Source organism: Pleurodeles waltl, chromosome 6 (genome assembly GCF_031143425.1).
Source record: "Pleurodeles waltl isolate 20211129_DDA chromosome 6, aPleWal1.hap1.20221129, whole genome shotgun sequence".
NCBI classification, from domain to species: Eukaryota; Metazoa; Chordata; class Amphibia; order Caudata; family Salamandridae; genus Pleurodeles; species Pleurodeles waltl.
This window is the reverse complement of record NC_090445.1, coordinates 1695188047-1695332225: the sequence shown is the minus strand read 5'-3', so window position 1 is coordinate 1695332225 and position 144179 is coordinate 1695188047. Positions and strand designations below refer to the sequence as shown.

Below are 144179 nucleotides of genomic sequence, written 5' to 3'. Positions count from 1 at the left end.
TCAACCTTTATATTTCTTCTCCTGCAGATTATGTTAACACTTTGAGGCTACTTGCGATCTTTATGCAGATGATACGCAGTTATTGTTGATCCGTGTATGGACCCACATTATGAGTTGACTGGAGTACTTCCTATCATGGACTCTATAGTGAATTGAATGGGACATAATTACTTTAAGGTTAATCCTTCCAATTCAGAAATCCTCCGCTTTTTCTATAAAATGAATCTATGTGACGATTTTATGCCCCACAACTTGAGAGATTGTCTGATGCCTGTAACAAAGGCATGAAACTACGGCATCACCCCTGATTCCCAACGAGATCTTGATAACCAGATATCAAATGTTGCTAAATCCTGTTTCCATCAAATAAGGCTTCCTAGGAGAATTATGCCCTTTCTGTCCTCCACCCACATAGTTCTGGCTGCCTATTGATTTGTTCATACTAGGCTCAATTCCGTACACCAATGCCGTACACCTTAGTGTCCCAAAAACCTACTTTTGCACGACTTCAAAAATCCAAAAAGCATTAGCCAGATCAATTTTCCAACTCAGAAAGTTTGACTCCACCTCAGATTATCTCCGGAAAAAAATCACTGGCTATCAGTTCATAAAGGAATTCAGTTCAAGTCTGCCTGTATCGTGTACAAAATATTTGTGGTACAGGTCCCCTTCTATATTCAGCACAAATCTCAAAAATAACAACCAGGTCATTTGTTAAGATCCAGTCCCAAAGCTGTGTTAGCTGTCTCCCCCATTCAGACTGCCAAGCTAGGGTGGCTGATGCTTTGGCATCCAAGGCGCAAACTATGGAATTCTATCCTGCTTGAGATCCACACTATCTCTCAGCTCATAATGTTTAGGGAAGTGATCAAAATCTGGATATTTAAACAGGAACATATTTATAATGGTTACTAATTTGGCACTTTGAGAGACACCAACGCCAAGGGACCCTTCTTGAGTGGTAGTTGTGATTAATACGAAGTCCTAAAATAAAATAAAAACTATGGGGGTCATTTTGACCTCGGCGGTCTTTTTTAAAGACCACCGAGGGACCGCCCTGCGGAAGACCGCCATTGGTGGCGGTTTGCCGCTCGGCCTATTATGACCGTTGGCAGCTCTCTGTCCTTTTACAGACGGAGAGCCGCCAACAGCCATACTTGTGTGAGGCGGGGAAGTGGAGGTTGCTCCACCTCCACCGCCACGCCAACAAAACACCGCCCAGCGAATCACGTGCTGTGATTCGCCGTGGCGGTGTTCTGTTGGCGGTGTGGTGTCGGCGGAGCTGCCCCCATGGCTCCTGTCCCCTCCCGGAGGATCGTCGGACCAGGTAAGTCGATCGTCCGTGAGGGGAGGGGGGTGGGGGGTGTTGTGTGGGTGCATGGGGGTGTGCGTGTGTGTATGTAGAGGGGGGGTGTGAGTGCGTGTATGCCTGCAGGGGTGTTGTGTGTATGGGAATGAGTGCATGTATGTCTGTGGGTATGTCTGTATGGATGTGTGCGTGTATGTTTGAATGTGGGTGTGCGTGTATGACTGTGTGTGTGGATGTAGGCATGTATGTCGGCGTGTGTGCGTGTATGTATGTAGGTGGTGCGGGTATGGATGAAGTGATGTTGGGGGTCGGGGTGGGGAGGGGGGCCCTGCCACCTTTGGGGGGTGGCAGGGGTGGTGGGGGGTAGGGGAGGGAGTCAGGTGGGGGTGGGGGAGACCCCTATCAGTGCCAGGGAAGGAGTTCCCTGGCACTGACAGTGCTTATCCGCCATGGATTTCATGGCGGTTCAAACCGCTGGAAATCCACGGCGGTAAGCCGGGTCCGAATACCGCCGGCGGTATAGTGACGGCCGCCGGGCTGGAGACCCAGGTCTCCAGCCCGGCGGTCGTCTCCACCCTGGCGGGCGGAACGGAGAACCGGCGGATGACCATGGCGGTAACCGCCATGGTCATGATTCCACCAAGTAAGACCGCCCCTTCCGCCAGGGTTGTAATGACCCCCTATGTCTGTTTTTTTGTCCTGGTTTCCTTTGCAGCTCAGGGTCCAGGGAAGTTAAGTTGATAGGTCTGAACACATGCAGTAGAATTCATGTCTAAAACAGCCCATCACACAAAAGTGAACTGGACCACAACCTACTAAATGAAAAAGAGTGATAAAAGTTACCATTCTCTATGTCTGGGAGATCTGTTTGTACCAGGGCTCAAGGAGCGACTTCTCGTAACTGAGGGTTAACAAAGGCAGTTTAGTAAGTCTCAACATGGTTTAGTCAATGTTCATGATTTTAAGAGAAGCAGTGGTAACTTGTTCCTCGCTGATTGGCATCGAAATAGGACAAATATTAAAGTAATAATAAAGTACAGTTGAACTTTGTAATCGTGACATTTCAGGAGTTTTTACAGTTTTGAGCACAGGGGAACAAACCGCAGTCCGCAGAATGCACATAAGGGGTCATAAAGATTTTTTGGGTCAGGAATGGGTGTCACATGTTCTCAAAGTCAAAGGCATTTGAGCAACCTTCTTTAGGGCAGGTTCCTGTCTATCGCTGTGTTATGGGTTCAGGTGCTTGCTACTTGCGCGTAGGGCTTATGTCCAGCGAATGAGTCCAATGGACTGTGCAGGCTTGCTCGCAAGAGCAGTCCTTCTGTGTCTCAGCACAGCTTTAACCATCTCGTGATGCTGATGTTAATCGGCATATTAGTGTTGGCCGAGGTCAGCTTTGCCACAAATACTGATGGCTTATGGGGGGAGTGGCAGAGTCTGTCCCCAGAACAAACCAGTGCATTGTTGCAGGCAAGTTTATTGGGTTTTAGGTGGGCTGCTTCCTAGAAATGTGACAGAGGTAAAACTCTGAGGCATCTCCGAGCAACACGAGTAGAGGTCATTCCCCGAATGTGGGTCCTGGAAAAGCCTCAAGCCTAATACAGGGATACTGTATCTTGTGGAACATGCATCCACTTATGGGGCACTGAATGGGTTTTCCACAGGGGGTCTGCAGACCCTTTCCTTGGGGTAAAGGTAAAATCCCAGTGCAATCAAAGCAGATGCTATCAAGCTTCATTTTCCCTAAATCTGGTTGCTGAAGCAACAGCCTTTCTTGAGTATGAATTTGGCATATTTTGGTAATCCCTGAGTGGAGCAGAACCTTGTGCTGTGAAGCAGCAGAACCACATGGAGCATCTCCAGTGGGCTTGACATGTTGAGTTCTTTAAGTGAAAAACACAGGATCCTCTAAGAAAGATGAACATGGCCAACATAGTAGTTTTCTGCATCATTTAACAGCTTTCATCCCTAAGGCTGCCCCTATCCATACCCCACATACACACCCTCCACATGCAAGACTTTAATAGACATTATGGGGGTCATTCTGACCTCAGCGGTAAAAGGCCCTTACCGCCGGTCAGAAGTCCGCCATTCTACCGCCACGGCCGCGGTAAACCGCCACGGTCATTCTGACCACCAACTGTGAAACCGCCAAAAATCCGATATCCAAGGAAGTCCGTCTCATCAGCGGGCCGCGGAAAACTGGAGATGACCAAACCTCAACCGTCACGCCAACACAAACACGCCCATGCCATTCTGACCCACGAATCCACGCGGCGGTCTTTCAACCGCGGTATTCCATTGGCGGTACACACCGCCGTGCTCAAAATACACACACAGCTCCAAAACACAGCCACATTGGACATTTTGAAATACGCACACCTGAGACACATACAAACAACACACCCACACATCCAATCAACTATAAAACACACACCCACATCACCCACAAACCCCCACTAGTTGGAAATCGGAGCGAAGGCGAGAGCGAGAGAGATAGAGATAGAGAGAGCGAGCACAGCAATAGAAAACCCCAACACACACAGGAACCCAACTTCATCACCCACACCACATCTACGCACACATCACCACATATCACCACGCACATCACCACAAACACCACCCCACTCCTCATCCACACCACCCCATGGCACCCCAAAGACACCCAAGGTTTTCGGACCAAGAACTCCGGGTCATGGTGGAGGAAATCATGAGGGTTGAGCCCCAGCTCTTCGGCACACAGGTGCAGCACACCACCATAGCAAGGAAGGCTGAGCTATGGCAAAGGATCGTAGACAGGGTCAACGCTGTGGGACAGCATCCCAGAAATCGGGAAGATATCAGAAAGCGATGGAACGACCTACGGGGGAAGGTGCGCTCGATGATCTCCAGGCACAACATCGCTGTGCAGAAGACTGGCGGCGGACCCCCACCCACTCCACCCCAATTCACAGCATGGGAGCAAGAGGTGGTAAACATCCTGCATCCTGATGGCCTTGCTGGAGTACACGGAGGAATGGACTCTGGTAAGTCGAATCTCAACTACTTCACCCCCCCCAACCACCAGCATGCCAACCCCCCCCCCCTCACCCCCAATCTCAACCCCCCAGCACACAACCTCCCTGCCAATGTTTCACCAGCACAACCCACCCTAAACAACACCAACCCCTGAATGCCAACACAAACCATAGACAGCCACCACCAAAGCATGACCATTGCACATACCCATACACCCCCCCCCCCCAACCCTCACAACACCTCCCACAAGGGAATGCCAGCACTAGGGGACAAGGGCACTCAAAATGCACGCCATGGCACACACAGAAACAATAACCATACTCCTTTACCCCTGCCGGGCCCGAACGCCAACACACCGCCACGGAGGGTCCAGATTTGTCCATCCCACCCCCAGAACAGGCCCCCAGCGAGGACAGCAGCTCTGTCGACCTAGAACCTGACGACCAGCCCGGACCATCGGGGACCTCTGGACAGTCGGTTCCCCACACACAAACACAGGCCACAGCAGACCCAAACCCCTCTGGGAACACCAGCACAGCTCCCACCCAGCGGGCCCATGCCTCTGTCTCGCGGACGCGTCAATCAGCGGTGTGTCCGCCACTACAGGGCACCCAGGCTGACCCAACACCCCAACAACAACAGGGACCTGGGGGCAGTGGTAGTGGGCACACCGTCCAGGGGACAGAGGCCCGGGGAAACAGGGCAACTGGGAGGGCTGCTGTGCGACAGGGGGGGGAGGACAGGCCCAGGGAACCGACTCTCCAAGAGGCTCTCACCACCATCATGGGAGCATATCATCACTCCCAGGAGACGATGGCGACGGTACTGGCCAGGTTCACCGAGATCCAGGCACAGCAGGAGGAACGGTACATGGGGTTCAGCAATGAACTCCGGAACATCGCTACCGCTATGGGGACCATAGTCCAGGCCCTCAACCGGATAGAAACCACATTGCGGGACCATGTGGCACCGCAAAGTGCCCCTGTCACTAGCTAGGAACAGCCTACCACCTCCGCCGGCGCTAGTGGTCAGGAGGCCCCCACAGAACGACGGGCCACCAGAACCCCACCTCCTGCTGAAGAACAACCACCCCGCAAGAGGAACCTGAGATCTCAAAGGAAGACAGAGTAGGATGCCAAGCCCCCCGCCAGCCTAATATCCCCCCGGATGTCATTCCACTGTTCCACAGTGTCACCCTGTCCAACCTTGAACTGCCCCTGCTCCATCCTTCCACAGGCATATGGACAATGCACCTGTGCGACCGAGAACTGGACTCTGCCATGGACATAACTCCACCCTCACCCATCACCGTTTTAATATCATGTACCAATATATAGCACTAAAAATAAATCACTCATCGCACAGAAATCATTCTGGAGTCAGCCTGTATTATTTACAAATGTATAACACATTACTTATCAATAATGTTCTGTTATCTATGTGTGGACAACATACCGATGTCAATAAGCATTAGTCCATGGGCTAACCAAGCAGAAGTCACGCAGTGGGTCATACAGCACTGAAAAGGGAAGGGAAAATCAAACTTCAGTTTAAAAGAACTGGGGGGAAATACACAAAGTAAAGATGCAGGGGGCTTTCAGTAAATGTTAAATGGCGTGGGTGATTCCTACCTGTGTGCTACTGAAAATACTGTTGGATAACTCTGTCCCTGTTGTCTGGGTCGTCCTCTTCGTCTTCCTCCTCTTCACTCTCCGCAGGCTCCACAGCTGCTTCAACACCACCATCTGGACCATCCTCCTGCAGGAAGGGCACCTGACGTCGCAATGCCAGATTGTGAAGCATACAGCAGGCCACTATGATCTGGCACACCTTCTTTGGTGAGTACATCAGGGATCCCCCTGTCATATGCAGGCACCTAAACCTGGCCTTCAGGAGGCCAAAGGTTCTTTCAATGATCCTCCTAGTTCGCCCATGGGCCTCATTGTACCGTTCCTCTGCCCTGGTCCGGGGATTCCTCACTGGGGTCAATAGCCAAGGCAGGTTGGGGTAACCAGAGTCACCAATTAGCCACACACGTTGTCTCTGTAGCTGTTCCATCACATAAGGGATGCTGCTATTTCGCATCACATACGCGTCATGCACTGACCCAGGGAACATGGCATTCACATGGGAGATGTACTGGTCAGCCAAACAGACCACCTGGACGTTCATCGAATGGTAACTTTTCCTGTTTCTGTACACCTGCTCATCGTCTTTTGGGGGTACTAAAGCCACATGGGTCCCATCAATGGCACCAATTATGTTGGGGATATGTCCAAGGGCATAAAAATCACCCTTCACAGTGGCCAAATCAACCTCCTCAGGGAATACAATGTAGCGCCGCATGTGTTTCGTCAGGGCAGACAACACTCTAGACAAGATTTTTGAAAACATAGGCTGAGACATTCCAGATGACATGGCCACTGTTGTCTGGAATGAGCCACTTGCCAAAAAATGGAGGACTGACAGAACCTGCACTAGAGGGGGAATTCCTGTGGGTTGGCGGATGGGGGACATCAGGGCTGGCTCCAGCTGGGCACACAGTTCCTGTATAGTGGCTCGGTCAAGTCGGTATCGTAGTATGATGTGGCGTTCTTCCATTTTCGACAGGTCCACCAGCGGTCGGTACACGCAAGGATTCATCCTTCTCCTCGCAAGTCCCAGCGGACGGTGCCTAGGAAGGACAACATGGCGCACAGAGTCAAGCAAATCACAGGTACGTTCACCACTGCATGCATAGCACACGATTATCTATGTATTGAAAGGCGTGTATGTGTGGCAATGCAAGGCCTAGGCCTGTGTGACGCAGTACAAATTATGCCATGTGGGCCCTTGAAATGGCGGCTGCCTGACCTGTGAAGTGGGACAATGGGATGTGAGGTCAATGCGCTGGCGTGGCACACCGTGGCGGTAGGCGGTCGAAGACCGCTATACGAAGCCGCATTGGCTAACATTGAGGCCTATGGGTTTCAGGAGCCAATGACGAGGTGCGCCGGCGGTCGCGGTACGCACCGCCGCGGGCGTGACCGCCATTTTCTATCTGCTTAATCACTCGAGACCTGATCATCCACAGGAGAGGACCTATACTGCAAGTGCTGCTGTGACCTCGGTCTGGAAGTGACAATGGCTGCTGCGACTGGGGAAAGGGCCCCTGCCTTCACGTCTGAGGAGTTGGAGAAACTTGTGGATGGGGTCCTCCCCCAGTATGCGTTACTCTACGGTCCTCCAGACCAACAGGTAAGTACACTGGGTGCAAATTGAATGGGCTATGCCTGTGTGGAGTGGGGTGGATGCTAAGTTGGTGGGGTGGGGGGAGAATGAGGAGTGCAAGGCACGACAGATGAGAGCATGTGCCATATGGCAAGGTTGGGGAGGGGGGGCCAATCGCATCTAACATGCAGAAAAATGATGATTTTTCCTTCCCACCCTGTACATGTCAAATAGGTCAGCGCCCATCAGAAAGTGGACATTTGGCGTGCCATCGCCAAGGAAGTCCGGGCCCTGGGGGTCCACGTCAGACGGGGCACCCACTGCCGCAAGAGGTGGGAGGACATCCGCCGCGGGACCAGGAAGACCGCCGAGTCACTGCTGGGGATGGCCTCCCAACCTAGGAGGGGTGCCAGTCGTACCCTGACCCCCCTGATGTCCCGGATCCAGGCGGTGGCCTACCCTGATTTGGATGGGCGCTTGAGGACATCACAGCAGATACAAGGGGGTGAGTATCAGCACATTCTGCTATCTCTCTGCGCAGTGGAGGCGTCTGGGTGGGGGAGGAGGGTTGGGGGTTTATATTAGGCCAGGGCGCTTTCTGTAGTGTAGTCCTCTCCTTTAGGCATGGCCCTGTGCTCCCGGCCCCCACCTCTGTAGGGTGACAAGTACAGCTATCGATGGTCCAGCATCACACATGTGCGCCTTTGTCGTCTCTAGACCTGTTGTCCTAGTCCGAAGTACTGAGTAGTGTACCCCGAATGCGCGGCTTAGTGCATGAGGCTCCTGTGTCTGTCCTCTCCGCCAACGGTGTTGACATTGCATGCACTCAACCTGGTCTTCGTTTTTCTCCCCCCACCCTTATTCTTCGTCTTCTTGTGCATCTGTGCATTAGCATCATCAGGCGGAGGAAAATTGGCATCGGAGCACGAGGGAGCTGCAAGTCACAAGGCCCCGGTGGGACCAGGAACAGACACCGAGGGCACCAGTGATCCGGAGGGCGAGGGGAGCACCACAACGGGGACAGGTGGTGACACCAGCGACAGCGACACGTCCTCGGATGGGAGCTCCCTAGCGGTGGCGGCAACATCCGGGCCCCCCGCCTCTACAGGTACAGCCGCCACCCAGCGCACCAGCCCCGCCCTCCCAGCAGCCCCTCAGCCTACGCTCCATGCCCGCTCGCCCAGGAAGGCGGGCGTCTCCTTCGCCCCAGGCACCTCAGCCCCTGCCCCTGTTACCCCTGCTGCCCTCAGTGAGGAGGTCATTGACCTTCTCAGGACCATCATTGTTGGGCAGACTACCCTTTTGAATGCCATCCAGGGGGTAGAAAGGGAGGTGCATCGGAGCAATGCCTACCTGGAGGGCATTCATTCGGGTCAGGCTGCCCATCAACGATCGTTCAATGCTCTGGCCTCAGCACTGACGGCAGCCATTGTCCCTGTTTCCAGCCTCCCTCTTCTGACTGCCTCCAGCCTGTCTCTGTCTCCTGTTCCTCAGCCTATCCCATCCACACCATCAGACCAGCCTGCACACACCTCAACACCCAAGGGCAGCTCATCCAGGCACAAGCACCACAGAACCCACAAGCATTCACGCAAGCAACACCCAGATGCAGACATTCCAACAGTCACTACCACCTCTGTGTCCCCCTCCTCCTCGTCTCCCTCCTCCCTCCCTGTGACGTCTACACTCACACCTGCATGCACACCACCATCAGCCAGTGCTTCCATCACCAGCACACCCTCCAGTCCAGTCCTCACACGTGCAGTCACCACCCCCACTACCATTTACACGTCCCCTGTGTCCTCTCCCACTGTGTCTGTCACCCCCTCTTCCAAGACACACAAACACAGGCAGACACCCACCCAACAGCCATCCACCTCACGACAGCCTCCAGCACAAGCACCTGCACCCAAAGACAGCACACCTGACTCTCCTACAACCACATCCTCTTCCTCCACTTCCATCACCACTTCTCCTACCTTTTACCTTGGTCCTAAGAAAGTTTTCCTTGCTAATCTTGACCTCTTTCCCTCCACTGACCCACCCCCTCCATCTGCAAAGAGTCCCAAGAGCACCTCAGCCACCACCAGCCCAGCTTCGAGTGTCACTGTGGTGCATGGGTTCTGGAGCCCACCCTTTGCCAGCAGTGACACTTCAATCAGCAGCAAGGGGACAGCCAGCCCCCCACCAGGCAAGAAGACCAGGAAGCTAAAGGGCCGCCGTGAGAGGACTGACACGGCTGCCCCCAAGGAGAAAAGTTCGCCCACTTCACCAGCCACAACATCTAGGGGAGGCAAGGGCCCGAGAGCCCCATCTAAGGAGCGAAAGGGCAGCAGGGCGGAAAAGTCAGCCAGCAGGAGCGCGGAGCAGGAGGGGCCCACAAGCCCCATCCCGGGTGTTAGGAAGAACACCAAAGGGCCCAGGACTCCGTCACCGAAGGGTCCAGCAACAGCACGGTCGGAGGGCGACTGAGCAGGGAGTCCAGGCCAGGTCTGGCTCCCTTGACCTACTGGACGAGCACCGCTGAACAGGGCCCCGCCGTGGAGGAGAGCACCGCTGAACAGGGCCCCGCCGTGGAGAAGAGCACCGCTGAACAGGGCCCCGCCGTGCAGAAGAGCACCGCTGAACAGGGCCCCGCCGTGGAGGAGAGCACCGCTGAACAGGGCCCCGCCGTGCAGAAGAGCACCGCTGAACAGGGCCCCGCCGTGCAGAAGAGCACCGCTGAACAGGGCCCCGCCGTGCAGAAGAGCACCGCTGAACAGGGCCCCGCCGTGGAGGAGAGCACCGCTGAACAGGGCCCCGCCGTGCAGAAGAGCACCGCTGAACAGGGCCCCGCCGTGGAGGAGAGCACCGCTGAACAGGGCCCCGCCGTGGAGGAGAGCACCGCTGAACAGGGCCCCGCCGTGCAGAAGAGCACCGCTGAACAGGGCCCCGCCGTGCAGAAGAGCACCGCTGAACAGGGCCCCGCCGTGGAGGAGAGCACCGCTGAACAGGGCCCCGCCGTGCAGAAGAGCACCGCTGAACAGGGCCCCGGCGTGGAGGAGAGCACCGCTGAACAGGGCCCCGCCGTGCAGAAGAGCAACGCTGAACAGGGCCCCGCCGTCTCAAGCACCGCTCCGCTGGGCCCCGCCATCTCAAGCACCGCTCCGCTGGGCCCTTCCTGTCAAGCACCGCTCCGCTGGGCCCCGCCGTCTCAAGCACCGCTCCGCTGGGCCCCGCCGTCTCAAGCACCGCTCCGCTGGGTCCTTCATCTCAAGCACCGCTCCGCTGGGCCCTGCCGTCTCAAGCACCGCTCCGCTGGGCCCCGCCGTCTCAAGCACCGCTCCGCTGGGCCCTTCCTGTCAAGCACCGCTCCGCTGGGCCCTTCATCTCAAGCACCGCTCCGCTGGGCCCCGCCGTCTCAAGCACCGCTCCGCTGGGCCCCGCCGTCTCAAGCACCGCTCCGCTGGGCCCTTCCTGTCAAGCACCGCTCCGCTGGGCCCTTCATCTCAAGCACCGCTCCGCTGGGCCCCGCCGTCTCAAGCACCGCTCCGCTGGGCCCCGCCGTCTCAATCACCGCTCCGCTGGGCCCCGCCGTCTCAAGCACCGCTCCGCTGGGCCCTTCCTGTCAAGCACCGCTCCGCTGGGCCCTTCCTGTCAAGCACCGCTCCGCTGGGCCCTTCATCTCAAGCACCGCTCCGCTGGGCTCCGCTGGGCCCCGCCGTCTCAAGCACCGCTCCGCTGGGCCCCGCCGTCTCAAGCACCGCTCCGCTGGGCCCTTCATCTCAAGCACCGCTCCGCTGGGCCCTTCCTGTCAAGCACCGCTCCGCTGGGCCCCGCCGTGTCAAGCACCGCTCCGCTGGGCCCTTCATCTCAAGCACCGCTCCGCTGGGCCCCGCCGTCTCAAGCACCGCTCCGCTGGGCCCTGCCGTCTCAAGCACCGCTCCGCTGGGCCCTTCATCTCAAGCACCGCTCCGCTGGGCCCCGCCGTCTCAAGCACCGCTCCGCTGGGCCCCGCCGTCTCAAGCACCGCTCTGCTGGGCCCTTCATCTCAAGCACCGCTCCGCTGGGCCCCGCCGTCTCAAGCACCGCTCTGCTGGGCCCCGCCGTCTCAAGCACCGCTCCGCTGGGCCCTTCATCTCAAGCACCGCTCCGCTGGGCCCTTCCTGTCAAGCACCGCTCCGCTGGGCCCTTCATCTCAAGCACCGCTCCGCTGGGCCCCGCCGTCTCAAGCACCGCTCCGCTGGGCCCCGCCGTCTCAAGCACCGCTCCGCTGGGCCCTTCCTGTCAAACACCGCTGAACAGGGCCCCGCCGTCTCAAGCACCGCTCCGCTGGGCCCTTCATCTCAAGCACCGCTTCGCTGTGCCCCGCCGTCTCAAGCACCGCTCCGCTGGGCCCTTCCTGTCAAGCACCGCTCCGCTGGGCCCCGCCGTCTCAAGCACCGCTCCGCTGGGCCCTTCCTGTCAAGCACCGCTCCGCTGGGCCCCGCCGTCTCAAGCACCGCTCCGCTGGGCCCTTCCTGTCAAGCACCGCTCCGCTGGGCCCCGCCGTCTCAAGCACCACTGGCACAATGACAGTGCCGGATCTGTCTCGAGCTACTGTTCACGGTTCACTGTGCCCACCATGCCTCCTCCTTGACCGGTGGAGACTGTTATCCACCTGATGGACTGTGGCTTTGCACTCCCCAGGATGGCCGAGTGGGCAAGCCACCCACTGTAGAGACTTGAGAGACTGTGGCTTTGCACTCCCCAGGATGGCCGAGTGGGCAAGCCACCCACTGTAGAGACTTGAGAGACTGTGGCTTTGCACTCCCCAGGATGGCACAGTGGGCATGGTGGCCCCTTCGTGGATCTGGCGTCGTGGACTCATGTGGCTGTGGTGCCCCCCCCTTCCCTTCCGCCTGAGGTGCCTGTAGTTTTTTCAGCAGATGCCCCTGCAGTGTTCTCTCCAAAGGACTCAGGTCTCCTGTGTGGGCTTTGCCCTTGTGTTGATACACTTTGGCCCACGGACACTTGGAATATCGTTAGATGTGCAGGACTTATTGCCTCGGTTTATCGTATGCACTGGATATTGAATTGGTATTTTTGAATTGTTGTTGCTATTTGACCGTGACTTATCAGTGGTTTTTATTTCCCATAAATTTCGAGTCACAATTTAATTATGTCCTTGCTTTTTTTACGGGGGTTTGGGTGGTTTCACTGTGACTTGTTGCTCTGCATTGGTGTGTACATGGTTTGGGGGGGTGGGTGTATCGCGTATGTGTGTGCACGTAACCTTTCCTCCTCCCCCCTCCCCTGTGTCGTAGGTGCAGTACTCACCGTTGTCGTCTGCGCCGGCATTCGTACTCGTGGTAGATGAGCAGGTAGATGAGCAGGTAGACGAGAGCAGGTAGGATGTTTAATTCGGGTTCCATGCTGTCCTCCTTCCTCGTGGAGTGCGTAGAGGTGCGCGTTTTCCCGTTCGTAGTCTGTTTCCGCCGTGTTTTTATCGGCGGTGCTCCCGCCCCGGAAAAGGTGGCGGATTGGCCGGTCATAATAGTGGGGGTGGTACATTGTCTGCCGCCTGTCTGTTGGCGGTGACCGCCGCGCTGTTTGTAGGTCCCGCCGTGGCGGTCGGAGTGTTAATGTGGCGGCCTGTGTTGGCGGTTCCCGCCAGGGTCAGAATTTCATTTTTTGGACCGCCGGCCTGTTGGCGGGTTGGCCGCCACTTTATCACCGACCGCCAGGGTTAGAATCACCCCCTATGTCTGGACTAATGCTTGAAATGGAAATATGAAAGTGTAGGCACTCACTATCCCAAGGTACCTGTTCGCTACTGAGAAATGCAGGTACTCTCCTACTAAAGGTATTGCAGCCATGCCAAGACGTTCAGGTGCTAACCGAGGGTAGATTGTGGCTGTGATACTGTTAGGTGTTCCAGGCCTTGTCAACCAGGCTGGGCATATGGACCATGCCCTTAAGCGCTATACTAACTCTTCTCAGAGTCTCACTGCAGATACCCTATCCCTCCTATTTGCGATAGTACCCTGTGGACACCAATAGAAGGCATTGGTATAGGGTGACCTATCCAAGCTTAGTGACTGTGGCGCTGGTTTAGGACTCAGGGGGTAGTTAGTTAATTGGTCACTCACCTCATCATTGTTATTAATTGTGTTTTGCTGTTGATTACAGTTCTAAAGAGAAGGTTACTATTGACACTGTGTTAGGATATGATGATTTCAGTTGATATTGAAGTCTTACCTATTTAGAGTTTGACCAAGGATTCTAAAACACCCGGAGGCCGAGGACTAGACGGGCAGACCCCGTGAGCTCAGATTAGGAGATGGAGCCGAATATTCAGAGTTAGCCCAAATCAGGTCTCCTTATTTCTATTTTTTATATATATGCGACAAGCCTTGGCCAAGGACTACCATTAAGGGTATCTTTCTTCATACCACATGGTGGGGGTGCAGAATATTGTATTCAGCACATTGTTCCGCTTAAGCATCACCTTGTACAATTTGAATAAAGAATTGTTACAAAAAACAGAAGTGCAGGTTCTTCTCCTTTTCAAATTAAAGAAGTGAAGGGCCTCAGTGCCTGTGAGTAGCTGCCCATTTGGATCACCGAACTGGAGAGTATGTCACCATCATGTGCATTAGAACGTGGAAGAGCGAACGAGGTCCTGGGCTTCTGCCTTCTGGGGGAACAAGATGCGATCCAGAGGGCAGGAGACATTCTCAGTTGGGTTCTGGCAGAGAGAGAGGGGGGTGGGTGGGCGGCAACATCGTGTGACGTTTTTAGCCAGTCCTGGCATTTTAAAGGTGTAGAAAACAGCATTTAAACAAAATGCATCCTGGAACTAGGAGTTTCGATTTTACCCTAATAAATATAGGCTTAGAAATCCCAGCTTGCACAGTGCATTTGTTAGAATTAGGGTGTTAGGGTGAGGGTGTCATGGTTCTCTTGGCAGCTACGTCACCCTGAGCAGTGACCAGTCCACAGATCTACACAAAGACTTATTGTGAGACAGCCTGGAGGCAATATATAGAGTGCATGAATAAAATAAAAAAAAACAGAAGTATTTGGGTTATGTGCGATTTTAGGCTCAAACCACAAAAGAAGGTGTGCTCAGTTAGTGGGGAAAACATTTATCCACAGAAAAAAGGCTGTGAGAAACACAAGAACACCGGGTTTAAATAAAACACTGACCAGTCCAAAGAGGATAGGCAATCCCGGCAGCAGCAGCGGCCGCCATGACACGCCATCTGCTGTCTCTTTGTCTGTCCTGGCAAGCTGCAGGGACCCCCCACCCCCACCGAGGCGCCAGGATTGCCGGGCACTGTCTGGCACCAGCCCGCAGCAGGGAATCCAATCCTACCCTTATATGGCCAAAGGAATGGCATTCCCCCCTCCGAGTCCTGGCGATGAACACACAAAGCCACCCCAATCTGTTAACCAGATGATAATGTTTGTTCCAGCTCCAGGGGCTTGCGCGTGCGTCGCCTGGCTACGCAGAGCCTGGCTATATTTTCACAGCTTTACCACTCTGGTGTTTCCACTCAGTGCTGATTTTAAGGCGTGTTTATTTCCTGTGCAAGCTTTACGCAGTTTTTTCATACATATAATTGCAACCAAATTGAGACCATTACATATTTGCTACATCACACATGCTTTTTAAAGAGGGATACATATTTTCCCACAGAATTGTTCACTAGAGTATTCAGAGATCCTTGTATTAATAACGCGGATGTAATTCGTCTTTGTTTGTGGTTGGTTAATGAGCGTCAGTGCTGATGTTTATACAAACAGACACTAATGTATTTTATTATAGCATTTCTATAGTGCCTACTACACCCATGTGAAGCCAAGCGCCTATCCTCACAGATACCATAACACGTCACACAGTTGTAGGTGTGTGGTTGGAAGTGTGTTGTCTTTGCTTCGAGCCTATGTGGGAGGTATTTCCCTATCATGGACGTGTGATGGCCACTGGGAGTGGTTATCATGTCTATTGGTTTTTATTTTATTTAGTTTATTGAGGGTTCTTATATAGCACAGATTTGACTCCGCCAGGGGTGTCAGAGCACTTTACAGAGAACAGAGTTTACACAACAGTTTTTGGACAGGATAGAGCAGCATCTATTGTATTGCGGGATCTATATAGTGCTTACTACCTATGTTGGGCACTGAAGTGTTTACCTGCATATGTAGTATGCTATACTGTGGTGTAGCCATTTTTAATATAGCTTCATGCACGTTAGTTTAACATACTAGGCCGCTGTGAACTTTGCCCTAGATATATTTTATTCAGCTTCGCACTGTTATTTTACAATAACCAGTTTTACAGTCTTGTTTTAATTTCTTCTATCACACTGTTTAGTTTAGCTCAAATAATACATTCTTGATCGCCCTGTGCTTCAGTCAAGGCTACAGTGTGATACATTTCCGGTAATCGGGGTAGAAGTTTAGTCTCCAGTATTCATAGAAAATACACATCCTTACGTAGGGACATTTTCTTAGAACATCTGCATGTTAGTTATATAAACACTTCCTAGTCCTAGTACGCGTCAAGAGGGAGATTCCAGCCAGGGACCCACAACTGTATGCTGAATGCCCCGTTGCAGATGCTGATGCAGATTACAGGCCATTACTCAGGTATGAGGGTTGATGTCCTCCCGGGGGTACCTGAAAGGCAGGCTTAGAGCTTCATGTGCTGTGCTCGAAATATAACTTAGAGAGAAAATAATCTGGCGGCACTATGATAGCCTTATTCTTGTGCTTCACTCTCATCGTTACTATTTTTATTTTACTGTGTTGTATAGTTCTGGTTATTGCAGCTCACGCTTTGCTATAAAAAATGCAGTCGTTTTATTAAACCAATCTTTCAAACTTAAACTGCCTTTGTCATTTATATATGAGACCGTACTGTGTATGAGAGAACCAGTTGTGACCTGAGTGACCATGACTTCCCTGAGAAGTACTAAAATGTCATGCGCTCGGCTGCTCAATTGTCTCTACCATTCGGGAGAGAGGAGGCACTGCTAGTTAGCCGGACCAAAACCCGGATTTAGAGTGACAAGTGTCATCCACCGTGGGTCAGACTTAGTCCCCCACACTGCGAACGATCCTGCCGCTCAAAATCCAGTAGTCTCATTAGGATAATGAGAGCCTACGCGACAATAACATTTACAGTGTGTGGTTGGAAGAGTGTTATCTTTATTTTGGGATCCTACGAAGAAGTGTTTTGATGTGCATCAAGACCACAAAGGTGCTCTTATTGTGTTGTGGGACACAGCACATAGCAGTGTAGTTGATGATGAACTGTGAGACAGAAGCACAGTTGTATGTTTTCAGTGTGCTGGTAACTTTGAACAGCTCTGCAGGTCCCTTTACAGTATTTATGAAATAGTCCGCTTAGATGGTTGCTGAACTGGTTTGCCCAATGTGAGATTTTGTATATAGTTGTGGTCCTGAGCTTGCCTGGTATGAGGGTGGGAGAAGTGAAACGATCTGGTGGGATGGGCATTTTTACTTTCATGTCATTTTGTAACATAGCAGAGTGTAGAGATATTTGGGACATGCAGTGGTGGACTAGATTAAAGTTATCCGAATTGCCCAGCAGAGTGTGACAGACCTCTTCAGTTATCCCACACCTGTTGTTTGGTAATATCTGGTATTTCTGCTGTACAGTGCTGGTTGTGGAGCAATTCTCACAGCAGATATGTCTCATGTGAATGTAACAGCTACAATTGGTTGCTGACTGCTGAGTATTATGTTTTTAGTATTATTGTGGGTCATAAATGTTATATATAAAATTACATACCTATATAATGCCCCAGTGAACCACAGGTAAGCACCTAAGCCTACCTGCATATCGAAAGCCGTTTGATGATGGGGGTGTTTCCAATCTGTGAGCTGTAAACTGAAGATTGCCCTTGAGGGTGTGGCTATCTGGCCTCGGCTGCCGGGATTCGTGGTGATGTATTTATCTTGGAAATAGCCATAATTTAAATTTTTTGCTGAGGTGTATATGCTCATGAATGCTTCTAATGATACCTAGTTGTGAGTTCCAGAGCCTGGCAGCTTATTCTGAGAAAGCAGTGCCTCCTCCTTCTTCTTATGGTAAGGCAGTATAATGATAAGTGGTGCTAGTCTGGAGCGCAGTTCTCTGTTTTGATTTTGTTGCTTGAATTTAACTTGTAGGTATGGCGGTCGTTTTCCTTGGGGGGCTCTGTGGACAATGCAGAGTTCCTTTAACAATGCTGTTCGAGCTACAGGTGGCCAGTGCAGCAATTGCAGAACTGGAGTCATGTGTTGTCTTGGGTGAAGGAGGATAAGAAGACTGGAAGAAACATTTTGAATATCTTCTATTCTGCGTAAGATGAATTATGCAGCAGTAGCTGAGAAAACTGTTGGATTTACTGTAGTTTGATAAATTAGAACAACCAAAGAAGGTGTAGATGATTGGCACATTAACTTATTTCTGTGTGTGTCAGACTGGTTTTCCATTTACAGCCATCCATCCTAAACCCTAATTCACTCTGGCCATGTATCAGTAATGATATACAATAGAAAAGTTGGGTTGAAGATCCATGAGTCCTTTGTAATAGGGAATTGAGAACAGGTGAGGAACAACTGAACTCTCTAGGGGACCGTTTCAAAGTGTGTGACTCACTGGAGAAACATATAAGTTCATGTCCAACTTTGAGGACAGTTCATGCATTATTCCCTATACCAGGAAAAGGTGTTGGAGAGACTGTGGTCCTATCCCAAACTCAGTTACTTTTGTAGGGAAACCTAGCCCAAATAAATAGGGGTTTAGGCTAGTCTGTTCCCGACAACTCAAGGACTTTAATAATGAGCATGAGAGATGTGTTTACTCTATTACATGGTACTTGAAGCCAAGCTGTTAACATCTCTCAGAGAGAAAAAGACTTTAGGGTGAGTTCTAAGACTTTGTAACATTTTGACAATGGAACTATTGACCAACATCTTCACTTACAATTACAATGGGGGATACTTGCCAACCTTTGTTCTCAGCACCTAGGGATGGTGCACCAGAAATGGCATTCCCTACATCCCTGAGGACTTTGAGACATTATTGGGAATAATAAATGATGCGTGGTATAATCGTTTTCTGATAGTTAAGCGTATGCTGCTTGATATCCTTTAGCTGTGCGGTGTAAACCTTTAACAGGTGCTTCACTGGCAGAGACAATGTGCCTCCTCAGAATCCTGAGGGAGGAGGAATTGTGTCAAGGGCTGACCTAATCAAATGTTTAGCTGTACTGTGTTTTGTGGAAATAAGGCAAGCTCTAACACCCCCTGGGGATGGTGGCTTCTGTTAATTTGTATTTGTCTCACCAAAATTTAAGAAAAAACCTTGTAGAATGGAGACAATGATTTGAGGACCGCACACACCCAGGACTGAAGCACTTTTAGTAAAAACGTATGTGGCTATAGTTGGACTTTAGAGGCCTGTAAGAGGACCTCTGAGGGGACCAAGGCAGACCACAATAGTTCTGAAAGTGCTTATTTCCTTTATAAAACAGTAAAAATTATAAGTAACCAATTCATTTTGTTCATGAAAAAATAAAAGGGGGTGCAAGTTAAAAGCGAAAAGGATCCAGGAACAGTGGAAAAGGAATGCTCAGAGTGCACTGTGGGCTCATGGAATGCGGAAATGGACACACTTTGAGAGACCCTTTTCTGACCATGTAACATGAGATGGGAACATTTTCATAGATGGGATAGAATATCAAAATGGGTGATCATTCGACTGAAAACAATTTCCATGTTAAATCTCCATTTCATCTGAATCGAGTAACATGTTGCATTATTGTGTCCAATATACAATCGGCATGACCAAAAGTGCTGATCAAAGTTGAGTTTGGTCTAGGAAGTCCCATACTAAATGTTTGGAGGCCAAGATGTTCTATATGGTACAGTGTAGGACGGTAGTAGGGCTGGTGTATAGTCTGTTCCAGGATATAGATCGGTGGTTTTAATATCTAAGTCATCCTGGCATATTCGTGGGACCTTGAGGTTATCCAGTCTCTGTCTGTATGGGGGCCATTTTCACTGCAAGGAGTACTCAGAACCTTGGCTCAGTAGGGCCACACCCTGGCCACCCAGGGCAAATTGGACATAGAAGGGGATTTGAAATCTATCTACATTGCCCAGTTGTTGAGTAATGCTTAATATAGTGGTGGTCCATTCCTTCTTAGTTTGGAATTATCATATGAGAAGGTAATTAGCAGCCGAGGAGTAATTGCTGGAAGAGTAGAATTTTCATCTCCGCTGGTTTTGAGAGACAGATTGTCTCTGATTGATAAGGGAATGTTGTTCTACAGCCTGGAAGGCACATGCCATGAAAGTTTGTCGAAGGGTTCTTTTTATTTGCTGTGCTATTTCAAATAGGAGGTTATTAGAGTTCTGAAGGAGGTGTTGACTTCATCAGATGGTCAGTTTCTCGACTAGGTAGATTGGGGGCTTTGTGTGAAGGACTTTGTAAATAATGCAGGTCCGTTTCATGATACTTCTCTCTTCAATCAGTAACCAACTTAGTGAAATGAGGATAGATGCAATGTGGTCATATTGTCTTGAGTCTAGCAGCAGAGCATGGTGTTGTGGTAAGGGGCAAAAGATGGAGTTTAGGAATTCCAGCTAGAAGTGCATTTCCATAGTCAAGTCTTCTTAGAACAAGAGATGAAACCACCCGTTTAAAGTTCTTGGGTGGAAGGAAATATTTCACTCCATGCACTTTTATTTGAAGTTGTGCTCCTTTGGCTGTGTTGTTTGTGTGTGTTTGGAGGTGATTCTGTTTTAACCAGCGTTAGAGTGAAGAACTAAATGTCCGTGGGTGAAGAGACTTTTAGGTATAGTTGAGTGTCATCTGCATAGAAGTGGTGTGATATGTTGAAGTTGTTAAGGAGGGCACCCAGAGGCTCTAATTAGGGGCTGAAAATGGGGGGAATGAGTATCTGGAGGACACCTGATAGGAGTGGCCTGTTTTAGAGGTGGAAGTAGACACTTTTATGCATTGAAAGTGATTGTCTCAGTAGGAGGCAAAACCATCTGAGCACAGTCCTTTCAGCCCCATTCTGATTTCTAAGATTTTCTGGGGTGTGAAGTGGTTGACTGTGTCAAACGCTGTAGAAAGATCAAGCATGGTGAGGACGCATGATTCTCCTTTGTCTAACATGAGGAGAGCATCATCAACAATGTGTAAAGTAGCTGATTCGGTATTGCAACCCTTACTGAATCCAGATTCAGTGTGGTTGAGTTGACCATTGTCTTAGATGTACTGTTTTAGTTGGGATTCCAGGGCGTTTTCAAGGGCTTTCATCAGATAGGGACGTTTGGAGACTGGGTGATAGTTTGTTTTTTCTGGGTCAAAATAGGTTTAGCTTGACTGATTTTTAGATTGTTTGGTACAGTGACCTGCGAGAGTGATGCATTGGTACGTTTTGTCCAGCATGTTTCTAAAGTTTTGCTTCTTTCATGATGAATCTGACTGGGGCTCTCTTCAACCCTCCATCTTAGGATTCACTCCAGTGCACAAACTCAAAATGGGATTAATATGTGGCAACAACCACATGTAAAACACACACTCCACACACACCACACTGTACCTGTGTTATAAAAACATACATACCTGTTTTTGTAGCTTTTTGGGGATTATTTAGGGCAGATGTTCCGACAACTGCTTTTTGTTTTACTGATTGGACGACCAGCAAGACCCTGATGATCTTAAACAGAAAACAAATTACCTCAACATCTTGAGAGAAAGCTCTCAGGTTTAAAGGGCCATTGTTTTCTTTTCAAAAGCAAATTCCCTCTTTGCTTGTTTCTTCTTGACAAATCTAAAAGATTGCTGAGCAGCTGCTGGAAACATGGTATCTGATCCACAAACGTACGGAGCTTTCAGAGGAGTCACTGTGGCTGTGCCTCTTCTGAAGGCACCAATATCTCTGCACAGTAGGTGGAGAACTCTAAATCTGGTGGTCTATAGTCCAGCTGGGCAGTGGAGTACTTGCTTCAGCTGCCCTTGTGGAACATAGAAAAGCCTTCCAAATCCTCCACAAGCCCTCTAGACGTTGAGCTTATGTATGGAAACTCATCTCAGTTGTGAAATAATGAAAGCTAAAGACAGAAAGGGCCTTCACATAGTGGAGGCTCCAGTAGGAGGTAAGACATTGATGCCCATTAAGGTTCAAGAAGAGATTTTTGAGGGATGATTTCTATTAGAAAGCTTTGTTTTTCCAAAAAGTAAAGAACTGGGAAGCACTTCACAGTAAAGAATACCGGAGTACAGAGGGCTGCTTTAGGCAGTCCGCTTCTTACCAATTTATATTAGGAGGGGTTTATCCTTGGTATTTGGAAATCCGGAGGGAAGGTACTCAGTGATTGCTGTCATCACACATTAATAGCCCTGTAGGGCACTCTTAGAAAATAGGTCAGAAAGGAATGTTATCAGGAACAACAACAAGGAAACAAACAGGTATAACCTCCCTTTTCTACACAAAACAAACCAAAATGACATTATTTTATTAATTTTTTCTTGTGGGCTCACTACAAACCTCTCACATCAAAATGCATTCCTATTCCAACATAGAAACATTCTCACTATATATTAGCAGAATGGGTGAAAGAGCAAGTTACTGCCGTTGAGGTTGCACTTACCAGCGTTAATGGGTCACGTGAGGCTGCTTTGGCAAAGTTTACAGCATTCATGAACTCCATCTTGAATTCATGTTCAACCCCTATTAAATCCAGAGTACATCTCATTAGTCTCCCAGGTTTGCCTTCCAGCTTAAGAAAATGAAACAATTTAAGCACAAGACGGAGGCAACATCAAACACCAAAAGCCTGCCCGAGGGTGGTAAGAAACTACAAATCAACTGTAGGAAAAGTACAAAAAATAAACTGGGCCACAGCTATTATGAAAGCTGATTGCCAACATAGACACCACTTGAAGTTGTCCACTCCCTGTCTATTGTTATGATGGTTTACAGCCATCACCTCAACTGTATAAGGATCTCAATTTTTTCTTTAAGCAACTTAGAAAAATAAAGCCAGAGCCGTGTTTAGAACCAAGAAAGAGACTAGGAATTTCTATGGTCATGCCATCATATTTATAGATGCTGACTCGGTATACTATATATGTTAGATTCTTCCGCAACCTTAACACAGTGGATATCCCATTATTACTATAATAAGTAACCACTATTGATCGTGTAGTTTGAATCCTTTATGTCAACTTACCCCTAAAGAGTACTGTTGGGGTGTTTTGCTTCCAAGCAGCCTATTCCCGATTGCGGAGTTTCTCAAGAATCACCATTTGTTACCTGTGCTTTTAATATCTACTTAGCTCTTCTGATTATCACACGTAGGGGTGCAATTATAGATTGATGATACACTAGGGTACTTTAAAAGGAACCAAGGCGATGCCATCATGCAAGGCAACTCAAGAAACAATAAACGTTAATATTAACAGGTGGATGAAGCATAGTTTCTTAGTTATATGTTGCCAAAAAGGCTTATCCCTTCCAGAGGAGAAAGATCATCCCAAGCTGACCCTCCTGCTATTCCAGAGTTCCTTGGTGAGTTCTTCCCAGTGATAGAGAAGTAAAAACAAACTTGACTTTTAGCTGCATGCTATTAAGGCAGAGACTGCCCAGATGGGCACACTTACTTGCCTTTAATCTTCCTTCATCAACTAAATTAGTTAAGGCCTATTATGCCCAGGACAGAGGGATGTGGTAGTGGTGGCTGCAGTAAAGTCAATAATTAAATACTGCAATAGCTTATATGTTGGGTTGCTGCTATACCAGATACAGAGGCCACAGAAAGCAAAGGTCTACAAGTAGCAGGTTTATGAAATAGAGAGTGTGAATCTCAGACAATGTCACTAGTGTCAAAGTGAATTAATTTAAACTATGTTGTATTATTTTTGGATGTGCTACAACATTAATAGTAATAGTATTTATTTTATATAGTGCTTACTACCCCTGACGAGGCGCTTTTCGGCAAGTAGCACGCTACTCCGGAACCCAAAAGGAATTAGTGGTAGATTAGTATTGGGAAATATGAGTACAGTTTTAGTATTATTATGAGTTAATGTGAGCCACAGATATGTGAGTTTGTTAGTTGTATTGATTGGAGTAATGGGGGGTAGAGGAGGGAAGAATCCAAAAGTGTTAATTGGGAGTTTATAGTAATAGGATTGAGGCTTGGGATGAGTAAAGGGGCGATGGAGGAGGGAAGAGTCTGTGGAAAGGGTATATCTTGGAAGTAAAATGATAAACTACCAGTTTGCAAGGAAGTTAAAGACTATGGATTGACTTCTCCTGGCTATGCCTTGCAGTAAGCTCAAGAGCAGAGAGGGAAGCACAATCGTACAAGGGCTCTTTTTTTGGCACTTACTAGCCTTTGCTTTAAGAGAGGGGATATGAGAGAGCCTTCAACAAAAGACTGTAATCACACTTATTTTAGATGATGCTAGATGAGTGGAGCTAAAATACCCAGTGGGTGCGTGAGACAAATTTATTCATTCGTTATAAACGGATCAAACTGATATGAAGCCAAGAATTGCCTGCAAGCGTCTCCATGTAGCAGACACCCAGAGACCCATTATAGAGTTAGCCCAGGCTAGACAAGAAGGACTAGGCTGCTGAATAGATCCTCCAGGCCGGGAGGAAGAGTGTTGAAAAATGAGAAGGGGCAACAGAAGTCAATCTTCTCTTTATCTATATTCCCCCAGCTTCACATGATCTACTACCCTGCTGTCCTTGGTAGGTTTGAGATGCTTGTTTCTTTCTTCCGTCTACACTTCCTGATTCGGCTTTCCACATTCTGATCTAGTCTCATCTTCTAAATTAATTCACCTTTGATTTGCTCTAAAACCAGTTTCTTCTCCACCCTGCCCTGTTGTTGCACTTATTGCACTTACATGTGATCTGCTTACCTTTGTGTAATCACAGTGGGCTCGGTTGCCTGGCGCCTCTTTTCTGGCATGGTCCTTCCACTCCTCCGGCACTCGTTTGCTGCAGATTCTGCGCTAGATAGTTCTGCACAAATGAAGTGGTGCGGTGCACACACAGCCCCTATGATGTGTGGGGGACCTACCAGCACTTTCCCACAGGCTGCTCTGCTCTGGTTGCTTTGGTGGCTGGAGGCCAAAACTGATGGCCTTTCTTCTTTCTTTGACCCACATTCTGAACACTGAATCTTTTTTGTCTCGTGGGCATATAAAACAAGCATGGACAGAGTTTATAAGCCTGCTTTGGCAGGCTGTTGGGATGGTTAACTTGTTTTATTTTATTTTCTAATGCAAGTGAATACCACAAAAATAAAAAAAGAATAAAAAAAAGTAAAAATTATTTTGCCTAAATGTTTTCAATAAATAGTTACATTAAAAGATAAATAAGTGAAATGTATTGTTTTAGTATAATTGGATTATTTTCTTAGATTTTTTTTTTTAGATTTAATACACATCGTATAAAAGTATGAATCTCATTGGTACAAAGTAAAAATGCTATTGGCTTTGAAGTACTGTAACCGAAAGTCATAGTATAAACACAATGATTTTGAAAATAAAATAAAAAAAAGGATAAAGTATGGAATGGAAAAAAGCATTGGTAAAATAAAATATTGGCCCACTAGCCTAGAACTTACATGCATTTCTTTTTAGAAGGATGTGCACACGTGCAAGAACAAAATGGTATCATTCAAAAGGCATGAGAGCCAAGAACTGAAATGTGCTGACCCATTGACCCATCCTGTATGCAGTGGTGGATGGAAGCAAAATGTGAATGCCAGTTGAATACACCAATCAATAACGCGAACTGACCCAAAGCCCCTTTATGCCTGTATTTATGTATGTTTTCTACATGTATTATTTTGAATACGTGAGTCTGACAAGACAGCTAAAGGTGTCTCTAGGCCTGACCTGAAACACTGAAGAAGGTGACAATATATTGTAACAGCTTCAGCCATAACTTTGATTTCTGAACATAGGCTTCTTTTCACCAAATGAGTTACAGCATGGAATTTAAGTCACTGACTTCCTTGGCTTCACAGTGAACATTTGCTTAAATTCCCAATTCCATTCTCTGAAGGAGATTACACTGATCAAGAGAGAAACAAAATCTTTGTTGCGAGCTCACCTACTTGCTTGCTTCTTATTCAGTGGCCTTCTATTTACAAGCTTGGCATCTCATGTTTTCTGTCCTCTGGAGCATGGCCTCCTTACCTTTGGTCTGATTGGCTGGCTTCTGTCCTTCCACTGCTCACTTTTAGGGGTCTATGTTTTCCTTTTGCTTAAGCACTCCACGAGAATGCATGTGTTTTCCAGTTGGCTCAGTCTTGTATTTCTCTCACCTCTACAAAACACCTGCCTTCATGATCCAGGTTTGCCCTTGCTCTCTTCTGTGTACTTCTCCTGCACGCTCTGTGTTGCTGCCTCCAAATTAATCTGCACCTACTCAGAACACTAGGGTGAATGCATGACAATGCAAGACCATAAAGCTAGCAATCGTAACACAAATAATTTTATTAGGAAAAGGAATCACAGATTACCAAACATTACATATTTACCCCTAACCCTGGGTACTGTAGTAGCGTGCTACTTATTGCAAAGTACTTTAATGACTTGGCAGGTGTAGCACGCACTATATAAACACAATTAACATTATATATTTTAGGAGGGAAAGGCAGCAAATTGCTGTCTACCCCCTCAGCCCTAAAACTTTTTTATGTTACTGAAATGTTTTTTCCATCATTTTGGGCCTGCATGACAATGGAAGTAAAGTGTCACGCTGTAAGTTACATCCATTCTATATCAAGACAATTATCCCATGGGGCTTATTCAGATCACTAAGGTGGTCATGATGAGTCTGCCGGTCTCTTGGCCAGAATCACTGTGGCCGCCAAATGCGGTGGTCCAAATAGCACATTATGACCTCAGCGGTCGTGCCGCGGTCAGACTGCCAGCACCACCAGGATTAGTCGTCCCATCTGGGGGTTGTGGCGGTCCTAATCCACCAGGGCAGCGCTGCAAGCAGGTCTGCCCTGGGAATTACGACTTTGTCCTCCACCAGCGATTTCATGATGGAAACACCAGCATGAAAAAGGCTGGCAGAAAACGGGTGCTGGCCCCCCCCCCCCCGGCAAGCACCCTCGCTAGTGCACCCTGTATCCTACAGCATAGCTGCAGGCTCGATTATGAGCCAGAGACAATGCTGTAGGGTGTTTCCCACTAGGTCGGCAGGTGGAAACTCAGGTTTCCACCTGTCAACCTAGTGGGAAATTCTTAATGGACCCGGCAGGGATGCAGCCACTATGGCGGCAACCTCCCCGTCGGAAGTTTGCTGGATGGGCAAAACTGTCCGCCGAACTCTTAATCAGGCCCTAAATGTATTGTAATTTTATAGTAATGAGAATTGGACAATAACAATTAGAATGATCAAAAAACAACCTCTTTTGTCTGTTTCAGATTTTGTAGTTCATCTGACCATAATAAGGTGGAATAAAGATAGTGAAATTGTAGTGCAGATGATGCAGTGCTTATAAAAAGTGAGCATTATGTATACAGAAATCAAATAAACACTGTACAGGTCTCAAGGTTGAGGGATAATTGAGCTTATCACTTTTGAAGACTGTATCCAATTGTATGCATATGCTCCAAGTCCTTTTAGTTACAAAACAACCAAGGGAGGGAGGGTTGACGTTCTGATCTAGAAATACTAGTCAGGTCTCATCAGGATCTAGTCGTCCCTGTAATGCACCACCATATTTGTCTGGTACCAGAAGCATGTGAAATGTCACCAGCCAAGCAATTTATTGCTTCTAGTCTCCAAACTTTACCACATTCGTATGAATCCAGTGGATGCAGAATTTAATTTGAAAACTGAAAGAGGAGGAAACCGCACATGACTGTTCTGCTCACCACTGTGTACGGCATTGAATGGAGACATGCAAGCCTATGAGATGGGGTAACATGCCCTTCTAAGAACACTGTGTTTCAAAGATTTTATGCATGCAGTACACAAAGCAGCTGCCTACCCACTTCACCTGTATGGCAGAAACTCACCAACAAGATAGACACACTCCACACTAACACATACAAGTCTATGCACACACAACATGCCAAAGCATATACACACATCTACACACTCAGTGTATAATGCCCAGATCCCACAATACACACAGCTTGCCTGCATAAATGAACACTATATGAGCCTTGGCACAGACACATACCCCATGGCAACAGGTACATGAGCACAAAACTACTCATAGAGCAGACACATACGCTCCACACCTATCCACCCACACAACAGTCAACAGCGTTACAAGCATGTAGGGAACTGGTGGACTGGACCATAAGCTCCAACACTAAGGCGAAGTTTTTATGGGAGAGGTTTGTGTTCAGGGAACATATCTAGTCAAACTATTGCTGCTGCTATTCCTCGAAATACCGATAGGTGCCAAGACTCTGGATCAACACCATGAGGTCAGCCACAGCCTTTCCTACCGCACTAATAATGAAAAGATTAATATTCACAAAATGTTAAGAGCCACATGTTAAAAATTCAGAATGCAGTTCATTATTGATAGCCTCACTTATTTATTATTACATGTTCTATTAATACCAGTCGTTCAAATCTTCTAAATATTATTCTTTTCATTCTAAGTGGCAGTAGGATAACTATCACTAGGGAAGCACCTGATTGGATAACTGATATTCAAGATCAGATCAGGCACAGCACTAGTTATGTATGTATGTATGTATATATATATATATATATATATATATATATATATATATATATATATATATATTTCTTTTTACAAATTACTTACCAGTAACCAAGTTTACATTTCCTATAAATAATATCTCAGTGAGACCCATATTAAACTATGAATTTAACAATAGGAGCAATACATGAATGAGAACATTTTTCTCACTATTACTTTTTTGATCAAGTTTTTCTCACACTCAGTATATTTGATATGATATAATTATGGTGGGAATTGTAATGATTATAGGTTCAACTCCATTGTTTGCATTTTAGACAATTTACTAAGTTGGTAGTGTTTGTCCCCTTTTCAGAAAGGTTTTCTTGAGATAGGAATAGTAAAGAGGAACAGTATTATATGCAAAGTATATGATGATTTTGTGCTTTTTGTTTTTACAGCCTTGAAAAAGCAATGGGTCTCATGAACACGTGTCGATTGTACTACTATATACATAATTTTTCATTTGTAAAGAAACTGCATTTAATTATGAATTCAATTATAAATCTTGTAGAAAGAAGTGTACAACAACTCACATGTATGTTGTTTCTCAAGGTTTGAATGACTATGTAATATCTGTTTTTATTACAACATGTAATAATAATATGCAAGACTATCAATAATGAATTACATTTTGGAATTTTTAAAATGTTGGTAAATATGAATCTTTTCACTATTAGTGGTATCAAGGTTGCTGTCACCAAAAGAGTACCAAGCACTAGACATAAAGCTCATTAATCTATTTGCTTGTAAGAGAATATATATTCACTAAAAGAAACAAAGGTTAACATGATGTTACAGTAAGGTGAATAGGTCAAGTGACAACATTTAAGTGTTGAACCCAAAAAACACAAACATTCACCAGTTACAGTTAGCAGAGCCATGCACTGCTTATGACCTCACATATTACATCACTCATGACATGTTCTATGACATCATTTGACATCACTGATGACATCTCAAATAAGATCGCTGATTACATCATCCAAGCTTCTTTTGTACACATTGCTCTACTAACAAGTATGGCATTAGAGCTGTGAAAGTAAGTGCAAACCAGTGCATAATAATATGAAACATCATTACTGCTCTCATACATACAACCTCCATGTGTGAAGCAAGCTTGTATTATGTGGAGCATCGATCCTATATCACACATCATGGGTAGCTGAGTTCATGTTGAATATCAACCACAAATAAAGGTCACCTATATGCAATGGTGTTCAGTCTGTATACAGCTGTTCAGGGAAAACCAAGTTCCTCCAAATACTCAAGTCTGTTAGATAGCTAATGCCCTACTATGTATAATCTTTACCTGTATGAAACCCCTAACATTCACTGAACATGCAATGAGGAATGAAGTGGATATGAGTAGAAAAGTGGGTTCTGTAAACAGTGTTAACTACAGTATATGGAGAGTTTACTCTGTAGCACACTGCAGACAGTGAACCTCTCCTGAGAAATACACCACTGAGTATTAAAACATCTACTAAGAACAGTGTACATTCTATGCAAAACATGTCCAAAAAGAGACAATTCACTTAAAATACCCAACATCTGCAGGTGCTAAAGACCATGCTACATACAGCCTTCATGCTGTGGAAAAACCTTTGCAGATAACCCATCTTCTGAAGCAAAATAAGCACATGCACATAGGTTAGTACCTGGTGTGCACACAGTATTCTGTGTGATGTAGAAAAGGTCATGCTGATACTCAAGGCTGCTTACAATACTTAGTATGTAAAATCGCTGCCCTGTTGGAAACGTTTTCTGCAGAGCCAAATAGTTGTGTGGAACATGCTGGACACAAGTTGTCAACTATCACCTGAACTTAGAGTTCCTCTTCAATACAAAGATTTAAAACATATTCAATACCTCTTCACACCTCTGATGCATTAGTAGCACATATGTTTTGAAAAGACTTGCACCAATTAGCAGGACACATATGTTTTGAAAAGACTTGCACCAATTAGCAGGACACAGGCTCTACAAAATTAGGTAGAAAAGTAACATGGTAGTTACCGCCACTGTGTAAACTAACACTCTCTTTGGGTGATGTCATAAATTACGCCATAGAACGTCATAAATGGTGTAATATGTGAGGTCATAAATAGTGTATGTCAGGGGTGCACGTTATTGATAGCGATGCTATCCATAACTAGTGATCTTTTGTGGTTTTTTTTAGTTCAAAATATTAATGTTGCTACTGACATGTTCACCTAACTATAATGCAGCTGTAATCTTTGTGTTTTTTGCAGTGATTTACTTTTTTTTTCATTTTCATTGTCCGAATCAATCAGATCACATACATAATACCGCAAGAAGAAAAAAAATTAAGACCAGGGGAGAGAGCCCCCTTAACCAATGAAAAATTACACAACATTTACATAAACAAATCCGGTATCCAGGGACCTCTGCCCTCCCAACATACTACAGCTTGTCCATGAGTAAGTATCTACAGCCCTTGCTCCAGCATTTCAGGAGGTTCTTACTACGGGAGTTTTTCCTCCATCATGGAAGGAAGAGACAGTGGTTCCCCTGAAAAAAAAAACAGATGGAGCAGCACACAGGCCTGCTGCCTTTCCAGGCTAAAATCTTGAAAAACTAATTAATGTAGAACTAGCCAAATTTCTTCAAGATTCTGGTGGCCTAGATCCCACTCAACATAGCTTCAGGAAAGCCCATAGTACGGAATCCGCCCTCATTACCACATCGGATACTACCCATAGATTAGTTGATGAGGGTTAAAGATCCATTTCAGTGTTATTAGACCTATCAGCTGCTTTTGACAACATCTCGTCACACATCATGGCACTCCTTCTCCATTAAGCGGGGGTCGGAGGTACAGCACTGAATATTTTCCTATATTCGGTCTATATTTTTTAGGGGAGCGATCTACCACGGTAAGTTGTGGGGATTTTAGAGCACCTGCACATCAATTACTATGTGGTGTCCCTCAAGGCTCTTCAATTAGCCCCACACTATTTAATCTGTATGTAGCACCATTGGCCAGACTTATTCGATCTTTTGGTTTCCTTGCCACTTCTTATGCGGACGATACTCAACTAATCATTCCCGTCCATAAGAACTGGGAGGAAGTTGCTGATCGATTCCACCACGGCAAGAGTGAGGTTAATAGATGGATGGGCTTGAATTGGCTTAAGATGAATGGCGACAAAACAGAGATTTTGCTCTTTGGCTCTAGTAAGGAACTGTGGAGCTCACGCTGGTGGTCATCAGTGTGCGGCAATCTTCCTGTCTTTTAAGTCTCAAGTTAAATCCATTACTAAATCCTGTTTTTGGATTCTCAAAATTCTGAATTTTTTTTCTCCATATTTACAAAAGGAGCTCAGAATCACGGTGTTCCTTGCGCTGGTGATTTCCAGATTAGACTATTGTAATGCTTTAATGCTCAATATTGACAAACCCTCACTTAGTAAACTTCAATTAATTCAGAACACAGCCGCCCGTTTAATATTAGATCTTCCCCGCTCAGACTCAGCCAGCAGAAGTCTGAAACAATTGCATCGGTTATCTGTCAGGAAGCGCATCATTTTTCACACTTTGTGTTTGACACATAAGTTCTTGCATATGCGCGGATCTGAATACCTTTCTTCAATGTTACGCTGGTACGTGCTGGGCCATCAGCTCATATCAACAGGATCCCATCTGGTCCATGTCCCTCGCACTCGTGAGGACAGATGGGGTGATAAAGCATTTATAGTGTCTGCTGCCAAACACTGGAATATGCTACCCATGACGATTAGGAAGGAACATAACGTTTTGGCCTTTAGGAAGCAGCTAAAAACTTGGCTCTTTGCTCAGTAGTCTTATTCCTCTTCTTCCTGTCTCTTCTTTTTGTCACTGTACCTAATGCTGCTTAGCACTTCGATGCTACGGCCAGAATGCGCTTTATAAATACAAAAAAAATAGAAAAACAGATGGAACAACAATTCGGTAGGTATGGAACAACAATTCGGTAGGTATGGAACAACAATAAACAGGCGTAGAAAGGCAGATACCAGAAAAGAACAAAAGTATTCGATGAACAGCACAAAATATACAGCAAGAAAAAGAGCAACCAAAAAGTGAAAACAAGGTAACAAAATTCATACAGCCTGCATCAGAAATCAGAGATATTGCAAAATAATCTAGAAATCCCAATTAAACCCTACCCATGTTTCTTCAAGTCTCTTGAGTGAACGAGCTCCCCTTGTTCTGGCCAGAGTCAGTTCCAGGTGGCATAGATGCTGAATGGTTGCCCACCTTTCAGTAGGTTGCGGGGGAACTACTGAGACCCAAGATCTGGCAATACAAAGTCTGGCGGGCACTATAAGAGTGGACAGCAACCGTCTTAACCCATTGTCATATTCCATTCTGTACCCTAACATTATCTCTATAGGGGTGAACTGGATTTCATAACAAAACTCCTTAAGGTCGGGGCATGTATATAACATATAGAGAATGTCAGCTGCTTGGCATCCGCACTTCAAACAACAAGTTTTATCTGAATTAGGATTTACACCCCACCTCATGAATTTCTCAGGTGTATAATATAACAAGCATATAGGCCTTTGTTAGAAATGGGGTCTCTAGTTGGCAGTCGGTTTGCACCCTGTCCAAGTAGGGACTCTCATTCTAGTCAGGATAAAGGAGATACCCGCTTAGATAACCCCTGCTCACCCCCTCGGTAGCTTGGCACGAGCAGTCAGGCTTATCTCAGAAGCAATGTGTAAAGCATTTGCACATAACACACAGTAATAAGTGAAAACACTGCAAAAGGACACCACACTCGTTTTAGAAAAATAGCCAATATTTATCTATAAAACAAGACCAAAGACGATAAAAATCCAACATACAGTAAGGAAAATATGAATTCGGCAAGATTTACTCAAAACTACAGTTCCTTGCAGTCAATAGCTCCACCTGGTGCTATCACAGCGTCGTGATCAACAAAACCAACAGTTCAGGCCGGCCGCAGCGTTGCAGGCCAGCTACGGTGTCGGGAAGACCCGCAAACAGTACCTTGGATTTGCAGGGCGTCGTGATCCTCGTGGTGAGCTCTGGAGAGCAGCGTCACTGACATTGTGGTGTCTGTTCCGGAGTCAGTGCAGGAGTCATTGGGCCCTTGAGGTCACACGCGTTGCAGATCGAACTCCAGGCTGATGAAGTCTGGTGCGCCGGCGTGGATGCCGTCGAGGCTGCGGTGCGAAGGGGGACGATGCGACGTGCGGTGTCCACAGGTCACGGTGCAGGCAGTGGCTTGGTGACTGCATCCAGCAGCGTTGGTGAGACCAGGGCTGCGGTGTGAAGCGGGGCAGTGCGAAGTGCGGTGTCCACAGGTCACGGTGCAGGCACCGGCGTCATCGTTGCTGAAACGCTGTCGTCGGTAGGTCCAAGCCAGTGGTGCGGGACGGGACGGTGTTTCGTGACCCTCACAAGCGGTGTCCACAGTCCACGGTGCAGGCAGGATGCCTAGTGACGACACAGGAGTCAATGGTGCTGGCGTCGGTGGACTGGGGCTGCGGTGCGGGACAGGACGGTGCTTCGTCTACCTCACGAGCGGTGTCCACAGGCTACGGTGCAGGCAGTGGCGCCAGTGTCAGCAGGAGCGGAGTCTTCAGGGATGCCCAGGCTGCGGTGTGAGCAGGTGACGCCGGAGTGCAGAGCCCACAGGTCGCGGTGCGAGCAGCGGCTTGGTGAAGTCGTCCCATGATGGCGTCAGTGAGACGAGGGTCGCGGTGCGAAGAGGGGCAATACGACCCCGTGTGGCGTCAGCAGGTCACGGTGCAGGCCAGCAGCATCGTTGGCGGCGTCGCAGTGGGTTCTCCTCTTGAACAGTACAAAACACATAGTTCCCAGTGCTGCAGGTCTAGGAAACTGAAGTCTTTGGTGTCCCTGAGAATTCCAACAAGAGGAAAGCTCTACTCCAAGCCCTTGGAGAATTTTCTCAAGCAGGACACACAGCAAAGTTCACACTTTGCACTCTTTTCCGGCAGAAGCAGCAACTGCAGGCCAGTCCAGCAAAGCAACACAGCAAAGGGACAGTACTCCTCCTTCAGCTCTTCTCCTGGGCAGAGGTTCCTCTTGATTCCAGAAAGATTCTAAAAGTCTGGGGTTTTGGGTCTTCTTCTTATACCCAGTTCTGCCTTTGAAGTTGGCAAACTTCAATGCAAAGTCTCAAGTGTTTGCAAAATCCTTCCTTTTCCAGGCAGGCCCCAGACACTCACCAGGGGGTCGGAGACGGCCTTGTGTGAGGGCAGTCACAGTCCCTTCAGGTGTGAGTGACCACTCCTCCCCTCCAGCACAGATGGATAATCAAGATATACAGGCTACACCCCAGCCCCCTTTGTGTCACTGTCAGAGGAGAGGTGTGAACAGCCCAACTGTCAAACTGACCCATGCGGGGAATCCACAAACAGGCAGAGTCACAGAATGGATTAAGCAAGAAAATGCCTACTTTCTAAAAGTGGCATTTTCAAACTAACAATCTAAAAACCAACTTCACTAAAAGATGTATCTTTAAATTGTGAGCTCAGAGACCCTAAACTCCATATTTTTATCTGCTCTCAAAGAGAATCTGTGCGTTAAGGATATTTAAAGGCAGCCCCCATGTTAACATATGAGAGAGATAGGCCTTGCACAGTGAAAATCTAATTTGGTAGTATTTCACTGTTAGGACATATAAAACACACTAGTATATGTACTACCTTCAACATACACTGCACCCTGCCCATGGGGCTACCTAGGGCCTAACTTAGGGGTGCCTTACATGTAGTAAAAGGGAAGGTTGAGGCCTGGTAAGTGGGTACACTTGCCAAGTCGAATTGACAGTTTACACCTGCACACACAGACACTGCAATGGCAGGTCTGAGGCATGTTTACAGGGCTACTAATGTGGGTGGCACAACCAGTGCTGCAGGCCCACTAGTAGCATTTGATTCACAGGCCCTGGGCACTTCTAGGGCACATTACTAGGGACTTATTAGTAAATCAAATATGCCAATTATGGATAAACCAATCCACAGTACAATTTATATGGGGAGCACTTGCACTTTAGCACTGATTAGCAGGGTTAAAGTGCGCAGAGACAATAAACCAGCAAAAACAGAGTCAAAACCAGGAAGTCAGAAGGCAAAAAGACAGGGGAGACACGCCAAAAAGCTGCCAGGTCTAACAGCCTTCATCACAACTTCGGCAGTCTTTTCCAAAGACCGCTAAAGACGTAGGTGCCAAAATACCGCCAGTCCTGGAGGTCTTAAGACCGCCGTGATATGAATGATCTCTGACTTCCGCCCGAAATTGGGTGGAATTCCGAGACCAGTCGTGCTGGCAGTCGGTGGTGCAGAGGCTGTACCGCCACGCCAAAAAGAGACCGCACACCCTATTACAACCTGTAATATGGTGTGGCAGTGTCCAGATGGCGAGTCTCTGCCTGCGGTGGAAGTGCCAGGCCCCGTCCCCTCCCGGACAACCTCCTCAACAAACGAGGTAAGTGGATCAATTGACCGGGGGGTGTCTGTGTGTGAATGTCGTGAATGTGGGGGGAGTGTTTGTGAGTGATTGTGTTTGGATGGGGGTGGGGGTGAGTGTGTGAGTGGATGCGGAGAGAGGGTGAGTGCATGTATGCGGTTCAGGGGTGTGTGTGTGAATGTATGTATGCGCTTGGGGGGGGTGTGTGAATGCGTGCATGTATGCAGTGTAGAGGGGGGGGTGTGTGTGTGAATGTATGTATGCGCATGGGGGTGGGTGTGTGAATGCGTGCATGTATGCAGTGCAGAGGGGTGTGTGTGTGTGTGAATGTATGTATGCGCATGGGGGTGAATGCATGCATGAGTGCGGTGTTTGTCAGTGTGAATGGGTGTGTATGTCGCAATTGCATGGGTGAGTGGGAATGTGTGTGTAGAAGTGTGAGAGTGCGGGTATGTGGATGTTTGTGCAAGTGTATCCTGGCGACAGAAATGCTTATTCCTGTTTCCAGGGTGCAAGACCGTCAGCTTTTTCTCCGCCTCATCATACCACTAGCGGTATCACCCATCCGCCGTGCTGGAGGTACTCGCCTCCAGCCCAGCGGAACACAGTAATGTGGTGGAATGGGTTGAAGCTTGGTGGTTTGGCTTCTGCCAAACTCCTAATTTGGTGGGATTCACCGCCGGCCCGTCGGCGGTGACACTGCCACAGTGGCCCTGGCGGTCTTCAGACCACCAGGGTCCTGATGCGGGCCATAGTCCTGAATTGCTGCCATTTCAGATTTACAAAATGCATTTGCAAATTCCACCGCCTCCAAAGCCCTTTGTATTTCTGACGGTAACACCTCACAGGAGAGCACTTTGCTCCATTTAGCGGCCAAATGAAGACTGTCATCACTTCTATGCTCGGAAAAAGCTTGATAGGTCTTACTGATCAGTGACTTCCGACTAGTTTTAAGGATATTTGACATAATATCAGAACCTTCCAGATTAATTAAATCCGTGCAACCAGAGTGGAAGTAATCCCTCAGCTGTAGATATTTAAAGAACGGGTGATGAGGTAGTTTAAATGCTGCCTTTAACTCAGCAACTGAGTGGATTTCAGTAAATTTCTAATATATCACCAGTCACCAGTAGGCAGTTATAGTTAGGACCTTGTTTTTATAGGAAAAGCATTTTTGACTTGCCTATATCTTTGGCAAATTTTGTCGAATCTTCACAAAATTTACCAAAACAAAAAGTGTGACGTGATTCTTGTTGCACTTGGAAAGTTTCAGGATGATCTTTCAAGCAGGGGCCGAAAAAAAGGGGGGGGGGAATAAATAAAGGGCATTTCCCAAGTTAATTCCCATAGGAGTTGTGAACACGACCACAGGGCAAACCGCTAGGCAGAATTACTCCAAACATGGCAGAAAGCTAGATTTTTTTTATGCAGATTGATTTTATTGTTATTTGGTGTAAATCTGTTCAGTAGTTTGAGATATTAAATGGAAAATAAATTTGTATATCTAGAGCCATGATTCCGTCACGACAAATTCACCACAATCCGGCAGTAGTCCCAAATGCGCTTACCACCCAGAATGCTGTGATTGGCTGAACACAAGCAAAGCAGAAAGCTGCATCTGCCATTGTAGGTTATTGGAAAAAATCCAGGGGCTGAAAAATGAAATAAAAAGTGATATAAAGGGTCAGGGTGGGTCAGGGTGAGGGACCCTTACCCCAGGGGTGTAATATAAGGGTGTTTGAAGGTCAAATTATCAGTTTAAAAAGTTTTTTTCACCACGCACAATATTCACGAAAATATCACATCAAATTTGCGGATAACACAGAAAAAAGAAAAAACATTCACAGACTCATTCATACATAAATTAATTCACTCATAGATGCACTCAGAGACCCATGTGCCCACTCACACACCCACTTTCAGACCCACTCAGTCACTCACCCAGTCAGACCCTCACGAACCCACTCACAGACCAACTAAGACCCTCACGCACCCACCCAGACCATTGCGCGCCCACTCACAGACCCACTCCGACACTCATCCATCCACGTACAGACCCACTTGCAACTGAATTTGCGAATAACACCGTAAAAAATTATTAAAATAAACATTTACAGACTCGTTCATACACTAATTAATTCACTCATAGATGCACTCAGAGATTCATGTGCCCACTCAACACCTACTCAGAAACTCATGCACATATTCACAAACCCACTCAGAGACCCACAGGCCCACTCAGACCCTCACGCACCCACTCACAGACCCAACCAGACCCTCACACACCCATTCACAGATCCACTCAAACAGTTATGCATCCACTCACAGACCCACTCAAAGAATCATGCATCCACTCACACATCCACTCAGAGACTAATGCACCCATTGACAGACCCACGGAGGTACTCATGCACACACTAACAGACCCATTTAGAGACTTTTATGCATGCAGTGTTGGGTGGTTATAGGGGGTTGGTTTCAGGGCCTGGCCACAGGCCGGGGCCTGCAGCCAACCCCACTGCACACGGCAAAAGGCCATGCATGGCATGCGGTTGGCCACAGGACAGGCTATGAGGTCAACACCCACCACCCAAAGCTGAAGGCCTGCGCAGTGGTGGTTGCATTAAAGTAGACTAATTAAAATTACTTTACATAAAAAGGTCAAAGGGATGTTATAGTTAGGAAATAGGTTTTTTTTTTTTAAACACAGAAATTCACTTAACAAACAAGGTTACAGGGACATTACAGTCAGGCTCTGAATGTACTCACACAAAGCTATAGAAATTCAGCAGTTATAGTTATAGTTAGCTCAAGTAACCATAACTTGTGCCTTAAGTTAACTATAATTCGTGTCCTCGCCATTCACTGCTAATTACTCTGGATATTACAGCACTCACAAAAACTGAAGAAAAAACTGCATGGTGGGGGTGTGAGTTATAGTTACCTTAGGGCACGAGTTATAGTTACTTGAGCTAACCATAACTATAACTGCTGAATTTCTTTGGTTTTGTGCAAGTAAATCCAGATCCTAACTATAACATCCCTGTAACCTCTGTTTTTTTAAGCAAATATATATATATATAGATATAGATGTGCAATAATACACACACATTTACTTTAATGTTAAAAATATAAATCATTTCAACAGTAATATTGCATTTCTAATGTATTTAGGTTTTACATTTAAAAATAAATGTAAATTTTAAGTATATGTTAAAAAAGTTTATATTTGTTCAATCTATACATAACTCATGTTATTTTTGTATACTTAGTAAATGAGTGCAAAAATGTTTACTGAAGGTGGATTTTTAAAAAGAATAATACGTTAAGAAAACATATTTAACATTAAATATATTAAAATTAATTATTGAATCTACAAGTAACAAAACTTTATACAATTTCATATAGTTTGTTTTAGGTTTAGAGACAACTTAGACATTTATTTTACATTTTATTTTCTAGGCGACCTTTAACCTGCTAAGGAGTTTTCTAGGTGAAGCACCAAGAGAGAACTGGACCTATGTTGATTAGGTATGGCAAACGAGAACATACAACAGTGTGCTGTTTGGTGCCTAATGTCCTTTAATGTCATCACGTACGCTGGGGGAGCCGTGGCTGAGGTTGCATGGCACCACCTGGAGATTCTGGAGAGCATTTGCTAGGGAAAAGCTTCCTAGAACTAGTCTGATGCCTAGAATAATATCCATAATGTGACAAACCTACCTAAAAATATATAAATCAGAAGCCACACTAAATCTGTCATTTAACTCCCTAGGTTTCTCTTGACCAGAGACAGCTAGTCCATAGTAGAGCTGAGGAAGTGAGGTAACTTGCTCGTCACCAAGACTAGCATCAGTTTACCCTAGCATAGAAAGCTATCCATGGAATCCAGGTTGTAATTAATAGCTTATAGTTAGTCGTTTAGAGAAGATCCTAATGTGATGTGACAGAAGGATTTGGTTTTGTTTTAAAGACACTAAGGTATGTTGGTTTGCTTTGAATACTAACATTATGAAGTCTGCTTATGAGACACTGTAGTTAATCTTGGCACCTATGCATTTCTCACCCAGAAGTATGTTGGGATGTGGATGAGAACCAAAAGGTATGATTCAGCTAGCTGACAATGAGCGAAGCAACAGGTATGATGTATTGTGTTTGTGGGCAGTAAAATACCTCTTTGGTTTCCTTCTGATTTTCAGCAATGTCAGAGCAATTCTGATACTTCTGATGCTAATGGGAATGTGACTCCAGGTCCTCCATTCATAGATAGTGAGAAGGCTTACCTTCTGTTTTTTCCTTTGTGTACTTGATCTCCAGTGTGGTGTTTTTGCTTCTGGTTTGACCAAGCCTGCCCGAGTTTGTTAATCTTTTGGCTGAACATGTCATAGTGTCATTTCTGACAGCTCAGAATATGATGCAATTTTTCTTGAAGATGATACGTGATTGAAGGGGGACCCCACGCATTTCCTTCAGTGCTGGTGTGAGGTGGTAAATGACTTTAAGACCTTGATGAGCCAAAATGCATTTTGTAGTTTTCCTTCAGAGGCACCAGACTACTGCTGGAAGGCCACTTAGGGTTGCCTCCACTGAAGAGGGAGAAAACAAAACTTGGAAGAAAGGGTTTCTCTTTCTTCGGGAGGGTGAGCTGGGATCATGCTATTTTTATGTTCCTGGCTGTAACTTCTTTGAGTATGAGGTCTGCAACAAGGATGACTCCAAGGCAGTTTATATTTACTGTTAGTTGACGCCATCTATGTTAGAGAGCCTGGCTTGAATATGTAGTTGTTTGGTAAGATTGATTAAGTCTTTGTCAGACTGAGCTTCAAGTTGGAACATGACACCCAATTTAGATCAGACAGACTGAGCTGAAGGGGGTTACTGAGTCACTAAATGTCATTGGATAAGGATATTTTAAGTGAGAGTGGAGTGTTGGTGTACTAATGGAGCTTCATATTGTCTGTGAGAGTGAGTCCCCGTGCTCCCATAAATAGGTTGATTATTACTTGGTGACTATGAACCCCTGTGGTATTCTGCAGGAGATGGAAAAGTCAGGAATCTTGTGGATCCTATCTGTACCACCTTGGTGGTAACAGGCGAGGTAGTACATGAACCACTGCAGCACTGTGTTGGAGAAGTCCATGCTTGTTTCCTGGCTGTGGATCAGTGCTGGATGATCAAATGTGTCAAAGGCTGCTGAGAGGTGGAACAAGATCTGGAGGCAGGAGACATTGATTAGAGGTGTATTGTTTATCCGCTTCAACAGTGGCTGTCTCTGTGCGGCAATGTGTTCTTTAGTTTAGTATATTTGGGTATTTAATAGAGCACACTGCCACTTAAGGGTTTCTTGGTGCTAACAAGAGAGTTGGTCAAACATGAAGAGCACAGCTTAGCAGAAGGGGTCATGTTTTTAGGACTGTGTTAGAAATGGGGCCTTTAGTTTGAGGTCAGGTTACCCCCCTGTCCAAGCAAGGACCCTCACTCTAGTCAGGGTAAGTCACACACAATCAAAATTATCCTGTGCCCACCGTCTAGTATCTTGGCACTGAGCAGTCAGGCTTAACTTAGAAGGCAATGTGTAAAGTATTTGTGCAATAAGTCATGCATTAACACAGTAGAACACCACAAAGTGTTTAGAAAAATATTTATCTGATAAGATGCAAGTCAAAACGATTAAGATCCAATAAGTATATGTTGAGATATCACTGTAAAAATGATATAAAAGTGTCTTTAGTCTCTTAAGAAGCAGCAAGTGCCTCTTGCAAGCACAAAGTATCTGATTTGCGTTCAAATTCTCCGCAAGGGACTGCAGAGGAGGAGATGTGTGGAAGACCGGGCGGTGTGTGTCGATTTTTCCAGCACCCACAGACGATGAGTTGTTGAGTTTTCACACAGGGCAGGCTTTGCGTCGATTTCTGGCGCGTAGACGGCGATCCTCTTCTGGTTGTGGGGATTTCGGAAGCCCCGGGGACAATGTGTTGAAATACAGCGCTTTCAGGATGAAGTCACAGGGACTGCGTCGATCCAGTGGGCCGTGGGCCGAATTTCCGGTACCTACGCTGCGCTGCGTCGATCTTCTCCTTGCAAAGTCAGGCTGCTTCATTCCGGTTCGGCGTGCAGTGATTTTCTCACCACGATGCAGGTTGTGCGTCGTTTCTTGCAGGCTGTGCGTCGATTTTCACTGCACCGGAGGTTCTCTTGCAAGAATGAAGTCTTTTTGGTCCTGAGACTTCAGGGAACAGGAGGCAAGCTCTATCCAAGTCCTTGGAGAGCACTTCTCAGCAGAGCCAGAGGACAGCAAGGCAGCAGTCCTTTGCAGTAAAGCAGACAAATGAGTGCTTTGGGCATCCAGGCAGTTCCTCTTGGCAGGTTGCAGGTTCTGGTTCAGGGTTTCTTCTCCAGCGGTATCTTGTCCAGAAGTGTCTGTGAAGTAGAAGTGTCTACTTCAGAAGTGTCTGAGTAGGTAGGATCAGAGACCCTGCTTAAATACCCAAATGTGCCTTTGAAGTGGGTGAGACTTCAAAGAGTGGCTTAGAAGTGCACAAGGTCCCCTTTCAGTTCCATCCAGTCTGCCAGGGTCCCAGTATGGGGTGTGGCAGTCCTTTGTGTGAGGGCAGGCTAATGTACTTTGACATGTGTCAGGCCCTCCACCTTCCCAGCCCAGGAAGACCCATTCAATATGCAGGTGTATGCAAGTGTGACTGAGCTTCCGGTGTTTGGGGTTGTCTGAGTGAATGCACAAGGGAGCTGTCAACTAAACCTAGCCAGACGTGGATTGGATGGCACAGAAGGATTTAAGTGTAGAGAAATGCTCACTTTCTAAAAGTAGCATTTCTAAAATAGTAATATAAAATCCAACTTCACCATTAAGCAGGATTTTGTATCACCCTTATGGCCATAATAAATATGATCTGGCTACTCCTTTCAGATCAGGATCTGCCACTTAAACAGTATATGAGGGTAGCCCTAATGCTATCCTATGAAGGAGCAGGCCTCACAGCAGTGCAACACTACTAGGACATATAGAACACGCATGTTCATGTCCTGCCTTTTACCTACATAGCACCCTGCCCTATGGACTACCTAGGGCCTACCTTAGGGGTGACTTATATGTAGAAAAAGGGGAGTATTTTGCTTGGCAAGCACTTCTAAATGCCAAGTCGAAGTGGCAGTGAAACTGCACACACAATCACTGCAGTGGCAGGCCTGAGACATGGTTAGGGGGGTACTTATGTGGGTGGCGCAACCAGTGTTGCAGCCCACTAGTAGCATTTAATTTACAGGCCCTGGGCACATGTAGTGCACTTGACTAGGGACTTAGACGTAAATTAAATAAGCCAATTGGGTATGAGCTAATGTCACCATGTGTTTAAGGAGAGAGCATTTGCACTTTAGCACTGATTAGCAGTGGTAAAGTGCGCAGAATCCTAAAGCCAGCAAAAATGTGGTCAGAAAAAGAGAAGGAAGGAAAAAAGTTTGGGGGTGACCCTGCAGAAAGGCCATTTCCAACAGACTGCTAAAGGAGAGGTGATTGAAGATAATGTGTAACTCTTTGGTGGAGATAGTTCCAGAGTATAGGTGCATGTACAAAGTTGGCTTGGCCACTGAATTGGATTTGCATTAGAGGAGCGATGGGTCCTGCTGATGGAATACCTCTGCAAATGATTGGATGCATAATTTTGATATATATAGCATATTGAACTGTACATGCCTTAAAAAATATCCAGCGCTGTAAAAAGAGCAGGTTAGTGAATGCAATAATGCAGTAGCATCACTGTAAAACATGAGGAGCAGGCATTGGGTTAGAGAGGTTTTCATAAGAAGATACAGCTTATTACTATTTACTAGTGTAACCTAGACCAAATAATGGTCATGATGGAAAGGTGTCTGTTTTCTCGGGATAGAAGGGTGAGAATGGGATAGAGGTGCTTAACATGAAAGACACACAAGGAAACAATTGGAGCCACTTTGCAATCCATATGAAATGTGGTACCATTTTTCACATTCAAACGTTCAACCTCTGGTTGAGGGTGGAGAGACTGCCAGAGAGACTTGACTGAATCCATGATGAGAATTTGCCTTGCCTGTATCGAGTTGGGCTTCTGTAGACTCATCCAGTTGAGTACCACTGTAAAACCCTCTTGAAATGGTAGGACATCTTTGGGCCAAATGCTCATTTTATATCAAAGTTGGGTGTCATCTGTGTAATGATTCAGTCCAAATGGGCTCTCGCGAAGGTATTAAACAAGTCTGGGGATAGTGAGGAACCCAGCATGGGACCACATGTGATGTTGCTAGAAGAATATCCAGCATGACTTGTTGACGTCTACCTTTGAGGAAGCAGGTAAACCATTTCCGTACTTTGCTATAAACCTCTATAGCTTTTTACTTATTGATGTGAATGCCCTGGTTTATCATGTCAACAGCTACTAATGGATTGAGCCAGTTCAGGGAACCTTCACAGCTCTATTTTGCTGCCATGCAAAGTCCTCAAGCAAAAATGGTAACTTCAGTACTATGGTGAGGCGAGAAATCCACTGGCATGTGAAATTCAAAACGTTCACTAAAACTGGATCCAGGGAAGACCCAGATCAATAGCGCGACAATACAGGACAGAGAGTTGAATGGTCCAGTAATCAAAACCTTGACCACAGTCCTGCAGTAGAGGGAGTAAGACCAAGTGTAAGATTTTCATTAAAGGAGTATTGAGTGATAAAAGCCCTGAACCTATTAGTTTTAGATAAATTAATAGTTATTATTAAAAATGTGCTGTACAGAAATGATCATTGAAATTGGTATGACACGGAATGAAATAATTAATTTTACAGACCTTTTGTCTATTGGGGGCTTTCAGTAGTCTGTCTTACAAAAGAGCCTGTTTAGCCACTTTTTTGGCTATAGCTGCACAACAGCTTATATGCAAAGTTAAGGAAATGCCACGAAAGTACCTCCAGTGGCTCAGACAATATTTATTTTTTCAAATCATAAAATTATCATTAGACCAAGGCTAGAATTTTTGGTTGGATTTATGTTTGAAGGTAACTGCGTTACCTTGTATACTGCTGAGCATATCATAGCGCAGTAAGAGAGGTACTGTGGATCTGACTCCTGCTTCAAGCACATTAAGCCTGCTTCTAATCGCAGTTTCATGGTTGTCGGAGTAAATCTCTCATCGTTCTTTTTTTGGGGATGCATGTTTTTTTTTAGGTGATTTGGTATTTTGTGTATGAATCAACAGGGGCCTACCAGCCAGAGGGAAGTACTTTCAAAGATGTATTACTGTCCCCCGTGGCAATGAATAGGCCAAGAGTGTGTCCTGCAATGTAGGTGGGTGTAGTCCTGAATGAACTAACAAAAGGAGCTGGCAGACAAGATCAGAAAGGTGGCTTTGTGTGTGGGTTATCTGAGCTATCTAGGTGAATATTGAAATCACCAAAAGAATGTAAGGAAATGCCTGTAAGGTGGTTAGATTGCACTTAACAAATCATTTGTGTGAGGAAATGGCTTTTTTGCAGGTTCATCCACTTTTTGACTATTAGCTACTGGGGTAATGACAGAGTGCACTGAAGCCTGCTAACCAGACGTCAGTGCTAGTGGTCTGACCCTTTACAGTGCATGTTTAATTAGCATAAGCCCAATTGGCTTAAGTTAACTTACTCATGAGTCCCCAGGATATGGTACCAGGGGTCTGTAGGTTAAAGTGTCTCTCAGATTGCAGCATTATTGTGCCTCGTGAGTGTGGCAAAGTAAAACGTGTCTTCCAGCCTGCCACTGCAGACTGTTAGAACCATTTTAAACTTATAAACCTATGCATTTAAACTAAGGATAAAGTCCAGACCTTCCCTTTTAATATATTCAAGTATACCTAAAGAGCCGTGTTGAGCCTCAAGGCAGGGTGCTGTATATTAAAAATTAGGACACGTTTTTATATGTCCTAACATTTAAACCCCCAAACTGTTGTTTTTGCAAGAACAGTGAGAGATTGAACAAAGGTGGAACCATTAGCAGCCACATTGGCAAGTACAAGTTTACACGCTGACAGCTCAGCTGTGGTTAACTCCTGAAAGGGACTACTGAAGTTGGTACTTCAAGGAATCAAAAGAATTATTGCATTAAACCTGACTTTATGCCCTTGTTGAATTTAATGTAACTTTTGAGTAAAAGACAATGTTACAAAGTTGCCAGTCTTTTGCGCAAGTTTTCTAGTGGCCATTTACAGTTGCTGGCCATCAGACAGCCTTCTGCCCTCCTGGGGAGATGTGTGAATGACTCCCAGGATAGGACACAATAGAGGCCTGCCACTGAAAGAGGTAATAACTCTCCGTGGCAGGAATCCAAACAGGGTGGGAGCTTAAAAGGTGAGCTTGAAAGGGGAAGCCCCTTTGGTAGGGAAAATAGAAGACAGAGGGGGGTGCTCTTTTGTTCTGGTAGACAAGTTGGCATTGGGGAAAGAGAGGGGGGGAAACTGTTGCCAAACCAGTTTTCCCATGGGCTTGTAGCGATGAGGTAGCCACACTTGTAGAGTTGGCTACCAAGCCCCACACACAGAATGGTTCTGCCATCTTGGGAGTGGGTAGAATACTGTATGCTAGAAGAGCCAGTTGCCACACATTCCAGGAAGTGGTCATCAGGCTGAAGGGGACCTGGTAGCCCATTGTCTGGTAGTCACCACATCCCCTGAGGGCACATTGTGAACATGAATGTGGGTGACATCCCTGGCACCCAGACCACATCTGCAATGGAGAGAGGAGCAAAGAAGTATTGCCCTGCCATTCTCTGAACCCAGCAAAGAGAGACTGCACCAAAGACCGGACTGTTCCTACTGATTTTGGTGGTAGCAAACAGAAAACCTTGCCTGTGGTGCCCAGCTTGGGGAAGGTCGTACCTAAGCTCCAGTCAGAAGAGGTGAACTCTAAGAATTGTTTAGCTGACTTCCTGTTACAGCTCCAGTGCCACAAAAGCTGAAGAAGCCACCTTTGTTAAATTGGTAGCCACACTTGCTTGTTCACTGATGACTCGCAAACTGGGAGACTGAACCCTGACCCAAATGTTGCACGCGAGTCTGCTGGACCCAGGAGAGTCATCGCAGTGCAGTTTGGTCACCCTAGAAGGACTCAAAATGTAGGTGAAGGGAACCACTGGTTTTGCTGTGACCGGGGACCCATGGACAAGAGGTAATATTTTTTTGGGCTGTACTACACCTGGACTTCAAGGGACATGGAGCACTGTAGCCAAACTCACCCCACAGTTTTTGTGGGCTGAGGAGTGACCCAGGGAAGACCACCATTGACCCGATCTGCATCTTCAGTATCCCATATCCTATGCATGAGGATCACTCCAAAGTCTATGGGAGTTTTTCCCATAGAACTGAACTGGAGATTGCCTTGTGTGCAAGGTAACTGTCCTGCAACGGCTCGTAGGCCCCTCTGACTTGCTACCTGCTGGAGGTGGTTGTCCAAAGCAGGCTACAGTACTCCAACACAACCTTTTATAAAGTTTTCAAAGTAACTGATAACTGGGGTCGTTGCCAATTCTTGATACATTTCGACTGAAAAGCTGTGATTTATGACTTACAAAAAAAAAAAAAAAAAGTATCTCTCCGGAGCCCTCCATCGGAATTTTTTTTTATTTTGGGTTCTAAAAATTCATAAAAATAAGATCTATTTTCATAAATTGTTCTTTTGTTCTATTGTTTCTGGTACTTCTAAATGCTTGCACTTGTTCCTTTCTTAAAGCCCGACTTCTCAAATCCACAGCTACCCATGATTGAGCTAAGGTTTTACAAACAAGCCAGACTGGACCCAAGGGAGCTTTCTGAGTTAATTACATGGTGAGGTCGCACAACTACATCATATAATAAACCGCGTTTCCTCACAGTTAGTAAAAGATTGAGCACCACTTGAGGCCCATCAAATCAGTATTTATGTAAAAGGTTGCTGGACTCGAGAGAAGACTTTGATGCTTAGTACTTCTGAGTCTGTTCAAAATGAAGAAGTAAGTACAGTGAAGCGCAACACCTCCATGAACAAAATAACACCATACCCTTTCTTGAATTCTCTGTCAATACAAGCACAATTAAAGGAGGGTGCAGTAGACAAAGATAGTGAGGGATCTCATCAAGGCTTAAGAGAGGACTGAGTCACAAAAAGGATATGGAGCTTCTGTTTAAGTATTAGGTCATGAACCTCCGAGGCTGGGTTGGAGAGGGAATGTGTGTTAATTGTAACAATCCTAAATTGAGGAAGGGAGGCATAATAAGAGGTTGCTAGGTAGTAAGAATCTTCAAGGTGCAGAGGGTGCACAACAGCTCATGTTATTACAGCGTAAATAGACACATTGAGAGACTAGTACCCGAGAAAGAATCTGATATGGTGCATTTGGCTTTCGTGGTATCCAAAAATTGAAGTGCAGGAGTTAAAGTGGAAGCACTGGACTTGCCTTTGGAATACTGTCGACATACCTGCTGCATGGCTGCCCTCCAGGATTCCTTTTATGCCTCCAAGAGTCCCCTGCACGCCGTTGGTCAAAAGAACTAGACAGACAGAAAACAACTATGCTAGGATAACCTTAGTCACAATCAAGAGAGTCACGCAATAGAGATGGTGCAAGAAGCAGAAAGAAAAGCAAAACCTGAAATGAGTCTAAGAGGTCAAACTAGTGGGCATTAATTTGAGCACCTCCAGTTCATAAAATGTAAAATTACAGTTGTATTTTAAAACTAAATTAAATACAAAACTATGGAAATGTTAATTGGCGAGGTCATTTCGAACATTAAAGTCGATATGACGTTGGATAGCTAGTCTTGTAATAGATTGAATTGACTGTAGATGGATGGGGACTGATTAATAGTTTTCCTATAAATTGTAGATGGATGTTGGGGCTAAAATTGGTGAGATCATCCAGAAATAGGATCTGCCTTACCTTGAGACCATTTCAAATGTTCCTTGAATAAGGGATGAACAGACAATGTTGATGGGTTTGATAGCAGCTCTTGGAAAAGGTTTCATGAAGGATATATGTAGAATACTGCCTTCATAGTGGCTTTTATTGAAGGAGGGCTGGATAAAATGTATGTTGCATCATTGGGATGGTTACTGAATATAGAAATCTGTCCTAGTAAGAAGGGCTGTGGGGTGCATTTTATTTTGTTATCTGTTCTTCAGCAGCTCGAGGGATGTGCTTGCGAATTTAGGAAAGGTCGTTGAATGGCTAGATTTCTTCACCTCTGCTTAATATGTTGTGTAAATATGATGGGTAAAACCAAGTTTGGAAGCATCTGTATAAAGTTTGCTTAAGTTTGAGGTTCCTTCCGTTTAGCAATGAAAACATTATTTGTGTCTGTGATGTGTAAAGTGTTGGCCAACCAATCTGCCATTTTTCACCAGTTTTCTAGTTTGCGTTATTTTCTGTGCAAGTGTAATTGTTGGTGGCATAATAAGCTTCCCAGGAGGTTTGTCTTTACAGCAGGGGATTTTGTTTGATCATCTGGAACCCAATGATGTTGATATTTACAAATAAACACCAGCACCATCAACATCCTTGCTAGTGGATGCCTCCACCTCAAAGTTGATTAGACATATGGAAAGCTGGTTGGTCCCCCAAATTTAGACCGCTTGGAAGCCAAATGTGCCCTGATGTGTGTGTCAAACTTTAGCCCACCACATTAAAATAGTTGGTGGATAAACTGCTTTGCATTTCTGAGTAATTGTTAGGAGTGCAGAGAAAGGAAACACATTTTTTTTCATCAACATTCCATAGCAGGGTTATTAGAGGGTCATCTGGTAAGTGAATATGATCAATATCCCTGACTTGCCACAAGACTGCTTTCCAAAATATTTTATTGTTTCCTTAATCCGAATAGGTATTAAATTGCATTTAAAGAATCAATTTGTATAGGATTTCACTATTTAGTATGTACAGAAAAGATGCCACACTCCATATATTTATTCATGCATCTTCAGGTACTTTAGTTTGCAACTCTTCAGCTCATTTCAACATGTATCTGAAGGTGGATGGAAGCCTGTCTCTTTTCCAATTCTATAATTGTGACACTGCCTTAGTCAATGATTGAAGTAAAAATAGACTTTCTAGTTTAGTACGCTCCCTAATTACACATTGCTTAAATGTATCTTGCCTTACCCGTTATAACAAGTGTATCAGCGTGGAGTAATTGTCTCTACCCAAACAGAATTTGGGGAGCAGATAAAGAACCTCCCTCCATCTTTGAAATGACCACCTTTGCAAGCCCACTGAGGGATGGAGGGTTACCTGCCCATTTGATAGTTCAGGCCAACCATCTGAAGATGGAAGGCTGGAATCCAGGCTATGGGAGTCCAGGGTGGGGGTACAACTTGAGTCTACACCGTCTTGAACAAGTAGGGCAACATACGCTTGGTGAAGTCTAGTAGGAGACCTGATTTTTTTTTTTTATAAGTGATAGCCAAGAGAGTATTTCTAAGGTAACTTTGCATTTTCTTATTTTTGTTTAGATCAAGATATATTAATGGTTTCAAATGTACATTTTAGAGTTGATTTTGACAGTTTGATTTTGACTGTGCTGCTAAAACTTATTTATTGATGTGAGGGGCACCCGGTCCTCCCTCTTAGGGAGATATGAACTGAAAGTATAATATACATGATAGTGTACATCAACTATATATGTTTGTATACATTTTTTTTTTTTTTTTTTTAAGGGACATTTATGGCTGAAATAAACTAATTTTAATCCCAATGACATAAATGTAACTTTTGTAGAAGTCCTGGTATATATCTGGTTATGCTTAACCTATCGGAAGCACCTCAGTCCTATCCCTTACTGTGAGGAATGTAATGTCCAAAAGGAACTGAATTGTAACTAGGTGTCTCAAAGGGCACTAAGGTTTCTTTACATAATGAACAAGCAATAAATTGAGCATGTCAGCTAAGGCTGGAAGTCAATGAATGGTGAGCTCTGACCATTGTGCCAAACCATATGCGCATTCTTTTTCATTCTTTTTCTGGTGAGGTGAAATGTTGAAAATTATTCTAGAATACATGTCTTTGAAAAACAGAAACTACTTTTAAAACCATGCATTAGCATACTGTACACTATGAAGTAACGATGGGTTAATGAAGACTTTATAATACGAGTGCCAAGACACAGAAGTTTCAAATTCTGCTGACATGAATGTTGCAGTCTTGTGGGTGTGCTGAAGGAATGGCCTAAGGTGCACGCAATGTTCAGCCGGGTTTGGTCTTTGAATGTAGGTCACCTGCATTAAGGCCTTTGAACTGACTTGATATTGATGCACAGACAGAATACAATTTGGCAAAGGAGATGCTGATTGGTGTGACAAATTCATAAACAAACTCACCAAAATGGCTCGGGCCTCAGAGTGACAACACATACCTTTTGATCCAGATGACATCACATCATTGACCTCTTTCCTCAATTTGGCCTAACAGCGGCATCCCATTGGCTGTTGTTAGCCTACAATTAGGGATATTGGTGAAACCTACATACAGAAAATAGAGAGCTCATGGCCTTTTGATTGCTGTTGCAGCTTTTTGGAAACCATAAAACCAGGAGTAGCATGGGCAGTGACTGGGTACCCAACACCAAAGCATGGTTAGCAATCTGTACCCCAGGCAGCTCCTAAATGGCTTCCCTGTGCACATTATCAAGGGGATGCAGCGATTGTATCATTGTATAGGAAACATATTAAAGAGTCATACACAATTTATTAACATATAAAAATATAATTATATTATAGGAGCTAACGAGGATGAGTAGAACAAAATGAGTTTTGTGCAAATTAGGTTTCCATTTATGTTAAAATATATTAATACATAATCTATACATACAGTAAAACAACAATTCCTATTTGAGGTTGGGTTCGAAAAATAAAGTCATATGCAGATTAATTTGTAATGCGGAGCTTAAAGAATGACACGAAAAATTGCAGCTGTCCAAATAACAGTAACCACTGTACTAAAGAGAAGTCCAGAGATGTTTCATGAAGTGATAACACTGCTCGGAAGCACAATGTTGACATGCATCAAGAACATCAACCATCACAAGCACCAGTGGAGCTCTCAACAAAGCTCAGAACAGCCTTACAACCTTTGATGGTGAATTCAGTAAATTCAATACAGCTGGAACATATTATACAAAGATTAGCTTTTCAGTTTCTATGTCCATAGAAGTAAAAATACAATACAGTAACGTGGCAAAAGGACTTATTTTTACATAATACATTTCATTTCAATTTAATGAACAGGTCCGAGTAGTTAACAGGTCGATATTTAAAATGAAATGAGGAACCATTTTTTAAATCTGGATTCACTGTGAACAAATCTCCATTTAATAATGCCAGTAACACATTTCAGTGTGTATATTTACACAATACCTTTCAAAAAGAGTTTGTTCTCCTGTGCATTGGGCTGCAATAGAAGCGATTGAAACTACGTGGGCCTGAGGTCAATTCTCAACCTACTCAATGAATTCTAATTTCATCTCAGATGCTTGGGAGGGAACACTGGATAAATGTACAAGTTGCTTTAATGTACAGTGCAGTGAGCAAACTCTAAATAAGTACCTTTGTCGCAGTTGGGCAAAACTGCAAAAACACATTTTTTTGTAATATTTCACAGATTTCCTTGTAAAACCACAAAGGCCACAGAATATTCTTCATAACACATGAAATCCAACAATACGGATAGAATTCTATGCTTTTCCTGCTTTTGCACAGAAATGTGGAATTATAGGATTTTGCCCATTTAGCCTGGTCAGAAACCAGGATAGGTGGACAGAGTGGGGAAATGTTGTCAATTTCTGGTCTTTTAGAATTCCCTATTTATATAGTGCATGAACAATATAGTCTGATGATTCAAATAGTGTCTATTATTCACTTATCAGACGTTTTCGTAAGGTAGTGTGGGAATGGATACTGTTCATTCTGCTTTACAAAATATTGAAGCAAGGGAATGGCCTGACATTTGCCTACAGCTGTCTCAACACAAGCTTTATCATTAATATAGCTCTTACCACCCTTTCCATTTATAAAAACATCAGATTAGTTGTAATTAGACCTGAGAGAGGATACACAGATGGAGGGTGAGCATTAGACTTAGATACAACTGCCACCTTCTATAAGTACCAGCACAGGGTTGGAAGTGGCGTGTGGGGGGTGGCAGTGCTGCAGCAGCCCCCCAAAGTAACTTTGCTGGAGTTTTGAAAGTGAATGAGTAATAAGGATGCCTATACATTTTGTTTTCATCATCTCACATTTGCTGTGCATTCAAAGACAGAGATACAATTATTAGACTTGGTCTTCAGACAAATTGCTGCTAATTTTTTTAAGCATGGAAATCTGTATTTATTTTCGTCTCTGCAGTGCAAAATGACAGGATTTTTTTAAAGTGAACTATGAGAGTTGTCTAGTTGGTTTGAAAGGAAAGGCTGCAGATGTCATTTTTTCCTAACAACAAAATTTAAATACATATACATTAACTGTTCAAACATTTCAAAATGAATCAAGATTTAGAAAAGCACAAATGAAGTCTTTTTTAATGGAATTCCTAAGTGTGATGAAGCCAAAGATTTAAAAAAAGATCAATACAAATTAAGACACTACTTGGTGATGTGCAAATGAGAAATATTTACTGGAATTCGAACTCTACACATTTTAGTTTGTGTGCTATATAGTTTTATCAGCAAAACTGTATGTCTTTGCAAATGTAGTGGCCATTTCAATGGTGAATGTGCGGTTTGTAAGTGACAGTGTGCTACCACACCATGCTTTGGTCATATGTTTCTGACAGTGTGCTTCACCGGCCACATACTATACCCTTACCACCTTATTGCAGAATCTATGTGGCTCATTTGCCACACTTGTTCTTTGTGTGATGCTTGAGGTCTTCAAAATCTTTATGAATTCGGTGATGTAACACTGATGACAGCACCCCCACTCTACAAACCATTCCAGCACGAATGAGTACCACAGTAGATGGTAGCACTTACAAACATATTTATGGGCTCTTTTGTATTCCTAACAATGGGGACCCGATTATTTCCAAATGAAAATACATTTTCCATGAAGCTGCTAGTTCACAAGGAAATGTCCTTGTGGTTGAGGCTTCATTGATGGCAGAACTATATGCATGACTCTTTCAAAGGATCTCTTGAAAGCAAAACCGAACAAAAATAATAAAAGCGGATCCTTTCAGAGTTTTCGCCAAAGCTCCTTAAAAGCAAAATAATCTCTTGCAGGTCTCTGTGGATGTTTTTGTACCCAAAATAAAGTGAATAGAATAGCACTACCGAAAAAGCTATCTCAAAACTTTACATTTGTACTCTACACCAAGCAATACAAGTTGAACAATTTGCTCTTAATCTGTGATCATGTGGAATCCATCTGCATTATCTTCATGGGTTCTAAAATAAAGGAAGTGAACTGATTTCTAAAACTTGGTTCTTAAAGAGGCAAACCTTCAATTTACAGCTGTGGTAGGGGTAAAGGTTCCTTCCTTCCTTCATAGACCACAGCAGGAGTCTTAACAGATACCATTCTTAGGCAGGACTAGAAGAACCAAGTACAGAAACTGCTGGGCCTACGGTTGCGATCTGAGCCTCACCGGGTGAACACTGCTGCAACAGAATGTCCAATTTACTTTGTAGTTTATGGTAGGGGAATGAAATTATCTTAGCGGGTTCTTTTGTCTGCTCATTAGAAACCCCTACCCATCCAAGGTTCAAATGGTAAGACTGATTATGTGTAGTACAATGAGCCTTAATGTGGTGGTGAAGAGGACTGTAATATGCAAGGGAAGAATGAGAGCTTCAGTTCAAATTCTTTCAAGTGCATAAGGTCTGTAGAAGTAGCTTACTGGGCACTTGGTTGCTACGGCATGGAGTTCAATAAGCGTTGGCTTTTAGACTTTTCATTCCAAGATGGGCAGATTACAGAGATGTTTTGCCTTTAAACTATCACCAAATCTCTGCTCCCTGTTGGCACAGGAAGTGGGTGCCAGATCATAGTGTTTATGTGAGGGACAAGTTCATAGGTGACCTATGAAATTATGATGACTTAATGATAGTTCATAGTGTCAAAAACAGGTAGATCAACCAGGGCAAGCTGAATAGACTTGCCTCCTAAAAATGGTGAGGATGTTGGCCCCCATCTACATCCATGTTGGCTTCAGTTAAAAGTCTTTGGTCTAAAATCGAGCTTATTAGATGCAGAATCTCATGTTCCTTGACAAATTGCCGCAACTTGTACTTCACAGCTGTTTCCAATACTTATGCTGTGTAACTAAGACTAGCAATAAGGCAGAAACTGGACAGAACATTGGCCCAAGTGAAAGAGTTGTTAATAACAGAGAGTGGTAACAGGCCACATCCAAAAGGAATCACTTCCTTATATTTGGTTCCTCAAAGAGCCATGAGTGTAGCAATTCTTCATTGCAAATAAACCTTGTAAATAAACTTAGCCACAGGTGTAACGCTCACCTTTGTGAACTATTTCCCTGTTTAAAACTGATCCTGACCCTATATTCTTAGACATGCTCTTCTACCCTTATACATTTTTCTACTTCAATGGCTTTTACATTATTGATAAAGAAAAGATTGAAGGACTTACAAAACCCATTTAAAGGCACAGTAGGGGTCGAGGGTCATGATAGGGCAAAGAGAATCAAACTATTTGGATAAAATGCGGTTATTATCTACACACATTTGCTGTTGCTGTAGAATGTTTTTTGCAAGATGATCATTCCAAATGTTGTCACTTCCAATTTGTGCACCTCCATAACCTCTTTTGGCACATATTTCCTTTTGAACTAGCAGCTGGCCCTCCTTTTACTGAAACAAAATTGATTCTACCACAGATTATTTGAGCCATCCCTGCCTGCTGTAAGAAGAAAATTTAGTTGATAGTTCTGGTTTATACTGCTAGATTGGAAGCCAAATATGTTATGTATGCTGTCTTGTTTGGTTTCGGTTAAGTCTCCTTAACTTGTTCCATCCGAGTGTACACAGCCACTGAACAATGGGACTTGTGCTGCCCTGGAGACTGCTGATGCAAATGCAAGCATTACCAAATACCACAGAGGAAATGAATCCATGCACAGAATACTACTTTTCTTTGTGACTGGCTCACAGTCATAGTACCGCCCAGGTGACTGACCCGGACACAGACCATTGGAAACAATGCCGCCACGATGACTTGCTAATACACAAAAGGGTGTTAGTGGTATGCCCTGGTATCAATCACCATGGAAAGGTTTCAGTGCTACACTGCTTGGGATATTCACGAGAGAACGGTTCTAGTGCTGCCCTGATAATAGGGCATGCACAGGAGAGCGTTATCAACAGTTAACAATCTTACCATTAACAAATCAATTTCAGCAATGTCGTACATTTAAGTGCTACTATCTGCAAATAGTGTAAAGTTTTTAAGCAGTACATACAAGGACACATTACTTTTCACATAAAATAGCAACTATGAGTATTACTGAATTAGGCCAACTTGTACAATGTAACATCAAAGTACCCAATTCACAATGGGCCATACAGTAACACAATTCTACCATGTGATACACGTCGCACTTATAGTAGTACAGCCATAACATGACCAGATAAGAATAGTTAAGCTGCAATTTAGGCAACAATTCTCACGTTTCCTGCTTAAGGTAAGATGACAATACTGCACAGACAGTGGAATTGTATTTTGTTTTGTAAAATTTCAAAATAAGTCAAAACCTTAGCTTGACCCATGCACACGTGCATACCTGTGTGTGTCTTGGAAAAAGGTTTCCTAATTTAGGAGTACCATTTTACAGGTCCCATAATCTCTTACTGGAAATAGATCAAACATAGCTGCTGAAGATGGGAGAATTTCACACAACATTGGATATGATTGATGTTTGATCCTCATCAGTGCACTGTAGTGCATGGAGGAACTAGCGCTCGGAGCTACAATACCAGAACATGTAAACCGTACTTTCTGTAGAGGTTGTTTCTTCTGGTTCTGCATCAATAGGTTAGTAGTGCTCCGGGACACGGTCTGTGTTTTAGCAGTAAAGTGACCACTGATCTCGATAAGTTCTATGACTGTCCACAGACAATTATTGAGCACATACCTTCCTACATTTATGTATTTAGCACCAGTTGAGAAAAAGTTACATTCTCAACACATATGTTGTGATACCAGCATAATGATCATATGAATTGAGTAACAACAGCTTTAAAAACTGTTTGATAAAGGCCTTTAACATTGTAACAATTATAAAACAAGTACATATCAAGGCTGCTCTCTCTAATGAATTGGGTTCAAATGCCTAATAGGGAAAATACATTAATGACAAAATTAATTTCGGCACTGGGCAATTGGAGAGTTTAGTACTTGCTACCAAGGCCTAATCTATGTTAATTATGGTGCCCTTTAAAATAAATAATTGACATGACCGATTAAGCTTTGGATCAGCGCTTCAAATGAATATTCCTTAAAGGCCTATTTAAGACGATGATGAAAGTAAGGAACTATGGTGATTATCACACTGTGGGTGATGATTCTGATTTGGGGAGAAGAAGGATTTTCTGCCCTAATCGAGATACTGAATCTTTTAGTAATACCCACACCTCGGATATATATATACCATTGATATATCAGTAGGAAAAACCTGGTCAAATGGCAACAGGGAAAATGCTTGAGATTTATGGAAACACCATTTTTTGCGGATATTCCCAAACAATTACCGATATATATATATCTTATTTTAGACATTTAGAACATTTATGACCTAAACAAAATTGAGAAACATAAAACACATAGAAGGCATTCTCCAAAGAAAAAGTATTTCTACAAGCATTGCTTTCACAAAATGTAACCTTTGAGTGTCAACATTTTGATTCAATCCTTAATTGACATTTGGCAATGGAAACACAGAGATGATAATATCCCTAAGTCAATTTATATGTACTTTGTTTTGGAGATTTGGGGTTTATTACAACAAAAATGAGGCTATATTTAAAATATTACTCCTTTGTAAATAAAATAGAATAGCCAATAAAAAGGGTAACATTTGAACAGCAGCCAAACTGTTATCACACATTAATCCCTAAAACCCCATTATCATAATTTCTGCCCTGAAGTTATTACACCACTGGAAGAGCCTATGGGTAACAAGTAGTCAAATAATCCTTAAACTAAAATGCAAGAATGCAAAACAGATACACAATGAATCAGGGATACATTGCTAAATTGAAATAAGTACCATGTACCTCAAAGAGAGTTGTCACAGTCAGAGACCAGAGAAAGGTATGTTATTTGATTGTGAGAATTACATTTATAATCTTTAGGTTAAGTCAAAGGTAAATATTGGTAGCAAAACTGAAATAGACAGCTCCTTGGAACGCACATGAGGACTGCTACATCCCCTCTTGACAATATACTTTTTCTCTGAAATAAGTTTCATCTGTTGATCAGGAATTAACTGCGACCTAATGGATAATAAGATACATCAGGGCATGTTAAAAATTAGAAAATGGCTTAGAGAAAGCTATGGGCAAGTCCTTTGATTATAAACTCTAAAAAATTGCAAATAGCGGAGTATGAATGAGTTTAGGATCACGTGGTAAGGATACTGTTTAGCAATATGAGGCTTAGGGAAAAATGCAAGAAGTTGCACAAAATCTTGCTATCAGATATATCTTCTAATGGGTATTCTGCTCTTCTCTCACTGAAGTGTTAACATTCTCTATGTCAATTACATAAGATTTTGTCAACATGAAACCTTCTATTAGGCTTAGTTTAAAATCATGGCTGAACTTTTAGGAACACGAGTATTAAATGCCAAACAAAGGCATTTCATAACAAACAAGTGAATCTCAGAAGATTCTACAGTACATACCAAAACAACTTCGGAATATGTTTGCGAAAACTGACAAACAATAGAAAACAATACTCTGACTCTAGTGAGAGGACAGTGGAAGAGGTGTTGCATGAAAGTCAAAATGGAGGACACCATAGGGCTCTTTGACCTGGTAATTAGAAATTAGGTTTTTCATAAAAAGAAAGTACCAAGGATTCTTTTGGATAAAGTGTGTGATAGAGCCATTTAAATAGTTTGTACTTAGAACCACAAAAATAAGATAACTGCTAACTATTTTCATTTAAGATTGTGGTTTTGAGGGGTTTGGGGGAGCTAGGAGTCAGTCATTTCTGAACACTAAGATTTTGCTACTGAAGATGTAGATCAATGATCATCTATGTAGCACATAGTGCAACCTGGCTACATGCCTAATTCCTTTATGTTGGTCTTATGTTTATTGAACTCAACAGTACTGATATACAATTACCTGGATTAGGAACATCAGTATGTCTTCTTAGACACAGAGCCCTGGGGTAGGCATTTTCACACACTATACTGACTTCTCAGCCAGCAGCTATGCAGGAAAAAAAACATAAGTCTACTTTTTCTTCTGTTTCGTGTTATGCAAAAATAAGTCAGTCATCATAACTTTTAACTAGGAGGCCTCAATTTATGGCAGATTTTTGAATTCATTTTAAATACACCAATATACTTAATTTGAACAAGGAAACATTGAACCTCAAACATCCTATTATAACATGAGAGAGTACCAAATACTATTGCACTGTGTTTTTCAATTGTTTTTCATACACATGAAACAACATACAAATTGCTTTTATCTGGATTACTTAGTCAAAGACTTCTTTTTCAGTAGTAGTTGGTTCAATTTTCGTAGCCTGGTATGTCTTTGAGCACGAAGTCACATGCCGATGAAAACTGTCTCTCCACATAAACCTCTTTCCACAGATATTGCATTCGTATGGCTTTATACCAGTGTGGATCTTCATGTGGCCCACAAGATGATGTTTCATTTTAAATTTTTTACCACAGATCCCGCAACCGTATGGGCGGAGGCCAAGGTGCATACTCATATGTCGATCCCTCTGACTCTTGTGAGTAAAACTTTTACCACATTGGCAAGGATAAAGTTTGTAAACAACTGATGTGAATCCAGTATGTGAGGTTTCCTCTTTAGAGCCCATTTCCATTTCAAGGCTATCACCAAATCCTGCTGCAGCCAAGTTATCCTGCCCCACAGGGTCATGAGGTCCTTCGGTTCTCTCATTGGTAAATTCTTCCATAGAAGCACCATAAAAATCTACTTGCTCATCATAAAAGTGCTCTCCCCGCCGTTCAAGCTGTTCACCCTTTTTACTACCTGTAACAGAAACATCGGTAGCACCTGAAGACGGTACAGCAGCCTCTGTCTGAGAGGTGTTCATAGATTCAGAGGCCTGTTGCTCCTCATAAGCAGTATGCACTTCACCACCTTCACAGTTCGGGTCAAACCGTTCAGGTTTGACATGTATCCACTGTTTATGTGACATAATGCTTGGCTTGCTGTAGATAAGCCTACTATACTGATAATCTGTGCTATCACTCGCCCCTTCCTCACCATCCTGACTGGTCATTTCTGTGCTAAGCCGATCGTGCTCTGTTGAAGAATTGCTTGGAAGATACTCCTGCTCTGTTACCTGAGATGAAAGTTCATCATCTTTAGGACTCTCATCTTCATGGTCAACATCCCTTGGCTCCTTTTGAGTTGGACTTTGAAAATTGGATTGTCCTGCTGCACTCTGCTCACAGCTTTCTCCAAGGCAGTTATAATTGCTGCTGCTTGGTGACTGATGATTACTCTGGTTTGATTTCTGGCAAAGCACCAATGGGTTGCCTTCTAAGAGTTGTGTACACTTATCAACCACATGCCACATCTGAAGAAAGCTTGCAGCTGTTAAATAACTCACAATCTCTGGTGCAGGAAGCACCAGGCGTCCAGTATATGTGGACAAAAGAATGTTTTCAAACACCCTAGGGTTCATGACATTTGGCAGAACGACTCGTCTACTATTCTTCAAAAGGACCTGGTCACAGAAGTAGGGAGAACTTGCTGCAAGAACAGCCTTATGTGCTCGGAAAAGCTGGCCTTGCACTACAATGGAAATATCGCACAGCTGTCCCAGCTGACGTTGCTGATTTAACTTTTGTAAAATGGTGTTGGAAAAATCTGGAAAATCCACTCGGAAAGAGCTTGTTCCAGGCTCCATTTCATCACCAATCATGTGTAACCCTGCAAAAAGCAAAAAAAAGAACTATATTATAAATTCTCTAGTGATTTTGCTTTGAATACTTGAACCAAAATAAAACTAGTATTATATTGGTTGGGGCACAGGGATTTTAAAGGTCTTTGTAAAAAAAAATTAAATGCAACTTCAAAGACGAAATTGACTTTGCCAAATACAACATGTTGGATATTTCACTTTCAGTACCAAAACTATTTCTTTGGGATACTGCAATTAGGAGAAAACATCACAATATTACATATTATCTATCCAAACACGCATTTGTGAATATAATATTTGACTTTAAAGAGCATGAATCTGACAATTGGAAATCTTAATAACTGGATTTCGAAAACAGTTTGGCATATATTTTTCCACAAACCAGTATATTTGTCTATAGGCACTAACTAAGCAATGCATGCATGAATAGTATTAAATCATCAAGACTGAGTCTTAGGACCATTGTGCCTTGATAAGCTTAGATAATGTCCTGTAAACAGAGGGTGGTAAACTTTGCATGAAGGAAAGTGCCTTAAAACGAATTGCTGCTCCTACCAGAATCCACTGTAGGCAATATGTAGCTTCTGCGAAGTGAGCTACTTCACACAAGCCAAAGAGTGTTCTTAATCATCATTGTTTTGTCCTTGATGAAGCAGTGTTGATCTATTGTTGGCAATGTCCAAGTACAGAAAATCGCTGCAATCTAACAAGGACCTTGCAATAGCGTCAACAAGGATAGCTCTCAGTTGTCATGGAATGAGAACGATGATTCTTCGCAGACAGGCACTGTGAAACTTAATATTCTACTTGGAGTGGCCTACTTAAGACCCCAAATAATGGAATTTAATCAAAGTGTAAATCTAGGCTCTTGATCTCGGGATTTTGGTGCGACTATTTAATCTATGATGGAGAAGGAGGTCACCTTGGGTAGAAATCTATTCAGACTCATCCAGGTGTGAATGAAAATGATCACAGTATTTTCCAAAGATGCCAACTCCAATACATTCAAGACTGAATAAGGTTAATGAGCACCTTTAGTGCTAGCCGAGCACTATTAGCATAAATATTAAAGTGCAATTTGCGATTTCTGATACGATCTGTCAAAGGCTGGACAAAAAGTTAACAGAATTGGAGAAGGGGCTAACCCCTGAGGAAATCCACAAAATTCCATCACTGTGATGTAAAAAGTAATGTTTAACATATACATTCACCCACTTCCGGACCATCTCGGGTGCTCATTCATGTAACTAAGAATTGTGGATCTGTAGAGGATTTCTCTTTCATGTCAACAACCTTTGCAGTACCACATTATTGTTTTTAGATACCCTGTTTTATTTCTGCACTACAAGTTGTATATCTGCTTTGTGAACTTGAACATATGTTGCCTTTCACAAAAGAGCCATTTAAATACTCACTAGTGGATATATCTATACTGATTACAAAGCTGTGGGCTGCTTAGATTTGGACGAGGGAAAAGTGTGGTATTTTTTATCTGCATCAACATCATATCATTAACTCAAGGGGTTCTCTTAGTGTACCTAATGTAATTTAACAATGTATGCACAAAACAGCCCAGACATATTCAGGGAACTCTTACATTTATGACCTCTTTGTCCTGAAGTTGAGATGGGTCCACATCCTGAATGGGAAAGCAGCAAACCGTGGCCACAAAAAAGATCCCTATAGCTGGGGCTATGGAATAGACATACCCAGGAGATACAGTGCCTGATTTCACAAGGCATATTTAGACACAAAAAAGTTATACATTAGTGTCCAAGACAGCAATAGTTTTTTTTTAGGTTTAGTGTTAATCAAGACCTTTTGATGTTACTACAGTTGTATGTATATTATACTTTTAGTTACATCCAGCCAGCTCTCTTCATCCATTGGCCTGTTACTGGGTCATTCACATTTTCTTCCAGCAACTACAGCGTACAACATTGGGAAACGGGTCAGTTCATTTCAGCCACCGGCTAACTTAACAGTGAGTGACAGAATAATGCATTTAAACAAGGAGCACTTCCATGGCAATATGTGCTTTCTGAGAGCCCCAAAATACTTTTGCTTTTAGTAAATGTTTCTTTCTAGATTACTGAGTGCTAGTAGTTTCCCCAAAAATAAACGTTTGCAAAAACCATGACAAAACAAAATGACTGTTCAAAAACTCAAAAAGACGGTGGCCGACACCAGACCTAAAGCCTTTGCCAATGCCTGTTTTATCAGTGGAATACAAGGGTGGGGAGAAAAGGGTGGCTGCACAAATACAATTCTGTCAGGTGAGCAACCAAGGAGTCTTACCTTTCTTAGTATACAGAAACATTTGCTGTAGTTTTCCTTCACCCGCCTTTATTACTAAAGCTTCACTACCAGGGTAAAACCACAAAAAGACCACAACAGGGGCTAATGGCAACATCAAAAGAATGAAAACACCACTCAACATACTACACGCAAAAGGAAAAAAATCAAGACACGAAACAGACAAAAGCACACTACACCACTATAACAGAGCATACAGTAGAGCCATCAAAACCGAAAAATACACCACTACTCCACATGCATAACTGAAGTAGACTGCCCTTCTAAAGAACTCCAAAATATTCGAACCGATTTCCACAAGCAAGAGTGCCAAAATACCGAAGCACAACAACCACAAAACTTCTGTGACCTCAACGACAGGGCCTAACTCCTACAGATACACCAATAATCATTCATCAATGCATACTTTCAATACCGTCACAAAAAGATTTCCTCAATAATATCATTTCAGCCAGACCAACTGGGTCACCTCCAGGCGCAGCCCAGACAAAACGTTTTATAGATATCCTCTGCTCATCCTGCGCATGGGCGGTAGCCAGAGGCCTACTCAAGTCCCTGGAACTAGTTTAATTTCCACCTGAGCTGAAAACCTAAATTAGACCTCTTCTCAAGAAGGAAAATCTCGACCCACCCAACCCAGCAAACTACAGGGCCACATCAAACGATCATTCTTAGAAACATTTTTAGGGTCGAGCCTGTCAGTGCATGTGCTAGCCTCTCGCTTGCAAGACTCTGTTGTGTACAATAAAGGGCTTGGAGCCCACCTGTCGCTTACCATTTGTTGACTTGCATGGCACTCTTCTTTAGAGCCTCGTAATTCGTTACTGTAGACCAACATAATTTCCCTTTCCTCTGTATGAAGCAGGGACCAAGCACTGATTTATTTAACTTAAATCCGTGCCCATCCGCTTCTCCTGGCATGATTGAAGTACTATTTTATTCTTTTCAACTTCTAGTGCACTGCAAACAGAAAGCTTGTGACTGGCAAAAATGTGAACAGCAGGACAAACACAACTGCAAAAAAAAGTTTTTATAGCTAACTTTCTTTTATTTTGACAAGTCGTGTTTTCTCACTTTGCACTCATATTTTCTTTTGTTCCAGCTTGGGGCACCGTTCTCAAAAGATGATGATTATCTTGTTCTAAATATTGTAAAGCTACATTGTTTCTTTATTATGTGTAATTTCTGAAATTATGCTTTAACACATAATCGTACAGTACATCCCAATCCACCCCACTCCACTCTAATCTGCCCTAGTACAATCCACCCCATCTCACCCAAGACCAATCTACCCCACTCCAATCCAAACACCTAATCGAATCCACTCCAACTCACCCCACTCCAATTCACCAATCCCACCCTAATATAATCTGCTACACTCCAGTCCAAAACAATCTGCCTCACTCCAACCCAAATCAATCTGCCACTTCAATCTGCCTCACTCCAACCCAAATCAATCTGCCACTTAAATCTGCCCCCCTCAACACAAATCGATCTGCCACTCCAATCAGCCCTACTCAAATCCACAACATTATGCCCCACTCCATTCCAAAACAATGTACCCCACTCTCATTCACCCCCACTCCCATCTGCCTCCCTCCAATCCAGAACTATCTGCCCCACTCCAATCGAAAACAATCTACCCGACTCCAGTCTACTCCACTTTAATCCAAAACAATCTACCCCACTCCCATCTGCCCCCCTCCAATCCAGAACAATCTGCCCACTCCAATCACTCCAATCCAAAACAATTTGTCCCACTATAAACCGCCTTACTCCACTTTGCCCCACTTTAATCCAAAACAATCTGCCCCATTACAACCGGCCTCACTCCAACGCAACCCACTCCAATCCAGTACACCTCAACTAATCTAATCCACCCCATCCCACTATAATCCACTCCAATCCAATCCAGCCCAGTCCAATCCAATCTACTCCACTCCACTCCATTATATCTAACCCCAATTCAAACCACCACACCCCAATCCAACCCAGTCTAACCACCCCAGTCCAGTCTGATCCACCCACTCCAATCTAACCCACTTTAATCCATCCTACCGCACTCGCTGAAATCCACCCCCCCACTCCAATCCAATGGTTTTAATAATCATAAATGGCATGTTTATGTTTAAAATACTTTTCACTCGGGATACTCTGAACAGAACTTAAAATGAATAAGGTGGTGTCAGAATCTAAAAGGAAACACTTGGCAAGGCCTAACTTACTTTCCACAGGATTCAGCCATTTGGTCTCCTACATTAGCCCAGGGGCCTCCAGAAGTGTTGTTAAATTTACCTTCTCCCTGCTGCTCAGTGGAGCAGATGACCCCACCCACAGTGCCATAAACCTCTTTGTGATCCAAAGCTTGTGCCTTCATTTGTGGACTGCAGGAGAAAAGGCAAAAACAATGTTTAAAATGTGCTCTCCTCCTCCAGAACCCAGTGAAAATATCTGTGATACTGTGAGTTTACAGACAAGCTGGAGAAGGTGGGGCACAACACTGTATGGGGAAGTGGGTATTTGAGGAGGGCAGCAGCACACAAAGGAGGGAGTCAGAAAACACATGCGCTCTCATAGAGTGCTGAACGGAAAAGAACAATGTAATTCCCCAAAAGTGAGGAATGGAAGGATACAAATAAGTTAATCAAACAAACTAATCAAAACAATTAGGAAAAAATTAAGAAGAGGAAGTAAAGCCACTAATCAAGAATCAATCAAATGAGACCGATAATAAGGCCAGCCAATGGTGAGCAATAGGTGGGTTCTAAACCCAATTTAAGTTCACACTAGCCCTTTTGCAACCAGAAGGCTTACGCTATCTGGTAGGTGGAATATAAAATTGGTATTCATATTCTAATAAATTGGCTTTCTTCCCTCACAATTAAAATTATTTTATAATAAAGCTGGACATGGTCAGAACCCTCTGCACTTATAAATCCAAGCAGTTTGTATTACAGTCCAAATAGTTAATATTACAATTTTTTAACTTGATATTCAAAAATGTAGTCTAAGAACAAAGATATGTTAACACCATTTAATCAAATCATACTAATACATTACCTAATGGGCTGTGACTGTGTGCGTCTCGTCTTCTGTTACCATCTTCACTGAGTGTTTAGTGCCTCACAAGAGTAGACAAATTCACCAAACTTCACTCACAGGAAACAACCTCTGCAATTCTAAAAACCAAACACAACCATTGAGAAAGCTGCAGCAACACTTTGTTCAATGTTACCAAGAAGAGTGTCACAAAATACATTGATGATTATATTATGCATTCAGTAATAACTGTGCAGGAAACACATACTGTGTATTAGTGGCTTGTACACCAAATAATAATTTTAGTCACATCAGAAATTTCTAATAAAATATGGAATATGGTGAACCAGGTTTACAAACAAAGTTTGGTGTATATCACTCAATTAGAAATACAAGCTACATGACATTTATGAGAGCTGTGTATACAGTAATATTTCTTGCATAAGTACATTCAAATTTGGTACATTTTATTTACAAATGTTGTGGTTTATTGTATCCAGCAAGACTAAATTTCTTTTTGAGCAAGCATGAACTAGGTGAAATAAATCGGAGACACCCACAGGAGATGGGTTTGACCATAAAATGCCTCTGAGCTAGACATTTTTTGTACCCACTTGTCTTCCATTTGTATCTCATGAAGTTTTTTTTTTTTTTTTTTTTACGAGGGTGGTATGTTTGCTTAAAAAAAGATGCACAAATTGGGAACCTTTGAGGCCATAGGATTTCATGAGTGTTATTACAGTTACCGCTCTGGCCTACTTTTCATAATCTTCACAAAAATTTGTGTACAGCGATCTGTATATTGGGTGCCAATAAAAAGGCATCTGTGACTTTAAGTTTTCATGTTTCTAAAATGAATCAATGAACTGTGGTGAACAGAAATTGGTTACTAGTAATCACAATCGTTTTCAGTGTTTAAGGCACTTGAAAATAACAAAATACAGATAGGTTATCACTATTAAAATAAGAAAATGTTTTCTGAAAACATTAAGCACTGTTAATTGGGGTGTCCCACAATGCTTCCACTGTGTAAAGTTATATACTTCCCTCTGGCTCTAGATCGATGAATGTAGTAATGATGATAATGATGTATCTGTCGAGGAACCAGCAATAGGTACGGAGAGATCTATAGAGTTGGGGCTAAATGAAGTGTTTCAAGAGATGAATGGAAAGAAACTCCAGTCTCAAGATATGCATCAGGCTCATCTTCAGACACTGTGATTTCTTGCATCTGATTCATTTCAACTGATGTAGATTCTATCAACTGTGCACATGAGACTGCAGAAGCAGCAAATGTTGATATAGTACTAGAGGGTTCACTTCTTGAAGATGCTTGCACCACATCCAGATCATTACTTGATTGGACTGGTACCAGTTGTAAAGTTGGAGCTGCAACAGGCTCATCAGTCCCCGAAATAGGGCAGATGATTTCAATGTGGCTGTATTCTTCTAGGGATAAATCCAGAATTGGAAGAGGACATAGTGGACTAATTTGAAGGCACTTTGACATCAGTATAGGTCCGCTGACCAGAATCATAATGCCTTTTGATGTAATAGAGCAACACTTTTATTTTTTTCTTTGCAGCAGGAAGTGTTGCCTGGATTACAGTGTCTGTGCTTTCTACCTCAGGAACTGAAACATATGGTGAATAAGATAATCCAAATATTTGCTTGTCAGGGATCTGTTCCTTAAATACAGCTTTAGGGGGCCATCCATCAGCAGTTTTGTTTTCAGTTTTGTCAGAGGGCCTGATTTAGAATTTTGCAGAGGGTTTACTCCGTCACAAATGTGCCAGACCTCCTGTCCGATGTATTACAAGTACCATAGATTATAATGGAATTGTAATACAGTGGACGTGATATCCGTCAAGTTTGTGCTGTAGTAACCCCCTCTGCCAAAATCTAAATCGGGCCGAATCGTTTTTCTGCAGAGTCTCTCTCTAATTTCCTGAATAGTCTGCAACAAATCCAACTGTAAATCAGATAGATAAATTCGATTTCAACTCCACCTCCTTTCCACTGGGATTGAGATAAGGACATACAGCAGAACGCTGAACAACATCTGAGAAGGTGCCACCTATTACTCCTCTAGGCAAATCATTTAGTGCTTTCGCAGTCCCATAAAAGCAATGAGGCCATGGGAATCTAGAATCAAATACCTAGCAGACAAGGCTTCCTTAACTGTACTGTTGGCTTGCTTGACCATGCTGTTCAATCCAGAGAGTGTGCAAGTATAGCAGTCTTACCCCCCTAGAGTAGACAATGTGCCTAAGAACAACTTAGTGGTAAAGGCAGGACCAATGTCTGAATGAAATGTATGAACTTCTCCCACTGCTACTAAACACTAAGTATTTTATGACCGTTTAGAGAGTGGCAGTCTTTTGTGGACAAACTCAATCTAGAGCAGGAATTGACTGCAACCAATATATATTTATATCAACTAATAACAGTAGAGAACTAATATGGTAGAGGCACCCAACACTATGAGGGTCATTCTGACCCTGGCGGGCGGCGGGAGCCACCAAATGGCCGCTCCGTGGTCAGAAGACCGCGGAGGCCATTCTGGCTTTGCTGGCGGGCGACCGCCAAAAGAGCGCCCGCCGGCCCAGCGGGAAAGGCCCTGCAACAAGGAAGCCGGCTCCGAATGGAGCCGGCGGAGTTCCAGGGGTGCGACGGGTGCAGTTGCACCCGTCGCGATTTTCACTGTCTGCTAAGCAGACAGTGAAAATCTTTATGGGGCCCTGTTAGGGGGCCCCTGCACTGCCCATGCCAGTGGCATGCGCAGTTCAGGGGCCCCCAGGGGCCCCACGATGCCCGTTCCCGCCATCCTGTTCCTGGCGGGAAAAAACGCCAGAAACAGGATGGCGGGAAGGGGGTCGGAATCTCCAAGGCGGCGCTGCATGCAGCGCCGCCATGGAGATTCAGCCCATGCAGGGGTAATCCGGCGGGAAACCGCCGGATCCCCTTTTTGGAAGCACCGCCAGCCTGTTGGCGGTGCTTCCGTGGTCCCCGGCCCTGGCGGTCTTGGACCGCCAGGGTCGGAATGACCCCCTGAATGGTTTGTTGGATATTGTGAGGGGAGGAGATGCTAGTCTTACTGCAGCTGAATGCTTTATCTGTTGACAAAAAGTACACTGCTTTACATACTTTTTCTTTGGTAAATAGGGTCACCAGTATTGTTGCTGCAGCCTTTGACAAAGTAGCAATGATGGCAACATGAGGCGAAGCTATCCCTTCATGAGCTGCCCTAATTAAATCTAATCTAGCTCGCTCTTTAGGTGGATGCATGTCTACGATCCCAGGTATAAAAACCACAGGAACATTTTCTTTGATGAGGCTATAGGAATATTAGGAAGTGAAACAAACAGGGGGCTTTTTGCCTTTCAATGTTGCTTGTATCATCACCAATATGTTTGCATTGATCTAAGTTTGAGATCTATTTACAGCAGCTTCTATAAATGTTTGCTCTGCCCTTTCTGCAGCTAACTCAGCTGCACAGTTCCCTTCAGCATGAATGCCTTCAATATTATGGGCAATGGTGCATCGTACATGGACCAAAAGAAGAACTACCATCCTCCAAAGATGCTTTGATTTTATCAATTTACTTTTCCAATCTCCGAATCCATTTATGCACCGATGTGGTAAATCCACATTATAAACCTTTATATAGAATGCAGAGTCTGACACGATAAGCGTTGTAACTAATGGGTCAGCTTTCTGAAGAGCAAGGAAAAGAGCACATATTTATGCAACCTGTGCAGTAGAATCACCTAAAACGATGTGTGTAAACAACATCTTGAAGTTGCTGTCCTCAAAAATTCCCTAAACTGCAGTACAAGCTGTGGAATATTTTTGTTAATGGCCAACCACAGGCTGCACGGAGCCATCCACATAGAACACACTCTTTTATGGGTAAGAGGTTTTGAATTTGATGAAGATCCTGTATGTACTCTAAGAACTCTCCAATACGAAAATATGGATCATACTCAACTTTACTTAGTTGTATCTTGGTCATGGCCACTGCACCCAAAGATGGTATAGGGGTAGCTCACTGTCAATACTAGCTTTAGCAGCTGCTCCAAGAGAAAGTATAGAGGAAACTATAATAATTTGCTTTCCTGGGGCAAAAGGATGCTAAATTAAAATAGCAGTCACAGAATTACAATGAGAATCTCAGTAGGAGTGATTTGATCCTTAGCAGTTGAATATAGGATTGCTCTATAAGTTATGGGGTCATCTGTCCCCCTAATGTAAACTACATGTGTGCAAGGAATGCTGGGAGCAACCCTAATTACTAGGTTTGTCTGGTTTCATGTGTCTGTAAGTATTTTGTCTCCAACATGTCTGCTTGCAGTCCATGTGAGTCCAATTGTTTTCAGAAAACACGGGTGTAATTAATTCATATCAGGTCATACCCTGGTCAGCATAATGTAGATAGTAAACTATTCCAAAATTCTGAAACCCCATCAGGGATTACAACAGTCTCAATATATTTGGAATTTGTAAATCATCACAGCTCTGTAAGCCTTGCAGAAAACCTTACATCCAGCAAAATCACATTAAGATACAGAATTCGAGATGTTTTGACGTTTATTTTGTATTTCTGTTGCGCTAAGAGTGCCACTAATATGTCTTCCCTATTTAAGTATTCTAGCAGATCATCCTCTGTGATGTAGATGTCACTACTTTACGATTACCCCTTCTGGAGCTTCTTTTTAAGATCTCCATTATTCTTCCAGCAAAGAACCTCGGACTATTCTTATAAACCAGGGCAATCTCGTACGTGCATACTAAAATCCGCAGAATGAGAAAGCACTCAGATACTGTGATTCAGGCACTATGTTTGACTAAAGAACTCATTTGAAATATCTAAAGTTGTTTTGTATGTTTTCCCTACTAACTTTGTCATCAGTCCAGTACTCTGAGCCTACTGGAATGCATAAGCGCATTGACATGTATATAATCTAAGATTATTATATATGAATTGTCTGGTTTTAACACTGGACAAAGGGGAGTGTTCATCTTTAAATGAAAAGGCACTATTACACCTTGATACTGTAATTAGTCTAAAATATTATACTGTACTTAGCTTTTGGCTATTATGCATACTAAGCCGGGACTTGGTGCTCACTTGTAAGGGGATTACATGTAGAACATATTCTTTGTCCCACCCGCCTGGTTTCAATACAACAATGGAGGATATTGTAAAGCCCACCCACATGCTTCAGCTACTAAGGAGGAAAATGATTGTTCTATTACCTTCTCACTTTGAGGTGCTTCTCTGATAAATAATGGAGACCAATTATCCTCTGTAGGGCTAGCGCTGTAGGTATCTGACCATTTGGTGAAAATAAAACTTTAATTTTATGGAATATATTCCCTTCAATCTGTATTTCTACATCATAAACCCTATTGGGAGCTTACATTTCCATCTGGTGTCTCATCCTGTATGAATTCTTTAGCTGGAATCACCATAAGATGTTGTTTGAGAATCTGGTGAACTATAGTTACTTCTGCTGCACTGCCACAATGCTACTACCCAAGTAGTATCCTGCAGATGTATTTAACATTTTCTTCTGTGGCGTTTATTTTTTGTTAGCCCAGATACTTTCTTCTGCTTCAAATGAGATTTAGAGTTCAAAACGTTCTCTTCCTTCTTCACGCTAAGCATGACTTTATGGACCCACTCTCCTTCACTTTACTGCCTGAAATATTTATTCTTATCCTTTCTGAAATACTCAGTTCATCCTCTCCATTCTGTTCTTTCACTCGACCCAGAGTCCTCACAAAACTGGAACGTTGGCTATCAGGATAATGATTCTGATTTAGCTTTTTAATTTTATCACAGTCCCTCAAATTGTAACCATCCCTATTAAACTTGTGCTGTGGCAGAGATCCATTCCTGGTTTTCTGTTTAATCTACTGCCTCTTTGTAGTTTCCAGTGCATTATTTTCTTTACCAGAACCCCCTACTCGATTTTGTTTTGAGTTGGGGTTTTATGACTCGAGAACCTCAAGTACCTCAGTGACTATAGGTGCATACTTCCAAAATTATTTTAAAGAAGATCCTGCTCACTATCTTGAACAGGAGCAAAATGCATGCGAACCACCAGACCCAAAACCTCTCATTGAAAGTTACTAAGAACAATCAAATACACCATTTAAAAAATGCCTACCAATCTCACCCCAAAATGAACACCTACTGCAGCTCCATGCTCATTCTCTATTTTTTTAAAACCTCTGGTAACACCACCAATGAGGGAGTGCCATAAGTAGTACTATATATACTCATAAAACTGTCCCTCTGTAATGAACTCCTCTACGGATGGCATATCAAGTGGACTACACAGTCAGCATTCTTTGTCTTGGGGGTGATGTGAAAGTGTAGACCGCTTCAAACTGATCTTTTTGCCGGCAATCCAAAATGGAACTTTTAATCTCGCTTTATGGGTGCTTGTCCATGATGGCACCAATAATCTGTGGACCAACTGCTAACACTGCAGGGTGATTTATTTGTTGTGCAGGACACGGAACCAATACTCAAGTCTCTAGTGTCTGCAAAATAGAGAGTTGAAGTTGCCTATATAAGGCCACTAATTTATTTAATAACTGTTAACTGCCTTAATCTGGAAACACTAACGTAATTTAGATGCAGTTTATAACCAGCCAACATGGGCCAAGTAGCTTTTAGACATTTAAATGACCCACTCTCACATTCTGCACTACATGTGCTATATGCAGTGCTTAATTTATCTAAAATAAAAACATTAAAAAATACCAGGAACCTCATCAGAAGATCACCACAGCTTTCCATTGCCTTTGCCAATGACAGTGGCTACATAACTACCAATCATCACACTCCTATAAGTGGGAAACGTCAGACTGTTCAAGGCCCCCAGAGCACTAAGAAAGGCTTGGGTGACAGGTAATAGTTGTTTTTAAAGTACATTGAATCAATAAACAACTGTTTTTCTGCTCATTTCTAAATTACATAAATAGCACCACCATGTGGCAGACTATAATAAGTGCTGACGTTGACAATTAAGTACCGGTTGCGAGCACTGGAAATCACTGGCTCAAATTAAGCACTGGATAAATGTCCATTCAACCAAGCTTGGTGTCCCTGATATCGTAACAGGGTTTCTAGAAAATGGAAAGGTTTATATTCTGCAGGTGTAGGGGCAGCTTTATATGTAGAGTACTTTTTCGATCTACAGAATCCAACTCCACCCACAAGTAAAAGATTTCAAAGAGATATGGAGTATGTGCATTTACACCAAAAGTTACTTCAGCCCCTTCTCAGAAAAACCCATTACTGGGAGACGTAGTTAACGATGTCCTGAAATTTACCCTTTTAATAAATTGTGCAGTGATTATATAAAAGAGATTCAAAACGAGATTCAAAACTGAAATTGAAACGGGGAAGAACTTTTACTAGTAAAGACCCTGACAAAGCCACAGCAGGAAAGTTCCCATCTGAACTGAGGGATGAAAGCAATATTACAGCGGATGTCTCCGCTATTAGTAACATCAGAAAGGTTTGTGTGTGTCATTCAAGATTCATCAAAGATCGGCCCCATGATGGATGCCAAACAACGTGTTTTTTTGCTATTCTAAGCAAAATACAGCCAGAGATTAGGTTTCTAGACCCTTGGCTAAAGTGTAGTCTCAATGCCAATTTACCAACGAGGTACAGAAAACTTGGTGGACTGTACCCATGAACCACCTAAACATCACATGAGGGTGGTGCAGTGTGAGTAACAATCAGTCTATCAGACTCACTGGATTAATTCTTGCTGTTAGAGAGTTTCAAAACATTTTACAATGAATAGACATACTCAAGAATCTAAGAATATATTTAATAATTTTGTTACAATCAACATTCTATCATAGCGTATATAATGTGTATACTTGTAATGATAAAAAGAAACAAAACAGCGGCAATAAAAATGATTAACAAACAAAACAATAGAAAGAACTGCAACATCGTTAGGTGTTTCCGAATTTCCCCACATGAAAATGATTGAACCAGAAACCGTTCTCCAGTCACTCATTTCCTGCCTGTAATTGGGCTTCCTTAGCACCAAAAGGGCCTGTACGAGTTTCTATGGTGGCCTCATACTTTAGAGAAAACCAGAAGTGTTGTTCTGTATGAGGAAGATCATTGCCCCTTTGCTTAGTAGCTACTGTATTGCAGTAAGCCGATGAGAACAGGCTGGCTCCAACATGCCAGCCTGCCATGGCCTTCACGAAGACTGTTTACAGCTCCTGCTTGATTAATCTTACTCTCTCAGGAAGCCAAAGATTCCTCTCTGCCTTGCACTTGCCCATTTACAGCGTAAATACACATTTCTAATTATTTTTAAAAAAGGACAAGCATCACATCGAATGCTATCAAATGCAAGACTTAACATATTAAACATGCTGCACCTTCACTTAATTCTAAGAAAGATTATAAAACATGTGCATATATTTGTGAATAAATGATAGCCTAGCAAACTATAATAAAACAAATATTATGTTACATAAGAGCAAACAACATTTATACATGAGAAATATGAACTCAAAATAAATTAATATATGCCTTATATGAAATGCAATGGGAGTACCCAGCAGAAATGCAAAGATCGTGTCACCCTTTTACTGCTGTGTACCTGGACACAGTCATGCATACAATTACGCAGTAGTAAGTGTAATATGTAGTCTTTTGTTGATACATGAAGGTAATCAGTGCAACCATTTTCTATGTAAACGCAGGTTTATGGATGGAAATGGCTTTATGAATCAATTTCCTTCAGGTTACTGGTGGCTTATCATCTACAACAACTGAAACTGGAGTACAATGCATGTGTAAAGAAACCTATTTGCTCCCACCTCATCAGATGTGTACTCGGTCTGTACGGGGCTGGTCTGGAATCAGCTGTTTTAATAACGGGCAGTACATAAAGTAACAACTCTAGACAAGCTTCCCTTGCTACAGATGCATGAGAAAATTTGAAAACACAAGATGTACTGATTGGGGGTGGGAACATATAGCACATTTCAATGCATGTGTGTGAATGTCACTTCAAAGTGCATGGTCCTAACCACGTTACAATGTGTTTGCATTAATATATAGTGTACATCTAAATTTTTAGGGCACCATATCGCTTTCAGAGTTGGGGCTTCATTTGCAATCAGTTATAGGGTCTTCATTAACAGGGTGCCTTTGGTTAGTGTAGACTGATTTGTCGAATATATTGTGTAATAATGCATTTGACAGGATAATGCAAAAAATGAAATGTGTCTGATGCCGAAGAGACAGTGGCATAATGCGAAATGATGGGTCCCCCATGCAGAATAGATGAAGCCCCTAAGTCTCCCATATCTCACAAATATTAATTGGTCTTGGGCTGATTAGGGGACCCAGGAAAGCCTGAGGAGCCCCATTTAGGGACACCACAAGGGCTGCAGATGCCTTGGTTATGCCCCTGGCCAGAGATCTTAGTTTTGTAGCATGTGTAAGGAACCTTGTGCCGGAGGACTGCTGTTTATATCATTCCACTTGGTGAACTTGCCAGCTGCCAGCCAAGAACTGACACTATTGAACAAATAACTTGAATGCACTTATGAGCACATGAAGGTGTCATATGCTTAAGATAACTTGTTCTGAATGATTATTAGATTAATTTCAGTTTATGTGAGTGAGGCTGTCCTCAGATGACAATATTGTGCTGCCTTTATTGGTTCACGTCCAGGTTGTGGTTCGCCCATATCAGTGATATGTGGCTGCTCTTCCAAAACACCACAGAAGTGCAGAAAAAAAAAGTGGTCAGTGTATGCCCTGAAATGTCCTTCAATCTACAAAAGCCTCCAGCTGTAATCCATGCAATCAGTAGTGGATGAAATTCACAGATCTGGATGACGGATGGGGATGTCCCCCCATGACCAATTCTGAGAATTTTCTGCTTTCTACCTCTGGAAATGTAAGAAGGAGGAGACGGAGGTTTCACTTCAATGAGACACTCAGACTGCAAGAAAAATTATGAATGCTAAGCACATTCCATTTGCAAATACAAAAGAGTAGGTTATGGACTATGCCTTTGGTATACAAGACCTTTATCAATTTTAAGAACTGTTTCACACTACACGAACTGTGTAAGAGCTGTACACACTACGAATTGGCTGTGTCTATTGATTACATTATCACAACAAGCATTTACAATGCAACGGGTCTCGCGTTTGCTCATGTTAGAGCTGATCGCGTTGTAAACTCTTAACCCGACTTTTCACCTATCGGGCAAAAGTGCATTTATGTACATAACCCGAAAAAGTGAAATCAAGTATGTAAAGCGCTCGACTTCTGCCAAGCGAGATAGCGCTCATAAATTAGAGAAAAAGAAGTCCACGAGCCCGATGGAAAACAGCGAGCCTCGCATGTTTTCTGTACTTGGTCGCTGCGCTCGAAGAGGGCTTGCCACCAGAAAAGGCATGACATATGGGTGCTTTCGACTAATGAAAGCAAGCAGATTTTATTAGGGAGCCCACCAACCAATAAAAAACACGGACGTGAAGTTGACAGGGCTCCGAGCCCTTTTCTAAATACAAAAGAGTCTCGCTGCGATACGCATGCGCGAGCGCATGCAAAGCAGGCTCGACCCTAAAAATGAAAAGAGGTTCTGGAAAATAATCTCTCAAGGAATACAAACAGAAACAAACTACGATGAGTTTGATCTATTGGAGGAAAACTGACTTGACCGTGTATAAACAATGTATGGGACAGATGAGAGGACAAATAGCTTTTAAGGAGCAGGGTCCTTCACTTAACATGTTTAAAAAAAAAAATTGGTACGCATCATCCGGATTTTCTTATAATCAAAACAATGTCAGCTGTGCTCAAGCAAGATCGGATTGCATGGATGGTCCAATTTAGCACTGAGTGAGTACTGAAAGTAGTTGGCTTGATGGGAGAATAGATGCAATGACTTGTCACTGATTGACATTGATCTCACCAAGTGCAAAGATCTTCCAAGAGTGATTCAGGATCAACTTTTGGATTGACAGATGAGGGCTCGTCCCTGTTTGAGATGGTTTTAAGCACAGCGCTTTCCCTTTCATGCAGTATTCTCTATACTGGCGTCCAAGCCTTGGAGCTCTGAAGTTCCACCACTGAACTGTGCAGTTGCCATTTTTTCTCAGCCTTTCACTGGGTTAACTGAGCTAAACTACGAACAGGGATTAAATGAGTTCGACCTTAGAACACATAAATACGTAAATATTCAGAGGCATGCGGTACCATCTTAAAATCTGAATAAAAGTGTAGGCTATGCAGGGGTGTGGAATTTATTAAAATAGCTACTTGTCCAGGGGACAGCTTGCTTCTCAAATCTACTTGTCCTGTAAAAAGATCTACTTGTCCCTTTGGTGCCATGTAGTGTGGCGAAAAATTATGGCAGCAATCTCATTATGTAAGAGCTCGGATAATAGCCTCTCTGATTATGCCAGGGCTACTACCATAGTAGGGCTTGAATACTTGCAGTTTCAATCCCTACTGTAGTAATTTCCTTATTTTGCCACCTTTCTGCAGATCTGCATACTGGGGCTGGAGGAAGCAGTAAGCAATAGTTCCAGGGCTGGAATGCCTTTGAGTCTGCAAACCTACTAACCTGCATGTTTTAACGATTTTCACCAGCTTCTCTCTAATATTTTCCCATAATAAGAAAGGTTGGACATTTACTCCTGACAATGGCAGAGTTAGAACTTCTTCCAGGGTTGGGAAGAAAGTGGCCGGAGGGAAAATGAACTTGCAAATGCTCAATAGATTTTCACATGAGCAAAATCTACACATGCGTATTTACCCATGCTAAAATACAGTTCACAAATATTTTACAGGGGTACAACATATACCATGGGTGCACTTTTGTGACTTTCTTTAAGAATTTGGGGCCACATGTAGGTAGGTTCAGATATGCAACCCGCAAATTGCGAGTCAGAGAGACTCGCAATTTGCGAGTCGCAAATCCGAATGTAGGATGGTGTCCCTGACACCATCTGTGATTCACAAGGGCTTCGCAAATGCCCACCTAGTGAATAATCATGAGGTGGGTCGCAATTTGCGACCCCCTTGCGAATAGCGGCCCTCACAGGGATGGTGGCCTGCTGGAGACAGCAGACCACCATGGCTGTGACTGCTTCCTTAAAGGAAAACGAGATGCATTACAAAAACGAAAAATGAAACGTTTTCGTTTCATTTTTCCAGAGCAGGCAGTGGTCCACAGGACCACTGCCTGCTCTGATTTTTTTTTACATTGACATTCACAATGGGGAAGGGGTTCCCATGGGGACCCCTTCCCTTTTGCGAAAGTGTTAGCACCTATTTGAAATGGGTGCAAACTGCAATTGGTTTGCGCCCGCGGTCACATAACAATCCTACATTGCACTGCGAGTCGCAATTAGGAAGGGAACACCCCTTCCTAATTGCGAGTTGCAAACCCGTTTTGCGATTCGGTAACCAGGTTACTGAATCGCAAAACTGGGTTTGTGCATCGCAATGTGCTTTTTGCACGTCGCAAACAGCGAAAGTCGCTGTTTGCGACATGCAAAAAGCTACCTACATGTGGTTCTTGGTCCCTAATTAGGTCTGGTGTTAACAAAGACATTTTGTTTTTATTAAACTTCTCTTTCTCTCTCTTTCGGCTGGCTTTACTGTGAGTGATCGCATTCTGCTCTTCCACAAGGAGCATATTGGCACACAAAGTAATTTTGTTCAGTGTCAGGAACTATAGTGGCAATCAGTGACGTAACGAAACTGGAGGGTGCCCCTTTGCAAAGAACATGGAGGAGCCCCCTCTCCAGACTCACTCAGGGCAGGTGCTGTGCTGGAGGGCGGCTGCGGGGCCTTTGTTATGCCACTGGTGGCAATGTGTGCTTTTAGAGTTCAAAAACTTTTGGGTTTTTTTTTGCCAGTGTTTGTTACAATGTTGAGGGCCTGGTAGCTCCCACAACAATAAAGTGTTACAAAAGCCATGTCAAAACAAGACAAGCATTGATGAAACTAAAAGACTTATAAAATATGTCAGACCAGTTGGCTTTGTCAGTGTTTGTTTATTTTCATGCTTCCCATATTCGTGTTGAAAATGGTTACACTGATTTTCCATTAGAAATATTTTTGGGAAATACTAGCATGTATCAACACATTTTACTAAATGACACTTCATTTGCATCTAATCAGAGAGCATTCTGGGAGCATTATACATAGCCTCATAGCCTAAACTTTTCAAACATGTGTATACACGTCTTTTTTTTTTGTACTGGAACCAAAGTCAGTAGTGAAGTGTGACCTTAAAACATTTATTTACAGCACTCACCCTAATAATGAAGGCTTTCAAATAATGAACCATAAATACAAGTTCTAACAGCATAATCGTTTGGAAACACATTACCTCAACTGCAGAGAGTTCCACTCTCTGTAAACAGGCAGCCAAAGGGTTTGTGCTGCAGAGGGCTGGGCCTACTTGTCCCAAGGACAAAGTAAACATAAAAACTTGTTGCCCTTGACCCCAAACAAGATGTCCCGGGCGTGGGGCAATAGGAATTCCACATCCCTGGCTATGTAATAATAAACTACAATCTTCTCTGTGCACTATTTGGGTGTCAGGCCTAACACAAGATTAATCCTCACTTGACAAGGAATGAGATGATTTGTTATTTTAACAAACTGAAAATTTAGAGAAGATACATCATTACTGAACTGATTAAGCGAATCGTGAATGTCATGAGAGTAGCAAAGAAGGGACTCTTTTAGGTCATGAAGGACTCCGTAGAACTGTGACATAAGTGGTTGGGTGTGGGACTTGATTTCAGATTTAGATTGTTGAGTTTGCGCATGCAGGCAGAAGAATAAAGACATGTTACCAAGCTACCTGTGTGGCGTGTTCATTTAAGAGGATGCTACAGTTAGAATTCTTGGAGGTTTTTCAGCAGGCAAATTACTGTTTAAGGCACAAAATGGCTAACTGTTTACTGTAATGTTGTCACCGTTTAAGCAAATTGGATATTTTTAGGAGTGGCCTTTCAAACAGCGTTGGCTGTGTCACCAGATTTGTTTTTCTAAAATGTTAATGCAAAATATGCATATAACGGAGGGCTTTTCAGCACCAGGCTTCAACCATAGGACTGTTAAACCCTTTGCTTTGAGTGACTTCACAAAACATGTGCTTATCTATCTGAAAATAGTTCCTTTTTCTGCAGTGACAAAACTGGCTCAAAATGTACTTAATTTTAACAATAAATAATGGCTACTTATGTTGCCTGCATTTCAGCTGCACAGTTATATTGGATTTATTATGTGTCTGCTTTTTAAGGTTTTAAGTGATATTGTAAGATTGTAGATTTCAATTTTTGTTTGGTTGTGATTTATTCTTGTTTCCGTTACAAAGAATAATAGTTAAAAAAAATTGGAGCAGCTGGAAGGCCTGTTATTTAAAAACATCAACAGTAAAAAACAGAGATTCTACCTTTTTTATATTAAAAACCTTTGATGTAAACATATGTGGCCATGTTTAGGCATATTATTCAAAAGTTTTTTTTTATATTAACCTTCTTGACTTGCATGTCAAGGCCAGACTTACTGGCTTCGCCATTGTTTGTTTCTTAAGACTGCTGTATGGTTTAGTACATTACATTAGAGCAACCCTCAACATCAATTCACAATTCTGTTCAGAAGACTGGGTGTCAGCACAGCACAGAGCAACCCTCAACATCAATTCACAATTCTGTTCAGAAGACTGGGTGTCTGCATAGCACAGAGCAACCGTCAACATCAATTCACAATACTGTTCAGATGACTGGGTGTCGGTACAGCACAGCGCAGCCCTCAACATCAATTCACATCTCTGTTCAGAAGACTGGGTGTCGGCACAGCACAGAGCAACCCTCAACATCAATTCTGTTCAGAAGACTGGGTGTCGGCACAGCACAGAGCAACCCTCAACATCAATTCACAACTCTGTTCAGATGACTGGGTGTCTGCACAGCACAGAGCAACCCTCAACATCAATTCACAATTCTGTTCAGACGACTGGGTGTCGGCACAGCACAGAGCAACCCTCAACATCAATTCACAACTCTGTTCAGAAGACTGGGTGTCTGCACAGCACAGAGCAACCCTCAACATCAATTCACAATACTGTTCAGACGACTGGGTGTCGGCACAGCACAGAGCAACCGCCAACATCAATTCACATCTCTGTTCAGAAGACTAGGTGTCTGCACAGCACAGCGCAGCCCTCAACATCAATTCACATCTCTGTTCAGAAGACTGGGTGTCTGCACAGCACAGAGCAACCGTCAACATCAATTCACAATACTGTTCAGATGACTGGGTGTCGGCACAGCGCAGCCCTCAACATCAATTCACATCTCTGTTCAGAAGACTGGGTGTCTGCACAGCACAGATCAACCCTCAACATCAATTCACAACTCTGTTCAGAAGACTGGGTGTCGGCACAGCACAGAGCAACCCTCAACATCAATTCACATCACAATTCTGTTCAGAAGACTGGGTGTCAGCACAGCACAGAGCAACCCTCAATATCAATTCACAATTCTGTTCAGAAGACTGGGTGTCGGCACAGCACAGCGCAACCCTCAACATCAATTCACATCTCTGTTCAGAAGACTGGGTGTCAGCACAGAGCAACCCTCAACATCAATTCACAATTCTGTTCAGAAGACTGGGTGTCGGCACAGCACAGAGCAACCCTCAACATCAATTCAGAACTTTATTCTGAAAACTGGGTGTCTGCACAGCACTAGCATAGCGTTGTTACCAGCCTTTGGACTAGATGACTTGTTTCCGTCTACAGCTCCACAACAGGGTAATACTGTTTCCGCCCGCTGGCCCATCGGAAAACTCATAATCTGGCCGGTGGGCGGAAAACCGGAGTGACTGTTTTCCTTCCAAAAGAGTTTGTTGGGCGGCCTCTCCTGCCCACCAGACTCAAAATAAGGCCCTATGTCCAAATTTAGTTTACATTGTCAAACATTTGATCCTTTTGTGTGTTTGTTTAACAGCACTTATAGGCTGCATGTAATCTAACAAGATCTCACCTTTCATAGCGAAAGTGATTTGAGACAAACATGGAAATGCTATAACTATTTTAGGAGGGAGTTTCATCCTAACATCTGGCAAGGGCCCTTTGTGAATTGGTCCATTAGCGTTCTGGATTGTGGATGTTGAGTTCTGAATACCTATTTGTTTTGTACAGCACCATCTTATTGCCTTTTCGTAGTACTTAGGTAGTAAGCGCTATATAAATGCTGCAAATGATTCAGTACTTGAAGGTTATTAGGCTGGAGTGATACTGGAACCTCACAGTTGTTGGAGCAGGGCGAAGCAGATCATTGACGGGAGGACTCATGTCAGAAACCTGGTGGATGGATTACATGGGTTCTGTAGGTGGAGGGTTCCGTCTTGAAGGGTGAGAAGAGCAGACATGATGTATCCCTGGTTTGGTGTCAGATGAAGTCTTCGACACATATTCAGGGCAACTTCAGGCTGGAAGTTTCCTTCTTTAACTACATTTAGCTGAAGGCCAGGCACACTGCCTGACCTAGGTTTGCGGGCGGGGACCTGCTGGATGGCTAGCTGCTATACATTTTTGCTAGTTACACTCAAAACTATACAAACTGTGCAGAATGTTTTGAAAACTACTCTTTGAGCTACCCTGAGCTATTTCTGCTCTTTCAGAGCCAGGGTAATGGTAGATGGATTCCTCAGCACTCCTTTCAGTTAGGGTGGTGTGGGGTGATTTCTTTGGTACAAGGAGCCAATGAAGCTCTTTCAGAGTCAGAGTGATCTATTCAGTGTAAGGAGTCACAGCAGCTGACGTCTGTTGCACTGAGCTTCAGCGAAGATCTTTCACATGCGAGTAAGTAAGGGCAATTCTTGTAGAAGTGGATGTCAGAGCTGCTTTTAAAGCATGGGAATGTCAAAGCTTGTGGTCACGTCTGGGGTAATAAGGCACTGCAAGACCCACACTATTTCAGTCAGTTCTTTTAACTTGAAGTTAGTCATGTGAGATCTAGACCAAAGTCTAGACTGGTTGGAACATAGTTACATTGGGATCCTCTTTCAATGTTATGTTGTCATAAACAATGTTGTGGTCCCCTATTCTTCTAACACAGCAGCCATGAGCCTGGAGGAAAAGGACTGACCTCCGGGGTACATTTTCCATCATGCCATAATAAGGATAAGACACACTCTAAAACACAGTGACACCGTGGGGTCAGACGGATGCCTCTGCTCAGCGACTGAGAGACAGTAAACACAAGCACCAGAGTGGCTTACCAAGAGATGAAAATTGATAAGTTGAAGGTAGTCGTCCTGAGCCTCACAGAGGTGCAAGGGGCACACACATGTTCTACTCAGTGAGGTTTGCAGTCTGTAAAATTACTTTTCAGATAATTTGAGAAGATAAAAGAAAACATGAGAGCCATCAGTCTCTGACCATCATCCCAAAATACTCCAGTGAAAAAAGCATTTTCAAAGTAGAAGCCTTATGGACGACATCACCAGAGCCAAGGATAAGATATAAGTTCCAGGGGCATCCACCTCTTAATTGTCTCCTTCTAACCTGGTGTCTCTTCCTGTGTAGGAGAGTTGTTTCACAAGACCCCAGAAAAATGCTCTACATTGTTCGGATGCTGCTCAGAGTGATGGGCTCTGTTTGGATGATGATGATGAAGGAAAAAAAAAACGAATAGTGTGCATAATAAACAATCAATTGCATCTTAGCAGTGATTTTAATAGAATCAGGAGGAGAAAAGGTGGGTTTTAAGGACTAAGAAAGGAAAGACGATCATCAGTCAAATGCAGTGGAGGTGGAAACAGAATTCCATGCTTTGTGGCCAGGAAACAAAGACAGCAACTTCCAGCACAAGCAAGCCAGATTTTAGGAATAACAAGCAGTCTTTGGGGGGGGGGGGGAGAGGAGGAGGAGCGGGGAGTTCAGGAACCCCTAAAGAGACCAGATTGAGATTAAAGATAGTCAGAACCAGAGAATTGAGAGATGGGCCAGGTAGACAGCCTTAAACCTATTTCTGCTAGGGACAGAAGACCAGTGAAGGGGGGTGTGGGGGAAGAGAAGGGGAGAGAGGTACACTAAACAGTGGAAAGAGAATAACAAGAGGTTAGCAGGTGTCCTAGGCTGCTGGGTTCTGAATGTTGGTCATGCTCTCAAAAACAGAAGCCAGGAGATCGAGAGCGAGAACTACAGTAATCAGTCCAAGCAAGGATACCACTGAAACCACAATCTGCTGAGCAGAGAGTGGGAGGGAGGGTCAGATTTTACGATGTAACTGCGAGTGATGTCATAAAAACTCTGCAAAAACAATTCTGTGACTTGGGATTCACAATTTACCAACACGCATCCAAGAAATTCTTAAGTGTACAAGTAGTTACATGAATCTGGCCCACAGTGATTATTGATGAAAGACTCCAGCTCTATAAATAACTAGTTCCAGTAGCAGTAGTTGTCACTCAAATACCTTCCCAGGTGAATTTCTGCAGCTGCAGTGTGAATCCAAAACAAAGTCGCTGTAGGTTATAGGAGACCACATTGGTCAATGTGTCACTGCAGCGTGAGCAATGGGTACATTCCACATACACATTTAAATGGGCGTTCCCAGTGCAGGGCACCAGTGACTATTCCACATTCCTGCAGGACAGCTCCAGACAGACTCTGCAAGTCCACTCTTCTGGTGACGCAAGGTCAGGGTTCATTAACTTATTGTAGTTTATTATGACCAGATCATGAGACATCATCCTAAGTCTGTTTTTAGGTCTGTTAGGGACAGCTCCAACGAAACGCGCGTCGGCGCTTTGAGAGGATAAAAGGACCACCATATACAGTATTACCAAGAATGAATTGCATTGATAGATTATCACCAATGCAACAATGTATTAATACACATTGCATCTTGAATGGTGAATTATACTATATTCATGTGTATCACAATTTAAAAATTGATTTAGACAGTTTTTATCTGTGATACCTTTGTCTATTTGGTGACCTCGAATTTCCCTCTGTCCAGTTTCTCTTTTTATACTGTGGGTGAGTTGCCTTGAATGTATGCGGAGCATGGTATGTGGGGATGGTTTGTATGTTGGTGTGCTGAGAATTTCTTTTTCTTTTTAGTGTTGTGGTCTGTGACCTTATTTAGGGCATATTGTATGTGCTAGCTGACTCAAAACCATTGGAGGAAAACTGTGATCTATGGATATTAATGTGATTTTTCCCTATTTATTGGATTGTGATACATATAGACAATAAATGATTTTGTGTTTATTCGTGTGCATTCATCATGCTCTAATGAGTAATTGTCGAATGAATACATTGTGAATTTAGTTTTGCTAAGTTAGGCTTCTTAGGCAGTCGCCTTTAGTTTTGTACTGTTTATCCCCGGTTGCTGCATTGCTTCTCAGGGGCTCTCTTGTATCCAGAGGTTAGGGGGAGCTTCCTCCAATGGAGGCCTCATTCTCAAACATGATGCAACAATTAAACAGGGGTCAGTTGGTTGACCCTTGTCTCTTCAATGTACAGATCTCGTGGCCGTGGGAGCTGCAAACTAGGACGTCCAGAGAACACTGTCCAAAGAAAGATTGTTTCAAATGCTTATCTTCACATAGGGCCTGAAATTAGGGGAGAGGGACTGCGAGGATTGAGAAAGACAGTGTTTTTAATAAAGAATGCTTTCTTCCTTGGGTGTCTGACTCAATCGTGGATTAGGTCCTCATATCCTCTGAATCCAATGCCTACCTTAAAAATGAAGATTCACTGTGGATTTAAAATCCAGTACTTCAACTACTGTGAAGGAACAGGTGATTACGCTACACATAACTGTCCTAACTGCAGAAGCAAGCAGTTTGAGGAGATGGGCATTGAGCATATGAAGATGAGGAGGATGACTACATGTTACTAGATACTCAAAGACAACATGTTTCTTAAGAATGGTACAGTTCCATCACCTTTTTTAATTCTTGAAACTAACAGGAGTTTATGTGTTTTCCTATGGGGTGGTGCTATTGGTTTTAGCATCCTTTCCTGAAAAATAATTTGCTAGATCTTATGAAATTGGAGGGCGGGTTTACCTACGTTTACTGTCTTACGAGTGTTCAGTTTGGCTATTATTTTGAACAAATTATTGGATTTCTTTTTAGGGATACCAGTGCACTCAGATTACCTCTTTATATTCTTGTATATAGTTATATATTGGTTTTCTGGTTCATAGCCATTCACCCAGGTTGAGGCAAGCTGAGCCTTTTTACATGGCACTAATTTCCAGCTACACTATTCACTATGTATATATATAGCTTACATTTACAAAACTCTTTCTTTTCCTATAGCATGGACCTAATCTAATAGGACATTAGACTGCTTTAAGGAGATGCTGGTATGTTTGTGGTCTTACATTTCGAGTGGTCACTGCAGTTTGCCTTGAGATAAGTGACTGGAATATTCAAACAGTATGAATAAAGAAAAAAATATGATTGTATTGTGATAGCGGCATTATAAGAGAGACAAGCACAGAAGAATTTGGGAGGAAATGAAGAAATTGTGAAAAAGAGTGATTTTAAATTCCTAGGATAAGAGATGTGGTCTAGTGGCTAAACTGATAATTCTGCATTTCAATAACCTGGATTTGTATTATGATGTCGTAAAATGACCAAACATTCTATTAGGAAATCACTCAAATCATCCTCTGTTTAAAATCTGCCATTCAGTACATAAAAGTGTGTGATTTAGATCTAAATGGTCCCCTTACCATTTATCTGATAGACACAGGAAGTACAGGGGTGGTATAATTCATAATTTTCTTATGCTTACATGTCAAAAGGGGATCTCAAGAGGATTTAAATGTTGTCATACTTTATAAGCTTTGTAATTCTTGTGGTGGTTTAATAACAAGCATCGTGACTTATAGAATGACCTATTGGACCAGCATTATGACAAAAAACAACTTCTTCAAAGAGAGAGAGAATTGAGAGGAGATTTACATGTAAAGGTGTCCAAGATCTCTTTCTATCTGGATAATTCTACCAAGGCATGCTACTGATAACTAGTTTATTTTATGGTAACATTTACACACCCAGGCTTCTATTAACCTAAAATGTGTATAAAGGACCGATACACTAAAAACAGAAGTTAAATATGAAAATACCAAGAAACCTTTCCTAACCTAAGTTAAAACCTAATCTAACCCATTACTGAACTCATTACCTGACTTAACACATCGGATAAGTACCGTGAACCCATCAAAATTCTCGTTTAGTAGTTTTTGAAACTCAGAGTGGCTTGCAAAGGGGAGCATAGGTTGGTATTCTGATTGAAGTTTGAGGCAAGAGTGCCTTCCATGGTGGAAGGATTGAAGCAGCATCATCAATGGTGCTTGCTAATGCAGTATAAAAGATAACACAGGCTGCTGGGTCAGCTGGATTCCTTTTAAACAAAGAGGCAATCAGTATAGGGTGATTCTGTCTGGCTGAACACAGCAGATCTGTTAAGTGTCACTTTGGTCCAATTGGAAGCAGGGAAAACGATTACACCACTGGGACCATCAACAGCAGTCTGGGCAGAAAGAGCTGAGAGGAGCATTTGCTTCCAATGTGTGATGCTAGATTCTACACACAGAGTTTTTCAGTGCGGGAAAGAGACTAGCCAAGGCCTTGCATGCAAGCAGACTGCAACTACACCACCAAGAGGCCAAACACGGTTTGCCAGTCTTGTAAATGGAGACAGATTAATGTCACTTCTTAAGGATGAAGTGAAGATGTTTGAGAGGGTAGGTCTCAGAGTAGAAAAGGCGTTAGAAATACAGTCTGGTTTGCAGAGGTATATTCAGGGATACAAAGGGGCTTTGCCAGATCTATGTTTGTAATGGTCGAGACCATTGCTTCCTATTGGGATTTCAGAATTTCTAGTACTGGAGAGGCCACATGAGGATTCCACAACTATGTATCAACTTGATTTCTTTTATTGAGAAGAGGGGAAAATCTGTTTGACCTAGATAACAAGAATTAATATGCATGATCACACTGGTTATCATTTTGAATCAAGCTAAGTGACTGCACTCCGGCACAGAGCTCCGACTCAGACCATGTAAAGATGACAGCAGCACCATTACATTTTGTTGTAATGCCTCCGAGTAAATTAATGTTTTCATATTCACAAGGAAAATATTACCTTTCCCCATGTAAGCTCTAAAAACAAGCAGCATGGTTCAACTTCCTATGCAATGGGACTAGCTCAAGGTCCCTTGAAACCATACCTGCAAGCACCGACAAAATGATACAGTATTTTTTCCCTTTTTACCAACTTGGTGGATCAGCACTTAAAAGAAAAACAAAGTAGTGCAATATCGCAATAACAGCATGGGTAGAGGAGGGAAGTATCACAAAGGATGTGGGAGGGTGAAACAACTCAGCGGACGTGGGTGGTGGGAAGCAACAAGGATGGGGCAGATGGTGGGAAGCAACATGTAGGGCGCAGATGATGGGAAGCTCTTGTACTGTGTGGATGGTTTTCTTTATGGTGAAATCTCAGCGACACAACTCAGGAAGGGTATATTGTGACCAGTGGAATACATATGCCTTTGAAAATGTGTGTATGTCACCACCCTTACTTTGTGGAGACAAACTGGTTGGTTGGCTTGGCCACAGTTATGGATTTTGAACATGGCACCTTTCAAGAGACCTTGGAGTGCGGCCAGTTACCTTCCAAAATGGATACTAACTAGATATTCCATACCAGCACCTGGTATTGCTCTGTACTTTGGAAAAGCTTCTTGTACAGCATCGGCTTGGGAAGATCCTGACCAGAACATCTAATGTTACAATTCCACCTCTCTCAGCTCCTACAACATTATGACAAACCCTAGGTCATTGGAAGAGCCCTTCTGCCCGATGAGAAGATTGGTTTGGTGCTGCCCTAAATTAGAGGAGGAGTTGACTCTAAGAGCAAGAATTAGGTGCAGCTGTCTGATAAATGAGTAGAGGATGACACAAGGAAGTCAGCAAGGCGTGCAGCCACAACTGTCGGCAGCTAATAGGACTTGTCTGATCTGAGGCATCTGCTTCATGAGGAGCGAGGCTGTTAAAAGACTGCTGAGGATGGTAAAATATGGTGAGCATGTGTTGGCCTGTCGTACCCCCCACCCCACCCAGAAGCCTCATTTTCACTCCTCTACTCTCATAGACTTTGTGGGAGCCATTTTCACATAATTTTGAGCTGAAATGGAAAACCAGATTCCTGTTCACCTTAACCCCAAGGGTAGTGACCAGTTGGCTGGGGCCGATCGCTGTGAATGCAAGTTCTCTGAACAATTCTCGATTCCTTATGGTTCTAGAGACCGTGATGTATAAAAGGTGAGGTCCGTTCCGGATCATAAATCTAATTTCTACAACTGCTAACAGCAACCAGTGTGTTCAGGTGGTAGCCCAGGTGGCCGTGCTCACTGATTCCTCCTGGGGTGATCCATTCAAAAGATAAGGAAGCCCCTAAAGTCAGTAGCTTTCATTTGTTCTTTATGCTGCATGTTACCTTCCACAACCAGTGGTCCTCTTGTTTCATCACCGAGTTCTGGCATTGCTAAAGCTGAAACGTATCCCTCGAGCTGCATCCAGCACCCTCCTGTTCATCAGCCACTAGTTGTCTGGAACTGGACACTGAACCATTGACTTTTAAACCAGCTCTTTCACACCCTAAAACCAGAATATTTTGTAGGTTGTGAATCCTAGTTCAGTACTCAATGGTGAGTTTGAGTATTTACAGATCACTGAGTTGGGCCTCCTTGCACACAGGACAGCTAAGAAACTTGGACATTGTAGGAGGCTGGCCTGGTTTGTAGTGGGTACCTAAGGTACTTATACCAGATGCAGTTATCCCTTATTAGTGAAATGTAGACAGTGTCTAGAAGCCAGGCTCTCTAGGGATAGTGTGGATGAGAAACCAAGGCCTAACTAGGTGACATGCAAAGCCCATGCAATACCACTGTAGTCCCACAGTACTCACACACATATAAGAAAATACTCAGTGTTACAAAAATAAAGGTACTTCATTTTGGTGACACAAATGCCAAAAATATCATAGAGACTATACTCCCTTAAGAGGTAAGTAATACACAAATTATATACACTAGTATGCAGAAATAGCTGGAAAACCATTAGAAAACAGTGCAATTAGTGGAAATCACAATAGTTAGAAATGGGCCGGGGGGGGGGGGGGGAACACAAACCATATACTAAGAAAGTGAAATGTGAAAGTCTGTTTTCTACCTAGGCAAGTGTAGTTTGTAGAGGGGCGATGAGAGTATTAGAAAACACCAAAGGTAAGTAATAGAACCCACCCCAGAGCCCAAGAAAGCAGGAGTAAATCCCAGTACCTTTCCCAGAACATACAAGAACACAAGAAAGAAGATATTGCAAGAACCAGAAGAGACTGCAAGACATCAACAATGGATTCCTGGACCTGAAGACCTGTGGCAGAAGGGGACCAAGCCGAAGAAGCACTGAAGAGTCCAGGTAGAACAGGAGGCCCTGCTGACCCGGAAGAAAGGTGAAAAAGAAGAACCACCGGTGAAGAACAACAGTCAGTACTGCACCTAAGAAGACAGATGTGTTTTCCTGGTTGGTGCAGAAGATGTCCCACGCCGGATGGACCATTGCAGTCTGGTTTGTGTTGCACGCAAAGCTCGCAGTTGGAGGAAAATGGCGCTGCCTGGGAACAGGACGGACCAGGTGGACTCTAACCAGGAGGGGGAAGTCAGAGGGGGCTCTCAGCAACTCAGAGAACCTTCAGAAGACTAGGCAGCATGCACAGGAGTTCCACAGCATGGGGACAAAGAAGGTGGCAAAGGAGGCCCATGCAGCACTACACAAAGGGATCCCACACCACTGGAAAACCACTCTGGAAGCTGTGCATCACAGGAAGGAGTGCTGGAGGCTGGAGCTGCATGGTGCATGAAAAACTTTGTGGAAAGATGTCAACAAGGCTTGGCAACTGCAAAACATGCAGTGCATGGAGTACGGTCTTGCGTGGGGAGGCAAGCTCTTACCTTCACCAAAGTATGACAATTGGACGTCTGGACCGTTGGGACTATTTCAGTCCACCACTCGTGATGCAGGATCCACACAGCTCGTCAGGAGAGGGGTCCCACACAACCGGTCGTCACTGCAGAGAGATGCCTGCTGAAGCAAGGGAGTGACTCCTTCACTCCAAGGGAGATTCCTCGTTCTTCTGGTGCAGGCTGAAGACAGGTTGTCCTCTGAAGATGCACGACCGGTAAACAGTTGCAGTTACTGGCAGGGGCTGAAGATAAAATGTTGCAGAAGTCGTCTTTGCTTCTTTGTTGAAGTTGAAGAGTTCCTGGAGGTTCCAGATGCAGTTTCTTTGGTAAGAAGGTGAAGTAAAGGATTCTTGCTGGAGTCTTGCAATCTAAATCTGAAGAACCACCCAAGAGAGAGAGCTTAAATAGCCCTGAAAGGGGGATTGGTCAGCTACACAGGTAAGCACCTATCAGGGGAGGGCTCTGAAGTCACCTGCTGGCACTGGCCACTCGGATACTTCCAGAGTTCCCTGCCACCTGGGAATACAAGATGGCAAAACCCAGGGACCCTCTAGAGGATCTCTGAGCACCACCCCTGGGCTGGTGATGGACAGGAGAGTGGTCACTCCCCTTTCCTTTATTCAGTTTCACAGCAGAGCAGGAACTGGGGGCCCCTGAACCGGTGTAGACTGGATTATACAAGGAGGGCACCATCTGTGCCCTTCAAAGCATTTCCAGAGGCTCTCGTAGGCTACCACTCCCAAGCCTGTAACACTTATTTCCGAAGGGAGAGGGTGTAATACCCCTCTCCCAAAGGAAATCCTTTGTTCTGTCTTCCTGGGCTTGAGCTGCTCAAGCAACAGGAGGACAAAAACCTGTCTGTGAGGTGGCAGCAGCTGGGGCAGCCTCGAAAACCTCAGAAGGTTGGAATGGCAATACTGGGGGTCCTCTAAGGAGCCCCCAGAGTGCATGGAATCATACAACCAATGCTTGAAAAAGCATGGGGGTATGATTCCAACATTTTGATACCAAACATGCTTATGTGCGGAGTTACCATTATGTGGCTGGACATAGGTAGTGACCTATGTCCAGTACGCAAGTAAAATGGCATCCCCACACTCATGAAGTTTGGGAAAATGGTCGTGGGGGCACCTCTGTAGTGAATCCTAGTTTGTTTTAATGGGACAACAGGAGTTAGCTTAGCCTTTGGCTTGCAGACTCGTGCCCCCATCACCTAGTAACCTTTAACCTACTTAGCTTGCTCTGTCTTAGCCCATTTATTTATTTAATTCATCTAAGGTGGCTGCCTTGTTTATAGTTAGGCCGCTTGTTATGCTTTGCATTATCAGTGCCACCGCGCTAAGGCATCAAGCGTCAAAGACAAACAAACAGTAGGTGTTCACACTTAGGGATTTTCCCTCTCTATACTTTCAAGGGATTTGTTTATAATACTTGCCGTCATGTCTGTTATCTATTGTTTGGTAACACACCTACGTCAGGGGTCCTTGTAGATCTGTATAAATACATCACACTTTAGACAGATAATCAGAGGGATTCCGACCACAGGGCATCGCCACCATCGCCGATATCGATGCTGCACGTCGTCTTGATGCTGACCCAGTCTTCGTGTCCCTGAGGAGTCTGAGATAGAGACCTCATTCCAAGGTAACGAGGGTTGGGGGCTCCTCTCATGGACATGCCATTGGCAGATTAGGTTTAACATACCCAGCTCTCCTTTAGGTAGGAGGTTAGGCCTACCATGATAGGGTATTAGGACATATTACACACTTCGGGGGTTATTCTAACTTCGGAGGAGGTGTTAATCCGTCCCAAAAGTGACGGAAAAGTGACGGATTTACCACCAGCCGTATTACGAGTCCATTATATCCTATGGAACTCGTAATACGGCTGGTGGTATATCCGTCACTTTACCGTCACTTTTGGGATGGATTAACACTCCTCCAAAGTTAGAATAACCCCCTTCATGTCTTTTCATGTTATTGCAAGATGGTGGGGGTCTTTGTAATAATGACTCTTGTCTTCACAATTCTGTTTCTTGCACTATTCATTATCCTAATCATTGCAGTCCATGCAACATATCGCAAATTGCAGTTGTGTTAAATAAAAACTATTGTAACTTTACTGCATCTTCGTTATTGCCTGTGTTTGGTTGAGACATGATATATCTGTGAGAAAGGTGTAATCTCTGTTTAACCACGACACTCCCTGAGATGTCTTACTCTCGAGTCCATGCATAAAGGCTGCCACAGACCACCTTTTACTATTGTGTTTGGTGAGGTGCTGCTAGTGAGCCGGAAGGGTTGGGACGACAGCTGCGACTTGTAACAAAATTACTGTCATCCTTAAACCAGCAGTCTTGCCTAGAGCAAGAGTCCAAACTGCGACATCTCTGCTAGTGCAGGGGTGCCCTCACACACAGATACTCTGCACCCTGAATTCAGGGCTGGAAGGCCTGTAATAGGGGTGACTTATAAGTGACCTGGTGCAGTGTAAATGGCAGTGAAAGGGTGCAATCCTGTAGAAGCCTTGGCATGGGCTTCCCATGGGTGGCAAAAAAAAAATGCTGCAGGCCAAAGGGATCCCCTGGAGTCCCAATGCCACGGGTACCTACGTACCATATAGTAGGGAGTTATAAGGGGGCACCAGTATATCAATTGAGGATGAAATACTAGATTACCAGTATCCTACAAACATAATTTAATGGAGAAAGCATAACTACTGGGGTCCCGATTAGCAGAATCCCAGTAGACACAGTCAAAAACCCTGACAAACAGGCCAAAAGTAGGGGCAACCATGCTAGAAAGAGGCCACTTTCCTACAGACATAGATCAAAGTATTAGAATAGACATATATTTTTAATATTGTAGGCAAAATATACTGCAACAGTGAAAGATCCACACGTTCCCAGCAGGAATCTAGAACTTTTTTTTATATATATATAAACCATCTGCTGGCCTCACTGATTGTGCCACCTGTGGAGTCCTGTCTCAGCTTTAGAGATTGCTAAAAACTTCTAATTTGTTTTGCGTTACCGTACCTACCTTGCAATTCCTGTATGGAAACAAAGACATTCTTTTTATAAGCCAGGGTTCTGAATACAGGAGTTCTGTGTCACACTCAAATAGAATTCAATACCTACTGCCATCTTTTGGACTAAGCCTTCATTGTTCAACGTAGCACTCAATGAAGACTCCAACACCTGAAAGAAGTAGCCATGGGAAGAATGCACAGCAACTGATTTCCAAACAGAGATGTAAACTGAATACACAGAGGTCGAAATGCAAATTTCCCATTTGCAGGGAGACCGCTCTAAAAATAATAATAACTATGCAGGTAGCTATTTGCAACTCCCGAAATTAGATAATAATGGGGGTTTGGTGGCCTACAAAGGACAGCGGACCTTAATTCCTGCATTCTCAAACTGAAACTGTAGGAACCACGCGGTAATCCAGGTACGTTTTCTTCATCTTTATTTCCAAGTTGATAGTATAACAGCATACATAACCCCCAGCAAAGTATCAAGCCTCCATCTCTCCTCAACTGCTTACTCCTTCTGCCCCTCACCACTTCTGGAATCCCAGGATCCTAAGATTCCACTTTCTCAACATTCCCTCACTATGAGGCATGATCCTACACATCTTCCCCCTTTTGAATTACAACAATTACAACGATTATAATCACATTAATATTCCAATAATTGGAAAAAAAAGGAAAACAAAATAAAATGGAAAGAAATACAGTCAAGAATAATCACCTAGTATATTCTTAAGTAATACTATTATTATTATTTTATTTTTTTAAACATGCAACAGTGTATAATTTCTATTACATATAATTCCCACTGCCGGCACATCGCAAGATAACATCATTATAGTCAATGCAAATTGGATGGGGTAGAGCGTATAACCATTACTTCTGTTTAACTATGCACAGATTCCCCATACTCCATTCTCTTCCATCTTCCAATTTGACTACAGAATTCTTTACAGAAATTAATTTTTGTGGCCTGTGAAATTTGCTGTCCCCCTTTCCTTACCATTCCTACCTTCTTAACCGCTACAAGATCCCCACACTTCACCTCAGTAAATTTAACCCCTTTTCTTCCATCGTAACACATTTTATTCTTCACCTGAGAACACCTAACTCTTGTCTGCAATTTCTCTTGATCAACACACACTTGCCGTTTCTCACTGATCCACCAAGGAGATTCCTTAGTACCCGGCTCCCTCCCTTTAAGAGCAATGAAAGGTGACACACCTGTCACAGAATGAGGTGTAATCCTGTGCGCCCATAACATATTGTTCAACTCATGTCTCCAGTTCAAACCATTAGCTAAGGACAATTGAATATTCTCCATTATGATTCTGTTCACCCTTTCTACTAAGCCATTTGCCTGGGGCCGACCCAACGCAACTTTCTCATGTTTTATCCTCAATCCATTTAGAAACGTGGTCATGGCAACAGAAACTAATTGTACACCGTTGTCTGTTACCAAAATTTTCGGAACTCCTTCCTCCAAAAATGAATCTCTAAGAAATTCAATTACTTTATCCATAGTAATTTGCTCAGTGCACTTAATACGGAACCATTTACTGTAATAATCTACAAGTACCATGAGAAATCGATTATTTTTTCCTAATCTTTCAATTGGCCCCACTGAATCAAATGCTAGCTTCTCCCATGGCACCTTGGGAAATTGCAATTCGCCTAAAGGAGGTTCCCTCACAATCTTTGACTTGTCACTATTCCTACACGCCTGGCACTCTTCAACCACCTTCTCTACATCCCTGTCCATCCCAGGCCACCAGTAGAGTTGCCGCAATCTTCTTTTAGTTGCACTCTTACCCAAATGTCCCTCATGCACAATTGTTACTAATCTCTTCCTCAATTTCAGTGGTGGTACTATCCTATTCCTTCTAAAAAAAAATTCTCCTTGGAGACTTAATTCATCCTTTACTGCCAAAAAACTCTTCAAATCTTCCTCCACCCGAAAATTTTGATCGACCACCAGCTCCTTTAACTTATTATATTCTGAGTCGTCTTTCAGAGCTTCATCCTATTCCTCCTTACTTAAAGCCAATTCTCCATCAACCAAGAAGGCCTCCAATTGCACACTGCACATTTCATCCCTTCCATCTCCATACCCCTCAATAGGTAGTCTAGACAGGCAATCTGCAACCACATTCTTCTCTCCCTTTACATATTCTATGTTAAAATTGAACTCAATAACAGACAATAACCACCTAGAAATCCTTGGAGTTAAACTACCTTCCAATCCTCGCCCACACTTTAAAATTTGCAATAGGGGTTTATGATCAGTTCTTAAAGTGAAAGGTATCCCCCATAAATAATACTTAAAATGGTTAATTCCCCAACAACAAGCCAAAGTTTCTTTTTCTATGGCTGAATATGTCCGTTCTGCCCCTTGCAATCTCCGCGAGGCAAAACCAATAATTTTTTCATCATTATCCTCAATCTGAATTAAAACTGCCCCCAAACCCACATTACTGGCATCAGTAAATATAATTGTCTTCCTCATCACATTAAAACGACCTAAAGTTGGGGATCCTGCGATGGACACCTTAATCTGTTCAAATGGCTTTGCACAATTTTCATTCCACTCAAACACTGCTCCTTTTTTTAGTAAGATCCTCATGGGCTCTACACGTTCTGCAAAATTGTATACAAATTTCGAGCAATACTCTGCTAGCCCTAAAAATTACTTCAACTGGTCTTTATTAGTAGGACATGGGGCATTTTTAATTGCCTCTACTATACTTCTCTTTGGTTTAATGCCATCAGCTGAAATCTCATGTCCCAAGTAATTTACACTACTTTTCCTTAGTTGGCATTTCTCTTTTTTTACCGTCAAACCATAATCTTCAATCCTCTTCAACACTATCATCAGTAACTCATCATGATGCTCCAGTGACCTTCCTATCACAATTATATAATCTTGGAAACATAAGATATTATCGAAGTTTTTAAGAATATTCTGCATTATCCGTTGAAAAACAGCAGAAGCTGATGCCAAACCAAAAGGCATCCTACAATACCTATATGCTCCAAGAGGGGTCACAAAGGAAGTCAGAGGTCTAGATTCAGGATGTAAGTTGACTTGGTGATATGCAGCTGACATGTCTAATACACTAAATACCCTTCCACTACTCATTACACTCAACATCTCGCTAATATTCGGAAGGGGTTGCCTATCTACCCATATATTCTTGTTGAGGTCCCTCAAATCGATGCACAACCGTACCTTGTTCCCATCCTTGGGTGCCAAAACTATTGGTGCCAACCATTCGGACGACTCAATTGGCTCTATTATTTTCTGTTGAAGAAGTTTATCTAATTCATGTTGTAATGGTTCTCTCATCAAAAAGGGAACTGGTCTTACTTTATGCACTATTGGGATAGCATTCTTTTTCAAAATTATACGATGTGTAAATCCCTTCAATTTTCCGAGTTTGTCAGTGAAAACTCCCGAAAACTTAGACATTAAATCTTCAGACCATTGTTCATTGGAAACTAAATCATCCACATTGGCCACTTGTTCCATAATCATAACCGGATTAGGAGCATTCGGGTCGAGCACTATATTTAAATCTTTTTGATGTCTCCATCCCAAAAGATCTGATCCTTCATTCGTCACATAAACTTTACCATAAACTCCATTCCCTTCAAACGCAATATCCATCCATTCCATTCATATGATTTCTATTCTCTTGCCTCCATAACCAACCGCCTTCACATCAGTTTTAAACAAATCATCAACCTTTTTTTTTTTAATGTGCCCTCAAAAGTCTCCCTAGAGATCAATGTGAAAAGACTACCCGAATCCACTAATACCTTCACTATTACAGAATCCATAAGCACATGGCAATGTGTTTTTTCTAATTTGTAAGAACTTTCACTCTTCCACCTTCCCACACCTTTAGGTTCTGATAGAGATTGCTTTGTTTCACTAATCTCATAGATGGGTAATATGATTTCTTGGTGATTCTCATCTAAATTGTCAATAGATTTCACACTACTCATCACTTTGCCTTTGGACCTGCAAACTTTAGCCAAGTGTCCCTTCCTTCCACAGGACCTACATACTAAGTTACGTGCAGTACACTTAGAACTGGATGCAATGTGACCTGAACACCCACATCTAAAACATATTATGTTGAAAGTTTTCCTATCACCCATTTTTCTTTCTGTATTGTCAACCGAAAATTCCTGTTTTTTCAATTTTACTTCCTTCACTTCCATCGTTGATTTATCATCAATATCCTTCAATTGGGTGTTGGACTTTTCTATCTCCTTCATCCAAGTAGCCGTGTGTTCCATACTTCTGGCCACTTGAATACTTTCCTCCAACGTAGGATCCATTGATAACAACTTTTCCTTTACCTTCTTATTATTAGTACAACGTACTATTTGATCCCTAATCAAGGAGTCAGATAAATCATGAAAGTCACACGTGACTGCCAACCCTCTAAGAGTTGCCACAAATGACATAATGTCCTCATCCTGGCCTTGAACACGGGAGAAGTATTTATGACGCTCAAACACTGTGCTCAATTTTGGAGTGAAATGTTTCTCTAGCATCAATAAAGACATTTCATAAACATTAGTAGGATGACCATCTCCAGTGCCTAGAGGTATTTCAGGCAGGTCATCATAAATTCTTCTCCCTTCCGCTCCAAGACGGTTAAGCAGTATTGCTTGTTTCCTAACAGGGGTATATCTATCCCCCGCAATAGCCAACAAATAGGTGGAAAACATATTTTGCCACCGTTTCCATGAAATTGAAGGTTCACCAGGTACTGGTAGAAAACATGGTGGTGAAGACATATTTTGTTCTGCCATCCTGAAGGAGAAAAAAAAAAAAAAACTACAATAATATACTAAAATAATAAATTAAAGTAATAAGTTAAAATAATAATCTAAAATAATAATTTAACACAACACTTTAGCTCAATGTTCATAATAATCCTTCTCCAACACTGTGTGAAAATAACAGTCCACTTTTTGTTTCTATCATTGTTTCCTCTGTCCAATAGTCTTTCCACAGTGTTTATTATTCTATTTCGCCCAATCGGTGTAAGCAGGACTTCAATAGATAAGTCGAACTCCATCAAAGAGGAAGCCGGCCGACATAACTGTAATAAGGTAGGTCTTCTTTTATTTTTCTCTTTCCTTAATAATTCGCGTTAGACTCGATTTACTCCTTGTAGCCAGCGCGTCTGTAAAGTGTGGTGCTCTGTGCAGTGCACGTGCCTCATCACGCGCACTGTTGATGTTTAAATTGATTGAATTCACACACGTGCGTGTAGCACGCGCGCGTGTCAAGCGTTTAGCTCGATGCAGTGCGCGTGTGCTCAACACGCGCACTGTTGATGTTTGAATCAATCGGTTTCACATGTGCGTCTATACACACATGCAAAGCTATTTATCTGAAAACTATCTCGGACACGAACCAAAATTTACTTAGCTACACCACACCAAATCTTCTCTTCATATGTTCATAATTATATCAATCGTATTTAACTCCAATGTTCCCGATTCAGATCGAAGTTAGTTCAAACATACCAGTTCTTACAAATAACGTTAACACCCATAGAATGTCTTTCCTTTGGATTACTGTTCTTCATAAGATGAAAAGTACAACTTACTTAGGAAGCAGATACTTGTCTATATTCATTAATTAAGGTCTTCAAGTCTTGACGATATCCAGGGGTTGGGGGTTATAAGTAATTTCTGCCCCCTGCGCAGAACAACCCTCGTCGCCAAATTATGTAGGAACCACGCTGTAATCCAGGTTCGTTTTCTTCATCTTTATTTCCAAGTTGATAGTATAACAGCATACATAACCCCCAGCAAAGTATCAAGCCTCCATCTCTCCTCAACTGCTTACTCCTTCTGCCCCTCACCACTTCTGGAATCCCAGGATCCTAAGATTCCACTTTCTCAACATTCCCTCACTATGAGGCATGATCCTACAGAAAACTTTTTTTTTTCAAAAGCAGTTTAAAGGAGCAGGTGTTGCGGTTTTCAAAAAAGGGTTTGATTTGGAAGGAAGGACATTTGGGATTGTGGGGTGGAAATATGCAGTGGTCCCCTAGACCAGAGCCTACTCCCTCGAGGCCACCCACCACAATCCAGAGATGGAAACCTTCCCACTGAGGTTTGCTTTGCCTTTGAGAACCAGATGGCATCCAAACTAAGGTATTGGTGTCTCGTTGATGGTTTTTGACCGCAATTTAACCCACTGATACGTCATTGCAACTTGTAACCAGCAGTGAACGCCACGTGCAGGTTCCCTCCTAACTGCGATTTGCAATCAGTCGCATTACCTCTTTTCTGACTTGCAAAAGGGGTTTTCTACATCGCAAAACATGATTCTTTTGAACACATTGATTGAAACCTTGAAGTTGTTTTGTACCTCACACCCCTGGTCATGTCATTGGAGCGCAGAAGTGCCTGAGGCCATGGGACACCAATGTTAAACACAGTAACTACGGAATGCCACAAAACTGTCCGAAAAAAAGCCTTTTAGGGGAAAACATAGCCAGAGACACATAGCTAGCTACAGCAAACCTGGCTGCACAGGTAGCCACATCCAAAGCCACAAAGTGATGTCCAGCTCAAAGCACATAGGAATGTACAGATCAAGTTTGCAAAAATGTCCCCAAAAAACAAAACGCACACAAATACACAGCTTTGACTAAACTGTAACCAAACCTCTAGCCACTAAGGTCCCTACAATTCATGCCAGAGGTACCAAACAGCCCAGGCTACACAGATTCTCATGGCTTGGGCCATATAGTTGCCAATGCTTCGCTGGCGGCCCATTAACGATACTCCAATAACTAACCAGGTACATGCTCTGGACTCTTAACAGTGACCTTCATCAGCCCCTGGGGACCATCTTCTAACTTTAGCCAGCCTTCTCTTTGGCGCCATCACCAACTCTCCTCAGATAGTCTTTCTGGATTTCCTCTTCCAGGGTCCCAGAGAGCCACAAATCCTAGCATTCTACCTCTGTCCTGCCACCCAACCCCACTTCAACCATTGGTCAGTTCTCCCACCCTATTGCAAATTTCCCTTGGTATTGTCCTCTTTTATGTGCCTCCCCGACACCTTTATCGTTGGGGCTTGCTAGTTCACCATCTCAAGAACTACCAGGCCTCCACGGTGGTGTCCCAGTGACGCTTCCCGATACCATACTATCAACATGCTCACCCGTGTCACCATCACTGAGCGGACCCTAGCGCCAGCATACAGCTACTGAAGAGCGCCTTCACCAGCTGGTCGGTGGTGTTTGAAATACTCCTGTGCTGCACTGGCACTATATCCAGGTGCTTCCCGTTACTCTTAGCGGCTCTTCCCTGGGGCAATCTACTTGCGCTCGCAGGCACCACGGCTCTCCCCTGTCACAATACTTAGCACGGGCACCGTCATCAGACTCTGCCCTGGCGTCACCGTGCACTCTCAAGCACCAGGTCCTGGCTTCGCTCTGCCATCATAACCGGATAGTCCCTCATCATTACTGCCCCCCTAGTGCCACTGTGGGACTCTCCCAAGCACCACTTCCTGGCTCTGCAATGGCACCATTACTCTCCATGGCTCTCCACTGACACTACCTCCGTGCACGACTGCCTGGCGCTACCCAGCAACCGATACTCTCCATGGCTCTCCCATGGATGTCATTTAGGGGTCACAGCTTCGACTCTTGGCTTGCCCTTTGCTACCCTGGCACCGCCTTTGTGACCCCTGGCCTTAGAGGTGGCAAATCCACTCTCTTTGTTTGCTGACAATTTTTTTATTACACTAGTATAGAATAATACTATATTATTCACTATTACTGAAATAAAAACGGCGTACAGTTAGCCGGAATACGCCCTTCCAAGGCACCTGAGGTAAGTAAAAAATATTTTTAAATCTGTGTTTGTGGTTGTGTGTGTGTTTATGTGGGAGAATGTATGTAAGTGGGAATCTGTGAGTCTCTATAAGTGAGTGTGAGTGAAAGTGGAGGTCACAAGGTGTGTGATGTCACTTCCGTTACCTCTGGCACTGTGGTGAATTGACGTCCATGGACTCTCTCCTGGCACTATCACCTTGCACGACTGCCCGCTTCTACCACGTCACCCTCCACAGAAGTGGTACAATAATCTGACTATTACTTTGTACTGACATTGACTCTCCCCTGGTACCACCACTGTGCACACCCAACCACCACTACCTGCCGCTCCCTGTCACCATCATTGCACTCTGCACGGCACACGCACCCCTCCCTGTCACCATCATTGCACTCTGTACAGCACACTCACCCATCCCAGTCACCATCATCTCACTCTACACAGCACACTCACTCTTCCCTGCCACCATCATCTCACTCTTCACAGCACACTCACCCCTTCGTGTCACCATCATCCCATTCTGCACAGGACACTCACCCCTCCCTGTCACCATCATCTCACTCTTCACAGCACACTCACCCCTTCATGTCACCATCATCTCACTCTTCACAGCACACTCACCCCTTCATGTCACCATCATCCCATTCTGCACAGGACACTCACCCCTCCTGTCACCATCATCTCACTCTTCACAGCACACTCACCCCTTCATGTCACCATCATCCCATTCTGCACAAGACACTCACTCCTCCCTGTCACCATCATCTCACTCTGCACAGCACATTCCCCCACTCACCCCTCCCTGTCACCATCATCCCACTCTGCACAGCACATTCCCCCACTCACCCCTCCCTGTCACCATCATCCCACTCTGCACAGCACACTCACCCCTCCTGTCACCATCATCTCGCTCGTCACAGCACACTCACCACTTCATGTCACCATCATCCCATTCTGCACAAGACACTCACTCCTCTCTGTTACCATCATCATTGCACTCTTAACAGGACACCCACTCCTCCCTGTCACCATCATCTCACTCTGCACAGGACACTCACCCCTCCCTCTCACCATCATCCCACCCTGCATATCACACTCACCCCTCCCTGTCACTCACCCCTCCCTGTCATCATCATCCCTCCCTGTATATCACACTCACCCCTCCCTGTCACCATCATTGCACTCTGTACAGCACACTCACCCCTCCCTGACACCATCATCCCACTCTGCACAGCACACTCACCCCTCCCTGTCACCATCATGTCACTCTGCACAGCACGCTCACCCCTCCATGTCACCATCATCTCACTCTGCATGGCACACTCACCCCTCCCTGTCACCATCATCCCACTCTGCACAGCACACTCCCCCCTCCCTGTCACCACCATCCCACTCTACGGCACACTCACCCCTTCATGTCACCATCATCCCACTCTGCACAGCACACTCACCCCTCCCTGTCACCATCACCCCTCCATGTCACAATCATCCCACTCTGCACAGCACACTCAGCCCTCCCTGTCACCATCATCCCACTCGTCACAGCACACTAACCCTTCCCTGTCACTATCATCTCACTCATCACAGCACACTAACCCTTCCCTGTCACTATCATCTCACTCGTCACAGCACACTCACCCCTCCGTGTCACCATCATCCCACTCGTCACAGCACACTCACCCCTCCCTGTCACCATCATTGCACTCTACAGCACACTCACCCCTCCATGTCACCATCATTGCACTCTACAGCACACTCGCCCCTCCATGTCACCATCATCCCACTCTACAGCACACTCACCCCTCCCTGTCACCATCATCCCACTCTACAGCACACTCACCCCTTCATGTCACCATCATCCCACTCTGTACAGCACACTCACCCCTCCCTGTCACCATCATCTCAGTCTGCACAGCACACTCACTCTTCCCTGCCACAATCATCTCACTCTTCACAGCACACTCACCCCTTCGTGTCACCATCATCCCATTCTGCACAGGACACTCATCCCTCCCTGTCACCATCATCTCACTCTTCACAGCACACTCACCCCTCCCTGTCACCATCATCTCAGTCTGCACAGCACACTCATCCCTCCCTGTCACCATCATCCCACTCTACAGCACACTCATCCCTCCCTGTCACCATCATCTCACTCTGCACAGCACACTCACCCCTCCCTGTCACCATCATACCACTCTATGGCACACTCACCCCTCCATGTCACCATCATCCCACTCTGCACAGCACACTCAGCCCTCCCTGTCACCATCATCCCACTCTGCACAGCACACTCAGCCCTCCCTGTCACCATCATCTCACTCGTCACAGCACACTCACCCTTCCCTGTCACTATCATCTCACTCGTCACAGCACACTAACCCTTCCCTGTCACCATCATCTCACTCATCACAGCACACTAACCCTTCCCTGTCACTATCATCTCACTCGTCACAGCACACTCACCCCTCCCTGTCACCATCATTGCACTCTACAGCACACTCACCCCTCCATGTCACCATCATCCCACTCTGCACAGCACACTCAGCCCTCCCTGTCACCATCATTGCACTCTACAGCACACTCACCCCTCCATGTCACCATCATTGCACTCTACAGCACACTCGCCTCTCCATGTCACCATCATCCCACTCTACAGCACACTCGGCCCTCCCTGTCACCATCATCTCAGTCTGCACAGCACACTCATCCCTCCCTGTCACCATCATCCCACTCTACAGCACACTCATCCCTCCCTGTCACCATCATCCCACTCTACAGCACACTCACCCCTCCCTGTCACCATCATCTCACTCTGCACAGCACACTCAGCCCTCCATGTCACCATCATCCCACTCGTCACAGCACACTCACCCCTCCCTGTCACCATCATCCCACTCTACAGCACACTCACCCCTCCCTGTCACCATCATCTCAAGCTGCATAGCACACTCACCCCTCACTGTCACCATCATCCCACTCTACGGCACACTCACCCCTCCCTGTCACCATCATGTCACTCTGCACAGCACACTCACCCCTCCCTGTCACCATCATCTCACTCTGCACAGCACACTCACCCCTCCATGTCACCGTCATCTCACTCTGTACAGCACACTCACCCCTCCCTGTCACCGTCATCTCACTCTGTACAGCACACTCACCCCTCCCTGTCACCATCACCCCTCCCCAGCACCCCTTCATGTCACCATCATCCCACTCTGTACAGCACACTCACCCCTCACTGTCACCATCATCCCACTCTGTACAGCACACTCACCCCTCCCTGTCACCATCACCCCTCCCTGTCACCATCATCCCACTCTGTACAGCACACTCACCCCTCCCTGTCACCATCATCCCACCCTGCATATCACACTCACCCCTCCCTGTCACCATCATCCCACTCTGTACAGCACACTCACCCCTCCCTGTCACCATCATCTCAGTCTGCACAGCACACTCACCCCTCCCTGTCACCATCATACCACTCTATGGCACACTCACCCCTCCATGTCACCATCATCCCACTCTGCACAGCACACTCACCCCTCCCTGTCACCATCATCCCACCCTGCATATCACACTCACCCCTCCCTGTCACCATCACCCCTCCCTGTCACCATCATCCCACTCTGCACAGCACACTCACCCCTCCCTGTCACCATCATCTTCTCTCACCTTAACATACAATCACCCCCCCATCCCCTCATCCTGTGCTCTTTCCTGGCACCTCCAACTCCTCTCCCCTGGGACCCTCCCTGTGCACACCCAGGCACCACTACCTGCTTCTCCCTGTCACTATCACCCTACTCTGAGTGGCACAATCACTCCCTGTGCCCTTTGAACCTGACGCCTCCACCTTGCCCTCACAAGCAGGGGCGAAGCGGGGTTTCGGGGTGTTCCATCCCCTTAATAAACGTATTTTCTGAGAAACAGTTGGGCACAGGTGCTTTCAGTCGGGTATAGTGAGCTGTCAGTCGGGTTTCTGCAGGAGTCATTACACATCCAGACAAAAACTCACACACTCCCTCGATGTCTGCTTTGAAGGTAGTCAAAAATATTGGTTATTTACAAAATATTGTATTTTCTCTCTTAGTTCTCCTGCCAAGCCGCACCCCCTCCCTCTGCACTGCCCCTCGGGTCCCTCTCATACACCCAGTGTCCTATAATGTGTCTAAACATTAGATGTCGGCCTCATTGTTGGGAAATCTGAAGCCCCCCGGTCCCCGCCATCTTCCTGCCCAAGCAGCGCCCCGGCTCCCCTGGGACCCCGGTGCCCTCCTCTGCCCCCGTCTCCCCATCCAGGAGCCCCGGTGAGTGCAGGATGGAGCTCCCCGGTGCCCCCTCCTCGGCTCCCCCGGTGCTGCTCCCCTCCCCGGGTCCCGGACCCGCTCCCCCGGCTCACCTGCGGCCCTGGCGCGATCCCCCTGCCCGCCTGGCTCGGCCCGACGCCGCCTGCTGCCGCTGCCCGCCCCCGAGCCCGCCCCGCCGCTGCCGGAAGCGACGGTGCCCGGCTCCCGTGCCAGCTTCCGGGCCTGCGCGGCGGCGGCTCTCCGGGCCCGTCCCCGCCCCCGAGGGAGGCCCTGAGCCGGGGCCCAGGTGTGGGGGAAGAGGGACCGACCGGGGCATCCTGGAGCGCCTCATCCGAGCCCCCCGCCTCCAACATGGGATACAGCAGCAACACTGTTTCTAATCTGAAATGTAATCTAGCAACGCTGTTTCTAATCTGAAACGTAATCTAGCAACACTGTTTCCAATCTGAAATGTAATCTAGCAACACTGTTTCCAATCTGAATTGTAATCTTGCAACAATGTTTCTAATGTGAAATGTAATCTATCAACGCTGTTTCTAATGTGGAATGTAATCTAGCAACACTGTTTGCAATCTGAAATGTAATCTAGCAACACTGTTTCTAGACGAGAACAACAGTGAAGGCTACGCAAAAACACTCACAATTAAAAAAAGAAATCTCGGAGTACCCAAATCAAAGCTTTCAAAGATTGGGGTCTATAATCGTTTTATCGCCCTCTCGGCCCGTAACTCTCAACATTTGAGAGATTCAATAAAAGTGGCGTCTAGTTTTTTGAAAACCACAATCTTGGATATTGCACGAATTTAGAAGTACGGCTGAAGTATTGCATAGAGCGAGGGGCACTGAACGACTTACTTCGAAGCGCTAACCAACGCGGACGACGGACAAAGTGAGGTGCTGAGGGGAATTAAATACAACTTTTCCGTTCAATCTCTGCTAATTAGATTATATTCCGATAAAAGCCTTGTGAGGGGGCGTAACGGAGGCCCCAGGCGACCCCTGCAGTGCAAGGGGTGGGGAGGCAACCCTTCGAAAGGCCCCTAGTCTTCAGAGGGCCCCATTCAGCCCATTGCCAATGATGTACGTGAGATACGCGAGACTCGGCCCCCTCATTACATTCTGTGGGGGGGGGGGGGGGCTTCATTTTGAGTTTTTCCACAGGGCTCTGTAAAGGGTGTCTTTGGGATGGGGGAAGTGACCATGCATCACACTGTTGGATTCTTAGCTGGGGCTGGAAAACATACCACAATCACCCCCAGTTTAGTCTTAGTGACTAAAACACAATTGACCACAAGGGTCAATACTGTTGCACTTAAAGTGTGGAAGCCAGAAAGCTCTACGGTCTTCCTCTTGACTGTGGCTTCAAAATCAACTTGTTCCTTCTCCCTTGACAGCTCCTGTGGCTGGGATGGCACTAGCGCGGATGTCTTATGTGACCTTAGGACCACTTGGTCTTCGGGCAGTGCTAATGCTCTGATTGGCACAGAGGTCCATTGCTTCCCACAGGTCGTCGCCTCCATCGCGAGTTTGGCTCTGGATTGTGGACAGCAGACGCACCTATTTGAACATTGAGCCGGAACGTCATCTCCAACACTCATGTTGAGCTAGCTGGTTGTCTACATCATTGTTCCGTTGTCTTCTGTACTGGCCCATCTTTGTATCCAAACTCTGAGGAACACAATGAGATGACACTGGTACCTATGCCCCGTCCCGGATAGCGTGATCAAACACTACAGAGTCCGGCAAACGCTAAGTGATATAGGGTGGTGTTTTTCTCTGCACCCTCAGAAGATTGTGAATTTCCCATTCTACATCTTAACCTTGCTCTCCTTCTATTCGGAGTGTCCTTTTCAATGTGCGCATAAAGTGTTGAGCGTACACATTGGCCAGAGGCCATCACAGAGTAATATTGTAGTGATCAAAGCTTAGGGGGTCATTCTGACCCTGGCGGTCGGTGATAAAGCGGCGGCCAACCCGCCAACAGGCCGGCGGACAAAAAAATGCAATTCTGACCCTGGCGGGAACCGCCAACACAGCCCGCCGCATTAACACTCCGACCGCCACGGCGGAACAAACAAACAGCGCGGCGGTCACCGCCAACAGCCAGGCGGCAGACAATGTACCGCCCACCCTATCACGACCCACCAATCCGCCACCTTTTCCGGGGCGGGAGCCCCGCCGATAAAAACACGGCGGAAACAGACATTTCCAATGGAAAACGTTCACCTCGAGACACTCCACGCGAAATCCGGAGGACTCCGAATTGAACATCATACCTGCTCTCGTCTACCTGCTCATCTACCACGAGTACGAACTCCGGCGCAGACGTCAACGGTGAGTACTGCACCTACGACACACGGGAGGGGGGAGGAAGAAAGGTTATGGGCATACACATATGCGACCCCCCCACCCCCCCAATATGTACACACCAATGCAGAGCAGGAAGTCACAGTGACACCACACAAAGACCCTTTAAAAATACAATGACACAACCAAATTTGGAATAAATTTTCATGTACAAAAAAAGCACCTGGTAATAATTGAGCAACCGTGAAAAATATTTACAAAAACCAAAAAGATATACACATCAGTGTATCACTGAAGTAACAAGTCCTGCACATCCTACGAATCTAACATGTCCGTGGGCCAAGGTTCTGCGAAACAAGGGCAAAGCCCACACACGAGACCTAAGTCCTTTGGAGAGAACACTGCAGGGGCATCTGATGTCAAAACTACAGGCACCTCAGGGGGAAGGGAAGGGGGGGCCACCACAGCCACATGAGTCCACGACGCCAGATCCACGAGGAGCCACCATGCCCACTGTACCATCCTGGGGAGTGCAAAGCCACAGTCTCTCAATGTCTCTACAGTGGGTGGGTTGCCCACTGTACCATCCTGGGGAGTGCAAAGCCACAGTCTCTCAATGTCTCTACAGTGGGTGGATTGCCCACTGGACCATCCTGGGGAGTGCAAAGCCACAGTTTCTCAAGTCTCTACAGTGGGTGGATTGCCCACTGTGCCATCCTGGGGAGTGCAAAGCCACAGTCTCTCAGGTGGATTACAGAGTCCACTGGTCAAGGAGGAGGCATGGTGGGCACAGTGAACCATAAACAGTGCCTGAGACGGCGGGACCCAGCGCAGCGGTGCATGACATGGCGATGTCCAGCGGAGCGGTGCTTGACAGGAAGGGTCCAGCGGAGCGGTGCTTGACAGGAAGGGCCCAGCGGAGCGGTGCTTGACAGGAAGGGCCCAGCGGAGCGGTGCTTGAGACGGCGGGGCCCTGTTCAGCGGTACCTGTCTTCACGGCGGGGCCCTGTTCAGCGGTACCTGTCTTCACGGCGGGGCCCTATTCAGCGGTGCTCTTCTGCACGGCGGGGCCCTGTTCAGCGGTACCTGTCTTCACGGCAGGGCCCAGCGGAGTGGTGCTTGAGGCGGCGGGGCCCTGTTCAGCGGTACCTGTCTTCACGGCGGGGCCCTGTTCAGCGGTACCAGTCTTCACGGCGGGGCCCTGTTCAGCGGTGCTCTTCTGCACGGCGGGGCCCTGTTCAGCGGTACCTGTCTTCACGGCGGGGCCCTGTTCAGCGGTACCTGTCTTCACGGCGGGGCCCTGTTCAGCGGTGCTCTTCTGCACGGCGGGGCCCTGTTCAGCGGTACCTGTCTTCACGGCGGGGCCCTGTTCAGCGGTACCTGTCTTCACGGCGGGGCCCTGTTCAGCAGTACCTGTCTTCACGGCGGGGCCCTGTTCAGCGGTACCTGTCTTCACGGCGGGGCCCTGTTCAGCGGTACCTGTCTTCACGGCGGGGCCCTGTTCAGCGGTGCTCTTCTGCACAGCGGGGCCCTGTTCAGCGGTACCTGTCTTCACGGCGGGGCCCTGTTCAGCGGTGCTCTTCTGCACGGCGGGGCCCTGTTCAGCGGTACCTGTCTTCACGGCGGGGCCCTGTTCAGCGGTACCTGTCTTCACGGCGGGGCCCTGTTCAGCGGTACCTGTCTTCACGGCGGGGCCCTGTTCAGCGGTACCTGTCTTCACGGCGGGGCCCTGTTCAGCGGTGCTCTTCTGCACGGCGGGGCCCTGTTCAGCGATACCTGTCTTCACGGCGGGGCCCTGTTCAGCGGTGCTCTTGCAGTATGTCAAGGGAGTCATACCTGGCCTGGACACCCTGCTCAGTCGCCCTCCGACCGTGCTGTGTCAGGCCCCTTCGGGGAGTGAGTCCTGGGCCCTTTGGTGTCGTCCCTTGCAGCTGGGATGGGGCTTGTGGGGCCCTCCTGCTCCGCGCTCCTGGTGGTTGTCCTCTCCGCCCTGCTGTCCTTCCGCTCCTTAGATGGGGCTCTCGGGCCCTTGCCTCCCCTGGCTGCTGTGGCCGGTGAAGTGGCCGGAGTCACCTCCTTGGGGGCAGCCGTCTCTGTCCGCTCACGGCGGCCCTTCAATTTCCGGGTCCTCTTGCCTGGGGGGGGGGGGCTGGCTGTCCCCTTGCTGTTCACCGAAGTGTTACTGCCGCCAAAGGGTGGACTCCACATGCCATGCACCACTTGCACTGTAGAAGTTGGGCTGGTGGTGGCTGAGGTGCCCTTGGGACTTTTCCCAGTTGGAGGGGGTGGGTCGGGGGAGGGAAAGAGGTCAAAACTGGAGAGGTAATTTTTCTTGGGACCAAGGTAAGGGGTAGGAGTAGTGGTGAGAGAAGTGGAGGAAGAGGATGTGGTTGTATGAGAGCCAGGTGTGCTGTCCTTGGGTGCAGGTGACTGGGACGTAGGCTGTGGTGAGGTGGTTGGCTGTTGTTTGGGTGTCTGCCTGCGTTTATGTGTCTTGGAAGAGGGGGTGACAGACACAGTGGGAGAGGACACAGGGGACGTGTAAATGCCAGTGGGGGTGGTGACTGCAGGTGTGCGGACTGTAGTGGAGGGTTTGCTGGTGGTGGAAGAACTGGCTGATGTTGGGGTGCATGCAGGTGTGAGTGTAGACGTCACAGGGAGGGAGGAGGGAGACGAGGAGGACGGGGACACAGAGGTGGTAGTGACTGTTGATATGTCTGCATCTGTGTGTTGCTTGGGTGAATGCTTGTGTTTTCTGTGGTGCTTATGTTTGGATGAGCTGGCCTTGGGTGTTGAGGTGTGTGCAGGCTGGTCTGATGGTGTGGATGGGATAGGTTGAGGTACAGGAGACAGAGAAAGGGTGGAGGCAGATAGAAGAGGGAGACTGGAGACAGGGACAATGGCTGCCGTCAGTGCTGAGGCCAGAGCAGTGAACGCTCGTTGATGGGCAGCCTGACCCGAATGAATGCCCTCCAGGTAGGCATTGCTCCGATGCACCTCCCTTTCCACCCCCTGGATGGCATTCAGAAGGGTAGTCTGCCCAACAATGACCGTCCTCACCAGGTCAATGAGCTCCGCACTGAGGGCAGCAGGGGTAACAGAGGCAGGGGCTGAGGTGCCTGGGGCGAAGGAGACGCGCGCCTTCCTGGCCGAGCGGCCACGGAGCGAAGACTGAGGGGCTGCTGGGAGGGCGGTGCTGGTGCGCTGGGTGGCGGCTGTACCTGTTGTTGCGGGGGGCACAGATGGTGCCGCCACCGCTAGGGAGCTCCCAAACGAGGACGTGTCCGTGTCGCTGGTGTCTCCACCGGCCCCCGTTGTGGTGCTCCCCTCGCCCTCCGGATCACTGGTGCCCTCGGTGTCTGTGTCAGTGCCCACCGGGGCCTGGTGACCTGCAGCTCCCTCCTGCTCCGACGCCAAATCTCCTCCGCCTGATGATGCTAAAACACAAGAAGACAAAGATTTAGGGTGGGGGGAGAAATGAAACAAAGTTGAGTGCATGCCTTAGCAATACCCTTTGCGGAGAGGACAGACACAGGTGCCTCGTGCACTAAGTCGCGAACTTGGAGTACACTACTCAGTACTTCTGACTAGGCAAACAGGTCTAGGGACAACACACGCGCACATGTGTGATGCTGGAGCATGGGTAGCTGCACTTGGCACCCTACAGAGGTGGGGGGCGGGGGCACAGGGCCATGCCTAAGGGAGCGGACTACACTACAGAGAGCGCCCTGGCCTAATGTCACCCACAGCCCTCCTCCCCCACCCAGACGCCTCCAATGCGCATACAGATAGGAGAATGTGCGGATACTCACCCCCTTGTGTCTGCTGTGCTGTCCTCAAGCGCCCATCCAAATTAGGGTAGGCCACCGCCAGGATCCGGGACATCAGGGGGGTCATGGTGCGACTGGCACCCCTCCTAGGTCGGGAGGCCATCCCCAGCAGTGTTTCTGCGGTCTTCCTCGTTCCGCGGCAGATGTCCTCCCACCTCTTGCGGCAGTGGGTGCCCCGTCTGTTGTGGACCCCCAAGTTCCGGACTTCCTCGGCGATGGCACGCCAAATATCGATTTTCTGGTGGGCGCTCACCTGTTTGACATGTACAGGGTGGGAAAGAGAAACCGTCACATATCTGCATGTTTGGAGTACATGCCCCCCCCTCCCCAACCTTGTCATGGTTCCCATTCTCTCATCTGTCGTGCGTTGCACTCCTCATTCCCTCCACACCCCACCAACTTACATCCCCCCCCCCCACACAGGCATAACCCATTCAATGTGCACTGAGTGTACTCACCTGTTGGTCTGGAGGACCGTAGAGTAGCGCATACTGGGGGAGGACCCCGTCCACGAGCTTCTCCAACTCTTCTGAACTGAAGGCGGGGGCCCTTTCACCAGTAGCAGCAGCCATTGTCACTTCCAGACCGAGTTCACAGCAGCACTTGCAGTATAGGTCCTCTCCTGTGGATGATCAGGTCTCGAATGATTGAGCAGATAGAAAATGGCGGTCACGCGACCGCTGGCGCACATCGTCATTGGCTCCTGAAACCCATAGGCTTCAATGGTAACCAATGCGTCTTCGCACAGCGGTCTTCGACCGCCTACCGCCACGGTGTGCCCCGCCAGCGCAGTGACCTCACATCCCATTGTCCCACTTCACAGGTCAGGCATCGGCCATTTCAAGGGCCCACATGGCTTAATTTCTAATGCGTCACACAGGCCTAGGCCTTGCAATGGCACACATACAAACATATCAAACCATACATTTACCTGTACTGTGCAAGCTGTGTTGTACGTACCTGTGAGTGGATTGACTCTGTACTCCATATTCTCCTTCCTAGGCACCGTCCGCTGGGACTAGCGATGAGAAGGAGGAATCCTCGCGTGTACCGGCCGCTGGTGGACCTGTCCACAATGGAAGAACGCAACATAATACTACGATACCGACTTGACCGAGCCTCCATCCATGAACTGTGTGCCCAGCTGGAGCCAGCCCTGATGTCCCCCATCCGCCAACCCACAGGAATTCCCCCTCTAGTGCAGGTTCTGTCTGTCCTCCATTTCTTTGCAACTGGCTCATTCCAGACAACAGTGGCCATGTCATCTGGGATGTCTCAGCCTATGTTTTCCAAGATCTTATCCAGAGTGTTGTCTGCCCTGATGAAACTCATGCGGAGCTACATCATTTTCCCAGAGGAGGGTGATTTGCCTACAGTGAAAGCTGATTTCTAAGCCCTTGGACACATCCCCAACATCATTGGTGCAATTGATGGGACCCATGTGGCTTTAGTCCCCCCAAATGACGATGAACAGGTGTACAGGAACAGGAAGAATTACCATTCAATGAATATCCAGGTGGTCTGTTTGGCTGACCAGTACATCTCCCATGTAAATGCCAAGTTCCCAGGGTCAGTGCATGACGCGTATGGTATGCGAAATAGCAGCATTCCCTATGTGATGGAACAGCTACAGAGACAGCGTGTGTGGCTAATAGGTGACTCTGGTTACCCCAACCTGCCGTGGCTATTGACCCCAGTGAGGAATCCCAGGACCAGGGCAGAGGAACGGTACAATGAGGCCCATGGGCGTACTAGGAGGGTGATTGAGCGAACCTTTGGGCTCCTGAAGGCCAGGTTTAGGTGCCTGCATATGACAGGTGGATCCCTAATGTACTCACCAAAGAAGGTGTGCCATATCATCGTGGCGTGCTGTACGCTCCACAACCTGGCTTTGCGACGCCAGGTGCCTTTCCTGCAGGAGGATGGTCCAGATGGTGGTGTTGTAGAAGCCGTGGAGCCTGTGGAGAGTGAAGAGGAGGAAGACTCTGAGGACGACACAGACAATAGGGACAGAGTGATACAACAGTATTTCCAGTAACACACAGGTAAGAATCACCCACGCCATTTCACAATTGCTTATAGCCTCCTGCATCTGTACTTTCTGTAGTTCCCCACTGATGTTTTTTATTAATTTTTGCCTTTCCCTTCCCTTCCCTTCTCAGTGCTGTCTGACTCAGTACCTGACTTCTGCTTGGTTCGCCCATGAAATACAGCGTATTGACATTGGTATGTTGTCATGACTAATTGACAGAACAGAAATTGAACAGTAATATGTAATACATTTGTTAATAATACAGCATGACTCAAAACAGATTTGTGTGCAAAATGTGATTTATTTACAGTGCTAGATATCGGTACATGTGATTCTAAGGGTGATGGGTGGGGGTGGAGGAATATCCATGGCAGAGTCCAGTTCTCAGTCTCACAGGTGCATTGTCCTTTTGCCTGTGGAAGGATGGAGAATAGGCAGTTCATGGTTGGACAGGGTGGCAATGTGGGACAGTGGGAAGACTTGAGGGGGTATGTCCTGCTGGCGGGGGTCATGACATCCTACTCTGTCTTTTTTTTTGGTCTCAGGCTCCTCTTACGGGGTGGTTGTTCTTCAGCAGGAGGTGGGGTTCTGGGGGGCTGTCGAGGTGTTGGGACCTCCTGTCCACTAGCGCCGGCGGAGGTGGTAGGCTGTTCCTGGTCCGGGCTAGTGACAGGGGCCCTGTGTGGTGCACCATGGTCCCGCAACGCGTCCTCTATCCTGTGGAGGGCCAGGACGATGGTCCCCATTGCGGTCCCGATGATTCTCAGCTCCTCCCTGAACCCCATGTAGCGTTCCTCCTGCTGTGCCTGGATCTCAGTGAACCTGGCCAGTACCGTCGCCATCGTTTCTTGGGAGTGGTGGTATGCCCCCATGAGGGTGGTGAGGGCCTCTTGGAGAGTGGGTTCCCTGGGCCTCTCCTCCCCCCCCTGTCGCACAGCAGCCCTCCGAGCTGCCTGGTTTCCCCCGGCCTCTGTCCCCTGGACGGTGTGCCCGCTACCACTGCCCCCAGGTCCCTGTTGTTGTTGGGGTGTTGGGTTAGCCTGTGTGCCCTGTAGTGGCAGACACACCACTGATTGAGCTGTCCTAGAGACAGAGGCATGGGCCCGCTGGGTGGGAGCTGTGCTGGTGTTGGCAGAGGGGGTCGGGTCTGGTGTGGCCTGTGGCTGCCTGAGGGGAACCGACTGCCCAGAGGTCCCCGATGGTCCGAGCTGCTATCCTCAGTGTGGGCCTGTTCCGGTGGTGGGATGGACACTTCTGGACCCTCCTGGCTGGTGTGTTGTCGTTCGGGTCCTGCATGGGGTAAGAGAGTTTGGTTATTGTTTCTGTGTGTGCAATAGCGTGCGTGTTATGGGTGCCCTTGTCCCCCAGTGCAGGCATTCCCTTGAGGGAGGTGTTGTGAGGGTAGTTAGTGGGGGGGGGGGGTTAGTGCAGTGGTCATGCTTAGGTGATGGGTGCCCATGATTTGTGTTGGCATGCAGGAGTTGGTGTTGGGATGGGTGGGTTGTGCTGGTGAGACATTGTCAGGGAGGATGTGTGCTGGGGGGTTGGGGGTGAGGGTGGGGGGGTGGGTTGGCATGCTGGTGGGGTGGGGGGGATATAGTAGTTGAGATTGGACTTACCAGAGTCCATTCCTCCGGCTACTCTTGCGAGGCCCTGAGGATGCAGGATGTTCAAGACGTCTTGCTCCCACGATGTGAATTCGGGAGGGGTGGGTGGGGGTCCGCCGCCAGTCTTCTGGACCGCGATGTTGTGCCTGGAGACCATCGACCGGACCTTCCCCCGTAGGTCGTTCCATCTTTTGCGGATGTCCTCCCTATTCCTGGGATGCTGTCCCACCGCGTTGACCCTGTCCACGATCCGCTGCCATAGCTCCGCCTTCCTAGCTATACTGGTGTGCTGCACCTGCGAGCCGAAGAGCTGGGGTTCCACTCTTAGGATTTCCTCCACCATGACCCGGAGTTCTTGGTCCGAAAAGCGTGGGTGCCTTTGGGGTGCCATGGGGTGGTGTGGGTGAGGTGTTTGGTGGTGTATGTGATGATAAGTATGTTGGTGAGTAGTGCTTTGTGCTACTATGTGGTGTGTGTGATGGTGTAGTGTGCCTCAGTGTGTCTTGCTATGGATTGTCTGCTGTGTCTCTCTCTCCTTCTCTCAGTAATTATGGTCGCAGGGGTTTGTGGGTGATGTGGGTGTGTGTTTTATAGTTGGTTGATTGTGTGGGAGTGGTGTGTGTATGTGTATCAGGTGTGTGTATTTCAAATTGTCCAATGTGGCTGTGTTTTGGTGCTGTGTGTGTATTCTGACCGCGGCGGTGTGTAGCGCCAATGGACTACCGCGTTTGAATGACCGCCTTGTGGATTCGTGGGTCGTAATGGCATGGGCGTATTTCTGTTGGCGTGACGGTGGAGGTTTGGTCATCTCCAGTTTCTCGCTGCCCGCTGATGTGGCGGGCTGCAGTGGAGGACGGATTTTTGGAGGTTTGGCCGTTGTGGGTCAGAATGACCGTGGCGGTTAACCGCGGCCGCGGCGGTGTTATGGCGGTCTTCTGACCGATGGTAAGGGCCTTTTTCCGCCGAGGTCAGAATGACCCCCTTAATGTCTTCAGGTATTCCTGAAACTCAATTCCCTGGAACAGAGGCCCGTTGTCTGTTTTGAGGATGGTTGGCAACCGGTAAGCAGACACCATTCGCTCTAGCTTGGGCTTTATTCGCTCGGCTGCGATAGCTGGGGCTGGTTCTGGCACAGGATATTTAGCACAGAAGTCCGTGAGCACTGACTGCCATCAGGCAGATGTCAGAACCCCACCCCAACACTGGACCACGGTATTTTGCAATGTTCTTCCGTTATCACAGAGGGCTGGTTTCTTCCCTGCCTCCGTCGCTTTTCAGACTTGGCACCATCTCATCTACTAATACACACCTTTTGGGTAAGCACACTTTTTGATGAAGACATGTTTTGGGTTTCTCGATGCTGTGATGCCATTAATAGGCCAACTGTATCACCATACACCAGCATCAGACTGTCTCCTAAAGTTATCAACTCGTCGCACACTCCACTGCGCAGCGTCTCGTCATATTTTTTACAAGTACCATATGGAAATTCCATGAGTTAGATTTTATTACAGCCACTGCCAAGTGGAGACAGTCATCCCTGCTAACCATTGTGCAGTTGTATTCATCATGATTTATTTTGGGTGCACACTTTGCAGTACTTGGGATACACAGTCTTAGATTTCCACTGGTTATAATCGAGTGTACTCCTGGCTGCTAGTTGGCATGAGAGATAGTTGGCAGGATTGCCAGAGCCCACACAGTAATAGTTTTGAGAGTGAAGGGCCACCTTCTCTAGCTAGAAAGTGACTTTTGAGAAATTTCACAGAACAGCAGAAGAAGAGGCTTGTGATCCACAACTCCCCTGAATTTGTGGCTAAACAGGTATAAGTGAATGTGAACTTTATGGCTGATGCCTCATTCCAGTTTTTTTCACCATTCTTCACTGGTCCTTCAAGTGCTTTCTTAGAAGTACACTGCCAAAGCCTGCAGAGCTACATCAACAATCATCTCTGTGTCTGATTTATTGTCACTGTGGTCTCAGGATGTCCAGCTTCTTACTCTGGAACACACCTCATGTTTGTCAGAGCATTGCAAGGTGCCCATTTTCTCCCTCTTCTCTATTTCCAAATGTCGGCAAGTATGCTAAAGATTCTGAGTGGATGAGGGACTCTTTGGTGCCCCATGAACAGCCAACAATACAGAATCCCCAGCTGACTTTGGGACTAACAATGCAATTTATGCTCCATTTCGTAGCTCGCTTAGTAATAGTACAAATATGCTGTATTTGTATTACTGAATATTTCTACTATTCCACTAATTTAGAGCAACGTGTCCTACATTACATCACAGTAACACCATGGCAGGTTACTGCCAACAAATGACTGGTTCTGATTACATTCAGTAAATTACCAAAATATTGTTGAAAAAATATCGTAATGCACGAAACTCATGTCAAAAATATTATGAAGTCAAAAATATCTTCGAAAAGAATACAAAAGGAAAGGACATACTTTTTTCCCTTTTACATTTTTTATTTTAAATATTTATATTATTTACTTTATTCTGTATTAATATTTTTTTTATAGGCGTTGGAACAGTAAATATGACCCCTCCAAAGTGTAACACTTTCTCTACTTTTGATTTGATTGACTCAGGAATAGTAAATCTAACCTTTACAAATTCCAGTAATTTCCCAGGTTTTGCTTCCATTGGAGTGGAAATAATAAATCTAACCCCTCTGAAGTCCAAAGCTTTCCCTACTGTTGTTTAGATTGGGGCGAGAATAGAAAATCTAACCCATCCAAAGTCCAACAATTTCCCCACTGTTATTTCCGTTGGCGTGGGAATAGTAAATGTAATCTCTTCAAAGTCCAGCGCGTTCCTCTGCTTGCTGGTTGTAATAGTTAATTTCATCCCTGCAGAGTCCAACACTTTATCTGCTGTTGCTCAGGTTGGGGGCAGGAACAGTAAATCTGACCCCTCCAAAGTTCCAGACTTTCCCTACTGTTGCATAGGCTGGAGTCGGAATACTAAATCTGAGCCCTCCAAAGTCTTACACATTCCCTACTGTTGCTTAGATTGGAGTGGGAATACTAAATCAAACCCCTCAAAAGCTCAACACTTCCAACTGGCAAAATGAGTTTCAACGAAAAAAGGTTTTATGTTGACTTATCCAGATTTCAAAGCATACGGTGTCAATCCCCCTTTCACTGTGAAAAGAAAAGAGCTACATAATTATAAAAACAGTCAATCAAACAATATATAGTTCACATAATCGTAAACATGATGCCCAAAGCTTTGTTAAAGCTGACTATTTAGCCAAATGGCTCGATAGTTGTAAATGCATTTTGGGCCTGGTTACGACCTGGGCGGATGAGATTACTCCATCCAAAATGTGACGGATATCCTGTCCGCCGTGTTGCAAGTTCCATAGAATGTAATGGAACTTGAAATACGGCGGGCGGGATATCCGTCACATTTGGGACGGAGTAATACCCTCTGCCAAGGTTGTCATCAGGCCCTATGTTTTGACTGGATTAGGAAGTAACGTCTCCAAAGTGAATTATAATGAGAAAAAGAATCAAGTAAATAATTGTGAGGAGAGTACTTTTATTCCAAAACACCTGTTTGATTATTTATGCTAACTGTCTTGAGTTTCCATATGTGCCCTTAACTCAGACTAAAAGCTTAATTTTCTGGTAGGAAATATAATGAAACTCTTGTGTTTTAATACATAGACACACACCTTACAGTATGTATGCCAATGATGAAGAGCCTAGATTTGTCATCTAGGTATTCTCTAATCCCCAATAGAACAAATTGTAGAGAGGATCCTGAACTAAAGAATGACAAGAGTTATACTTTAATGTCAATAGGGGTGTGGTAAAGGGGGGAGATTGATAACCCCATACTAAGGTTCTCCTACCTGTTATTAAAGGTCTAATAGCTATGGTCACAGGGTGATAACCGAGGCTTAAGAACAAAGAGGACATCATTAATCCTGTTGGAAGTGAACAAATAAAATGGGAATGTTATCGTACTCGAAAAGTGAAGAGTCTCATTGGCTGACTATGTCACAAGAAAAAGGTTAATACTTCTTGAAATCAGCTACATTTATTCAGAAATAGGAATGAAACTTTCAGATTAGTTTCTAACTTTCCTTTGTATCTGCAATGTAACTAAAGGGCTCTCGCATGTGGGTAATTAATGAGAAAATTAAAGTACACATTGAAAACTAGTATCCAGTACGCTGCAACTGACCTTTCGCAAGTGCTTAAATGATAATTAACCTTATGCAGTGAGTCTGTTGTACTGTAAGTGTGCACAAGGTTACACAATAGAAAATTAAGCTGAAAGGTACTCACAGACTAAATAAAAAGGGCAGATAAGTTGTGTTGCAAAATAAAATATCAACCACTACTGTACAAAAGTGTAGAAAAATGTGTGAGTTTGAAACTCATATGTGCAAGCACCTTCATTAGCTTTCATGGCAAAATAATTAAGACATCTATTGGAAGTGCTGGGGATAATGTTAAAAGGAAATCGGATAGTTCTTTCATCTTTGAGCGCATGATAAACTGATATTTTGAAACATCTGTGTCTTTAGATTTGAGTGCAGCCACTGATTTTCTCCACCTGCATGACCGAATTTGTCAGATGGATCAAAACCAACTGCTTGAAGCTCAATATGGACAAGACATAAGTAGTAAACTTCTGCATAAACACCTCCCTCTGGGGCTCCATGTGGTGACCCACCAGTCTCGGATCCACACCCCTCCCAGCAACCCACTCAAAGAACCTCGGAATAGTAATTGACATCTAACTCACCATGACCTGCTAAGTGAATACAATCTCCGTCTCTTGCTTCCGCACACTCAAGATGCTCAAGAAGATCATCAAATGATTCAACAATAACACTTGCAGAACCGTAACCTAAGCCCTCATCATCAGCAGGCTGGACTACAGCGACACACTTTATGCTGGAATCAATGCTCAACTGACCCCGAGGACTCCAGACCATACAAAACACAGCCGCGAGGCTCACCCTCAACTTCCCATGCCAGACTCACACCACTCTGCACCTCATAGACCTCCACTGACTCCCAGTCCATAAATGAACTCTCTTTAAACTTCTCATAAACACACACTAAACCTTACACAACCTTGGCCCCATGTACCTCAACAACCGCATTAAATTCCACAAACCTATCAGACACCTTGACTCTGCCTGACACCTACTCACAGCCCCCCTTATGCAGACATTTACTCACACCCCCTGCATACAGTCATACCTTCTCTTACCTGGCTCCTAAAGCCTGGAATGCCTGCCCCTGCACACCTGAGCCGCCTCCTCAGTCCTTGAATTCTGCAAAAAAATGAAGAGCTGGCTGTTCACCTAACCCTGACCCTGGCTTGGCCCATCCAGCTCCGGCTTCAGGGCCAGGATACCCTCCCTGGTGATTTGTGCCCTATACTGATATACATGCCGTAAAATCACGTGCAGCTTTTTTAATGCCACATCCATCTTGGGAAAGTTTAAATAGGGGACATCAAAGGTGGCCAAATTCTGACGTTGAAATGACCTAGTGCGCAACTCAGAGTTGTGTCTATTGTATCATACTCATCTGAAAATGCAAGTACGGGCTTAATAAGATTCAAGTGGCAGTGATGAGTATTACTTCTGGTAGCCTATAACTCGGGTGTATTATTGTAGCAGAGACCAAGAGGTGCCTTCGCTGAATGAAAATCCCTTGTAAATGATTACTGAATATATCCGAAGCCCAAATAACTAGAATGTTAACCTGGTTCTCCATCTTAGGTGTACTATGTTGCAGCGAAATATTGGTTCCTGATTGTATGTTTAGAATCTGATAAATGTACACTTACAAAGTACTACACTGATTATTATTTTAAATGCTTGCCGTACACATTGGAGAGAAATAATGGTCAAAAAACGTTACCATCCTCAAATATTATTTCTGAAACAAGGTCTTGAACTTGAGTGCCCACTGTGCATCAACAGTTAGTACCATGTAAATTTCAAGTAGAAGTAGATGTGTTTAAGGACGGCGACTCAATTAAAGGTTTGAATCATAATCATTAAGCCAAGTTGTGTGTTAGCCTGCTAACCATTTATCTTTCACATACTGTGTAAATTACCATAAAAATATTTGAAGGCAAAATTAGCACTACTTTTAGGGAGTCATTACAACATTGGCGGTAAAAGCTGCTTACCGCCGTGCAGAAGACCGGCAACACACCGCCCGGCCTCGGAATTCCACCACAGCTATTATGACCCACATCTCGGAATCCGCCAAAATTCAGACACCCACACAAGTCCGCCACACCAAAGGTCAGTGATAAACTGGCGATAACAAAACCTCCATCGTCAGGCCAACAGAAATACGCCCACACTATCACGACACACAAATCCACGCGGCAGTCTTTCAACCGCGGTATTCCATTGGCGGTACACACCGCCTCGCTCAAAATACACACACTCTCACAAAACACAGCCACATTGGACAATTCAAAATACACACACCTGATACACATACACACACCACTCCCACACACCCAATACAATATAAAACACCCACCCACATCACCCACAAACCCCTACGACCACAATTCACGACCGAAGGCCAGAGAGAGACACCACCATCAACAAACTAGCATCCACAGGCACACAACACCATCACCCACACAACTACCACGCACCTCACACAACACACCACTACATATCACCACACTTATCACTACACACACCACCCCACACATCACCTACACCATGCCATGGCACAGCAAAGACACCCCAGGTTCTCGAAAGAGGAGCTCAGGGTCATGGTGGAGGAAATCGTCCCGGTAGAGCCACAGCTATTTGGATCCCAGGTGCAGCACACCTCAATTGCAAGGAAGATGGAGCTATGGCGAAGAATAGTCGACAGGGTCAACGCAGTGGGACAACACCCAAGAAATCGGGAGGACATTAGGAAAAGGTGGAACGACCTACGGGGGAAAGTGCGTTCCGTGGTCTCAAGACACCACCAGGCGGTTCAGCGGACTGGCGGCGGACCCCCACCTCCACCCCCACAACTAACAACATGGGAGGAGCAGGTCTTGGCGATTCTGCATCCTGAGGGCCTCGCAGGAGTCGGTGGAGGAATGGACTATGGTAAGTCACATCTTAACTATTACAATCCCCACCCTACCTGCATGCCATCACATACCCACACCCTCGCCCTCACCCCTATCACTCCAACTCCTCACGTATGTCCCAATATCACAAACCACACATCCCAACACCAAGCCATGCATGCAACAACAACGCATGGACACCCATCACTAAAGCATACCCACTGCACATACCCATACACCCCCCTAAACCATCATCACACAAGCTCACACACAGGAATGCCAGCACTGGGGTACACGGTCACCCACCCATCCCACACCATGACACACACTGATGCAATAATCATGCCTTTCCACCCCTGCAGGACCACTACCCAACGTCACCAGACAGGAGGGTCCAGACATGTCCACTCCACCCACAGAAGAGGCCCACAGTGATGACAGCACCTCTGTCCACCTGGATCTAGATGACCAGTCGGACCATCGGGGGCCTCGGGACAGTCGGTTCCCCTCACACAGGCACAGGCCACCACAGGCCTTCCCCCCCTCAGGAAACACCAGCACAGCACCCACTCAGCGGGCCCATACCTCCGTCCCCAGGACACGTCAATCAGCTGTGTGTCCACCACTACAGGGAACCTAGGATAACCCACCACCCCAACAACAACAGGGACCTGGGGGCAGTGGCAGTGGGCACACGGTCCAGGGGACGGAGGCCCAGGAACACAGGGGAACTGGGAGGGCTGCTGTGTGACAGGGGGCGGACAGGCTAAGGGAACCCACTCTCCACGAGGCCCTTTCCTCCATCATGGGAGTCTACCACCACTCCCAGGAGACAATGGCAACGGTACTGGCCAAGTTTCAGGAGATCCAGCGGATGCAGCAGGAACGGTATTTGGGGTTCAGGGAGGAACTCAGAACCATCAGCTCCACCCTGGGCACCATCGTAGGGGTGTTGAAGGAAGTACTCAACACCAGGAGGGACACTGTGGCACTACAAGGGGCCCCTAACACTAGCATGGACGATGAACTGCCCACCACCTCCGCCGGCGCTAGTGGACAGGAGGCACCGCCACAGGAGGCACCACACCAGGACCCCCCCCGCAGACGGAGAACCACCCCGCAAATGGTCCCTGAGATCCAGGAACAAGACAGAGCACGATGCCAAGACCCCCGCCAAGAAATGAGACCACCCTGATTGCCATCCCACTGTCCCACTTTGTCACCCTGTCCATATTGAAAGTGCCCCAGCTCCACTTCCTTTGCCCATATGGGCAATGCACCTGTGAGACTAATAGACTGGACTCTGCCATGGACATTCCTCCGCCATCACCCCTCACCATTTAACTTACCCCTCCAATATTTTGTATTCAAATAAACACACCTACAGCACCAAAAGATCTGGAGTCTGTCTGTGATTTCGAAATAGTGTATTTGCAATTACACTGACAAAATGATCTTGAAATAGTAATGTCAACATACCTATGTCACACAGCTCTAGTCCATGAGGAATCTAAGCAGATGAGACACTTTGGGACCCACACCTGTGAAACCGTAAGGGAAAGTGACAACTCAGTGACCATACACTGGGTGAAAACGACATACAGGATAGAGGTAGAAGTGTAAAAGTACATGTAGTAGGCAGGAATGTATTCTCACCTGTGTTTCACTGGAAATATTGCTGGATCACTGAGTCCCTGTTCTGCATGTCTTCTTCCTCTGCTTCCTCCTCATCACTGTCCACAGGCTTCACAGGTGCAAAAACACCGCCATCTAGACCATCCTCCTGCAGAAAAGGCACCTGTCGTCGCAAAGCCAAGTTATGAAGCATACAGCAGGCCACGATGATCTGGCACACCTTTTTTGGTGAGTAGAATAGGGATCCACCTGTCATATGGAGGCAGCAGAACCTGGCCTTCAGGAGGCCGAAGGTCCGCTCGTCACCCTCCTAGTACACCCATGGGCCTCATTGAGGCGTTCCTCTGCCCATGTCCTGGGATTCCTCACTGGGGTCAGTAGCCATGACAGGTTGGGGTAACCAGAGTCACCTAATAGCCACATACGGTGCCTCTGGAGTTGACCCATCACATAAGGGATGCTGCTATTCCGCAGGATGTAGGCGTCATGCACTGAGCCAGGGCACATGGCATTCACACGGGAGATGTACTGGTCTGCCAAACATACCATCTGTACATTCATGGAATGATAACTCTTCTGGTTTTTGTACACCTGTTCACTCCTGTGGGGGGGACCAAAACCACATGTGTCCCATCAATGGCACCTATGATGTTGGGGATATGTCCCAGGGCATAGAAGTCACCTTTCACTGTAGGCATTCCTCCACCTGAGGGAAAACGATGTAGCTCTGCATGTGTTTCAGCAGGGCAGACAACACTCTGGACAACACGTTGGAAAACATAGGCTGGGACATCCCTGATGCCATGGCCACAGTTGTTTGAAAAGACCCACTTGCAAGGAAATGGAGCACTGACCTCACCTGCACTTGAGGGGGGATTCCTGTGGGATGGCGGTTTACTGACATCAGGTCAGACTCCAACTGTGTACACAGTTCCTGGATTGTGGCACGGTCAAACCTGTAGGTGATAATCAAATTTCTTTCCTCCATTGTCGACAGGTCCACCAGCGCTCGTTACACCGGAGGATTCCGCCATCTCATCACATGTCCCAGCGGACGGTGCCTATGAAGGACAACAGCGACCACAGAGTCAAACAACTCAGAGGTATGTACCCACAGTCTACACAGAACACCAATCATACACAAAATGTGGCCTGTATGTGTGGTGAGACTAGGCCTAGGTATGTGTGACGCATTTGGAAATTAGGCCATGTGAGCCCCTGAAATGGCGGCTGCCTGACCTCCAAAGTAAGACAATGGGATGTGAGGTAACTGCGCTGGCGTTGTACACCGTCGCGGTAGGCGGTCGAAGACCGCGGCGCAATGCTGCATTGATTAACATTGGACCCTATGGGTCCGAGGAGCCAATGACGATGTCCGCTGGCGGTGATGGTACGCACCGCCGCGGACGTGACCGCCTCAGACTTGACCGCCATTTTCTATCTGTTGAATCACTCGATACCTGATCTTCGACAGGAGAGGACCTACACTGCAAGTACTGCTGTGACCTCGGTCTGGAAGAGACAATGGCTCGTGCGTCTGGGGAAAGGGCCCCTGCCTTCACATCGGAGGAGTTGGAGAAGCTCGTCGATGGGGTCCTCCCCCAGTACACACTACTCTACGGTCCTCCAGACCAACAGGTAAGTACACAGGGAGCATGTTGTATGGGCTATGCCTGTGTGGAGAGGGCTGGTTGTAACTAGTAAGGGGGCAGAGTTCTGCATGCATGAAAGACGGTGGGTGCATGTGCCACATGGCAAGGGTAGGGATGGGGGCCACACACTTTGACGGCGCAGTTGGTAATGATTTCTCTTCTTCCCCTGTACATTTCCTGTAGGTCAGGGCCCACCAGAAGAAGGATATTTAGCATGCCATCGCCAAGGACGTCCGGACCCTGGTGGTCCACCACAGACAGAGCACCCACTGCCGGAAAAGATGGGAGGACATTTGCCGCTGGAGCAAGAAGACGGCAGAGCCTCAGCTGGGGATGGCCTCCCAACGTGGGAGAAGTGCCCGTCGAACCATGACCCCCCTGATGTTCAGGATCCTGGCGGTGTCCTACCCTGAGTTGGATGGGCGCTTAAGGGCATCACAGCAGACACAAGGGGGTGAGTACACTCTCATTCTGCTGACTTTGCGCGCAGTGGAGGTGTCTGGGTGGGGGAGGAGGGCAGTGGGTTTCCCTAGGCCAAGGCGAGTTCCGTAGGTTAGGCCCCTCCGTAAGGCATGGCCCTTTGGCCCCCCACCCCACCTCTGTAGAGTGCCAAGTACACCTAGTCATGCACCTGTGTCATCTATGTGTGCAGATGTCGTCCATAGCCTTGTAGGCCATTTCCCATTAATTGCACTGTAGAGCCCAAGAGCGCGATGTAGTGCAGGAGGCTTCTGTGTCTGTCTTGTCCGCCAACGATAGCGGTAATCCATGCACTCAACATGTCTTTCTTATGTTCCCACCCCCCCCTTTTTGTGGTCTCCCTGTTCTTGTGTGCATTAGCATCATCAGGCAGAGGAGCAGTGGCACCGGAGCACGAGGGAGCTGCATCCCACATGGCCATGGAGGGCCACACTACGGACTCAGAATTCACCAGTGGGACGGAGGGCGAGGGGAGCACCACGGCGGGGACAGGAGCTGAAACCAGCGACACGGACTCGTCCTCTGATGGGAGCTCCCTTGTGGTGGCAGCAACATCTGTGCTCCTGCATCTACAGGTACAGCCGCCACCCCCCCTACCAGCACCGCCCTCCCAGCAGCCCCTCAGCCTTTGCCCCGTGCCCGCTCACCCAGGAGGGTGGGCATCACCTTTGCCCCAGGCACCTCAGGCCCTGCCCCAGTCACCCCTGCTGCCCTCAGTGAAGAGGCCATTGACCTCCTCAGGTCCCTCACTGTTGGGCAGTCTACCATTTTGAATGCCATCCAGGGTGTAGAAAGGCAGTTGCAACAAACCAATGCATTCCTGGAGGGCATTCATTCTGGTCAGGCGGCCCTTCACCGAGCCTTTAAAACTCTGGCCTCAGCACTGATGGCAGCCATTGTCCCTGTGTCTAGCCTCCCCCCTCCAATTTCCTCCACCCAGACCCAATCCCATGTACCTCTGCCTATCCCAAGCACACCATCAGACCAGCCTGCACACACATCAACACACAAGGGCAGCTCAGGCAAACATAAGCACCACACATCCCACAGGCACTCACGCAAGCATCACACACATACAGACACACCAACATCCACTGCCTCCACTGTGTCCCCCTCCTCGCCGTCTTCCTCCTCCCTCCCAGTCTCGTCTACACTCACACCTGCATGCACTACCTCTACAGCCACTACGTCCCTCACCAGCACACCCACCAGCACACCCGCTCACTTGCAGTCACCACACCCCACTACCATACACACGTCCCCTGTGACCTCTCCCAGTGTGTCTGTGATGCCCCCTCCCAAGATACACAAACGCAGGCACACACCCACCCAACAGACATCCACCTCACGACAGCCTCCAGCGCATGCACCTGCACCCAAAGCCACTAAACGTACATCTCCTACAACCACCACCTCTCCCTCCACTCCCAAACCCCCTCCAGCTACCCGTCCCAGTGTGTCCCAAAAACTTTTCCTGTCCAGGCTTGACCTATTTCCCCCCCCTGTCCAACTCATAGGTCCCGAAGTAGCACCTCAGCCACAACATCTCCGGGACCAGTGGTGCCTGTTGTCACAGGTATGTGGAGTGCACCGGCCACCCGGACAGCCAGTGTGGCACGGAGCCACAGCACAGCCAGTCCCCCCCGTGAAGCACCAGAAGTTGGCCAGTGCCCGGCGGGAGAGGAGGAAGACTCCAGCCACCCAAGCCACTCCCAGGGGTCCCGGTGGGAGTGTGGACTCAGCTGTGACTCCTCCCAAGGTGGGGAAGGGGCACGAGAAACCCGGCAAGTCTGGGAGGAGCAGCACGGCGGAGAAGCCCGCCATCATCCCCACTGCCCAGGAGGGCCCCGCCAGCCCCATCCTCGCTGCACAGGAGGGCCCCACCAGCCCCACCCTCGCTGCCCAGGAGGCCACCGCCAGCCCCATCCTGGCTGCACAGGAGGCCACCGCCAGCCCCATCCTCGATGCACAGGAGGGCCCCGCCAGCCCCATCCTCGCTGCCCAGGAGGGCCCCACCAGACCCATTCTCGCTGCACAAGAGGCCACCGCCAGCCCCATCCTGGCTGCACAGGAGGCCACCGCCAGACCCATCCTCGCTGCACAGGAGGCCACCACCAGCCCCATCCTCGCTGCACAGGAGGCCACCGCCAGCCCCATCCCCGCTGCCCAGGAGGGCCCCGCCAGCCACAGCCCAGCTGCCCAGGAGAGCCCCGCCAGCCACAGCCCAGCTGCCCAATGAAGGACCGCCAGCCCCAGCCCAGCTGGGCAATGAAGGACCGCCAAATCAAGCACCGCTGTACAGGGCACCAGACAAATCAAGCACAGCTGAACAAGGCACCGTCAACTCAAGCACCGCTGTACAGGGCACCGCCAAATCAAGCACCGCTGAACAGGCACTGCCAAATCGAGCACCGCTGAACAGGGCACCGCCAAATCGAGCACCGCTGTATAGGGCACCGCCACATCAAGCACCGCTGAACATGGCACCGCCAAATCGAGCACCGCTGAACAGGGCACCGCCAACTCAAGCACCGCTGTACAGGGCACCGCCAAATCAAGCACCGCTGAACAGGGCACCGCCAAATCAAGCACCGCTGAACAGGGCACTGCCAACTAAAGCACCGCAGAACAGGGCACCGCCAAATCAAGCACCGCTGAACAAGGCACCGCCAACTCAAGCATCGCTGTACAGGGCACCGCCAAATCAAGCACCTCTAGCCCATAAGCGGCAGGGGCACTGACGCAACTGGGACCGTCACGGGGTGAGTGATGCACTCTGGGCACCAGTCCCCCTCCAGAACCAGTGGAGACATGCATCCACTACCTCTGTCCTTCACAGGATGAAGCACTCTGGGCACAATGCCCCATCCAGAACCAGTGGAGACATGCATCCACTACCTCTGTCCTTCACAGGATGAAGCACTCTGGGCACCAGTCCCCCTCCAGAACCAGTAGAGACATGCATCCACTCCGTCTGTCCTTCACAGGATGAAGCACTCTGGGCACCAGTCCCCCTCCAGAACCACTGGAGACATGCATCCACTACCTCTGTCCTTCACAGGATGAAGCACTCTGGGAAGAATGCGCCCTCCAGAACCAGTGGAGACATGCATCCACTACCTCTGTCCTTCACAGGATGAAGCACTCTGGGCACAATGCCCCCTCCAGAACCAGTGGAGACATGCATCCACTACCCCTGTCCTTCACAGGATGAAGCACTCTGGGCACCAGTCCCCCTCCAGAACCAGTGGAGACATGCATCCACTACCTCTGTCCTTCACAGGATGAAGCACTCTGGGCACAATACCCCCTCCAGAACCAGTGGAGACATGCATCCACTACCTCTGTCCTTCACAGGATGATGCACTCTGGGCACCAGTCCCCCTCCAGAACCAGTGGAGACATGCATCCACTCCGTCTGTCCTTCACAGGATGAAGCACTCTGGGCACCAGTCCCCCTCCAGCACCAGTGGAGACATGCATCCACTACCTCTGTCCTTCACAGGATGATGCACTCTGGGCACAATGCCCCCTCCAGAACCAGTGGAGACTGTCATCCACTTGTGAGACTGTGGCTTTGCACTCCCCAGGATTGAAGAGTGGGCAACCCACCCACTGTAGAGACTTGAGAGACTGTGGCTTTGCACTCCCCAGGATTGAACAGTGGGCAAACCACCCACTGTAGAGACTTGAGAGACTGTGGATTTGCACTCCCCAGGATCGAACAGTGGGCAACCCACCCACTGTAGAGACTTGAGAGACTGTGGCTTTGCACTCCCCAGGATTGAACAGTGGGCAACCCACCCACTGTAGAGACTTGAGAGACTGTGGCTTTGCACTCCCCAGGATTGAACAGTGGGCAACCCACCCACTGTAGAGACTTGCGAGACTGTGGCTTTGCACTCCCCAGGATTGAACAGTGGGCAAACCACCCACTGTAGAGACTTGAGAGACTGTGGCTTTGTACTCCCCAGGATTGAAGAGTGGGCAACCCACCCACTGTAGAGACTTGAGAGACTGTGGCTTTGCACTCCCCAGGATACATCAATGGGCATGGAGCCCCCTCGTTAATCTGGCGTCGTGCACTCATCCGGCTGAGGTGCCCCCCCTTCCCTTCCCCCTGAGGTGCCTGTTGTATTTCTATCTGATGCCCCTGCAGTGTTCTCTCTGTTTTGATCTGGTATCGTGTGTGGGCCTCGCCCATGCATTTTGGGCCCAGTGATCCACGGACTATGAGTGGTGCAATACCTGGACTACTATTCTTGGTGTATATTTTGTTGATAGTGTACATTTGTATATTTTTGCGTACTGCATTTTGATATATTACAATGGTTACACTCATTTCCTTTTGTCTTTGCATTCTTCCGGGGGGGTTGAGGGGGTGTAACTATAATGTATAGAAATTTATTAGTGTGTGTGTTGTAGTGGGTGAGGGTGGGGGTGTTGCATGTGTGTGTCCCTGTTTTTTGCCTCCCCCTCCTCTGTGTCGTAGGCGCAGTACTCACCGTGGTCTTCTCCGCCGGCGTTGGTGCTCCTGGTACAGGAGCAGGAACACTATTGCAGGTAGGATTTGGAGTTCCGGCTCCATGGTGTCCTCCTTCCTCGTGGAGTGTGTAGAGGTGAGCGTTTTCCTTTCGAAATTCCTGTTTCCGCCGTGTTTTTATCCGCGGTGTATCCGCCCCGGAAAAGGTGGCGGATTTGCCTGTCATAATAGTGTGGGCGGTACATTGTCCTCCGCCTGTCTGTTGGCGGTGACCGCCGCGCTGTTTGTTTGTACCGTCGTGGCGGTCTGAGTGTTAAAGTGGCTGTCTTTGTTGGCGGTTTCCGCCACGGTCGTAATTGCAAAATTTTTACTGCCGGCCTGTTGGCGGTCTTACCGCCGCTTTAACACCATCCGCCAGGGTTGTAATGACCACCTGAATATTTTAGCCGATAGTGTAATTCATCATCCCTGTTGAGACCATATTTTAAGAGCCCCAGCTTAAAGATCCAAAGACGTTTGTTTCACCTTTTAATTTTAATTCATGATCACCACCTCTTCCATTTTTTCTGATGCTTTCAGTAGCCACAGATCTCATGTCACCTATGTTAGAGTGACAATCCTAATCCTCAATATGTTTTTACACCGAATATCTAGTATTTGTTTTTTTTTAATGCTCTTATGTGTTTTTTTCATCTTTCCCTTGACAGGTCTAATCATAGAGTGTACTTAAGTTTTTTCAGCACCGGAAGTTATATAAATGCAGTTCTGTATTGGGTAATATTTGCTGAATCCCAAAACATTATTTGCTTATTGTTAGTGTAAGGACCACATACACAGTTAGCACATTTGCAGAATCAGGTAACTCCAATACTTCCATAGTGAGATGCATTTTTAGAGTATTTGCAAGTGTCTCTAAACCAGAGAAAATCTTTCACAGCCCTTTCACATTTAAATGTAATATCTGGTTTGATATTGATATATTTGGACACTCCATTGCCTAAGTGTAACAAATGCCAATTCCCTTGAGAAATCTGACATATTTTAGAGCTTTACTGATTTTATTTTGTGATCCGAAAATCTCTGCTTTTGGAGTGTTTTTAATTTGCATATGATATAGTTCCTGGTGATAGGGTTCAACCTATTCACTGCCTTATAAAAACTGTTGTAGGTATAATTCTGCTAAAAAATCTATTCTTAATATTAATGACCTCTTTTTGGTAATCATTGCCCATGCTGCATAGAAAACAAACTCTTTAAAATTCCCAGAAAGGAATATTAGTTTGTTGATGTAAGGGGTGTGCGGAACTAAAATACCAAATACTATTACTGAAGTGGGTTCACAGAGAGAAGAAATATAGGGGGTCATTCTGACCCCGGCGGTCAGGGTCGGCGGGAGCAGCGCCGACAGACCGGCGGTGCCCCGCAGGGCATTCTGACCGCGGCGGTTCGGCCGCGGTCAGATGCGGGAAACCGGCGGTCTCCCGCCGGTTTCCCGCTGCCCTGCAGAATCCCCCATGGCGGAGGAGCGCGCTCCACCGCCATGGGGATTCTGACACCCCCTACCGCCATCCTGTTCCTGGCGGGTCTCCCGCCAGGAACAGGATGGCGGTAGGGGGTGCCGCGGGGCCCCTGGGGGCCCCTGCAGTGCCCATGCCAATAGCATGGGCACTGCAGGGGCCCCCGTAAGAGGGCCCCAAAAAGAATTTCAGTGTCTGCCCAGCAGACACTGAAATTCGCGACGGGTGCTACTGCACCCGTCGCACTCCAGCAACTCCGCTGGCTCCATTCGGAGCCGGCTTCATCGTTGCTGGGTCTTTCCCGCTGTGCTGGCGGGCGGCCTTTTGGCGGTCACCCGCCAGCACAGCGGGAAAGCCAGAATGGCCGCCGCGGTCTTGTGACCGCGGTGCGGTCATTTGGCGGTAACCGCATGGCGGTTAAAATCAGGCCCATAGTTATCTATATTTTGACGATATTCTGGGCCACAATATTTTTTTTAATTATGTTTGTAGCTTACATACAAAGTATATAAACTCAATTTTATGGTTTCCGATATTTTTGTCATCATATTTGTGTATTGCAATACTTTTGTTCCTGATATTTTGTTATAAAAGAGTATGGGGGTCATTACAACATTGGCGGTAAAAGACGCTTACCGCTGTGCGGAAGACCGCCAATACACTGCTGCGGCCGCGGAAATCCGCCACAGCTATTATGACCCACATCTCAGAATCCGCCGAAATTCTGACACCCACACAAGTCCGCCACACCAAAGGTCAGTGATAAACTGGCGAAAACAAATCCTCCACCGTCATGCCAACAGAAACGCGCCCATGCTATCATGACCCACGAATCCACACGGCGGTCTTTCAACCGCGGTATTCCATTGGCGGTACACACCGCCGCGCTCAAAATACACACACATCTCCAAAACACTGCCACATTGGACAATTCGAAATACACACACCTGATACACATACAAACACCACTCCCACACACCCAACACAATATAAAACACACACCCACATCACCCACAAACCCCTACGACCAAACATTTTGATGAAGGCCAGAGAGACTGCACAGCATAGACAACCCCACTACACAGAGGCACACAACAACATCACCCACACAACATCCACGCACAATACACCACACACCACTACACATCACCACCCTCATCACCACATACACCACCCCACACATCACCTACACCACCCCATGGCACGGCAAAGACACCCCAGGTTCTCGAAAGAGGAGCTCGGGGTCATGGTGGAGGAAATCGTCTGGGTAGAGCCACAGCTATTTGGATCACAGTTGCAGCACACCTCCATGGCTAGGAAGTTGAAGCTATGGCGAAGAATAGTGGACAGGGTCAACGCAGTGGGACGACACCCAAGAAATCGGGAGGACATCAGGAAGAGGTGGAACGACCTACGGGGGAAGGTGCGTTCTGTGGTCTCAAGACACAACATCGCGGTACAGCGGACTGGCGGCGGACCCCCACCTCCTCCCCCACAACTAACAACATGGGAGGAGCAGGTCTTGACCATTATGCATCCTGAGGGCCTCGGAGGAGTCGGTGGAGGAATGGACTCTGGTAAGTCAAATCTTAACTATCATATCCCCCACCCTACCTGCATGCTATCACTGACCCCCACCCTCACCCCTCCCCTATCACTCCAACTCCTCACTAATGTACTAATAACACAAACCACCCATCCCAACACCAAGCCCTGCATGACACAACAAAGCATGGACACCCCTCACTAAAGCATGCCCACTGCGCATACCCATAACACCCCCCCAACCATCATCACACATGCCCCCACACAGGAATGCTAGCACCGGGGTACACGCTCACCCACCCATTGCACACCATGACACACACACATGCAATAATCATGCTTTTACACCCCTGCAGGACCACTACCCAACGTCACCAGACAGGAGGGTCCAGACATCTCTACCCCACCCACAGAAGAGGCCCACAGTGATGACAGCAGCTCTGGCCAACTGGATCCAGATGAACAGCCCGGACCATCGTGGGCCTCGGGACAGTCGGTTCCCCTCGCACAGGCACAGCCCTCCACAGACCTTCCACCCTCTGGTAACACCAGCACAGCACCCACCCAGCGGGCCCATACCTCCCTCCCCAGGACACGTCAATCAACTGTGTGTCCACCACTACAGGGAACCCAGGATAACCCACCACCTCAACAACAACAGGGACCTAGGGGCAGTGGTAGTGGGCACAGGGTCCAGGGGACGGAGGCCCAGGAACACAGAGGAACTGGGAGGGCTGCTGTGTGACAGGGGGCGGACAGGCCAAGGGAACCCACTCTCCACGAGGCCCTCTCCTCCATCATGGGAGCATACCACCACTCCCAGGAGATGATGGCTACGGTCCTGGCCAAGTTTCAGGAGACCCAGCGCATGTAGGAGGAACAGTATTTGGGGTTCAGGGAGGAACTCAGAACCATCAGCTCCGCCCTGGGCACCATCGTAGGGGTGCTGAAGGAGATACTGAACACCAGGAGGGACACCGTGGCACTCCAAGGGGCCCCTGACACTAGCCTGGACGATGAACTGCCCACCTCCTCCGCCGGGGCTAGTGGACAGGAGGCACCACCGCAGGACCACCACACCAGCACTCCACCCCCTGCAGACGGAGAACCACCCCGCAAGCGGTCCCTGAGATCCAGAAACAGGACAGAGCACGATGGCAAGACCCCCGCCAAGAAATGAGACCACCCTGATTGTCATCCCACTGTCCCACTTTGAAACCCTGTCCATATTTGAACTGCCCCAGCTTCTCTTCCTATGCCCATATGGGCAGTGCACCTGTGAGACTAATAGACTGGACTCTGCCATGGACATTCCTCCACCATCATCCCTCACCATGTTACCACCCCCCTCCAATATTTAGCACTTCAATTAACAGCCTTGAAGCACAAAACAATCTGGAGTCAGTCTGTGATTTTGAAAATGTGTATTAGCAATGACAGTGACAAAATCCGTTCTCAAATGTAATGTCAACATACCTATGTAACACATCACAAGTCCATGAAGAATGTAAGCAGATGACACACATTGGTAACCACACCTGTGAAACCGTAATGGAAATGTACAACTCAGTTACCATATACTGCTTGAAATTGACAGACAGGATAGAGGTAGAAGTGTGAAAGTACTTGTAGTGGGCAAGAATGTGTTCTCACATGTGTGTCACTGGAAATATTGCTGGATGACTGAGTCCCTGTTGTCAATGTCTTCTTCCTCTGCTTCCTCCTCATCACTGTCCAGAGGCTCCACAGCTGCCACAACACCGTCATCTGGACCATCCTCCTGCAGAAAAGGCACCTGGCGTCGCAATGCCAGATTGTGAAGCATAGAGGAGGCGATGATGATCTGGCACACCTTCCTTGGTGAGTAGAATAGGGAACCACTTGTCATATGGAGGCACCTGAACCTGGCCTTCAGGAGGCCGAAGGTGCGTTCGGTCACCCTCCTAGTCCGCCCATGGGTCTCATTGTAGCGCTCCTCTGCCCTGGTCCTGGGATTCCTCACTGGGGTCAGTAGCCATGACAGGTTGGGATAACTAGAGTCCCCTAATAGCCACACACAGTGCCTCTGGAGTTGACCCATCACATAAGGGATGCTGCTATTCCGCAGGATGTAGGCGTCATGCACTGAGCCAGGGAACATAGCATTTACCTGGGAGATGTACTGGTCTGCCAAACATACCATCTGTACATTCATCGAATAATAACTCTTCCGGTTCCTGTACACCTGTTCACTCCTGTGGGGGGGGACCAAAGCCACATGGGTCCCATCAATGGCACCTATGATGTTGGGGATATATCCAAGGGCATAGAAGTCACCTTTAACAGTAGCCAAATCCTCCACCTGAGGGAAAACGATGTAGCCCCTCATGTGTTTCAGCAGGGCAGACAACACTCTGGACAACATGTTGGAAAACATAGGCTGGGACATCCCTGATGCCATGGCCACTGTTGTTTGAAAAGACCCACTTGCAAGGAAATGGAGCACTGATAGCACCTGCACTTGAGGGGGGATCCCTGTGGGATGGCGGATAGCTGACATCAGGTCAGGCTCGAACTGGGTACACAGTTCCTGGATTGTGGCACGGTCAAACCTGTAGGTGATGATTAAATGTCACTCCTCCATTGTCAACAGGTCCACCAGCGGTCAGTACACCGGAGGATTCCGCCATCTCCTCACATGTCCCAGTTGACGGTGCCTAGGAAGGACAACAGCGACCACAGAGTCAAGCAACCCAGAGGTATGTAACCACAGTCTACACAGAACACGAAACATAATCCAAAAAGTTGTCTGTATGTGTGTTGAGTCCAGGCCTAGGTATGTGTGACGCAGTTGAAAATGAAGCCATGTGGGCCCCTGAAATGGCGGCTGCCTGACCTCTAAACTGGGACAATGGGATGTGAGGTAATTGCGCTGGCGTTGTACACCTTCGCGGTAGGCGGTCGAAGACCGCTGAGCAATGCTGCATTGGTTAACATTGAACCCTATGGGTCCCAGGAGCCAATGACGAAGTGCGCCGGCGGTGATGATACGCACCGCCGCGGACGTCACCGCCGCGGATGTGACCGCCATTTTCTATCTGTTGAATCACTCGATACCTGATCTTCGACAGGAGAGGACCTACACTGCAAGTGCTGCTGTGACCTCGGTCTGGAAGAGACAATGGCTCGTGCGTCTGGGGAAAGGGCCCCTGCCTTCACTGCACAGGCATTGGAGAAGCTCGTGGACGGGGTCCTCCCCCAGTACACGCTACTCTACGGTCCTCCAGACCAACAGGCGAGTACACAGGGAGCAAGTTGTATGGGCTATGCCTGGGTGGAGAGGGCTGGTTGTAAGAAGGAAGGGGGCAGTGTTCTGCGAGCATGAAGGACTGTGAATGCATGTGGCACATGGCAAGGGTAGGGATGTGGTCCACTCACTTTGACAGTGCAGTTGGTAATGACTTCTCTTCTTCCCCTGTACATGTCATGTAGGTCAGCGCCCACCAGAAGAAGGATATTTGGCGTGCCATCGCCAAGGACGTCCGGACCCTGGGGGTCCACCAGAGACGGAGCACCCACTGCCATAAAAGATGGGAGGACATTCGCCACTGTAGCAAGAAGACGGCGGAGGCTCAGCTGTGGATGGCCTCCCAACGTGGGAGGGGTGCCCGTCGCACCATGACCCCCCTGATGTTCAGGATCCTGGTGGTGGCCTACCCTGAGTTGTATGGGCGCTTGAGGGCATAACAGCAGACACAAGGGGGTGAGTACACTCTCATTCAGCGGACTTTGCGCTCAGTGAAGGTGTCTGGGTGGGGGAGGAGGGCTGTGGGTTTCCCTAGGCCAGGTGAGTTCCGTAGGCTAGGCCCCTCCGTAATGCAGGCCATGTGGCACTCCACCCCACCTCTGTAGAGTGCCAAGTACACGTATACATGCCCCTGTGTCATCTATGTGTGCTGATGTCCACCATAGCCATGTAGGCCATATCCCAGGAACTGCATCAGTAGAGCCCAACAGCGTGTCGTAGTGCAGGGGGCTGCTGTGTCTGTATTGTCCGCCAACGGTAGCGGTAAGCCATGCACTCAACCTGTCTTTCTTCTTTCGTCCCCCCCCCCTTTTTGTGCTCTCCCTGTTCTTGTGTGCATCAGCATCATCAGGCGGAGGTACAGTGGCACCGGAGCTCGAGGGAGCTGCATCCCACATGGCCATGGAGGGCCACACCACGGACTCTGAATACACCAGTGGGACGAAGGGCGAGGGGACCTTCACGGCGGTAACAGGATCAGCAACCAGCGACACGGACTCGTCCTCCAATGGGAGCTCCCTTGTTGTGGCGGCAAAATCTGTGCCCCCCACTTCTACAGGTACAGCCGCCACCACCCCTTCCAGCACCGCCCTCCCAGCAGCCCCTCAGCCTTCGCCCCGTGCCCGCTCACCCAGGAGGGTGGGCATCACCTTCGCCCCAGGCACCTCAGCCCCTGCCACCTCTGCTGCCCTCAGTGAGGAGGCCATTGACCTCCTCAGGTCTCTCACTGTTGGGCAGTTTACCATTTCGAATGCCATCCAGGGTGTAGAAAGGGAATTGCAACACACAAATGCATTCCTGGAGGGCATTCATTCTGGTCAGGCTGCCCTTCATCGAACCCTGCAATCTCTAGCCTCAGCACTGATGGCAGCCATTGTCCCTGTCTCTAGCCTCCCCCTCCAACTTCCTCCACCCAGACCCAATCCCCTGTACCCCAGCCTATCCCAAGCACACCATCAGATCAGCCTGCACACACCTCAACACACAAGGGAAGCTCAGGCAAACATAAGCACCACACATCCCACAGGCACTCACGCAAGCATCACACACATACAGACACAGCAACATCCACTGCCTCGTCTGTGTCCCCCTCCTTGTCGTCTCCCTCCTCCCTCCCAGTGTTGTCTACACTCTCACCTGCATGCACTACCACTACAGCCACTAGGTCCCGCACCAGCACACCCACCACCACACCCCGCTCACCTGCGCTCACCACCCCACTACCATTTACACGTCCCCTGTGTCCTCTCCCAGTGTGTCTGTGACGCCCCCTCCCAAAGTACACAAACGCGGGCACACACCCACCCAACAGCCATCCACCTCACGACAGCCTCCAGCGCATGCACCTGCACCCAAATCTACAAAAGTTACACCTCCTACAACCACCTCCTCTCCCTCCACTCCCAGACCCCCTCCAGCTACCCGTCCCAGTGTTCGTAAGAAACTTTTCCTGAGCAACCTTGACCTCTTTCCCACCACCCCCCCTCCAATTCATAGGTCCCGTACTAGCACCTCAGCCAAAATATCGCCGGTACCAGTGGTGCCTGTTAGAGGTATGTGGAGTGCACCGGGCACCAGGGCAGCCAGTGTGACACGGAGACACAGCACAGCCAGTCCCCCCCCCTGTGAAGCACCAGAAGTTGGACAGTGCCCGACGGGAGAGGGGGAAGACTCCAGCCGGCAAAGCCGCTCACAAGGGTCCCGGGGGGAGTGTCCACTCAGCTGTGACTCCTCCCAAGGTGGGGAAGGGGCAGAAGAAATCGCCAAAGTCTGGGAAGAGCAGCACAGCGGAGAAGACCGCCATCACCCCCGCTGCCCAGGAGGCCACCGCCAGCCCCATCGTCACTGGCCAGGAGGCCAGAGTCAGTGCCCAGGAGGGCAGCCCCATCGTCACAGGCCAGGAGGCCACCGCCAGAGTCAGTGCCCAGAAGGGCAGCCCCATCGTCACTTGCCAGGAGGCCACCGCCAGAGTCAGTGCCCAGGAGGGCCCCGGCAGCCACAGCCCCGCTGGGCAATGAAGGACCGCCATGGCGAACACCACTGAACAGGTCATAGACAGCAAAGTCAAGCACCGCTGAACAGGGCAAGCACCGCTGAACAGGGCAAAGACTGCCATGGCAAGCACCGCTGAACAGGTCATAGACAGCAAAGTCAAGCACCGCTGAACAGGGCAAGCACCGCTGAACAGGGCAAAGACCGCCATGGCAAGCACCGCTGAACAGGGCAAGCACCGCCGAACAGGGCAAAGACCGCCATGGCAAGCACCGCTGAACAGGGCAAAGACCGCCATGGCAAGCACCGCTGAACAGGGCAAGCACCTCTGAACAGGGCAAAGACCGCCAACTCAAGCACCGCTAGCCCATGTGCGGCAGGGGCAGTGACGGAACTGGGACCGTCACGGGGAGAGTGATGCACTCTGGGCACCAGTCCCCCTCCAAAACCAGTGGAGAACAGCATCCACTCCGTCTGTCCTTAACAGGATGAAGCACTCTGGGCACCAAGCCCCCTCCAGAACCAGTGGAGAGATACATCCACTACCCCAGTCCTTGGCAGGATGAAGCACTCTGGGCACCAGTCCCCCTCCAGAACCAGTGGAGAACAGCATCCACTCCGTCTGTCCTTAACAGGATGAAGCACTCTGGGCACCAGTCCCCCTCCAGAACCAGTGGAGAACAGCATCCACTCCGTCTGTCCTTAACAGGATGAAGCACTCTGGGCACCAAGCCCCCTCCAGAACCAGTGGAGAGATACATCCACTACCCCAGTCCTTGGCAGGATGAAGCACTCTGGGCACCAAGCCCCCTCCAGAACCAGTGGAGACTGTCATCCACTTGAGAGACTGTGGCTTTACACTCCCCAGGATTGAACAGTGGGCAACCCACCCACTGGAGAGACTTGTGAGACTGTGGCTTTGCACTCCCCAGGATTGAACAGTGGGCAACCCACCCACTGGAGAGACTTGACAGACTATGGCTTTGCACTCCCCAGGATTGAACAGTGGGCAACCCACCCACTGTAGAGACTTGAGAGACTGTGGCTTTGCACTCCCCAGGATTGAACAGTGGGCAACCCACCCACTGTAGAGACTTGAGAGACTGTGGCTTTGCACTCCCCAGGATTGAACAGTGGGCAACCCACCCACTGTTGAGACTTGAGAGACTGTGGCTTTGCACTCCCCAGGATTGAACAGTGGGCAACCCACCCACTGGAGAGACTTGTGAGACTGTGGCTTTGCACTCCCCAGGATTGAACAGAGGGCAACCCACCCACTGGAGAGACTTGAGAGACTGTGGCTTTGCACTCCCCAGGATACATCAATGGGCATGGAGCCCCCTCCTGGATCTGGCGTGCTGCACTCATCCGGCTGAGGTGCCCCCCCTTCCCTTCCCCCTGAGGTGCCTGTTGTATTTCGATCTGATGTCCCAGCAGTGTTCTCTCCGTTTTGCTCAGGTATAGTGTGTAGGCCTCGCCCATGCATTTTGGGCCCAGTGGTCCACGGACATTGAATGGTGCATTACCTGCACTACTAATCATGATGTATATTTTGTTGAATGTGAAAGTATATCTGTATATATTTGGTTACTGTATTTTGATATATTACAATGGTTGAATTAATTTCCTTTTGTCTTTGCATTCTTCCGGGGGGTTTGGGGGTTGTTACTGTAATGTTTGGATATGCATTGGTGTGTGTGTTGTAGTGGGTGAGGGTCGGGGTGGGGGTGTTGCGTGTGTGTGTCCCTGACTTTTGCCTCCCCCCTCCCCTATGTCGTAGGTGCAGTACTCACCGTTGTCTTCGGCGCCGGCGTTGATGATGGTCGTACAGGAGCAGGAAGACTATCGCAGGGAGTATTTGGAGTTCCGGTTCCATGGTGTCCTCCTTCCTCGTGGAGTGTGTAAAGGTGAGCGTTTTCCCATTGAAATGGCTGTTTCCGCCGTGTTTTTATCCACGGTGAATCCGCCCCGGAAAAGGTGGCGGATTGGTAGGTTGTGATACTGTGGGCGGTAATTTGTCTTCCGCCTGTCTGTTGGCGGTGACCGCCGCGCTGTTTGTCTGTACTGCCGTGGCTGTCGGAGTGTTAAAGTGGCTGTCTTTGTTGGCGGTTTCCGCCACGGTCATAATTCCCATTTTTTTCCGCCGGCCTGTTTGCGGTCTTACCGCCGCTTTAACACCGTCCACCAGGGTTGTAATGACCCCCTATGTGTAATGAATGTCCAAAATCTGCAGTAAAGTTAGATCTCTCATTTATGGAGTAATGCTGCATCACTTTATTGCAGAACATCATTGCTGCATAAAGGTGTTAACTCTGGGTTTAACACAAAGTTCCAGATAAGGGCTTCTGTGTAATCTAACAACTCCAGCACCTTGGAAAGGGATGCAGTTCCCCCACTTATTCTGGGGCCCAAGGAAGCTCTCAGTATTCCGCATTCACCTCTCCAGTTCACTCCCTGGGCTTGAGGGAGTCCACTGAGCCACAGGAGTCACTCATTTTCCCCACATGGACTTGGGGAAAGGACTTAGCCTTATTCAAAACTTGGTGGCTGGGTTACTCCGTCACAACGGTGACTGGTACCATGCCCGCCAAAATCTAAATCCCATTCTAATCTATGGGATTTAGATTTCGGCAGAGGGGATTTCTGTCATCGTTGTGACGGAGTAACCCTCTGCTGATTTCTAAATCAGGTCCTTAGTGTTATCTACTGACTCTGCAGGGCCAGAAGATTCAGTCACTGCCCGTCATTGACCCCATGGTGTTAAAAAGGCACTTCATGTTCTGCCAAACTCACATAAGCCAATGTAACTCTCAATGTGTGTGCTGACCACATGGTCTTTGTTGTACACTCATTGCCCCTCACTAACTCCATGCTTGTGAGGCAGTGCTTAATTTAAGCTGGTGGTTTCCAAGGTTCAACACTAACACTTAATTGTCAGCACTGGCACTTATGACATCTGCGGCATGGTGGCGCTGTTTGTGAAATTAAGAGATGAGCAGGACACAGTTGTTTATTAATTCAATGTACATTAAAAACAGTACCAGCCGCCCAGGCCATTCTTATAGCTTTGGGGGCCTCAAACAGGCTAAATTGTCAAGTCTAAATTGTCACACTTGTAGCCGTGTGATGGTTAGTAGTTGTGTTGTTATTTTCATTGGCAGCGCTGGCAGTTTCAATGGGTGGTGCAAGCTGCGGTGGCCTCCTGACGAGGGCCCTAGCAATTATTTTATTTTATACAAATTAAGCACTGTTCTGAAGGGACTCTCAGTACGCACACAGGCTTATGGGATGACTCTGAGTGCACCCAGTGGACCCCAGAGACCTGAGATTTCACAGAGTATCCAACAATGACAGCTGGAAAGGTGAATGCATTCACTGAGGAGCCAGGAGTCATTCAGTATCCCTGATTACTCCCTATGGTCTAAGTTTTCTAACTTAGGCCGGATCGCACGTATGGGGCTGAGTTCATATTGAGGAGGTACTGCACACATTGGAATTCTGAGGATCATAGTAAACACCTTGTCCTCTACAATTTTCCAAAGGTACATATCAACAGGTCAATCCTGCTGAAATTTGAGGGAGAAAAATGTTGGGTAATCTATGAATTTGGTGCTGAACTCACCAATACCATATTTAATAGGCCACTTTTCGGT

General features: G+C 46.4%; 1 protein-coding gene across 1 annotated transcript; it reads right to left on the bottom strand.

Moving 5' to 3' along the window:
• Nucleotides 1–51482: 51482 nt before the first annotated feature.
• ZBTB43 (zinc finger and BTB domain containing 43) lies at nucleotides 51483–106785 on the bottom strand. The gene is made up of 3 exons (XM_069241774.1): nucleotides 106675–106785; nucleotides 66271–66389; nucleotides 51483–60902 (listed from the first exon to the last, which is right to left on the bottom strand). Exon 3 carries the CDS (start codon nucleotides 60892–60894, stop codon nucleotides 59464–59466), a length of 1431 nt encoding a protein of 476 aa, XP_069097875.1. The 5' UTR covers nucleotides 60895–60902; nucleotides 66271–66389; nucleotides 106675–106785; the 3' UTR covers nucleotides 51483–59463.
• Nucleotides 106786–144179: the final 37394 nt, after the last annotated feature.

Bases quoted from the DNA above. Each gene is read 5' to 3' on its own strand.
- ZBTB43 (XM_069241774.1), bottom strand. From the start codon at position 60,894: ATGATTGGTGATGAAATGGAGCCTGGAACAAGCTCTTTCCGAGTGGAT.